Source organism: Anabrus simplex, chromosome 10 (genome assembly GCF_040414725.1).
Source record: "Anabrus simplex isolate iqAnaSimp1 chromosome 10, ASM4041472v1, whole genome shotgun sequence".
In the NCBI taxonomy this organism is placed as follows: Eukaryota; Metazoa; Arthropoda; class Insecta; order Orthoptera; family Tettigoniidae; genus Anabrus; species Anabrus simplex.
In genome coordinates this window covers 50,489,570-50,611,465 of record NC_090274.1, presented here as the reverse complement: position 1 = coordinate 50,611,465, position 121,896 = coordinate 50,489,570, and the positions used below count along the sequence as shown (strand labels likewise).

The window sequence follows — 121,896 nt, the reverse complement described above, 5'->3', positions numbered from 1 at the left end:
AGACCAAATGATAATTTAATTCAGTTTTTCATCACTGGTCAACACAGAATAAGCTGCTATCATCCTACGGAATATAATAATAATAATAATAATAATAATAATAATAATAATAATAATAATAATAATAATAATAATAATAATAATAATAATAATAATAATAATAATGTTACTGATTTTACGTCCCACTAACGAATTTTACTGTTTTCATAATTGTGGGGTGCAGGAATTGTGTCCCGGAGGAGTTCTTTCACGTGCCAGTAAATCGATCGACACGGGGCTGATGTATCTGAGCACCTTCAAATACCACCGAACTGAGCCAAGATCGAACCTGCCAACTCGGCTCTACCGTCTCAGCAGCTCAACCCGGCAATGAGAATGTACTGTATTCCTGGTCTGGAAGTCATGTTGACTGTATTATATTAGCAGTTCTTGTAGGGAAATATGAAACGTTATGTGGGTGTTTCGAGTTACATCACTTGTAGCCCTTTGAATACCGGCAGTGAAAGTGTAAATAAAGGGATATCTTTTATGAACTGTGCGATATGTGAAGACAGATAAGCTACGCCTAAGTTTATCAGTCTTATGTCCTAAAATCTGCAATTCCACGTCGAAGGTGAAATATATTATAAAGCTAAACAGTAAGTACATGCGATCCTGGAAAAGGATGATCAAATCTGTATCAGATATTCCGGGTGAGTCACCTAAAATGTTCACTTCTAATAAGTCGTAAACCGTCTGCCAAAATCTACTTTATCGTACTGTGATGAAACCAGGAGACTTAGTCGAACATGGAGAACTTTGCGTGGATATCAGTATATGCAGAGATAACGGTACCATACTAATTTGTTTAAATTGGAAGAACTCTGTTTGATGATGATGATTATGGTGCTTGTTGTTTAAAGGGGCATAACATCTACGTCATCGGCTCCTAATGGTACGAAATTTAATGACAGTTCAAAAGTTCAAAATAATCCACTGACCAAAATTTAAAAAAAACGTGAAGAGGAAAAATGAATTGATGCATATGAATTTAAAGCCATCAGTGGATCCGGCCCAGGAACTATCATAAACAATAGTATTACTTACCAAGGAACTGCTTCTAAAGCACATCCTGAATTAGGGATGCTTGTGTCTAATGGGGTCCAAAATCCATGTCGACGGCCCCTCATAACGGTACCTATTGCTAGTAAAGTACAACCATGGTATTTCTCATGCTGTGGTACCGATACCAATCAAAAGTAGCATAGACTCATGATGTTCCACATAGTATGGTACTAGCCACAAGTATTGTACTTCGCACAGGTAATGCAGACCTATGGTGTTCCTCACATAATGGCGCCACTCATTCGCAATGCCAATCCATGTTGTTCCTCACCTAGGTGTACTACTCATGGGTGCCGGTATTCCCGTGGTGTTCCTCACATAGTAGGTATTTATCACAGACCAGCAGTGTCGCTGATAGTGGTGCTAATCACAGGCAACACCCAGACCCGTGGTGTTTCTTACAGTGGTACTAAAAATGGGTACTGGAAAACCCATAGACTCACCTGTTGCTACTAATCACAAACCCATTGTGTACCTACTTGACGGGTGTTAGAAAGGGAAGGGCAGAGTATGGGGTAGGGCTGTTCATCAGGAATACCATTGCACACAACATAGTTTCTGTTAGGCACGTAAATGAGCAAATGATGTGGTTAGATTTGGCAGTTGGAGGAATTAGGACGAGAATTGTATCAGTGTATTCACCATGTGAGGGTGCACATGCAGATGAAGTTGAAAAGTTTTATGAAGCATCAAGTGACATCGTGGTCAGGGTCAGCAGCAAGGATAGAATAGTGCTAATGGGCGATTTCAATGCGAGAGTTGGAAATAGAAGTGAAGAATACGAAAGGGTGATTGTTAAATGTGGGGAAGATATGGAAGCTAATAGGAATGGGAAGCATTTGCTGGACTTCTGTGCTAGTATGGGTTTAGCTGTTATGAATACATTCTTCAAGCATAAGGCTATTCACTGCTACACATGGGAGGCTAGGAGTACCAGATCCATAATAGACTATGCCTTAACCAACTTTGAATTCAGAAAATCTGTTAGGAATGTACAAGTTTTCCGGGGATTTTTTTATGATACAGACCACTATATGATCTGTGGTGAACTAAGTATCTCTAGGCCTAGGGTAGAGATAGTGAAATCTGTCTGCAAACAAATAAGAGTGGAAAATTTCCAGAATGAAGAAATTAGACAGAAGTACATGGATATGATTACTGAGAAGTTTCGAACAGTAGACCGTAAGCAGGTTCAGGATATAGAAAGTGAATGGGTGGCATATAGGGATGCTGTAGTAGAAACAGCAAGAAAATGCCTAAGAAGAACTGTGTGTAAAGATGGGAAAAGGCGAACATCTTGGTGGAATGATGAAGTGATAGCAGCTTGTAAACGTAAAAAGAAGGCTTATCAGAAATGGCTCTAAACAAGGGCAGAGGCAGACAGGGATTTGTATGTAGATGAAAGAAACAGAGCGAAACAAATAGTTGTTGAATCCAAAAATAATTCTTGGGAAGATTTTTGTAATAACCTGGAATGGCTAGGTCAAGCAGCAGGGAAACCTTTCCCGACAGTAATAACGAATATTCGGATGGGAGGGAAAATGGAAATGAACAGTGTTTTGAGTCATTCAGGTGGACTCGTAATAGATCCTAGGGAATCACTGGAGGGGTGAAGGGAGTATTTTGAACATCCTCTCAACGTAAAAGGAAATCTTCCTGGTGGTGTTGCAAACAGCCAAGCTCATGGGGAGGAGGAAATTGGTGTTGGTGAAATTATGCTTGAGGAAGTGGAAAGGATGGTAAATAAACTCTATTGTCATAAAGCAGCAAGAATAGATGAATTTAAACATGAAATGGTGAAGTATAGTGGGAAGGGAGGGATGACACGGCCTCATAGAGTAGTAAGATCAGATTGGAGTGTTGGTAAGGTGCCTTCAGATTGGACAGAAGCAGTAATTGCACCTATCTATAAGGAAGGGAACAGGAAGGATTGCAACAACTATCGAAGTATCTCGTTGATTAGTGTACCAGGCAAAGTATTCACTGGCATCTTGGAAAGGAGGGTGCAATCAGTAGTTGAGAGGAAGTTGGATGAAAACCAGTGTGGTTTCAGACCACAGAGGGGCTGTCAGGATCAGATTTTCAGTATGCGCCAGATAATTGAAAAATGCTATGAAAAATAGGCAGTTGTATTTATGTTTTGTATATCTAGAGAAAGCATACGATAGGTTACCGAGGAAAAAGATGTTTGCCATACTGGGGGACTATGGAATTAAAGGTAGATTATTAAAATCAATCAAAGGCATTTATGTTGGTAATTGGGCTTCAGTGAGAATTGGTGGAAGAATGAGATATTGTTTCAGGGTACTTGCAGGGGTTAGACAACGCTGTAATCTTTCACCTTTGCTGTTTGTAGTTTACATGGATCATCTGCTGAAAGGTATAAAATGGCAGGGAGGGATTCAGTTAGGTGGAAACGTAGTAAGCAGTCTGGCCTATGCAGACGACTTGGTCTTAATGGCAGATTGTCCCGAAAGCCTGCAGTTTAATATCTTGGAACTTGAAAATAGGTGCAGTGAGTATGGTATAAAAATTAGCCCTTTGAAGACCAAATTGATGTCAGTAGGTAAGAAATTCAACAGAATTGAATGTCAGATTGGTGATACAAAGCTAGAACAGGTTGATAATTTCAGGTATTTAGGTTGTGTGTTCTCCCAGGATGGTAATATAGTAAATGAGATTGAATCAGGGTGTAGTAAAGCTCATGCAGTGAGCTCACAGTTGCGATCAACAGTATGGAGTAAGAAGGAAGTCAGTTCCCAGACGAAACTATCTTTACATTGCTCTGTTTTCAGAACAACTTTGCTTGACGGGAGCAAAAGCTGGGTGGACTCAAGATATCTTATTAATAAGTTAAAAGTAACAGACATGAAAGTAGCGAGAATGATTACTGGTACAAACAGGTCGGAATAAGGGCAAGGGGTACTCAGAATGAAGAGATAAAGGCTAAGTTAGGAATGAACTCGATGGATGAAGCTGTAAGCATAAACTGGATTCGGTGGTGGGTTCATGTGAGGTGGGTGGAGGAGGATAGGTTACTTAGGAGAATAATGGACTCTGGTATGGAGGGTAAGAGAAGTAGGGGTAGACCAAGATGACGATGGTTAGACTCGGTTTCTAATGACTTAAAGGTAAGAGGTATAGAACTAAATGACGCCACATCACTAGTTGCAAATAGAGGATTTTGGCGATGTTTAGTAAATTCACAGAGGCTTGCAGACTAAACGCTGAAAGGCATAACACTCTTTAATGATAATGTGTGTATGATACTTAATCCAAAGGTGACTATCTACTCTGCACAGAGTAAAATAAATGGCACTTTTTGATGGGCAATCAGGTAGAATTACATTATCAAATTAGGCTCACATAAATTTTAAAGTTTTCAAAATTCAACGATGTTCTATTTTCACACAGCGTTGACTTCTAATCATCAAAAATTACCAGTGTTCCACACCAGTGCAGTGTGGGCTCATCAGTTGGATAACATACCTTCCCAAGACACTGGCTGGCTAGTACACTGGTAGCAACACCACTGCCAGCTATATCTGTGATAAGCACGAAGCAGTGCCAACGTACTAGGGGAGAATTGCATTCCCACTTGCTATATATGCCCTCCTGGACTTGCGTGACCACAAATTAACTGGTAATTTTTGACGATTGAGTTTCCTGAATTTTATTTAGCTATCTTTATCAGAAGCCATATTTTGACAATGTTAAAACTGTTTTTGTGCAGATATGGTTTTTTATTGAGCACTGGGCCAATTAGTTTCAAATTTATTTTCAGTTACTTGAATCTGAGCTTGTGAAGGTGACACTTTAGCATGAAACCACAGGTTAAAATCATCGCATACCCATCAAATAGACTTGTACTTAAAATTACTTTTACGTACGAAAATAACTATCTCACCATGTTAAAAAATGATTCAGACAGGCGACTGCTAGTTCGAACATGTGCATGCTCCGCAGAATGTGATGAACTATGTGTGCACCTCCCTTAAGTCTCGGAGAGTAAAAATGCCGCTGGACTGTCTGGGTTTATATGCGACATAAACTGTGCTGCATCATGTTGGATTTCTAACCTTTTCTTTTGTGAATGTTCAATGGAAATTTTACTGCGTTATGGACGTTGCAAATTTGGGTATGTGAATAGTTTTAAAATTTGTCAAGAATCTCTGAGGGATATGTTACATCTTCAAATGTGCTTCATTTCTTATCCCTCGGCTGCCCCATTTCAATGCATCACTTAGCATGCAGCCAAAGCACATGTTACATATGAATCTCAATCGTGCTCTCGAGTACAGAGATCCTTAATGCTCATCTGACAGTCAGGAATTGGCTGTAATGTGAATGTAAATACACTATGACATTTGGTGGTTAATCGTTTGGGCTAAGGACTGTTGAAACAAACATGTGCATATTGATGAACTTTATTAGGAATGAGGCATCCTCTTTGTATCAAGTGTAATTGTGGAGAAAATAAAGCATGGCAAAGAACTTTGTAAAGTTGAAAGAAGCTGTTAAAAATATCGTTTAATTTTTCAGTGTTTAAATCATTGAAGGTGATATTTTTGTTTTGTAGGTTTTTGAAACAACATGGAAGAGCCAAGTGATATCAAGTGTGAGTCTGAATTGCCGGCTGATCAAGAAGAGGCTACTAATTTTGTAAGTTAACTCTTAATTAGAGATATGTTCGAATGGATATAGCACCATAACCACATTCCAGCTCCTAATCTTTAATTTCAAGCCTTGTTTGTGCAACCATTGACACCTTTCTCTACGGGGTTGGGTATGAATTCAGATGGGTTTTCATAGTAAGATTTTCAGTCTAGCAATTTCTAGCAATATTGGGAATGAAAGCAGATCCTCCAATGACTACACTCAATACTGCTGATACACTGTGGAGATGTGCTTAGTGCCAGTGATAGAATGTAAATATTTAAGTGCTTTTTGGTATCAGCTATAATAATATTGTCACAACAAGACTGAAATCCTCTCTCATGTCTTCTGTCACTGCACATATGACTGAACTCTATTTAATGCTTGACATAACAGCTTTCATCCATCTTGAAGAGCTAGAAATATTCCGGTATATTTGTCCACCAAGAAGATGTCGGCATCTCCACCTCTGGTAGTACTTGTTAGACAGACAACAAAACAAAAACTACATGATTATGGAATGGTGCTAGCTGGTCATAGAAGTCAACAAAGAAAACTTTAAACAATGTATATACACATTTTAAAAAATTGGGGAACATGCTTTGAACATATGCCATGCTCCACAAAACAGTACCTCACACTCAGGTATATTACCAACTAAACAATTATTCTTTACCGTAGAGGTATACAAAATAACATCGATGGATTTGCATTCATTTTCAGAACACAAATAGAAATGTCCAAATATAGTCCAATACAAAGTGATAACAGTCATCCAGGGTGGATTTTTGTCACAGTTCGAGAGCTTCAGTATTGTGTATGTCTTCCATGAGCATTTATTACAGCTTGGCAACTACGTGGTATGCTCCATATAAGTCGACGGAGGTCATGTTGCAGTATCAGGTTCCATTCTTCAATAAGAGACTGTTCGAAGTCTTGGAGAGTCTGTGGTGGAAAAGGACACCCATGAACACTTCTCTTAAGCCTATCCACACATGCTTGATGGGATTTAAGTCGGAACTCGCTGCTCACTGCTGATCATTCCATCTCTTGAATGTCCAGTTCTCACAAGACAGCTCTGGTGATGTGCGCTACATGAGCCCTGGCATTGTTGTGTAAGAGTACAAATTCAGGGCCAACACAGTATGTAGCAACCAACACATGCTGTACCAGTATCTGATCAATGTACCCCACAGCGGTAAGATTACCACGGACAACGGCAAGATCCATACGGCCATCAATACTGATGCCACCCTACACCATCACAGAACCTTGTCCAAATCGTTCGGCTTCCTGGACTACATTTTCATGTATTGCTCACCATGGCATCTCTATACACGTTGATGTCCATCACGCTGTGTCAGGGGAAATCTGGACTCATCTGTTAACAACACAGGTCTCCATTTGGCAAAGTTGCCAGTTGACGTGGGTATGGGCAAACAGAAAGTGAGCTGTGCGATGTTGCTGCATTATATGGGGCACCCAAACAGGACGTCTGGGTCGTAAGGACACTTCTCTTAATTTATTCCTTACTTTCTGGTCTGACTCCATTGTCCCACCTGAGGTCTTGTTGCAGTTCTCTGGCAGTTGCTGAACGACACTGTAACACACAGCTGGTTAGATATCGGTCATTCTGTGAGGTTGTCATGCGTCCATGATCTTGTCCAACCCTCCTTGTGAACTGGCTTGTAGGGATTCCACAAGAGACATTGAGATCCACAGCAACACGACTAAAAGTCCATCCTTCCTGGATCAAAGTGACGGCCGTTGTGACTTGAACCTCATTAAGATGTCTCATGGAATTTGCTTGTTACGTACACTGTGCTCAAATGACCGCAATGGGGGGTCACCTCACCGTTTAATTCATGGTTACGCATACAGATGTTCCCTGAGTAGCAATGGTCTCAAGGTATGCTGTACAACCATTAGAACCCCATCTACCAAATTTACGTTCATATAGCAGACATTAGAAAACCTGTTCCCCTAGTTTTTTTGAGCTGTGTATAATTTCTGCCACAGTTGTAGAAAAAATCCAAAGATATGAAAAGATGCTATCATAAATCCTGTACCAAAAATGTCTCCATCCTTTTCCCTGTCAAACTGTCAAACAGTGTGTGTGTTTACTTTCATCTCTCTCCAAACCCTTCAAATGTATAATCCATCGGCAACTATCCAAGGGTATGGAAAGTGCCATCATAAATCCCATACCAAAAATTTCTCCTTCTGTTTCCCTATCAGACTATCGAAAATTGTGTATACTTTCATCTCCATCCAAACCCTCTGAATGGATAATCTATTGTTAGTAACCGAGTCTCATAACTAATATTCCTTGTTTGATCCTTTACAGTTGGACCATAAAAAAGGGACAAATCTTGACCACTGCTCTGTTGATGGTTAAGGATGGCAATAAATATACAATGAGTGTAACAGTTCTTCAAATTATTTACTCTTTTTTATTTTAGTAGTGCATTTGACATGGTAAACATAGACTTATTGCTCACCAAATTAAAATCCTTTTATCTAAACCAGACTGCTTTATAAGTCTTTAGCTCTTACTTCACAAACCGAACTGTAGTCAACAAATGGTTATAAAGAATAAGACTTCTCAATAAGCAATGAAACGCACAGGAGTATCCCAAAGTTCTCTACATAAATGGCATAGCATCTTGATTGAAATATTGTATCTTATATATGCTGATAACCTTCAAATATATTATCACACAACAATGGGAGATATTCATGTAGCAACTGACAGAATGAATGCTGACTCATTAAATATATCATCATATGCTTATGAAAACTCTATATTAATAAATTCCTCCAAGACAAAAGCTATTATAGTTGGACAATCAAAATTTATAAACATGACAAGAACATTAGACAGCACTTCACTCACTCTGTATGGTACCAAAATTCCACATATAAGTTCAGTAATTAATCTAGGTGTTGTTATAAGTGAAAACCTAAATTAGAATTAACATGACACTCGTATCTGTAGCAGAGCGTATGTCTCACTCCATCTACTGAAATACCACCAAAATGTTTTACTGTTAATATGAAAGTCAGGCTGATAAAAACATTAGTTCTCCCTATATTCTATTACTGTGGTGCTCTATTTATAGATGCAACAAGAGAACAAATTAGAGAGGTAAAAAAGACTATAAATTCCTGCATCAGTTTTAAGTTTTCCTTACGCTGTGACACTCATGTTACACGTTATTACAAGCAACTTTCCCTCCTGAAATTTGAAGAACACTGAAATCTTCATGTAGCTATGTTAGTGTTCAGACTGCTGAGAGAACTCCCGAGTACCTGTCACCAAACTTTACATACTTTTCCCCTTTTCACCAGCATAATACATGCTCTGTTACTACCCTTGGCATTCCCTGTAGCAGGTCAGCTGCCTATAATCGCACATTTAATGTGATGGGAACTAGATTATGGAACTCTGTTCCAAATAACATCCATAGCAACAACTCTTTAGAGTCATTCAAGTCTTCCTACAGAAAATACCTCTTAGATGCATAAACCAGCAGTGTGAATCTTGATGAGTGAATGATGGTTAGCGTGTGTATTGTTTAGTTAATTTTCATTAAATTAATTTAAAATTAATGTTCATTAAATTTCATTTTGTAGTTTGACATATGATATGTACATATTGATATTATTATTATATTGCATTTATTCTGAATTTATATTACAAATTAGCATATTTAAAATATTTTAATATTCTCCAAAATTATTCTGTACAGTGATCTTCTTCATTGTAAGAGAGGACTTTGAGTCATAACTTTGGCACTAATAAAGACAAAAGAGTAACAAAAAATTATGAAACACTCATTGACTTCTGCAACATCCTCAGAATCAACTAAAATATCACCTGTAATGTAGCCATCAGAGGAATCCGTCAGGATATTGATATACAATCCACCTAGCGATGTGGTAAGTTCTGTCTGTCATACAAAGGCAGCTAGTCTGTATAAAATAACAACTACCTGTATGTTACATATTCATCACTGAGTGCACATATTATCCTGTTACTCAGATTATTCACCCACACATGTCCTCAAGTGACTGGCCACTTGTACAACACTGTGGACTTGTACAACTCATTTGACATTATTGACTGCTGCCTTCATCAGATCTGCTTTTAAGAACTCTCTACTTTTAAGGGTTTTGGATACAGACTTTTTCATTAAAACATTCAAAAGGTGATCGTCAAGTGTATTATGGTCAGAATTTTCACAAGCAGCATTGTATCGGTTACATTACACTCCAGCTAGCATTGTGTTGACTTGCCCTCGTGTGCGGCCAACAATTTCTGCTCTAATATATACAGAACTTACCTGTGAAGGAGTGGTGCTTAGGAATATTGCTTTGGGAGTTGGAGACAGGTTTTTTCACCTGTCCTTCCTAGAAATGCAGGGATATGACACCATAACATGATCATTTCCACCACTTACCGTGGATGGAGTTGTCCTTCCACTTTGGGAGGTTAGTATCAGCTTCCTGATTTCTGTTGCCATACACCCAACCATTATGAATGTCCAGATCTTCACCTGACATCTGAACATTTCTCGAACTTTCTTATGTGACTGTTTGGCTCTTACATGATGTAAATCTACTGTCAGCCATAATCCTGAGCTTTATAGGTACACTTCACCCAAGGTACTCTTTAGCAGTATCTTATCAATTGTTGAAGAGATTTAATTTCCATGAAATGATACTTTGAAGGTTACTGATGTGTTTGTTGGACTTGGTGGTCTACTTGCATACATCTCATTAACAGAGGAAGTAAGTCCTTCCTTATTGTTGAAGTATGACACAAAAATTTGCTTGCAGTTTATAGCAATTGTGGTAAGTAAAGACACCTTCACTGGAGTCTTCTTGCACTTGTATCATGTAATCACAGAACTGTAGTTCTCTTTACCCTCTACCGAGCTCGATAGCTGCAGTCGCTTAAGTGCGGCCAGTGTCCAGTATTCGGGAGATAGTAGGTTCGAACCCCACTGTCGGCAGCCCTGAAAATGGTTTTCCGTGGTTTCCCATTTTCACACCAGGCAAATGCTGGGACTGTACCTTAATTAAGGCCACGGCCGCTTCCTTCCCACTCCTAGCCCTTTCCTGTCCCATCGTCGCCATAAGACCTATCTGTGTCGGTGCGACGTAAAGCAACTAGCTCTTTACCCTCCCTTACATCTTCGCTAAGAAGCAAGTTATCTTCCACTCTTTTATTTTGTAGGATTCCTAATTATTTTATCAAAATTTAATTCCAAGTAAAATGTGGTCTTAAAAATTAAATATTTTTGGTAATAAATCATTGGTTGCAAACACTTGCACAATATTGTCTTGGTAGCTGCTCATTCCTCTGTATAGTGCATCTACACTTATTGGGACTTTAAGTAAATTTGTATATTATATGATATTGTCTGTGATTTATATATATTGTAATAAAACTAAGTTTATATTTTTTCTGTAACACACTTAAATGTGATGTATAAAATTTAATGCGGAAATAATATTGATCATTAAATTCACCAAACTTTTTCAGGTGCCAAATCCACTGCTTCCACCTGCTGATGATATGTTAGTTGAAATAAAGGTTGAACCATGTAATGTGTTTGCTGATGAAAATTTTGATCAGGCTGATGTGAGCACAGTAAAGGAGGAATATGAAATCCAGGTGAATATTTTTCCCATTAATAATAATAATAATAATAATAATAATAATAATAATAATAATAATAATATTGCTCAGCTGTGGTATGCACATATTCTCATTTGATGCAATTCAGACTGCCTGTATTTTTTATTCAACTGGAGCAGATCGCTGAGGAACTTGTACTCTATTTGAACAGCCCTTCCAGGTTTATTCAGCAGGCCATGCCTATGTAGGCATGAGAGTCTTATGGTGACAATTGGATAGGAAAAGCCTATGAGGGGGAAGCAAGTGACTATGGCCTGTGCATTGTATATGGATATCGAAGTACACTACTAGAAATAATTATTGCTTCAATTGGACACTGCTGTATGTTTTAACTTGTTTCGATAAATCTGAATTCTGAGTTCATTATTTCATTGTTGTTTGACATTTAAATGATTATATATTATTTTGTGCCACAACATGGTAAAATTTTACCTATGTTGCCTTTATTGTGATGCAAATGGCTCAACAGTGGGTTTCAGTTTACTTTAGTTTCTGTATGTTGTTTGGCAGCCGCTGCATAAAATGGGCAAAGGAACTGAATTAACTCCTGACAAGAAGTGTGTAATCATCCTAGGCTCTTAGCTTCTCAGATGTCTTCTACGCCTGAGACACCAGATTAGTACTTACAAGTGTGCTTCACATGCTGAAGAAGTGCCTGGACATAAAAAAACTGGATCACAATGGCTTCCACGTGATTTGACGGGAATGCAGAAATGGATATGACACAACGCTACTGGTAACCACTGTAAATGTTATTGGCTAATTCCTTTGGCTCAGGGACTGGGGTTTGTGCCATCTTCATGGTTAGAATTCATTTTTTACCTCCCCATCCCCACAGACACGCAGATTGTCTGTACAGCGTTGTCTCAAATGACCTGTACCAGGCCTCTCCGTAGGGCACATGCATTATTATTATTATTATTATTATTATTATTATTATTATTATTATTATTATTATTATTATTATTATTATAGTTTCCTTATTGTGAGCATCAGTAAATTACTGAAGCTATTGTTTGGCTCTCTGCTCATCTGACCATGTTGTTATGCAGCTCCAACTGGTATTGATGCTTGTTGTTTAAAGAGCTGAATATTTAGGTCATCGGCCCCCCAACCGTTATTATTGCCACAGAATAGCATCACATTAGTTTTCTAGAATGTTGTAATATTAAGTGAAATGATTTGAAAATAATATTATTCCTGCTTTTCCATACCACATTCATCGTCGTGGTCAATAGGCACCACTTGGTGAAAAGAAGCTTCTTTGGCTATATAGCAACCCACCTGAAGAGCAAGAGTGGTCTTGATCAGCAACTGTGTGCAGCATGAGCTAGTTCATAAGGAGTCACATGAGTACTATGGCACAAGCATATGTTTGTCCACCTTTAATCAAAGACGTATTGTACTATAGTCTGCTGCAAGTAGTGGAGTGTTATTACCAACAGAGGTGCGATGGGCTTGTGCATAACCATTCGATTAATGAAGGAAATGTTCAAAATGAATACCTCCTTTGTTAATGCATGTCTGAGTATGGTAGAAGTGAGTCATTCTTGCTTGTTGCAATGTATGTGGTGGATCCTGCCTGGACTTTGCTGTATATATTATTAAGTGCTATGTGTGGTTTCATGAGCCCTACGTATGAAGTCCAGTTGTTTTTTGAGTCGAACGTGCACAGTTGCTTGGTTGAATGTCATAAAACTGAAAACAAGTTCAGTGCACTATGAGTGTGAAGGAGAGGCTTTATTACTCCGTATCATTATGCTGGATGAGACAGGGTCCAAATCCTACAAGCCACAACTGAAAATTTGTGCGTTATTATTAGCTGTATCAAATAATTGAACATAAAAATGTTGTGTAAAAGTTATTCACGTAACAGTCACGGAAAGTGATCTTTTACATCACCAGTGAGATATTTACAGAGTTTCAAAACGAGTAACATAAACTTATCACTTTAGTGGCTCTTGTGTACAATATTTTATTTATACTGTGGTGAATTTTCTGATTTTAAATTAAATGATTTTCATTAAAAGTAATGTTGATTCAATGCAGGGTTTTATTTCATTAAGTCTCAAACGTCACTTTTCACCTTTAGGAAGAAAGCATACATTAGAAGTGAATAAAATCATGTGACATTTATATGGCAAACGGCTACAACGGTGAAGTCATAGGCATCATTAAGCTACGGTATTGGCTCCTTCCCTCAGAACATGGTAATACCACCTCAGGTGCCCTTCCCACATTTTCTTTTAAATGGAAATAACTCCCAATCACTACCAGACCATGTCATCAGTTACATGGTTCAAGGAGAAATCGAAGAACCAGATTTACTGCAGATGGAAGATAACGAAAAGAAGGTGTCCATGGCAGAGATTGAGTGGGCCATTAAAATGATGAAACAAGGCAAGACAGCTGGAATTGACGAGGTCACTATAGAAATGATAATAGTGGGAGCAATTGGTTTACAGTGGTTGTATAGACTCTTCAAAGTGATATGGAGAGAAAAGACTGTTCCAAAAGAGTAGACAAAAGAGGACCATTATACCAATTTTGAAGAAAGGAGAGAGGAAACAATATGAAAATTACAGAGGAGTGAAACTGATCCCTCATACAGCTAAGATCCTTGAAAGAATCCTGGATAAACAAATAAGAAACAGAGTAGAGGGAAAATTGGGAGAACACCAGTATGGATTCAGAAGAGGCAGGTCAATATTTGACCCAATATTTTACATTGCTTCAAATGTTGGAAAGGTATGGAGAATATGGAAAGCACATGGTAGTGATGTTTCTAGATATTGAAAAGGCATATAACGGTGTCTCAAGGAACTTGCTATGGAAAACATTGACAGAGGCACAGATTGGGAATGAAACATTGCAGAGGTAATAGCGTTGTATCAAAACTGAAAAAGCTGTGTTAGAACCAAAGCAGGTCAAACTGAATTGTTGAGAGTTGAGACAGGCTTAAGATAGGGGAGTGTATTGTTTCCCTTACACTTCATTATCATCATTCATAGAATTCTAGATAATGCCCAGGACAAGATGATGAACAAGCAAGTAATGTCTATTCTTTGCTTATGACATTGTAGTTTGGGGGGATAGTGAAGAGGACATACAGACACAAGTTGATTTATGGAATGAGGAGATAGAAATTTTGGAACATTGATTAGTGCCACAAAAAGCAAAATTTTGATCATGATGAGAGATAACAGAGATTCCAGGGAAGTGACAAAAATAGGAAATGAACCTCTTGAAGTAGTGAAAATTTTAAAATATTTTGCAACATGATGTCACAAGATTGAAATTTGGATGGAGAAATTGATTTAAGAATACAGCAGTCTGCAAGTTTCTACCAGTGTGTGAGAGACATTGTTTGGAACAAAGATGTGCCAATGAAGTGCAAGAAGATTTTATACTCGTCCTATTTTAAACCTATACTGACCTATGCTTCAGCAGCCTGGACGTTGACTAAGCGGAACCAAAGTAAGATACAAGCAGCTGAAACGAGGTTCTTGAGGAACATACATGGAAAGACAAGAAGAGATAGAATACGAAATGTAGAAATAAGAAGTGCGGGAGTGTGTAAACTTTAAGAAGCGATTGATATAGCAAAACTGAAATGGTTTAGACACTTGATGAGAATGCCAGGATATAGAGTACCAAAGAGAACTTTCATTGGATACAGAGACTCAAAGAGGCCTAGGGGATGGCCTAGATGAGATGGAGAAGCTCTGTTGTGGACTGTATTGCAAATAGAGGAGTAGATAGCATTACAGTACTAGGAGAGGAGTGGTGGAAATATCATGTAAGGTAGAGGGCTTTGGTACACTACCCTACCCAAAGAGAATCTGGAAAAGAGAATGGATGAAGTAGAAGGAGAGGAAGAAGAACAAGTTCATAAAGTCTTTCACATCAAATAATATTTGGAAATATGAAATGAGAACTTTCCACATTAGAAGTCAGTATTATTACAGGCCTTCTGGTACCCTCCCGCACCAAAGAGAATCTGGAAGAGGAAATGGATGAAGAAGAAGAAGTTTATAGAGTCGTTCACATCAAATAATACTTAGAAATATGAAATGTAAACTCTCCCCATTAGACGTCATTACTATTATAGGGTTTCTTTTCATCGCATGGCACATGTCTAGGCATCAGTCAATCACTACTGACTTGCATTTAGTGCAGTCTCTCAGATTTTCCTAGCCTTTTCTTGAATGATTTCAAAGTAATTGGAAATTTATTGAACATCTCCCTTAGTAAGTTATTCCAATCCCTAACTCCCTTTCCTGTAAGTGAATATTTGCCCCAATTTGGCCCCTTGAAATCCAACTTTTTTTTTTTTTTTTTTGCTACGGGCTTTACTTCGCACCGACACAGGTAGGTCTTATGGCGATGATGGGATAGGAAAGACCTAGGAGTTGGAAGGAAGCGGCCATGGCCTTAATTAAGGTACAGCCCCAGCATTTGCCTGGTGTGAAAATGGGAAACCACGGAAAACCATCTTCAGGGCTGCCGACAGTGGGATTCGAACCCACAATCTCCCGGATGCAAGCTCACGGCCGAAATCCAACTTTATCTTCATAATGTGATCTTTCCTACTTTTATAGTCACCACTCAAACTTACTCGTCTACTAATGTCATTCCACACCATCTCCCCACTGACAGCTTGGAACGTACCACTTATGATACAGATAATGATTCCCATAGAGAATTTTAAATATTTGCCCTGTATTTTACCAATTTATGAGCCCAACTTAGCACACTGGGGGAAAATGCTGGCAACCAGGAATGAGTTAGCTGGAAAATTTATAATGTCCAGTAACGTACCACTTAGCCGGGCTGCTCGTCTGCTTTCTTCCAAGTCATCCCAGACCAATGTTTGCAACAATTTTTAAGCTACTCTTTTGTTGGAAATCACAATGAACAAATTGAGCTGCTTTTCTTTGGACTTTTTACAGTTCCTGAATCAAGTGATTCTGGTGAAGGTCCCGTATACTGGAACCATTCTCTAGTTGGGGTCTTACCAGAGATTTATATGCCCTCTCCTTTACATCCTTACTACAACTCCTAAATACCCTCATAACCATGTGCAGAGATGTGTATCCTTTATTTACAATCCCATTTATGTGATTACCCCAATGAAGATATTTCCTTGTACCGAGCTCGATAGCTGCAGTGGCTTAAGTGCGGCCAGTATCCAGTATTCGGGAGATAGATTTTTTCCGTGGTTTCGCATTTTCACACCAGGCAAATGCTGGGACTGTACCTTAATTAAGTCCATGGCCACTTCCTTCCCACTCCTAGCACTTTCCTGTCCCATCGTCACCATAAGACCTATCTGTGACAGTGTGACATAAAGCAACTTGTAGAAAAAAGAGAGAAATTTCCTTATATTAATACATAGATACTTACAATTATTCCCATGTCCGGCTCCATGGCTAAATAGCTAGCGTGCTGGCCTTTGGCCACAGGGGTCCCAGGTCCGATTCCCGGCAGGGTCGGGAATTTTAACCTTAATTGGTTAATTTCACTGGCATGGGGGCTGTGTGTATGTGTCGTCTTCATCATCATTTCATCCTCATCACGACACACAGGTCGCCTACGGGAGTCAAATTAAAAGACCTGCATCTGGCGAGCCAAACTTGTTTTCGGACACTCCCGGCACTAAAAGCCATTCATTTCATTATTCCTATAAGAAAATTCACCCCATCAATACAGTAATTAAAAGTGAGAAGCCTTTTTCTGTTTGTGAGACTCACAACCTGACATTCAATCCCATTTATCACCATACTATTGCCTGCGGTCCATCTCGCAACATTATCCAGGTCATTTTGCAGTTGTTCATAATCTTCCATGAGTCTAGTTAGGCTAATACACATTGCTATGATAGTCATCAGAGGCAGTGTTGGAGGTCATTCATTGTTACTGGGAATTGTGGGTAGTTGCTGACTTTGAAACATTGATGCATACCTGCCGAGTATTTTGGTTTTTCCATAAAATGTGTGGATTTTGAGTGTTTTACGGTTGTACGGATGAACGACGTTATTGTACGGATTTTTTATATCCGCGCTTGTTTTCACTTTCTGCAGTCAAATCAGATTTGTTTGACTTTTGATAGTAGCTGGTAATACGAGATGCATTGTTTGATATTCGATCGGTAAATATGAATTATCGATTATCACCATGCTTTTGTCATCTGTTCGACCTCAACTGCTACTTCGTTCACTGAGATGTTCCCAATCAAGTAGCAGACTGTAATTTTAAAGAAAAGAAATCAGTGAAATGTAGCAGTCTGTGAATTTATATATTACAGCTTTAGTAACTGTGTGGTGCTTCGTAACAGCTGAAAGGCTTTGTTTGTGTGTGGGTGTGAGTAATATTGGGGGTAGTTCTGAAACTCATGGAATTGTGTGACGAATTTTTTAAGCGATTTTGTATTTTTAGTGATGCTCATAGTGAGTTCAACTAAGAAACGATATTAACAATCTTTTAGGAAGGCATAATCTGCTGAATTTCCTTGTCTTATATGATCACGGAAAGGCGAAACTTTAGCATTCTGTTCCATGTGCTCGTGTGATACAAACATTTCTCACAGGGGAAGAACAGAATTAGTAAATCACATTAAATCTGTTAAACACATTTCCAATACAAAATTTAAGGATTATTACATGTTATAAATCTCATTTTTGGTCCATATTGAAAATTTACAGTTCAAAAACAATAAAGGTGTTCTTTAATCCACCTATTCAGTACCTTTATTTTCACTTATAGTGGTTACATAAACAGACTATAAGTTAAATGGGACATGTTTCACCCTCAATTCAGGGCATCTTCAGCCTAAAAACAATCTTCAAGAGTACATCTAATATTAAATGTGGATGCTAAAAGTTTAGCTAGTTACTAAAATTCGGTACATGAAAAATGTGGAAAAATGATACATTATACAAACATGTTAATGGAAACACTGTCAATGATTAAATTATAACCTCCGACAAGGTTATAGTTTGTATAATGTATATTTTTCCACATTTTTTATGTATGGAAATTTAGTAACTACCTAAACTTTTAGCTTCCATATATAATATTAGATGTACCCTTGAAGATTGTTTTTAGGCTGAAGATGCCCTGAATTGAGGGTGAAACATGGCCCAATTAACTGATAGTCTCTTTATGTAACCACTATAAGTGAAAATAAAAGTATTGAATAGGTGGACTAAAGAACACCTGTATTGTTTTCGAACTTGAAATTTAAGGATGACAGTCAGAAAATTAATTCGTTTTTTTACCTCTTCTGGTTCCGACCTCGATATAGTAAGAGTGGCATGCTTGTTCACTTAATTTTTAATTGAACATAATATCCCATTAGCTGCTGTGATCATGCTGGTGCTCTGTTTAAGAGAATGTTTCCAGGTGGAAAATTGTAAAAAGATATGGCTAGGGTCGTACGGAAACCACACAGATTTTGAAAGAAATTGTTACGGATTCAAAAAGTGAAGTTGGTTACATGCAATGTGAACCATTTTCTTTAGCTATGGATGGAAGCAGTAAAATAGTACCGGTAATGCTGAGCTTTACCTTGTTGTCGTCACCTGTTTTATCGCAAAGCAGGAAAAGATAGTTGTCTCAGTGTTGTCTGTCCCGGCCTTGGTGGGTGATTCAATGGGACAGTCGGTAATTAGATAATTTCACAGTCAGTGTGTTACAAAATACTAATTCAGAATTGTGTAGCGTTCTGTTCCAACAATGCTCCAGTCATGATTGCAAAGAGGAGTGGAGTTATTGCTGTTTTAAGGGAAGTACAGTCATCTGTCTTTATACTGGGTTGTTCGTGCCATTTGATTAACTTGGCTGCTAAGAAAGGTGCAAGCAGTTTTCCTGTTAAAATTGGTGAACTATTAGTGGACATCTTCTATTATTTAGAAAAGACCTGTAAGAGGAAGGAATGCCTTAAGAAATTCCAAGAGCTTCACAACAAGGAAGCAAAGAGGATACTGAAACATATTTGCACAAGATGGCTATCATTAAGAAGATGCCTACAGAGACTATTAGAGTAATGTGATCCACTAGTTGGTTTCCTTAGAGATGAGGTGCTTGTTAATGTTCAGTATGCATCAACTACTCACTTAACATCATTTATGATCCCAAAAGCCAAGCCTAGTTGTTCCAACACTGTTTGTGTACTGTGTGAACTGTTCCCAGTGTTAAGTGAAAACAGATGAGCACTCATCAAGATGTAACTTTGTGTAAGTATTTAATTTCATGGGTGATCATAACATGTATTTGACTTGTATTAGTACTGTTTGTAATCTTCCTCTTGCCATCCTTTTTCATTATGTCTCAAGACTTTGTGACACACGCACATGTTGTTAAAATTTCTCTGCTTTAGTATCTTCTGGATTTCTCTTTTTGAACATGGCAGGTATGTTGATATCCAACTATTTCCCCTCCTACTCTCTTCTCTCTACCAAGCTCAATAATTGCAGTCACTTAAGTGCGGCCGGTATCCAGTATTCGGGAGATAGTAAGTTCGAACCCCACTGTCGGCAGCCCTGAAGATGGTTTTCCATGGTTTCCCATTTTCACACTAGGCAAATGCTGGGGCTGTACCTTAATTAAGGCCATGGCCGCTTCCTTCCCACTCCCAGCCCTTCCCTGTCCCTTTGTCGCCATAAGACCTATCTGTGTCGGTGTGACGTAAAGCAACTAGCAAAAAAACAAAAACAAAAGAAAACTCTCCTCTCTGCACAGCATGCTAATGGCCGATGGTTTTACATGTATGGCATTCTAACAAATGCCCAGTGCTCTAGTACTCATGACTCCTCTAGGGGTGAGGTGTGCGTTTCCTCAGTGACCCCTAATTTAGTATAGTTACTTTGTACTGCTTATTTTCAATATCTTCTTTGGTCTAGGGGTAGAGAGCCTTCCTCTTACCTAGAGGTTCTGGGTTCACTTCCTGGGGCAGTTCACATTTTCCTTCACTTGAATCCGAGAGCTGGTGTGAGAACCACTCAGTATATATGAGAACATGAACTATATATTTTTTGTTTTGTTTGGTGAATATTACTGCTGGTGACATTTAGGTCCTATCTGGTTCAAGCACTGTACGTGATGAAAATCAATGTGCTCAGTTCTAGTATCCATTCCACCAAGAGATTTACTGCTACTTTTCTCTCTTCAGGGCTGGTTATTGGTAATGTAGATGTGTGAAGATTTTGTATCTTTTTGTCTCCTAGGTGACTAGATTTTGTGATATGGATGCTTAATTTTGATGACAGTTTTTCCAAAGTTTTCCAGAATTATGCTATGAAACCTTTATCATCATCATTACTACTGTGTTAGGATCGTCAGTCCATTGATTAGGACAATGCATTTGTCCATGCCACAATCTATTTTCATAACCTCCTATTTTCTGGATAACTATTGAACATTACTTTTAATCAAATCTGTTTGTTATATGATGCCCATGAGTAATTTTTTGCCGTCAACAGAGTAATTAAAACTTAGAGGAAACTTCCAACCTGAATTTTTATCCCGTTGATCATCATACCATTAACAGTTGTCCATTCCACAACATAGTAAGTGTCAATTTTCAGTCACTCATAATCATTTAATGTACTACTCTTACAGCTTAAAATGATACCAAATTATTACTCGGATGACTTATATTCATAAGAAAGCATAAGAGCCCAATAATACTGTCTTGTAGGATCATCCTGTAAACAATTACACCTCACCTACTCTAATTATCATAGTTTTATTTTCTAGAAATTTAACCATCATTCAAACACACTTTTATCTTGTCCACTAACTGTGTTTTTTGGCTGGTTTCTCCCATGGCATACTCTATTCGAAGCCTTGAATAGGTTAATAGTGATACAGTCCATGTGACCTTGTGAATCTAGAATACTTCATATATCTTGTTGGTATCGTACAAGCTGAGCGTCACTGGAATAACCTTGCCTAAGCCTTATCTGCCTTCTATCAGCCATTTAGGAATTTTTCAAACACATCTAATACAATCAGAAGTAATGCCCTCCAACAGTTCACATGCAACACATCAAGTTGACTGGGCTCTAATTATCTGCTTAATGTTTATCACTCTTTTGGTTAAACACAGCTACTATAGGAACTCTCCATTCACTTCATAATAGCTCTTTGATGCAAACAGTATAAAAATGAATATTTCTAACTTTCAAAATTTGTTTTGAAATGTCTTTTTATCTGGGTAAATTTCAGTACATTGCTAGTTTTAATCACCTCATCTACGTGGACGTTATCTTTTCATTGTGCAATCTTTATATACTCATGACTAAATACCTCCAACTTATGAATGTGCTCACATATACATGCCTTGTTTTTTAATTATAATTTAAATGTCCTTCCCAGAACCTGTTTCTTCTTTAAAGTGTCTGCACATACCCTTCCATTCTCCCCTAAAATCCATATGTCTGCCAAGTATTTTTCCAGGCTAAATTCAGTTTCCTAGTAAGTTCCATTTATATCCTTCTGTTCTATTGTGTTTATTTTAAACTGAGAGAAAAGCAGCTCAATGATCACTTATAAAATCTATCACTCCATTCTCTCTATAGAGCCTATTTTGTTTTATCAGCGCCATGCCTTCTTGTAGGTTCCAACAATTTCCTGCCCAGATTAAGTAATCTACCATTTGTTGGACATGCTTTCTGTCATTCACATTACCTGTGAATACTCTCCCTCCTACAGTTCATATCCTGTCTCTAGGTTAGACCCTCCACATTCATGAGAAAGTTTCCACATCCATAAGATCACTTCTCAGCTGTTTTTCAACTACTATTACAATAACTGGTAAATGTATTTCTGTTAAATTGCTTAATTCTTTTCCTTTCTTTCACCACTTCTGCAGTTTTATTCTAATAAACGTCCTTAATTCTTTGCTTCCAACTTTCTATTCCACCTTGTTTCCCTGATTGTATCTGACCATAATGCTTGTACATATCATTGCAATTCAAGTGAAGGCCATCCACCCATTAGCATCTACAAATTTCTCATTCAGTTTCCTACATACCTACTCCATAGTCACAATCATCCTTCACTCTGTCTTTCTTTCACAGTATCTCACTGATGATATTCTTCTTCCTTCATCTTCTCTTTCCCTTCCTCATTGTTATCTGGATCTCTTTCTTCTTCTACTACTTAATTTTCCTATTATACATTCGCTTTTGTATTGAAGGTGTAGATTTTTATACGTTATAGTTATGAAGTTTTAACTAGCAAAATTTAGTTACTTCATTCATATTAGAATATTTCCTCCTCACTACAGCTTTTGTCTCAGTGCCGACCAGGTTTTATTAATCCAAGCTAGACAGTTAAAATCTTGTAACAGATTGTGAGAGAGACACTGAAACAGGAGGTGTATTCTCCAACTCGGTTGGCTCACCAGTGATGTTTAAGTTGGAGAGGATGGATTTTACTTATAATTGCACCCCCTCAGTTCTTCACAGATCACTACATTATGTCCTTGCAATAGTAAAAAAGGTTTTATTTCCTTGTATTGAGACTGGGGTACAACACATCTTTCCCTAGAACATGACTGTGATAAGGTTGCCACTTGCATGTTAGCTTTTTATGTTTATGCTTCGGGGTTATGTCCACGGTAGTTTCCTTCGTCAATTCTGTGTAATATATCTTCTGGTATGGGCTTGTAGAAGTTTGGTCTCAGTGGCAATCTCAGTACAGATAGTTCTGAAAGTGTTGGTATTAATTTATTTTGGAGTGTAGATTTCAGTGGGGCTGAGGGAGTTGTCTGCAGAGTTTGGATCATGTAGCTATAAGCTTGCATCTGGGAGATAGTTTGTTTAAACTCCTGGTGCAGCCCCAAAAGACATGTTCTATAATTTACCATTTCTATATCTTAATAAGGCCATGGTCGCATGTTCCTTGTCTCTGTCCTTTCCTGTCCCATCATCAGTATAAGACAGGTCTGTGTTGATGCAATGTGTAACAATTAATAAAGAGAAAACTGTGTCAGCAGGCTTCACAGACCAACTGTATGGCTTACTCTCTCCTCATTTCCTTAGTATTACTTTTTGATGACACCTAGGTTTGCTATGTCAGATGTATGCAAATCTGTTTATAATACATCCTGAATTTTAGCTGAGGGCATAACTTACAACAGGTGAGATGGAGAAGATATATTTCATCCTGAGCTGTACTTTGTTGGTGTTAAGTTTGGTGTTCTGAATTTTTAAGTGTTATTTTCTTTAGGATGAAAAGAATATCAGTATTTGTTTCCTTTTTCCTGGTGTTGTAGTGAATTTTAAAGGTTTTGTATATGTGATATAATTGCTGCAGAAAAAAAATCCCTGAGCAATCAAATAGGGTGTTTTACTTCTCCTGGACTATACCTTTGTTTTTCTAAAACATCTGTCAAATTTTGAAGTTAACTCAATTGCCAGCTGGAGATTAAATATTATGCTCATTTGTTGTTGACTAACTGGGCAGATGTGTGTGAAGTGCATGCCTAATATGTGTTTTTTTTTTCAGGAAAATTTTGAACTTATCTCAGATATCAAACCTGTGAAAGAGGAAACCAAATCAGAATTAACAGAACCAGGGCCCAGGCAGGAAAATGCATTTGAGGTAATGTACATAATTTGATAAGATATTGTATAATAATGGAAATAGTGAGAAAATGGCTGAATAAATTTCAGTGGGCATTCATTGCATACGACTTTTATGTGACTGATACTTTTTCTAACTAATTTTCATATTTCCTTTAAGTGGTTCCAAGGTCTTACACTAAATATCATGTGACAGGTGGTATAGTTCCAAAGACCACCACTATATACCACGTCAACTAGGAGCTGGTATTGTTGCTACTAACAGTTTGGATTGTGCTAATATCTTTGAAGTCACAGTTTCTGTTAGTTATTATTGTGTTGTTACTGTTATTGACAATATGTAGAACATCATGAAAAAGCTATTGAATTGATTTCAATGAAAGACCCCTTATTTTCAGATATCCTACATAATAATACAATTTTCTTCAAGTATTTCTAAGGGTACTGTGAATCACTAACATTGTTTCAATGCCCTCCACTCTGCACCGTACAACAGCTGCTATAGTACCAAATTTCTTCACTATTTAGGCTACGTAGTGGGTGTAGCACCTGGTATCATTGCGGAATATTGCAGGAATTCTGTATTTCAAGCAGTCGCATATGTGAGTGTGATGTTAGGACAGTAGTGTGAGTTATGTATAAGCTGTTTGCAGAAGCTTTAACGTTACGAATTGACAAAGCCATCTTCATTCTTTTACTGAGCTCGATAGCTGCAGTCGCTTAAGTGTGGTCAGTATCCAGTATTCGGGAGATAGTGGGTTCAAACCCCACTGTCGGCAGCCCTGAAATTGGTTTTCCGTGGTTTCCCATTTTCACGCCATAAGACTTATTTGTGTTGGTGCGACGTGAAGCAACTAGCAAAAAAAAAAACACCATGAGTCTACATTACCTGTGGTCAGTACCACTATGGTAGAGACACCATGGTTTTGCTTTACCGGTGATTGTTACTATTATGATGGACTGGTGACCTTGATTTTGGACCCTTTCGGACAAGCATCATCTCAGAAAATAAAGTATTATTATTTATTTACCACAATTTCTGTACAGAAATATGGAAGGTCTAGAGAAAAAGGGTGAGCCCCCATGAACATATAAAATGTTAAATCTTAAGATTAGATATTTACGAAATGTACATAGTTTACCAAATACTTAAATAATACTGTGTAATATATACATGCACACTAAATTGGTAATTCCTGTGCTGACATACTTCTCTTCACTCTGCAAATCTGTCAATCACTCATTCACATACACACGGACACATGCAGCAGTTCAATTAAAATACATTTTTCTTTACATACATCTGAAATTTTGGAAGAGGCATATTCTTGATATCCCCTGACAGCAAGTTCCATAGCTTTGCAGAATACCAATAAAAACCTATCTGAAAGGCAGAGGTACTGGCAAAAGGTGGGCAAAGGATATCTTTTTCACCCTTTTTGCTGATTCATGAACATACGAATGCATGGGAAGGGATTAATTTCTATAGAGGCAGAAAAGGATTTCCAATGAAAGATCAGGTCAGTTTGTTTGGCTATTGTCTCAATGGAAAGTAACCTTATTGGATGGAAGAGGGAGTGACGGTTAATTAGCCTTTTGGTGCTGTGCTGCACACTCTGCAGCCTGCTCATGTTCTCCGCTATTGTGGGATGCTGACCTGGTAGACCATACACAAGTATGGGTTGAACCAAGCAAAGATAAGCTGATCTTATAGCTCGTGAATTAAAGGCCTCTGAAATTCCTCTATAGGAACCCCAGTATTTTTGATACCTTGCTCCTTCACACTGTATATTCCACTTTGGAACTTCTGATTGTTTTGGATTCATGGTCATTTTTCATTACTATTCGTTTCAGTGCCTAATTATTATTATTATTATTAGTGCCTAATGAGATGAAACTTTTTCAAGTTTTAGCTATAATTTCATTCCGTTGCAGCTCTTACCATTAGGAGCCGATGACCTGGCTATTACGCCCCTTTAAACAACAAATATCATCCTCATCAAAGATTGGAACAGGAAAAGGTGCATACAATAGGATAAAGAAAATAGCTAGTCAAAGTGGAAGAAAGGAAGCAATGGAAAGAAATAAAACAAGGGATGATATTGCATAAAGACGTGCAAAATGTCATTGTCCTTTCAAGTTTCTCCTTTTCTGTTCCTACCTCTTCTAGTGTTATCCTACTGTGTGTTCATTTTCTTATTTCTGTCTCTCTGTGTAATTATGACTTGATTTAAAACTTGCTTACTCCTTTCCATGTCTTATAGTTTTACATTGGAAGATAAATTTATGATAATTTTGTTGTGCCATTTTGAAATGTATTTTGTCAGCTGTTTCTTGATTTAATATTTTGGTTCTTTACCGCATTGTTATTTCTTACTCATAGCTGTATGCAGACATTAAGGAGGAAATATCTATAGAGGAAGATACAGTTGATGAACTGGTCCCATGTGTCACAAAAGGAAACAAGTAAGTACACTACTAAACCTACACAGTATGAAATGTGTTGCTTACCTGTTCACTGTCATGCTCAGTGTTGGGTGTTTTATCTCTGCGAACTGTTCCTTTTTGTCAAGTTAATTATATCTTTCCAAGGTTAAATTTAGTCTTTAATATTATTAAAAAAAACAGTGGTCATGTTATAAATCTCATTCAGGATTGACAGTTATCCTCCTTATCATACACTACCTTTCACTGTAGTAAATTCTCTGAATTTACGCAGCATTCTCACTGCCCGAGAGGTTTTATTAGCTTGCTATTTATCACTAAGAGTAACAATTATGTAGTACAAGAAATTTTTCAGTTCATTTCCACATTGTTATTTCATCATCATTAACTTACATTTACTCCCGGGTGCACTAAAAAGATTAAAAGATGACGAAGAAGCATTTGCCCTTCCCTCTTAACACTGTCACATACCATTTCATTGAACTTATTTATGCCTTGATGTACCATTTATTTTCATTACATCACATGACATTATCACTGACACTTAAAAAGCATGCTTTACTGCAACCTAGTAAGGGGAAATATCCAAGGTAAAGTCTTTATGTGTATGGTAGATCATAAAAGAGGCGTACACGTGCAGTGCCACCTTGCACTGCTGGCATTCAAATGAAGATTCCTTCTTCAGACCCTGCGTCACACAAACTTTGCATCTCCATGAATGGATAACCTTCTTCATTGTTGGGGGTATTTTGGTTGGAACATGTCCCCGGTGCCTCCCCTGAAGTCTCAATGGTGTATCCCCAGGGCTTGGGCATCCTCGTTATGGATAGTCAGGCAAGGCCACACTTGCCAACAGCTGTTTACCCAAAATGATCTGGAAGCTGGTAAAGCATACTCGCTTCTTGTCAGGGTTGAGGAGGCGATGAATGATGTTGGAATTCAGAAGTGTCAAGTCCAGCATATAGAAGTATATATTTTTGTATCGTTTCACACACTTCCTCATCAAGGCGAATGATGCGAATCTCTGGTCATGGGAATCAAAACCTCCCATTCCACAGTTGTAGTCAACAATAAGATTGCGTCTGCACTTCTTCTTGCCATCATACTTTACTACTTCAAAGTAATCTGGCCTTCATTTCATCCAAGATACAGGAAACCAGTGTTCCTTTTCATATGGCATTACCCTACTTATATCCTGGGCAGCTGATACAAGACATTTGCTTGCATGAGCATTTGTCTCATTGGTTAGATGTTCCCAAAAGTCTGCTTTTAGAGATTTGTTTACAACTTGCAGTTACCTCGGTCATTGTTCTAGATGCCTTTGAACAATATTTATTTCACCAGTTGTGATGTTTGAATGATACTGTGGAGTATAACTTAGTGCTTCCAGTTCCATTCCCTAATGTGTAAAGGATGATTAGAAGCCGTTTTTGTGGCATCAGGTGTAGGCCTAAAATTCAGTGACGTATTTGATGGCGAAACAGCACTTTGTTCACCCCCACCAGCGCTCATGAACAACTTTCACTACTTTCACGTCCACTAAATTCTTTGTCGCTTATGTCTATATCAATGTCACTCTCTTCTAAAAATTCCCTTATAATCACTTCGTCACTTAACTTGGATGTACCGGGCGAGTTGGCTGAGTGGTTAGGGCCGTGCAGGTGTGACCTTGCATCCAGGAGATATTGGGTTTGAACCCACTGTCGGCAGCCCAGAAGTTGGTTTTCCGCAGTTTCCCATTTTCACACCAGGCAAATGCTGGGCTGTACCTTATTTAAGGCCACGGCCTCTTCCTCCACATTCCTAGGCCTTTCCTATCACATCGTTGCCATAAGACCTGTCCTGTCAGTGCTACGTAAAGCAAATAGCAAAAAAAAAAAATTTTGGAGACAACGATATAGGTTATTCTTTCCACCGAATAACTGCACAGAAGGGTTTATCGAATATATAAATGGAATAGAACAGTTCCTTCATCTGTCAAGAGGTTACCTTACTAATATAAAATCCTTTCACATAAGAAACCGGCTTGGAGCACGTCTGGAAGTAGACACTACGCGCGGATGGAGAGATCTGTCTTTGTACTGGAGTGCAGTCGAGAGCCTGGACGGAGAGATCCGTCAAATTACGTCAAGTGGTTAATGAATCAGAGTTGGTGTATACTGTTTTCCCCTCAACTCTGTACTTCCCCTCCCCTCTCAGCAGAATAATTTCCCTCATCCCCCTGCATAGTGACCATGAACAGGGCTTTTGTCCAACAATGCCACAGATGATTACTGGCTCAGATGTATACTGTAAACTCTCTCATAGTTACTAAGGTTACAGTTGGTTTCAGTTGTTGCTCATGTCCTTTCATAATACCCAGTGAATGGATTTGGTTCCAAGAATTACTTGTGTTTTGTTTGCCTGAGAAAGAGTTTAAGTGTTTATATTTTTTAGAACTTGCTAGACTGTTCCTAAGTACGTGATAGTCTTTGAATTCTTGAAATAACATTTTTTCCAAGTTCTCCTTTACCAATGGAAATGTGCGTCACAATGAGCCGTCATATTTTCAGTTTTTGTCATTTAACCTCACACAGGAAGGGCAGCTAATCTTCACAAGTCATTTAGGTGGAGGCTTGTCATACAGTCAGGTAACAAGTAAGTTAAATCTGTCAATTTTAGAATCGGTGTTATCTAGTAGAAGAATATATTTCCAGGGTACTTCAGGTGATCCAAATTAAAGTCTCTACAGGTCTCTACAGCTTGTATTTGGGTATTGGTGGGAGGAGGGTGAGTTGAGAAGAATGGAACAGGAATTTAGCCACGATTTAGAACTATATGTGGATTGTTAGTTATTATCTTATCTTACTGTATATAAAAGTAGATGTGTGTGTGCATGTGTGTAAATGACACATCTCCTCCTAATCCATTAGAACAAATTCAACCAAACTTGGTACACACATGACTTACTATCTGGAGATGAGCATTGTGGGGATAAGCTATCCATAGCTCCCTTAGGGGGTTGTCAGGGGGGACAAGGTATAAAAATAATCGAAAAAATCTCGAATCCACAGTTTTTGAGTCGTTGAGATGAATAGTAACACTCCGGATTTTTTAAAGTCAAAGTTCAGCTCCCTTTTGGGTGGGGGGCGAGGATGGGAGTGATACATAAAATTAAACGAAAATAGTGTTGAATATGTAGTTTTCGGGGTCACCGAGGTGAATGATACACTCCAGATGTTTTGTTTCCGGAGACAGCCCAGGAAACCTTAAGGGTGGGTGGAGGTGCGAGGGGGGTCAGATACACAAATTAACGAAAATAGTGCCGAATCCATACTTTTCTAGGTCATTGAGATGAATAGTGACACTGCGGAATTTTTTAAATATCCAAGTCCCCTTTGGGGTGGGAGTTGAGGGTCGTGATATATAAAATTAAACGAAAATAGTGTCGAATCCTTACTTTTCGGGGTCGCCGAGGTGAATTGCACACTCCGAATTTTTAGTATCAGGAGGCAAACCACGTGGAGGTAAGACAGCCCAGGAACCCTTAGAGGTGTGGGGCATCAGATACACAAATTAACGAAAATAGTGTTGTATTCATACTTTTTCGGATCGCTGAGATGAATAGTGTCACTCCGGATTTTTACAAGTCCAATTTCAGCCCCCATTGGTGTGGGGGCGAGGGGAAATGATATATAAAATTAATCAAAAATAGTGTCAAATACATAGTTTTCGGGGTCGCTGACATGAATAGTGACACTCCGGATTTTTACTATCAAGAGACTTACCCCATGGGAGTAGGGCACCCCAGGAACGGTTAGTGACAGTGGGGGGCAAGGGGGTGAGATATAAATATCATCGAAAGTAGTGTTATATCCATACTTCTCGGGCTCACTGAAATGAATAGCAACACTCTGGAAATTTTTTATGTCCAAGTTCAGCCCTCTTCGTGGTGGGGGCGATGGGGGAGTGATATATAGAAATAATACAAAATAGTGTTGAATACATAGTTTTGGGGGTTGCTAAGATGAATGGTGACACTCTGGATTTTTAGTATCAGGAGACAAACCAAGTGGGAGTAATACACCCCAGGAACCCTTAGTGGCGGGTGGGGAGCGATGGGGCTAAGATATACAAATCATCAAAAGTAGTGTCGAATCCATAATTTTTCGGGATTGCTGAGATGAATAGTGACACTCCGAAATTTTTTAAGTCCAAGTTCAGCCCCCTTCGTGGTGGGGGGGAGGGTGATTGAGATTTAAAAATAATTGAAAATAGTGTCAAATCCATAGTTTTTGGGGTCGCTGAGATGAATAGTAACACTCCCAATTTTTTAAACTCAAAGTTACCCTTTTTGGTGGGAGGAGGGGGGATTGAGATACAATATTAATAAAATATACTGCCGAAACCATAGTTTTCCGGGTGGCTAAGATAAATAGTAACATTCTGGATTTTTAAAGTCCAACTTCAGCCCACTTTGGCATAGGGGGTGAGAAAGGGTGAAAAAATAAATTGTCAAAATGAGCGGGATAATGGACATGTGTATGTTCCAGTATGACTTTCAAGTATGACTTACTACCTGGAAAACATACTGTGGGAGTAAGACGCCCCTAGAACCACTAGGGAAGCAGGTGAAATATAATCCATATTAATAAATGAAGTCAGTTTGGTGCGATCTATATATACTGTACTCTATCTTCTTCTTGTTGTTTGGGCCTGCTGAGGACCATGGGGCTCATTTTGACTCCTTGTATGGAAATTCTGTTTTCTCTTCACCCAGAAAGCTTTCATCTTCTGGCTGTGTGCTTGTTTCCTTTCCTCGGTCCACTTCGGTCGGGTGGTGCCTGTGCTCTGTCTGCTGGTGAGAGACTTTGGAAAGACACCTTGAAAGGTCAACTGCCGGAATAATACACAATCCTGTATGGTTTGTTCTGAAATCCCCAGCTGTTCTAAGTCGGACTTCATTGTGGTGTTCCATTTATTTTTGGATGCTTTCCCTCTGCCTGTAGTGGGCTCTGAAATTTGGAGTGTGGATTGGCAACCACGGGGCCCTTAGCTGAGTCCTGTCATTGCTTCCACTTACTTGTGCCAGGCTCCTCACTCGCATCTATCCTATCTGGCCTTCCTTGGTCAACTCTTGTTCTTTTCCGACCCCGACGCTATTTGGTTTCCGAGGGCTAGGGAGTCTTTCATTTTCATGCTCTTTGTGGCCCTTGTCTTTCTTTGGCAGATACCTTCATTTTTTGAGGGCTAACAACTTTGAGTAGACAAACCGTCACCCGCTAGGGTGGCCTCATCTACATACCCGTTGGACTCAACATGAAAGGAAACATTAATACTTTACTATATATATGAATTAAGGCATTAAAATGAAAAATGGCATAAATTGTTGAAACCATTCTAGACATCTTAGAAACTTAACACATTGTACCAGACAAGTTGATGACGTCAGGATCCCTAGAAAAATCTAAAATTATCAAATTTCTCTGAGGGGGACATGGTGGGAATTTCAAATGTGCATAAGAACACAGTCGGTGATATTTATCCAGAATGATAACCTATAGTTTTCATGGGCTTAAAAGTTTCCTGAAAGTCCTAATGTTTAACCCCCTCCCCATATCAAGATGGCAGCACAGTCTCCCAGACTAGTTAGAAAATTGATATTTGGCAATATTATAGCTTCTAGCCTGTAACCGATGGAAAACTTACGAGATGTTTAAAAATGTTATTTTTTACCCCCGAAAAATATCGAAGTATGGAGGCATTTTTAATGACGGTGCATACCTTCCTGTTGAGGCATTTCGTGGCAAAACAGTAAGTCATATCACAAAACAGATGGCACAGTCTCCATTCAATTTGGAGTGATCTACAACTTTAGTCCTATGATTTTTTGTCATATATATATCCCTTGTACGTTAAATTTGGCTCTTTCTGGATTTAGCTGAATTTTACACTTTATACATGTATAATTGATGGTTTGATTCACTTTTGGGAAAGATGGGATCATTAAATTCTACACAAATATTGGCCCACGAAGTAGCCATATGTGAGCCAAATGCTATTTTTGAACCTGTCACATAAGTATCTGAAAAGTAATTCACTGTGTGAAAACCTCACACAAATTTCACCCTATTGAACATTTCTAAAAGAATCTTACATTTAAATAGACGGGATACGAGGAAATATCATAGGGCAGCCATTTAGATCGCTAAATGTGGCCAGAGGTGTCTTTTCGTATAATCCGTTTTTTGATATGATGCACCGTTTAGCAGCAGTTATTCTGTAAATGAAAGGAACCTGCATATACTTCCATATGTCGATCTACATTAATTCATTTAAGTCGATTTGTAGTGATCTAGAGTGGTTATGTCTGACATTGTAATAAATACTTTACAAATCAGTAGTGGCTATCAGCGGGAGTTCATCTGCTGTTGTAGTCAGTACACCCCACTGACAGTAGGAATGGGGTCCTCCTCCAACACCTGTGTACCATTTTAATCAATAATTCCCTTCTCGATTTGACTAGCAGAAGGCAAGGGATCGCCCTTTTTTTCAAAACGCTTTTACCTGATTCTCTTTATCATTAGGTGTAGGCGCCCCCTTGCAAGGGTGCCCCCAATTATAGACAAATTTCCCCAACAAAATGTGACTTTAGTTACGCATAGTAAGTTGCGATGGACAAGTGGACCTGTCGTTATCATGACAACTCCACAACTGGCACTTTACATTGGAAACAATGTCTGCGGACCTTCCTATGCTTTTTCTCAGATAACGCCAAGAGACATGCAATTTAAAAATTCTTACTCGCTTCATGTACAGTAATTTACTTCCACATCTGTATACTATGTAGAATACCGTAGCGAAGCATGGGTACATTTCCTAGTGTGATATATTAAGTTATGTGAAGTGTGATTATTTGCATATATATATATATATATATATGTGATTAGTAGGTTTAAAAGAAATAATAGTCAGGTTACAATAAGAAATTGTGTCTAGTTGTTTTTCAGTTTAGGCCGATTTGTTCATTAGGTTTTTATTGAAGTCACTTATGATTATTACATGCTTATGGAAAGACATGAGTTCAAATAAGCAAGCTTTGAATTCAGACATGTTCATTATGCCAAGAGGTTGGTAGAAAACAGTAATCTCATTCAACATGATCTGACAATCCTGGCTGAACACCATGTAATGACTTGCATATTATTTTAATTTGGAGTGCTTTATGGAATAAAGGGTTACCACCATCAGATCAGTTCCAGTGGTCCAGCTTGTAGTGATCAAGTGGTTCTGTAGAGGATGAGATACTAGATGTGAGCCACCATAATAAAGCTTGTATTTTATTATCATCAACAGTTGCATGAATCTCTTGAGTGTGAGCAGTAAGCATTTATAAGGCACAATTGTAAACACCACATTATAGGGGAAATGGTTTGCTTCTAAGGAATGCCTGTTTGATACGAGGGGAGAGATAGGGCTGGGTAATATTGGGTCTCTGTATTGCTTGGCTTCATCCAGCTGAATGTCTTGCCATTCAATTGAGCTTTTAACTGGAACAATTTTTTCAGTGCTTTCAGGTCAGGAAATTCATGTATAAGCGAGCCTAGGGTCTCCTGCAGTAGTTTGATTTAGTGGTAATACTGATAGCGTGGTGCACCCATGTTTTGAAAGCTTTCAGAGTAACATTAAAACCACTTATTCAGCACGTAATAGATTTCTGTCTTTAAAACTGAATTATGCAGTGATGAATTACGATGCTAGATGGGAACCTACCCATGTGTGTAGGCTTAATATGTGATTGGTTCTGTGGTTCTTGCAGGATAAGCAGAGCGTATCCATTATGCACTGTTGTTTTATGGTACTACCTTCAATCTTTTATAGCAAGTTTCCTTGTATTAGGGTGCTGTTAATGGGAGATATAAGCTACTATTTACACTGACTGACAGAGCAAATGCAACACCAAGAAGGAGTGGTTCGAAAGGGATGAAGGTTGGGGAAAAAACAGAGACGGCACGGACAAATAATTGATGTTTATTTCAAACCGATATGCAGGTTACACAATGCGCACGGCATCGACTCAGTAGGATGTAGGACCACCGCGAGCGGCGATGCACGCAGAAACACGTCAAGGTACAGAGTCAATAAGAGTGCGGATGGTGTCCTGAGGGATGGTTCTCCATTCTCTGTCAACCATTTGCCACAGTTGGTCATCCGTACGAGGCTGGGGCAGAGTTTGCAAACGGCGTCCCATGAGATCCCACACGTGTTCGATTGGTGAGAGATCCGGAGAGTACGCTGGCCACGGAAGCATCTGTACACCTCGTAGAGCCTGTTGGGAGATGCGAGCAGTGTGTGGGCGGGCATTATCCTGCTGAAACAGAGCATTGGGCAGCCCGTGAAGGTACGGGAGTGCCACCGGCCGCAGCACATGCTGCACGTAGCGGTGGGCATTTAACGTGCCTTGAATACGCACTAGAGGTGACGTGGAATCATACGCAATAGCGCCCCAAACCATGATGCCGTGTTGTCTAGCGGTAGGGCGCTCCACAGTTACTGCCGGATTTGACCTTTCTCCACGCCGACGCCACACTCGTCTGCGGTGACTATCACTGACAGAACAGAAGCGTGACTCATCGGAGAACACGACGTTCCACCATTCCCTCATCCAAGTCGCTCTAGCCCGGCACCATGCCAGGCGTGCACGTCTATGCTGTGGAGTCAATGGTAGTCTTCTGAGCGGATGCCGGGAGTGCAGGCCTCCTTCAACCAATCGACGGGAAATTGTTCTGGTCGATATTGGAACAGCCAGGGTGTCTTGCACATGCTGAAGAATGGCGGTTGACGTGGCGTGCGGGGCTGCCACCGCTTGGCGGCGGATGCGCCGATCCTCGCGTGCTGACGTCACTCGGGCTGCGCCTGGACCCCTCGCACGTGCCACATGTCCCTGTGCCAACCATCTTCGCCACAGGCGCTGCACCGTGGACACATCCCTATGGGTATCGGCTGCGATTTGACGAAGCGACCAACCTGCCCTTCTGAGCCCGATCACCATACCCCTCGTAAAGTCATTTGTCTGCTGGAAATGCCTCCGTTGACGGCGGCCTGGCATTCTTAGCTATACACGTGTCCTGTGGCACACGACAACACGTTTTACAATGACTGTCGGCTGAGAAATCACGGTACGAAGTGGGCCATTTGCCAGCGCCGTGTCCCATTTATCGTTCACTACGTGCGCAGCACAGCGGCATATTTCACATCATGAGCATACCTCAGTGACGTCAGTCTACCCTGCAATTGGCATAAAGTTCTGACCACTCCTTCTTGGTGTTGCATTAGCTCTGTCAGTCAGTGTAAATCAGTGCTGTAATACAACAATCATTGTGCTTGGGAGTGAGTAATGTTCTCATATTGAGTATAAATGTCTTAAATTTAGAGTACAATTTAAAAGAACCTTTGTATTGTGGAATTTTTTAGGTTTGTGCATTTTCCTTGATTGTGTTTGTTAGTTGAGAAATAGTCATTAAAATGGTTTCAAATAGTTCTTCATGCCATGTTATCTTGTACAAAATTTTGTATTAATGATGATTGCAAATATTCATATAGTGTAAGTGAGTTCTGAACTTGAGGATAAGACCAGGGTGCATTCAGTTTCCTATGTTCATTGATGACATCAGTCCTTGTAATGAGAAATCAGTAGAATCTGCAGATGATGTTGGTAGGTGAATAGGCAAACACCATTACAGATTATGGGATGAGGCTAAAACTGGGGAAGAAGAAGATGCCGGTATTATTAAACCATGTGTCAGATATCCAGTGGGATGAAAAGAGGTTTGAACAGGTTACCTCGGAATAATTATGACATTAAATGGTATACCATATGTATCAATTATATGGTCAACTCAATAGGACTACATTTGAAATGAGTTAGACGATAGAAGAGAAGAAGATGACAATGATCATGGCTGCATGGTGGAGTGGAGAGTGAATGTATGGAGTAATTATTTAAATTATGTAAATACATGGAATGCCTAATTGTTAAAACATGTAATGGATTTTCCGAATGAGAGAAACCTGTTGAATAACAACCAACATGGATTCCTCCCTGCAGTGTAAGTGAGGATCCATGCAATACAATGTTCTAAACTTGAGGATAAAACAAGGGTGCATTCATCTTCCTGTGTTTGTTGATTACATCATTCCTTATTATAAGAAATCAGTAGAATCTGCAGGTGATGTTGGTAGGTGAATGGGCAAACAGCATTACCGGTTATGGGATGAGGCTAAATCCTGCACTACCCCTTTAGCAACAGTAATTGATGAATGGCAATATTCTCTGGACCAATCTAATATATATCCTGGGTGGACTGCGTAACTCTCGACTGCAGTAAGGCCTCATCAACGACTGTTGTGTTAATGAACAAGTATGACATTTAAGCAACCTGCAGTCATGGTATTCGATCATTTCTGGTATCGATCAAAATCAGATGTAAGGCTTTTCAGGCATTTGCTCTATCAACCAGCGTTTCGTCTTAGGTCTGACACTAGACTCATCAGACTGGAGTGTGTCAGACCCTACCCACTGATGATGGGGTGTATGCAGGTGAACTTATCAGAAGCCCATTATAAGAGGCACAGTCTGATAACTGCATAACTGCTTCTGATAAGTTCACCTGCATACACCCCAGCGTCAGTCGGTAGGGTCTTGACATATCCCACTCTGATGAGTCTACTGTCAGACCTAAGACAAAATGCTGTTTGATAGAGCAAACGCCTGAAAAGCCTTACATCTGATTTTGATCGATTTTTGACATGCTCTATTGGTGGAAAAGTATCTAATTCCCTCCATGGGAACTTGGAATTTCCATTTCTGGTATGTCAGACACAGAGCGTTGTTTTCATTGGGGCCAGGTCAGAACAAACTTTAGTCAGCTTGGGTGTGATTCAAGGTAGTGCATAGAGCCTCTTCTGTACATGATATTTACAGTGGATCTGCCATGTCGGGAAACGTCTTCTGTGGCACAGTATGCTGATGACACCATCATTTACAGAGTCATTTTCAATGAGAACGATGTGAATAAGATACAGTCGGATCTGGATAATATGGCTCTGTGGTACCAAATAAATAGGATGTCTATATATGTACAGAAATGGAAATATATCTGCTTAACTAGAGCAAGATCACAGTTACAACACCAAATTTTACTGTTTGGTAAAAACCTGATGCCTTGCACCCCAATAAAATTGCTTGGCATTCACATTTGCAGCAATTTAAAATGGAACAAGTATGTTGAGGAAATGAGGTGCAGAGTGATCAGACTCTTGGGATTCATCTGCAGATCTCTACTATGAGCGAGGAATAAAGCAGTTCGGACAGCCTATTTGTCATTAGTACAGCCAATACTGTTGTACGGGATTCATTCCTGGCATGCTACTACACTGGAGAACATGATCAAACTGGAGGAAGTTCAATGCCGAGCAGAACGGCTAATTATTCAACACGATCATTTAAATACTGCCATGTCACTGCCCCCCATAACAACCCTCTGTAAAAACAGATATTTCTTCTCTGAGAAAATCCCTCGCAGGTAACATTTGTATAAACCCTTACAACCGCATGCAGCTACTCTATCATTCCGCTCAAAGGGGTCGAGATGTGTCCCTTTTCTCTCAATCATATCAAAGTGGCTTCTTTATTCATTCTGCTCGGCTGTGGAATGAACTCTCACCTCAGATAAAAGAACTACTTGCAGAAAAATTTTGTAAAGAGGTAAAACGGATGTATGTATAATAAAACCTCCTGTACGTAACATAATTTTTCTACTGTGTGAATGTTCAGTATGCGTGGGAGTACGGATGAAAGTTTATTGGATCCCGAGTTAGTGAGACTGTATGTGGGTGTGAGTGAGCCGGCCTAGCTGAAGTATATGTGGGGATTCTAGAGAGAGAGAGAGAGAGAGTGTGTGTGTGCGCGCGCGCGCGCGCGCGCGCGTGTGTGTGTGTGTGTCAGTGCATGCGCATGTGTGTGTTGAATAATTTGAATGTTGAACACCTCTTGTGATTATTATGCAGATATGCCTATGTAAATATGGTAACTGTATATAAGCACACTATGTAGATTATAATTGTATATATTGTAATTTTAAGTGGGGATGGAGGCATGTTTGTGTATGTGGGGCTAGGCCCTTTCTCCATTCACGATCGCTGAATTGTACCTACAACTAGTGGAAAGTAAACAATAATAATTTAGAGAAACTGGATGTGATATTTCTAGATCTTAATGGGTGGTAGGATATAGGAATCTGTGCTCAAATGGCCTTTACTTCAACTGCAGTAGTATTTACTCGTATAAGTTATAGTGTTTGGTTAGAAGGTTTGTAGAGATGTATATTCAGGGAATGGGGCTGGAAAAGAGAGTGGTGATGAGAGTACAGTGAGGTGGTTTTTGATTGAGAATGGCATAAATTTGTTAGTGTTCAAATGTAGAAGAATTATACGGAACAGAATTAAATAATTTGATAAATTGATATTCACCAGATATTAAATAGGAGTTGAATCATAGGTGGGAAATGATAATGTGGATGTGGGATGTTTATATCATAGAGACAGGTTAGGCGTGATGAAAAGGGGGCATATTCTCACTATTGATAGAAGAATTTTGAGATTTAACATTAACTGAAGTAGTTACATTAATACAACAAGCAAATAACCAATAGAGATAAGAAAAGTTAAAGCTTCACAGTAAAAATTCAAGAAGAATGATTGGATTGGAGTGATAAAATTTACAAGAATACACAGGATAACACAAACGTCATCTTAAAACTTACCTTAGTCCCAGCTGAAAAAAGAAAAAAAAGTTTGGAATTTTGGGGACAACTTCAGCACATCCATATAGACCATGAAATTGCCGGGCTGAGTGGCTCAGATGGTTAAGGCGCTGGCCTTCTAACCCCAACTTGGCAGGTTCGATCCTGGCTCAGTCCGGTGGTATTTGAAGGTGCTCAAATACAACAGCCCCGTGTCGGTAGATTTACTGGCATGTAAAAGAACTCCTGCGGGACTAAATTCCGGCACCTCGGCGTCTCCGAAGACCTTAAAATGTAGTTAGTGGGACGTAAAGCAAATAACATTATTATTATTATTATTATTATTATTATTATTAGACCATGAAATTGAGGATGAAGATAAATTTCAATACCTAATCCAGTCCATGAAGGTTGATAGCTGAGCTAGAGATTAAGTTTCAGTTCCCCCCACTACTGAAAATCACTCTAAGGCTGTAGAATCTCTTAGTGGTAGGTTTGGAAAGAAGATTTATTGAGAGAATTCTATGTCAGTTAGCTCATAAGTCTTGTTGTAAAAATGTTTTTCAGACAAGGGAGAAGCCAATGCATGCTAGTTATATGACAAGTTAGGAACACAGCTGAGAGTTTTAGAATCAATAGTCATTACTCGAGATAAGTACGGCTCGATGGTCTTTCCGTTAGTAGAATCTAGCTTGCTTCAGGAAGTATTACGCGTCTGGATGAGGAGTTCATCAATGACTAAAACGGATCAGGATAATGGACATGCTGACAAACTGACTGTGTTATTTGGTTTTCTGAATGGTGAAGTAGAAAATGAAAAAAGAATTACATTCGCTCAAGCTCGTTTTGGACTCTCTAATAAGTCAAGGAGTGCTAAGATTAAAGAACTTGAGCAGGAGGAGCAAGGTTTAGCTACTGCTAGTGTACTTTTTGCTGGAAAAGGAAACAGTTTGGAGTGCGTCTTCAGTAATACACCCCATTCTTGGTTCTTCTCATCATCCTTATAACCCCTTTTATTTACATCTAATTTGGGACACATACTGGCCTCATGTTTATCACTGCACATAAGACATTTTAGTTTTGTGATACAATTAGCAGCACTATATCACACCTTCAGACATGAAAAACAAGCTTTATTCTTTGACAGCCTATTATGTTTATACCTTAAGTTCAATTCTTGAGCCAGATGACACCCTTTTCAGTGTTTACATAGAACAGGCAGTGAAGAAAATCAATGAGGAATTTGGAAAGGGAATTAAAATCTGAGCAGAGGAAATCAAAACCCTGAGATTTGCTGATGATATTGTTATTTTTCTGAGACTGCAGAAATTGCTGAATGATATGGACAGAGTCTTTGGGAAGTAGTGCAAGATGAAAATAAATAAGTCCAAAACAAAAGTAATATAGTGTGATGAAAGAAAGTCCGGTGATGCTTGAAATATTAGATTTGGGTATGAAGTATTTAGGGAAGTAGATGAATATTGTTATTTGATTAGTAAAATAACTAACAATGGCAGAAGGTGCACATAAAAGCAGACTAGTACAAGCAAGGAAGTCCTTTCATAAGAAAATAAATTTACTCTTTGTACAATGATTTGGAATTAGAAAAATGTTTTTGAAAAGTTTTGTCTTGAGTGTGGCCTTTTATAAAGTAAAATATGGAGAATCACTAGCTCAGAAAGAAACAGAATGGAAGCTTTAGAAATGTTGTGTTACAGAAGAATGCTGAAGGTGAGATGGATAAATCGAACCATGAATGCTATTTTTTTTTTTTGCTAGTTGCTTTACGTCGTACCGACACGGATTGGTCATATGGCAACGACGGGACAGGAGAGGGCTAGAAGTGGGAAGAAAGCATCCTTGGCCTTAATTAAGGTACAACCCCAGCATTTGCCCAGTGTGAAAATGGGAAACTGCAGAAAACCATCTTCATGGCTGCTGATGGTGGGGTGCAAACCGAACCATGAATGAAGGGATACTGAATTAAATTTCCAAGCAGTGTAATTTTTAACTATCTTGCCATCCTGCTCACCTGCTTGCCACTGCAAATCTCTGCTGATGACTATTTCCTGTGCATTGAATTATCTGTACATTTACCTTGGAAATCCATACCTGTTGACATGTGATACTCAACATCATGTGGTTACAGTTTTGGACCGGTTACTCCCCTATAGTACAAGCAGCATCTCAGCCCCAAGTTTCAGACCTGATCCTCTGAGGTGACCAACGGCTTTGGCTGGTTGAGTTTTCTTAGGTTGTATGATGGTCCCCTCAGTGCAGGAATTTACACTGGAATCCATTGAGTAGCATCTCACACTAGCCTCCAAAAGGCCTCTGTACTCCATGTTAGGAGAGGCCTGTTGACCTGCTGGCCCTAGGTGTAGAACGATTTTGTTTGTCGTGACCCCATCTTAAAGGTAGTCTAAAATGAAAGTGGATCTTTTAAGTCAGCCTTATGAAGGAGACGCAGAAGGAGGTAATGAAGAGGAAGGAGAAGATTACGAGCAGAATGAATGTCAAGGCCCTCCTGTATATTTTCTCTTCTTGTTCTCCAATCTTCTTTAAGAAGAAGAAATAGTAAGATTTTCTCCGTTTACTACATGTACTTCTTCTCTTTCTTACTACCTTTACTGAGCAATATTGTTATCATCATTGTTACACACTCTTGTATGTAGAAATAGGAGGAGAAGAAGAATGAGGAGCAATTCTGTACACTACTGTACATTTTTCCTGTGTTATTCTTCAGTCTTCCTCCAGAAGGAGAAGTAAAAATAGATAAAGAAGAAGAAGAGGAAGAGGGGCAGGTGGAGGGAGAATTTCAAGGCCCTCCTGTATTTTTCTCTTCTTATTCTTCAGTCTTCCTTAAGGAGATTTAGAAGAAGACAGTGAAGGTGAAGAAGAAAAGGAGTGGAGGAGGTTTTCATGACCCTTCTGTATCTTTTCTCTTTTGGTTTTGTTAAATAAATTTATAAAAAGAATGCAAATATTATTGAGAAATTTGATTTAAACGTAAGAGAAAAGTCCAAGCTTCACCAAAAATTTCCGACTCCTGTACTGTTATTAAAATTGATGCCTGCAACAACTTGGTAGTATAGAGGTTCATTTCTGAGATGGGAAGATGTTTTATAAAGGATGGACTCTCCGAACATTTGCTCAGTGTTATCAGGAACACTGTAAGGCAGTACAACATAACAAATATTCAGCTTTTGCTGAACATCTTTACAGCAGTAATCACAAACTTGTTAGACAGAATTTATTTACAAATGCAATCATGGTTTAGAATTGAATATTCTGGAGAATATCAAAATATACTTAGCACAGAAAAAGGACCTGAGTACAACTTTAAATGAAACTGCCACTGATAACATCATAGTTACTCCTGCCGTTTATCTGTGATTGCCAAATTCTTGAAGTAGATTGTCTACGGAGATGTGCATGGAATTCGATATCCCAACAGCAGTTGTAGAGTTGATATCGCTGATAAACTATCTGTACTCCTGGATATGTAGTTGATCCCATTTTCAAGTTTTAATCACTTGGAAGCTAGCTTGAGGATCTGACGGAGCCAGTAATTGCATCTATAAGCCACTTTAGATATTTTGACTAAAATACAATCTTGAATCGGAGTCAGTAATTGGCTTAATAACGGATACCGGAGGGATCATCCCAAAACTTGTATCAATTCTTTATTGATTTTGACATGTTATCAAGACATCTACCATAATTGGATTGTAGTGTTCTATTTGCAACTTTGGCTTTATGCTTATGAGGCTAAGGATGTATATTTCTTGAATGAATCAACATCTTTCCTGCAAATATGGGTAGCCACAATGGACAAAGTATAACATATCAGGTTAGAGAAATTTTCGCCTTATAGAAATATAGCGGTAGTATGTTTTCAGTTATGGAGTTCCAAACAAATGAGGTATCAGAGTTAGCACAGATCCACGTATGGTGATGGCAAATATTCTTCCAATTCTATTCATAGCCAGCCCGAACTTCTTCTATAACTCCACGAACAAGGCAGATATTGTGCCACGAGTACCAACTATTTGGCCGATAATCTTGATTTCTTTTGGGTAGTATTTGTTTTTGTCAATATTCTACGTATCAAGCTGGCCAACATGAAGCTCGAATTAGATAGTCGGATCGATAATGAAGCCATTCTTGTCATTTTCTTTCAAGGCAGTTATGTCCGTTCGTCTTTTGCTGTGTGTCATAGACAAACCGTGGACTTCTTCGTGTACACGGAAGTTTTAGCTGCCGAGTTCTTCTGCAGTCAATGATCTTATCTTGTGTTGTTGTGAGTTTCGCATTAGTGTGCCATAGAAGCAAGAACCCAGAATGTGAGCCAGTGGAAAAATAAGATTTGCAAATATATTTTAATAGGCTACTTAAGATGATACATAACGAATGTTCTTACGTAATCTTTGTTACCATGTGAACCTGCTGAAAAGTTTAAAAAATTTTAATGCCCAATTCATTATTTCTTTCATCTCACAGGGATGTTTGAATGCCAGAAACATTTTTTACAAATTTGATGAATTAGGAGCCTTCATTTGGCAGTTTAGCAATTTCATAGTGTATAGGAAGTAGTGGAATAAGCTGCAGGAGGTACCAAAACTTGCTGTAAGGGGGGATGTAACTAAGTGCTGTGAGAATTACCACATTTAATACAGAATACAGTTCAGTAGGTAAAGTGTTCTGTTGACTCCAACTAATTGGCATTAAAAGGCCCATCATTATTTCTAAACGGGTATTATATGTTCATTTCATATGCAGGGGGGTGCAAATTGTGCAAATTTTTTAGTTCTAAACCAAATGTGTCTATCCCAAATTGATCTCCCCTGTAGAATTGTGTTTATTCCTCCACCCAGAAATTGTAGGTTTTTTGTTTTAATTTCAGCTGTGGTAATGATGCTGTGGCTGTGCACACTGGAGAAGAGGTCCTTGCTAGTAACCTGCGGCACAGGTCTTTTCATAACCACTTATTTATCGAACAACATTCAGCATCGTCTCCAAGAAGGCCATACCAATGTAAGGAATGCGGGAGTTCGTTTATGCAGAAAGGTAGTCTCGGTAGACATAAAGTAATTCACTCAGGAACAAGATCCTTCGAATGTCAGGAGTGCCATAGTTCATTCAACACAAAAAGTGATCTCTCTATTCACAAGGAAATTCACTTCGGCCCGAGGCCTTACCACTGTACAACATGTAATAGTTCGTTTGGCGCGGAAAGTGAACTCCGCAGGCATGAAATAATTCACTCCGGGCAAAGACCGTACTTTTGTGAGATATGCGATTGTTCGTTTGCGTGGAAAAGTAGTCGCAACAGACACATGGCGGTTCACTCACTTGTAAAGCCATTTCAATGTCAGGACTGCAACAGTTCCTTTGCTTCTAAATGTAATCTTCGTACACACATGGTCGTTCATTCCGGCGTCCGGGCGTTCCACTGTAAACAGTGCAAGATTTCATTTACCCAGAAAGGTAGTCTCCGTAGACACAGAGCTATTCACACCAAATAAGACCGTACTAATGTAAAGTGTGCAACAAGTTCATGCAGAAAAGACCACTTCTGGTGTAGAGTATAAACTGTTTGTTTGAGCACGTGGTTATATTTGTAGCCATGGGGTTTTTATCCTAGACGATCCTCATGCCTAGACTACAATGGTTCATGTAATTTTAATAGTTGTTATCGAATCTACACGATCCAGAAAAATGACATTCTAAAAAAATGCAACAGTACATCTACACTGAAAGATGATAAATTTGGGTAGTAAAAATGGTAATGCACTGTAGAGAAGTGCCGTCATTTTAAAGGAATGCATTTTTTTTCTATATCAAGAATTTGCTCACTCTGGAAAAAGGTTGGAAACACTCAGCCTTCAGAGAAATTTCTTAACTCATGTAGCAGTGAAATGTTATTCCTGGCTGCTGGTGGAAAATAATTGATGAAGATTAAAGCAACTGTTGAGTATATGTTTAAATTCATGTGGAAAATATATTCTATGTCTACCTCCTTAGCATAGTGGTTTGCAATATACTCTGCCATCCTCGGAAGCCTGGGTACGATTTCCATACTGCCAGTAATTTTAAAATGGCATGATAATTTTATTTGTTTGGAATGACGCATGCAACTCGCCTGAAAAGAGCTGTACTAACGAGGATATGAGTTTAGTGTTCTTTGCCTATTCTTTGTTATGTACAGTAATACTTAAGGGAAGATTTCCAACATTGTGTACTTGGACTGTCACTTTCAGAGTACTGTAGGTTGCAATTCAAAGACAGATCCAAGACTAGTTACACAATTGGTCGTTAAGGTGTTAACTATGGCAATTCTCAATATGAAAGTCAATACAATTGATTTTTGCTAATTAGTGATTATGTACAATTATTGCCCTATGTTATATACCTTTTTACAATCTTTACTTTCATTGTTTCATTGTACTATTATAATACACTTAATCCCTGACACATCCTCTTCAATCTAAGGCATTCATCCTCTTCATCCCAATTTTTTTTCGACCGAGAAAAAACTTTTTCTCGAAAATCCCCCTTCAAATATATATGAATAAATTTTGTATGTCAAATATCTTGCATTTTCTGAAAAAATAAGGAAAATGGAAAAGTGGTTTCTATTGGAATAATTGGACAATACTAATTAGATACGACAGAAATAACAGGCAGTATGAAACCTAATATTATGTAATGTATTAGACAGTGATATTATGTGCAGTGTCAAAGTATGTTTTAAACATGTAATAGTCTGACATAATATGTTATGAGGAGTTGCGTTTTGCAATATGCAGTGTACAACCTTATCTGTTTCACCTAACGACACACAATTTAGAAATGAGCATAATTTGTAACTACTCGTCCATATTGACTTCTTATGTAAGCTTTAAAACACATTTGTTTGAACCACAGAGAGCAACACAACATTCTAACCAGTCTGGTTAAATTGCTCGTCCACTTATGGAAGTTTATGAGCTGGTGGAGATAACTGATCTGAAGAAGGATGCCCTTTCTTCTTTGATTCAATTTTTCCAGCATTTATCAATGCACATGCTATAGGAACCTTGCACTCAAGGAATTACATGACCTTTTTGCATTTTGGTGCTTGCAATGTCTCCTGTAAAGAATCTGTGCATTGTCAGCACACATCCAAGGGAAAGAATACAACTTTCTCTCTCTTATGACAGAAAGTAGTCACAGAATTTGACAACGCTACATGAATATTATATACTACACCACACACCAGAAAAGCCCATTGATTCCAATTGGAATCATAAACTCCTTGATCAGTATAACATTCCCGTTTTGACATTATGTTTATTAGATGCTTTTAATATAATCGAAGCTGAAAATCTTATGTAAATATTTTCAAACATCATAGAGAATAATATATTAACCGTCGAAGCGTTGAACTGAAAACCTAACAAATCAAGTACCAGTAGATAACCTTGACATAGTGCAACATTCACAGTCATTAATCACAAATGCTTATGCAGAACATCCTGGCAGCTTCCATTGAAAGAAGATATCTCACAAAGAGTTACTTAGGAAAATCACAGAAGGTTTATTAGTTATTGATTCCAATTGGAATCATCAGGATTAATCTGACTCTCAAGGTTACAAAAGTTTATTGGAACAGTATGTTCACAGATTGGTCATTAAGGTGAGTACATGCTACTCATACACTCTGCATATAGTGGAGTCATTTTTAAGGTGCTAATTATGAATTTGTGTGCAAGTAGAATTTAAAACATTCTCACCATAATTTGGTCTCAGGACAGACTTTATTTAGCTAGTTGCTGTACATCACACCGACACAGATAGGTCTTACGGCGACGATGACAGACCATTAAAGCAGTTGCGTATTGGTATTCAAAGTCTCTCAAAAATTCAAGAGTTTCATCATAACAGCTGTTTTGATCTGCATTTACCTGATGTGAAGTTTTTAATATCTATGAAACATTGTTTATGTCACAGTAATTATTTAAATAAGTGGGCATTCTGATGCACAAGCCATGCTTCTTGTGTCAACCCTTGCTGTTTTTACTTTCTAAATAATTCAGGAGAGTTACATCTCTACTGAGGTGAAGCTGTCTTTTAATCTTGTACCAAATATTCCTCTTCATTTGACACTTTTGTATGAAATTTTTGTTGCTATTGATAATGATGAACAAAATAAAAAACAACACTCAGTAAAACTTCAGTGTGTATTTATATTTTCCTTCCTATTCCTCCAATCCTTTACACACCTTTATGATGTTAATTAACAAAAAGCTGGGCTGAGTGGCTCAGACGGTTGAGGCGCTGGCCTTCTGACCCCAACTTGGCAGGTTCGATCCTGGCTCAGTCCAGTGGTATTTGAAGGTGCTCAAATACGTCAGCCTTGTGTCGGTAGATTTACTGGCACGTTAAAGAACTCCTGCGGGACTAAATTCCGGCACCTCCGCGTCTCCGAAGACCGAAAAAATAGTTAGTGGGACGTAAAGCAAATAGCATTATTATTATTATTAATTAACAGAAATAATTATCCCCACTTTAAGATAGCAGCCACTGAGTCTTCGTAAAAGAATCTTGGGAAGAAACTGTGTCTTTTTATGTACGGTACGATTTACTTTTGTGACTTGTTTTTTTTTTATTGATGGTTTCTCTATATACTCCAATTGTTAAGTGATGATGAGCAGTGTTCACTTTTCTATTGAGATTGATTGCAGTACATTAAAATTAATCTAAATAACTCGTGCCATCTTAAACTTATAATTTCATGATGTTTCAATGCTTTTCCCACCGGTTGTGAATTGTGGACAGGAATTAAAATAGAATACTCCCATCCCCTAGTTCCTGGATCTGAGGAGAGAATAATTATTTATTTCAATTCATTATTGTGATATGAGCATAATATTCTTATTACATTTAAATTTGTGTACTACTTTCTTAAACATTACAGTTACACCTAGTTACTATTTCCACCTAATTTCTAAATTGTAGTTTTAAAAAGAAAGAAACAATTTGTCCTAGGCATTAACAATGCTTTATTGTCTAGGACAACATGTGTCTTACATTTACTTTTCATTAGCACAAGTAATTGTGTATCATGAGTTCAAGCAGATTTCTCCTCGGCTTACAATAAACACTATGAATCCTCGACCCACAGGTATGGAATTTTGGCAGCTGAGTAAGACATAGTTCATTTATTCGCAATCTAAGCAGATTCACATGCAGTTTGACACACTAACAGTTCCAATGAAACTACAGCCATGATTCTAATTGTCGAATTTGTTCTTGCTGTCTTTTTATACTTTTAGTTAGTGCTAATCTCTTTTCATTTCCTTCTGACACATACTTCTTAAAATATAAGAAACGTTACTACTTGCCCTGGTGTGATGAACAGGAATTAGCGATAGGTATAATTTATAATGGGAAATGTTTCATAAATGTCGTAACTTCTTCGATGTCACTTAATAACAGGCTGTGTAAGGAATGATAGGGTATGTACTACCGGGATGACAGCCCTAAATGCAGATCAGCGGTGATTTTTAGTAAAAATTCTACGGAGGAATTAGGAAACGAGCGAGCGTAGTTAGGGTGACTCATTAGAACTACTCTGGGAATATTCGGTCAGAATATAGAAACAGATCTTTCTTTTCATCTATTGCAAGACAAAGCAAGGCGTCTATTCCAGAATCAGACGGATAGAACAGAGTTTTGGTTTTTGTAGGAAGATGTTGATGAAGAGAAACGTAAAACTGATTGCAATCCGGCGGAGATGATTGTACCTAGGTAGAGGAGTTGATAACCGCAAATAGCTGGTATGAGTGTTTGCATATTGAGTCTCTTGGTGTCTGAATAATAAATACTGAAAAGGGTGTATTTTAAGCCTCACATAAGAGAAACTTGACGCTACTGAAGTTAGAACTGAAAGTGATCGTTGGCATTGTAAAATATTAGGTTTCTAGGCTCACTTTGGGAGGTTAATGTTGTCGAAAGTATTCACAATGAGAACAGTTTTAATATTTGATTTAGGTAATATTACGAAGTTCACATTACAAGGAACTTGTGGATAGCCTCCCACTGCCTGGGACTTACTTATAGCAAAGCCATCGAAAGGTTATATTATAGATTCGGTCGTTGTGAACTGCTGATTAAAATATACGTTCTCAAACCTAGTTCTGGTTTAACCCAGGCTGGAGGTCAGTAATGCGTGACCTACAGTACGTTATATAACAGGTTCTAAACGTAGGTCTGAGCCTTAGAAACCTTAGGAATCCATTTGCAATATATACCGCCATGTTATATCCTTTGGTTGAGTCGGCATTGCCTGGAGATCTCCTGAGAACATGGGGAAGAATGTTTACTTCCAACAGAGCTGAAACTGAGTTACGTCAATACCGCTATACTCCAAGTTTGGATGCTTGAGGTAGAGGGTGAAGTGTGTATTCAGCAAGCTCGTAGCAATTATATCAATGACACTGTGTCTGAGTATGTTAAAAAATAATGAGGTGGCTATTTCAATGGAAGCAAATCGACAAAAGAAGAAGTGCATTTGGTGTAATATAACCTCCTACAATGCATCAGAATATTTTACGGCCAGAGAAAAGTCACTAGGTGGTAAAAGGTACCTGCTTAGGAGAAAGGGTTTTCTTTGTGTGTTCAAAGTCATGTCATAGGCCGGAGAGATATGAGATTTATGAGAAATGTCTTGCTCGTCTTAAGTGTATTTGATGATAATGTTCCCTATATGCCCAGGCTATACATGGTTCGGAAGAGTGAACCAAGCATATAACAGTGTAAGGAGTCCCAGGTCTTGTTGTCTCAGAAAGGTGGTCTCACTCTTCTGCAAATAGTAAGGGCTGAAATAATGATAACTAATAAATCGAAGGAAGTAAGTGCTTTGTTCGACCGTGGCGCTCCTACATACGCTGCGTGCGTGGCCTCTTACATCTGCTATACCAACCTTCGGGATGGGCGAGGGTAGCGCACGATGTCACCATTTGGCCCGTCCATCCCTTCAAGCCACAGCACTCCTGTTCGGGCTTAGGTGTTAGGATGGCACACTCCCTCTTCCGCCCGTGCTGGCGCGACGTAAGGGCTACAGAAATTATGTGTCTCGCGGATCGAGATCCTGCCATACCTCGATATTTCCACAGGGTTCCAGTGATTGACGCATCTCGAACCTTGGCCCCGTTTATATAAGGCAGGAGCATAAGCGGAAGAGCGAGTTACAGTAGGGCCCACGAGAGTTGAAGTCTGACGTTTAGCGCCACCGGCGAGAAAATGTTGACTAATGCTGCTCGAAAATGGCCTGTTGCTATGGCAACGATAACAGAGTTGCAACATTTTAAGACGCTATCACCACGTGGGTTGGCTTGCTCTCAGTCGATTTTGTCATTCATATTCTGACTGATTTCTTTTCTCGATGAAGTATCGTCTTCCTATTGTGTTTATTATACCGTAGTTTGTTCCTGAATTGTACAGGTACCGTTAACAATCGAAGTTAAATAATAAAAAAGCTGTTAATGTAGGTAGTGTTGTTCTATTCTGTGATTACCATGTGCATTTGTTGAGGTTATTGTCAGAAACTGATGATTTTGTTAGCGACTATGAAATATTTTATATATATATCGATAATGTCGGGTTCTGTCTTAAATGTTAGAATTATTAACACGAGCTTAGGAACCGGTCAACCTAAATAAATTGCATTAGGCCTAGGCCTACATGTTTTATTAAACACTCAGCCTGTCTGAAAGGGTGGTAGGCCGCAAATGGATGTAACTATGACAACGCAGCGTACTTCGTAGTTACAGCTTTCGCCGCTCACCTGTCAGACTTCAACTCTCGTGGGCCCTACTATAGTAAGTGAGGAGCTCAGCCCAGAGTTGAGTTGGAGGTGCCGTACTTGAGTGAGTGTGCGGACTTCGTGGAGCGAAGGAAAACGAAGTCAATCAGTAGCCGAGAGTGAGAGACAGCCTGAGTTGAGAGGAGCATCTGTGAAGTGTTCCTGCTGTTTGCTTGTCGTCTTGGTGCAGGCGGCTGTAAAAGGTCATTGGGTGTTCTGCTGCAGCGTGAAGGGAACACTGGGTGCTGACGTGTGCAGGCTGCGAATGAAGTTCCATTGGAGTGTGGACAGCAAACATCATCCTGAGCAGCGATACTGTCGTGCGTGGGCTGCGAACTGTGGACTCGGACAACGCGGCTATGTGAGACTGTGGCGTAAGTGATCGACGACTGTGTGTATAACTGCAGATTAACTCTGAGAAACTCTCTGTGTAACTGTATGTCCAAAGTATAACTGTGATGTGAAAATGGGAACTAATATTTACTGGACATAACTGAATTATAACATCAAAGCATCTAAGAGTATTTATTTATTCATCTGCCATGTCGACTTGTGTATCCAGCCGTTATCTGTATTATCGGCCATTGTTGGAACTGTTACCTAACTGTGGAGGTACCAGACCAATTTAATTCAAGTTTCTCATCCATTATTGTCATGCGTTTGACTGGACTATGTTATGCGCTGAATTATCATTTGTAACTTCTGCGCACCTTCGCGGTGCACGCGTTGAATTATGGGACTGGCTACTTTCTAGCTCTGTGTGAGCTCAGTAGTCTGCAGTAGTCTGCTCGCCGCTACACTCCAAGATGGCTGTGTTGTGTGAAGCTCCCAAGTGGACGGCTTGGCAAGAAAGGAAAGCGATTACAATGGAGCTTGACTCCGGAGGCTAAGTGATGATGTTAGGGCTAGGCCCTGTTATTCTTTGAAAGTTATTCAGTGTGCTCCAACCTTAATATTTTCTTAATGTAACATGTAAACTTGGTGCTATGAGTTAACCGTTATCGGTATGAAAAGTTTTAAGTGTCTTGTAAGTTGGATATCTTAACTCCAAGTAAGTACTGAAAAGTATAATTTATGAAGGGATCCCGTTCGTTCAGACACTAGTGTGAGTAATTTCATCGTGGACATGACCAACATTATAAACACAACTTTTGGTATAGTGTAACCTTGTAAGCAAAATTTGATACATATTTGAACTGAATCCGTTGGAAAAAGTAAATTAATGTAATGTAGGGAGATCGGGATCGCTAATTATGCATCTATGAGGTGATATTTAGTGTAAGTGATTTCATCTTATGGTTTTGTCGCTGCGCATTATTGCCAACTGTTTTTCGTGATGTTCATAATGATGATTATTATTATTATTATTACTTTTATCCTTTTAGTATTCATTTCGGTGCGTGTTTTCTCCCTTAATTTTTTCCTGGTCGGTGGTATTTGCCGTCTGATTTTTGTCCTATTGCCTTCGTGGCTGATTATTTGTACGTGATTATTATTGCATTGTTACGGGCGTTAATTAATGACACCTCATATTCGCATCGTAGCGCAATCCACGGCCCCCTCTGTTCTAAAGTATGTAAACAGCAGGTGAATTGGTTAAGTAAGGCTAATGTAAACTGGTACTATCACCTCTTGGATAAATAATAATAATTATTATTTTAATAACTTAAAATCTTAAAATTGAAATTTGCTGGTCGAAATTAAGTTTAATCTAGGGGTCTTCTTTCGTTGTCTTATAACCTTTCTCGCATTGTGTTCCTTGCTTTTGTCTTTATTGCGTCATGTCATCCCTTCTTATCTAGTCTGAAGATACGTTATTTTTTTGGGGTGGCCTTGATGATTATTATGGGATCTTGGCTTCGCGTCGGTAACGGGTAGCTCCTGTTGTGTGCTTCAGTGTTCTATTATTATTATTATTATTATTATGTGCGCACCGTTAATTGTAAATTTTCCTTTAATATACTTCATTTTGTTGGGGTTGTTGTGCGCTATTATTCAATTGTGTTTTCATCTACCGTGTTTCTTTGGTGTAATGTTAATTCGCGTTTGGAGCCACTATTTTTTTTTTCTTTTCCGTGTGTCCTTGTGTGCGTCTTGTATTTAGCATTTTTGTAGTGTAGCAAATTTCAATTTTAAAGAGATTTTATATCGCGGGCCCGCATATTGGTTGCAACCAATTTTTAAATAATTTTAATCTTCCTGTATGTAAGGTAATGAGTTAGTAATGAATTTTCAAACCTTAATCCTGGCGGAAGCCTATGTTATTGTGAGCTTCATTTCATCTTAATTTCAACTTTATTTTAAAATATTGTTTCTCTCATTTAGTTTAATTGCATTTTAAATTTTTGGAAAAAGGATATATATATTTATTGTTCTTATTTTATACCATTTTCAAGTTACATTTACTTAGTAAATTTTCTTCATTTTAAATTTATCTCGTGTGTCATTTAGTAGCTAGCAATATTTTCCTGGCAACCTGTCAAAGTCATGTAAGACCCTGGCCTTTTTATTCTCGCTTTTGCCCTCCACGCTTCATTTTCTTTTTTATGCTACTGCCCTTACGGTAAGTATTGTGCTTGTTTTCTTCTTGATGTTTGTGCTTTTCATTTGGATGTTTTGTTTACTAATTGGTAAGGTTGCAATAACTTGTGTTCTTAGTAAATCTGTGTGTGTGTGAAATATGTAGTGTTATTTATTTAGGTCGCTACACGGTACTCTACTTATTTATCAACCCCCACAACACCTTTCAATACTGTGCGTAGTGGTTTTGCACGGGTTTGGCGGCCTCGACCTCCACCAGCGCCTGAGATGCTACTTCCTCCTTATAGGTGTGCTATCTGTCCCAGCATTACGTCACATGACGTCATAACCTAAAAGTGACGCATAAGACTGCAGTGCAAGCTTAACTTCACAGGCTTGCTTTCGACGTCCGGCTTAATTAACCTGTCTTACTCAGATTATCAAGTTGGACACCCGAGCTAACCTCGCAGATTCGAGTTCGACTCCATGACTAACACTAACCTTAGAGGGTCTTTAACCTTCCTGTCAGTTCTGTGAAGTTTTTGAGTTGAAAAATGAGCCTGTTGTCTTATGTTGAAAAGTCAGTGTGCTTGCTTTGCAGGAGCCTCCTGAGCTCGTCCACAGTCTCTTGACTGAAGGCCTTTCTGAGCGTGGATACTTGTTGGGCCACCGAAGAAAATATATTAGATTCCAAATGAAGTTCTTCGGTTGCAGAGAGATACTTGCTGCCCTTTTGCGGCGCAGGTACAGTTCGCTACCCGCCTCCAACGAGGATCATAAATTTCCGTGAATACATTTTTTAACTGACGAGAACATGGAGGCAGATTGAAGATGTTTCTGGGATATTACTTAATTATTTTCCTACAGCGATTGTTACATATCTGTAGTACACATGTCAGAATGCTAAAAACCGTTGAATGTGCTTTAACCGAAAACCAGTATTTCAGTGTTTTGATACACGAAGTAAAAATGCGCGCACTTGAAGGTCGAGCGTACTACCAGTAATGAGGTTGCAGTTGATGGACAAACATCTGAAAACCGGTACCAAATATCGGAGGATAAGCAAAACTCGGCGATCGTACGATTCCTTACAATATCCTCTTAGCTTTTGCCACTTGGAAGATATCATTGCCTCAAGCTGACCCTCACACAGAAGTGACTATTAAAAACTCTGTCCGCTGTTAACTTTTGCTCATGTCGCTTTGAGAAGAGAAAACACTCAAAAATTCTGCTTCTACTACAGCAGCTGATTAAACCAGTTCCTATTCGATGTGTACGCAAAAGCTGAAATTGTAAGGCTTAGGTATACTAGAAACTACAAACAAAAACTGCACCAACGTAAAGATGGCCTGGATGCTCTACAACTGTGCAGTTTACTGCCGGTACAAGCACTTGGTTTGAGGGCACACAGGATGCTATGACCCACGTGGGGCAGTTCAGGCGGCCAGATCTGTAACGCATGCAACACGAACTGGCCTGAAGCAACTGAAAATTATTTATCCCAGGACAAATGCATCAGAATCGACATGACGGTATAGAGCGAATGTTCTACTTGAAAATCAAGATATTCATGAATCTCTTTATCACAGGTCGACAGTTTGGTGTTCCTCTGTGTCATATGCATTCCGTCTACTGGAAAACTCTTTCATATTCTACTGTGGTTGGAAGAAAAACTTGCTCCAAACCGTATTGATTACGTCAGAAATCCAGACGACGACCGTAACCTCCATGATGTCTGACATGTGACATAATAAGGAATATGAATCGCAGAGATGATGAACACATGCCGGACGTGCTTAGACATCACTCTTGTAGCTTCACACTCTTCCAGCACGCATTTATTTTGAGAAGAGTTTGCATTAACGGCAGAATTCTACTTTTAAGGAAATGTTAGTCAATATCAAGTTAAGCAAGTAACAGTTACTAGTGTTTGGAACAGACTGTAACTGTCAAGTCACAGTTATTTCTTTCATGTACCTCTACCAACTTTTAAAGTTTTCTAAGATACCGTGGTGCCATAATGTTTTACTGTAGGAGTTCATTACAGGCCTGTATAACTGCCAACAAACACGCATATTTCAGCATCTTCAAATACCAACAGACCAAATCAGGCTCTCAAAAATCCAAATTAGTCTACCACGTCGTTACTTTACCCTGTGAGTTACTCCGACATACACTTTTCGTGTCAGGATGAAGAGCCGCTGAACTGCAAATAACACACACAGAAGATACAATGAAGTGTTGTGAGAGCAGCAAGAGAGCACTGAAAGGAGATTAAAAAACTCTCACTTCTTCCCCAAACAAAATCTTACAACGTGAAGAGGCGATCGACACATTTTTGAAAACCGTAAAGCCATGGAGGAAACTCCGGTCAGCTGCCTGTCGTCTAATAATGCCCGGTCTTTTTGACCGTGTGCGAAGAAATACGCGCGACCATACAAGGGTTATGGACCCTTCGGAGAGTCGGAGAAAATGTGCTTTAGTCGTGTGCAAAATTACGTACCAGGACAGTTCAGCTGCAACCAGGATTTTAGGTTTCCAAATTAAAAGCAACAAAGTTGAGAAGGAAAGCTTGGATTTAAGTGCAGAAAATGGGCACACTTGGATACAATGTACATGATGTCCCAAACTAGTAACATAAGGCAGGACGTAGCAAACTATAAGGAATAAAGCTGAGTCAACGTAAGATACAAGCAGAGAACTTCAGCAATGCACGTTCTAGTTCTTGCTTTTCTCCTAATGTATATAGACATAGACACGGTGAAATGTTCAACGAATATGTAATTAATAAGTTAGAGATCGAAACGCACAAGAGGAAGTCAAGTGTTCAGGGAGACTTAAAGAAAGCAAAGCATGGATTCTTTGCCTGCTAATCTGTCTACCTTCCCGTGTCGACTCAGTTAAATGTGACTTAAATGCTTTTCAGTCTGTCGAACACACAAGTTAAATATAGATATTACCGTATAACATACCTGTATGCTACATTGAACTAAGCATTGCATATGATCGAGGGGCCGACGACCTAGATGTTGGACCCCTTTAAACAACAAGCACGATCATCACCATTATATGATCGAGTAAAAAGCATTTACTGGTCCAGAAATAACCTACTACACCTGTGGTGACTCTGAGTCAAAGGATTTAGTGCGCTCTAAGGATTGCGTCTGCTAACTTCGCTCTTATCTCTCCATTTCATTCTGCTGTGGATCATCTGTGTGAATTTACTTTCTGTTTTCCCGTCATTGTTTGTGTTTTGTCATCCCGTGGATTTTTGCATCGATTTGAAGAGTCTAGCCCACTTTTGAAATCATATATTCTCCTCCTTGCAGTACTTGTTCAGAGCATTGTTGTTGGCTTCCGTTGGCGAATTTTCTCTAAGGAAAAGAATGCTAAATTGTTTCTAAAATCTTATTTTGGAAAAGCAGTCCAATTCCTTGACATTTGCTGACACACTCAACTTCTTTGCCGTTATGATATTGTGCCTGCATAGTCAGCTTGTGTGCGGGCATGTCTTCCATTATTTTCGCAGCTAATAATTTAAAAATAAATGTATTTCTAAATAAACAGAATTTTTCAAAAGATCATGAAAACCCGGTTAATCATCGGTGATCCTGCAGATCATAAAAGAGAATAATAAGCCATGGCCTTAGTTAAGGTAGAACCCCAGCATTTGTCCTGGCTGGAAATGGTAAAAAACGATAAACCATTTTCAGGGCTGCCGACAGTGGTGTTTGAACCCACTATCTCCCGAGTGCAAGCTCACAGCTGCGCAGCCCTAACCGCACGAATTGTAAAGTTCTTATCTGTACATGTGTCGAACAAAATAAACAATATATATTGATCCTGCTGGTACAAAGCTAGAAGTATTTAACATATTGTTGTAATGCACATTTCGGAAATTGCACCTGTATTATAGATTGTAACTTACACATTTACCTTGTATATAGTCTACTGTGTTGTCTGAATTATGAAGAGGAAAGCGTTGGGACAAACGCAAACACTCAATCTCCGAGACTGAAGGATTAATCAGAAGCGATTAAAACCCCCGAGCCGGCCAGGAATCGTACCCGGAACCCTGTGAAACGAAGGCTTCAACCCTGACTATTTAGTCAAGAATGTCACTGTCATTAACATTTGAAAATGGTCTTCCAGGTAAATGTACGATTCAAAGTTTCCCATTCATGTTCTAAGTCTTTAGGCTTTTTCAGTCGTGAACTTACCAGCGTTTCGCCACAGTGTATCAGTGGGCTCATCAGTTGGAATGCTACACCTTTTCAAGAGGCTAGTGCTCGTGTGCCGTTGAGACACCACTGCAAGCCCCCTGTGCAAGACAATTCAGTGACGGTGCACTAGGGGAAGCACGTGCCTCCACTTTTATAAATGCCTGCCTTTGGCCTACATATTCCTAGCTAGTCATCCACACTCAGCCATACCTCTCACTCTTCCGTCATTGTCAATATGCTTATCCCTACTTGTCCATCTGAGCTAGCTGATCATGTGAACTGAGAGTGTTTCCCTATCCAGGCAGTCAAGTGATCATGGTATTAGGTATCGTCCATCTCTTGTATTGTCGACAACTACCAGTATTCTGTCTTCACGTTTCATTGTTGTTTCGGAGTAAAGTTTTCTTTGTAGTGTAGGTCGATCTTTATGTTATGGATAAACGTGGGAGTTGTACGGCTGGGTTTAAACTTAAAGTGATAAAATATGCTGAAGAATATGGTAACAGAGCTGCCGGTGTGTAACCGAGTTTAATGTTCGCTACTGTCGTAAACAGAAAGCTGCGCTAGAAACCACCAACCGAACACGTATGGAATTTAGAGGTCCGAAAACTGGTAAGTTTCCTTAGCTGCAATACGAGTGGGTTCATTGCGTTACTGAGTTGCGAAATGATGGCTCGAGGCGCTACCATTCAAAGCGTTTGAACTAGCGATTAAAGGAGAAATCAGCTGTTCGGATCTAAAAGTGAGCCGGGGTTAGATTCATAGATTCATGACAACAGGAAGATCGTGTCTGCGGAGACGAACATCTCTCTGTCATAAAATGCCACGCGATTCAGCGACAAAATCATAGATTGTTGTCGCCATGTGATAGAAATGCTGAAGGAAACTTTACCTCTTATCTCAAATTGTATTTTCAGATCATTCCCCGATAAAATTCAGCATGCCACGCAACACCACCATCAACAAGAAACGAGAATCTAGTGTGCTTTTACGTACAAGTGGGTGTGAAAAACCGCGTTGCACTGTCATGCTAGCAATAACAGCAGACAGAAGAAAATTGCCACCATACGTTATTTAAAAAAAAATCAGTGCCGAAAGCGAAGTTTCTCAAAGGCACTCATGTACAGGTTCAGCTTTTGTCCAGGACTGGGTCCATACGGTGTCAGGAGCAGGCCAGGGGTACTGCTTCGACGCCCAGCAACGCTAGTGTGGGACATTTTCCACGGAAACTTGGTGGTAGACAAAAAGAAACATCTTCAGGAAATGAATACTGATCTCGTAATTCTTCGTAGACTCACACATTTTCTGCAGCCTTTAAATGATTCCGTCAACAAGTCCTTCAAGGACAACACACGTAAACTGTACGCCGAATGGATGGCAGGAGAGGACCACGAGCTGATACCAGCAGGCAAAATAAAGAGGCCGTCAGTTGAACTCGTGTGTGATTGTGTTATGGTTTCGACGGACATTATTGTGAAGAGTTTCTTGAAGACGGGCATCGCAAATGCGTTGGATGGAAGTCAGGTTGATGCAGTATTAGATGGTGACCAGAATGATGAACGGGAGGATAGCTCTGAGATTGAAGGCAGTGACAATGAATAGGGTAAGTATGCCAGTTGCCTTGTTTCAACAGCCTAATGTAAAGTTTACGTTTTCTTTTCGGGAATACGACGTTTCGCACACAAATCTACGCATATATCACGCAACGAATATGTTCACCCTTATTTTAGTTCAAAAAAGTGGGTATGAGTTATATGCGAGAAAATACGGTAATCTAGTTGTGAACGTCCCCTTTAAACCCACATACACAGTTACTCATATATTCTATTCAATAGGGCACATTTTGTAGATCAAATGTGTCCTCTATACAAACAACGAATATCAGGTCCAAGATCAATTCAAGACTCAAGAATACTAACAACGAATATCAGGTCCAAGATCAATTCAAGACTCAAGAATACTCGTTTATTATAAGAACATTGGCATAGTCCAACAACACCATTTGCAACAGTTTTAAGTGTTATTTTAATTAAAATTTGAAATGCATAGTCTAACATTTCATTACTGTTTTAGATGAAGTCTTTACTTAAGACATATCAATTTGTAACTTTTTATTGATTGTATGTATTTCCAATTTGATCATGGCTGAAGATGACCTAATGTAGCAAGGTTGAAACTAGTACCAGTAATATAAGCTATAATATTAATCTAATGGTACTCAATAGGTGGACCTTTTTCTATGCTTTGATATTGTTCGATTGTCAGTAAGGATTTTAATGAAATTAATAACTAATGAGGCCCAATCAAATCACTATAAGCACAATGTTATTTAAACCCTCTTCTAACGAACCCCGATTTAAGGAAAGGTCCGGTTCTGAGGAATATATTTCACATAAATTATGATCGCGCATCCCGTTGTAATGACAATTTGCGATAAAATAGCTTTCCTAAACTTGTTTTAAAAGTTACGGTAATTGACTTCAGTTTTCACGTAATCTTAGGCCGTAGTGAACGTGCTAATGGAGCCTTCGCAGCTCAGGAGACAGTGCGCCGGCATCTCACCGCTGGATTCAGTGGTTCAAATCCCGGTCATTCTATGTGAGATTTGTATTGGACAAAGCGGAGGCGGGGAATGTTTTTCTCCGGATACTCTGGTTTTCCCTGTCATATTTCATTCCAGCACCACTCTCGAATATCATTTCATTTCATCTGTCATTCATTAATCATTGCCCCGGAGGAGTACGACAGGCTTCGGCAGCCGGCACAATTCCTATCCTCGCTGCTAGATGGGGGCTTTATTCATTCCATTCCTGGCCCGGTCGAATGACTGGAAACAGGCTGCGGAGAAGGTGATTAAAGCCGTGGAGGATAGTGGAGTCCTTGTGATAAGAATTGTGACGGACAATCACAAAACAAACGTCTTCATGGTTAGACATTTTGGACAACCTCAGATATCCAGTCGATAATATTCCAATCAAACTAGAAACAGGAAATCAAATCCTGATTTGCTGGTACTAGGTTCGTGTTGTGGAAGACAGGATGAAGTGTGACATTTGTGTCAGCAACATATCACTGCCTAGAGCTTCGACACCGCTAAATGGAACTGATTATGCATCAGGAGAGAGGAGGAGTTCGATACCCAAAACCTTGTTTTGTTGCTCTGGCGAAGCATCTAAAGGAGTTCGCTTAAGCTGCTGTGCCCTATTGTCGACGTCCTTCAAACGTGAGAGCTAATACGAAGACTTCCGACGTCTTCCCTTTCAGAATACCGGGCGAGTTGGCCGTGCGGTTAGGAGCGTGCAGCTGTGAGCCTTTGTCTGGGAGATAGTTGGTTCGAATCCCACTGTCGGCAGCCCTGAAGATGGTTTTCCGTGGTTTCCCATTTTCACACCAGGTAAATTCTGGGTGTTTACCTTAATTAAGGCCACGGCCGCTTCCTTCCCATTCCTAGGCATTTCCTATCCCATCGCCGCCGTAAGCCCTATCTGTGTCGGTGCGACGTAAACCAACCAGCAAAAAAAGACTTTTCAGAATGTGTTTTGTTACAGTGTGAGGTCAAAGAACGTCAGCAAACTGTTAGTGATATTATTCTAACCAAGTTCGTAAGACCTCTTTTTTATATTCCGTTGGCAAGAACACAAAAAGTACGGTACCGTACCACTCTAAGCCTTCGTCCAGGAAAATCTTTAAATTGTTCATGAAGAGGCCAACTGCGACTTCATACAGGTAATTTTGCCGATATTTAATATTACTGATGTGATTTAAGAGCTTCAGTGAACATATGACCATACTGCATAGTGTTTTGTGGGCTGTCGTCATTAGAATAAGTTTAGAACATTGTGCGTCTATGTCTGCCATCTAGCGGAGAAATTATGTCGCAGCGTAGTCGCAAAAAGGCTCGCATAGACCAGGCAGTATAGGAGGATCGAGACGGCGGTGCTATACCGTTGCCTACGAGATACACAAGGCCGGGAAATAGGAAGCAATTTGCCGCTGAAAAAGCGGCCCGACCGTGTTCCCGGCTTGGCCGCTAGATGTCAGGTTTCCTTTCTGTTCTTGGCGGACTTTTAACATTGTGATGAGCGGACTAACAGTGATGTTGTGTTGATTTTGTGCAATTTATTGTCAGTATTTTTTCTGTCGGTGTGTGTATGTGAGGTTGAGAAGATGGTGAACTGTTGTGTACCTCTGTGTACTTCCGATACTGCTAAAAAGCAAGAAAATGTGACGTTTCATAGTTTCCCTTCGGAGCGCGGTTTAAGAGAGAAGTGGAGGCAAGCTATTTCCAGGCAAGGTGATAAAGTAGGATCTCTTTGGGTACCTAACAATTCTTCTTGAGTGTGTAGCTTGCATTTTAATACGTCAGATTTTAGTGTAAGCACATCAATCAAGCGAATTCTTCCCAACAAAGTTCCTTCTATTTTTAGTGTGTACCCTGTTCATAAACAGAAAAGTAACAAGCGCAGGAAGGATCCAGCTCCCAGAAACGACGTACCATCAAAATTTAGTAGAATTTCTGATTCAGATAATCTTCAACAAATAACGATTCTACACCAGTCACAAACGAAAAAGGGGTGCAAGTCTCGTTTCTATGTAAGGTAAAGGCTACGAGTAGCTCTTTTAAATCGAAATATTTATTGACGAGAAAGTCAAATACCAGGTTAAGGGAAACAATATTTAAATTGAGAAGTAGGATACGGGCAATGAAATCAGAAAAAAGGTTTAAGATATCTGAACTTCACCAAAAATTTCCGATCAGGATGATGCGTTCAAGAATTTCAGAAGGAAACCCCTGAACCGCAAAGTGCTGAAATTGTGATAACTTCCTGCATCTCAGGTAAGCTAATCTTATGTATCGGTACGTCATTACATTATAGATAATATTCTATGAGATTAAATGAATTGTTCCTTGTGATCATTTGAACATTAATGCTGCTGATATGTATTTGTCTTAATTGATCACGAAGTTTTCGTGAATTACTTATTTCGTCTTAACATAGTGTGAGACAAAGGCCTACGTTCTAGAAAATAAGTAATACAATTGCTCTTAGTCTATTTTTTATCTTATATCTGTTTGGTGTCCTCTGAAATTACTAGTTTTAATTTAATTTTATAGTTTTTTGCAAAAAACGTGTTGCAATGAGCGGGCGAGACAGAATAGTGAAGAGAACTCTAGCGGCGCTTATCGGAAGTATCTCGAGGACAAGTTTAGAGTGCTTTATTTCCCGGTCTTGTGTATCTCCAAATACAGTATTGGTATCTCGTAGGCAACGGCTATACACACGGACTACTGTGAATTGAAGTGAGCTATTAGCCAGGAAATCTGTGAAGTCGGAAACGAGTAGGTGCTGACGACGACGACGGCCTTAAGGCGCACTCCGCTTCCACTCAGTCGGCTTGTACTTCCCCACGTTGCCGAGTCAGAGCTGTGCACGCCTATCGTTCATAGGCTCGAGTTACCCATTTTGCTCTACAAGATACGGTTGATAGCTATCCTCTTTGGTTGAAAGTTTCCACTGCGGCTTACGAATTGACTCTTGGGACCGATGACCTTCGATGTTAGGCCCCTTAAAACAACAAACATCAGCACGGATTGACTCAGTAATTTGTTAGTGTGTGTTTGTATTTGTGTACTTTTGGATCAACACGGTTACTTGAGGAGATGATTTTTATCGATGCCTATTTTACTTCAAGTTTTTAAAAGCATGACATTTTGCTATACAAGCGATATAGTAGCGGCATAATATTGGGTATTATTCAGATTGACAATTATTCATAGGAGAGTCTAGCATGTAAAGCCCCCAAAAAATTAAATGACCATTGCTTATGGCACCTATAGAATCATAATTTATTTTCCTGGTACACGGTGATTACAAAGCATGTTTCGTGACTTTTATGCAAATGCCATATTGAATACATTACGTACCTCCTTGTAAGAAAGAATATACACATGCATTCTACGAAGTACCGTAGTTAAGATAGTGTAATGTGCGTCCCTCCAGGCTTGCGCTATCTTATAACGTCCTGGACCAGCGATCGTAACAGCTGTTACTCGTGCACGCAAAGCTGTCAGCCAGTTTCGGCTCGACATGCCAGGTATTATCTCGTTCGAACTATGCCATTTGTGACGACAGCTACCTGTACCATTCGTAGAAGTGGATTCCTTTCAGTGCTTGCGGAAAGTGGAATGTCTTAATAAATAAATGCATGCGATTGTGAGAGGAAGACCACCATCAAATCTTTTTCAAGTGTACAGGGTGAGTGAGCTAAAATGTTTAATTCTAATCACTCGTAAACCATTAAATCTAATTGAAAAATCTAGTTTCGTTCTTGGCAATGTTACATAGGGGTTCAAAATAGAACATGCTGTAAAATACTTATCCCTACTCAGTATCTGCCGAGTATTAACTTTGTTTTTAAAAGAAAAGAATGTTTTCTGCACATAGTCTAAAACGTTATTGGTGGCGCTTCCGTTCACCATTCGCCCGATGAGGAAAGAAAAAGCACAGAAAGAATGGCGTGAAACGATACCTGAAGTAGGCACATCCTCCATGCTTGCTGGGGTCCCATAGAAATATTCTTACTTAAAAAGAACATTTAAAACCAAAGGTGTGTAAATCTGGGAAATTCGACCATATATAGTGCTGCAATTGGCCGGCTATGACGAAGGAAGACCAGTTTGCTCCTATCTCTGATAGAGCCCACATCATTTCTGGCCATGAGGCCGATGACTTAGATTTTCTTACCAGTTTATTCACGTCACACTGACTCAGATAGGGAGTACGGTGACGATGGGATAGGAAAGGGCTAGGAGCGACCGCGGCTTTAATTAATATACTTCTGTGGCATTTGTCTGGTCTGAAAATGGGAAACCACAGAAAACCATCTTCAGGGCTGCCAACAAGGGGGTTCGAACAATATATCTCCTGAATGCAAGCTCACAACTGTGCCTTTAACTGCACGGCCTGTTTAAATCGTGATCATCATCATTTCTGGCTACAGGACCGCCACAAATCACTAAACCGCACAGTTTGAAGTTGTATTGGTGTGAAATGGATGCGTATGCTCCATAACTTTACTTTTTGTCACTTTGTAAATTTTTTAACATTTTAGCAGGACTCCAGTGGATGCTAGGCAGAGCTTTCCCTTGGACCATTAGTCTTGTTCTAACCTAACCAGACCAATGCTCTTATAGCTGTCATGTTGAGAATGTCCAAGAAATAATTCACTCTTTTGTCCCCTCTCAAATGGGGGAATGGGCTGCTCTGCCATGCTGCCTCTTCATTTGCCAAATTGTCAAGCTTTGTTTATTACCTGCAACGTCAATTGTGCTGTGCCATATTGGATTTCTAACCTATGTTTTTTGAATGGTCAATGGAAGTTTTACTGAGTTCTGGACATTGCAAATTCAGGGGGCATGATTATTTTTAAAGTTCATCAAGAATCTCTGGGGGGGAATGTTACATCCTCAGCTATGCTTCATGTGCGCTATCCCTGGATGCCCTATTAGAATGAATCACATAGCAAGCAGCCAAAACACATGTTACATTTTAATCTCAAGCCTGTTTTAAAATACAGAGATCCTTATTGCTCATCTGACAGCCAGGAATTGGCTGTAATGTGCAAGTAAATGCACTATGACTTTAGTTGGTGCATCTACTGGGCATCCAACCATCCTTTGGGCCAAGGACTGTCCAAACAAACATGTGCATATTGAAGACAATTATTTTGCTGGGAATAAGGCATCCTCTTCGTTTCATGTCTAATTGTGGAGAATATAATGTGAACCGAAAAGCTTTGTAAATTATCAATAATAATGGTTATTTTTAGCAAATTTGTCTTGTTTCATAACATATAAATAAGGATGCCAGTTTTGTTTACAGTTCGCATTTGTGTATTTAACAATCAAAAAGGCTTGAATAAAGCCATTCAAGATACTGTTAATTTCTCAGTGTTTAAATCATTGAAGTTGATGTTTTTGTTGTGTAGGGTTTTGAAACATCATGGAGGAGCCACATTTTATCAAGTGCGAGTCAGAATTGCTGGGAGGCGAAGAAGAGACTACTAATTTGGTAAGTGAGCTCTTAATTAGTGGTATGTCTGAATGGTAAAAACCTTCAGTTGAGAAGATGCTATCATAGTGCGGCTAATATACATGTGGGCAGTGGTAAAGAAGTAGGGGACTGGAAATAATAATGATATTGCATTGAAAATTACTCACATGTGTTTAGGACTCCATTTTGAATATTATTAGGTCCCGAAATATAGCATTATTAGTGATTTTGTGAGTAATATTTGTAATAATTGCACACAAGAAGTAGGAGGATATATTTATGATAGCCATCTTTGTTTCCAGAGATGTTACTTTGACTTTACAACAAAGCAAGGAATTTCAGATAGGTGAGGAGAAGCATGGAAGTTACAATGCAAAGCATGGATGTTACAACATAAAGCATGGATGTTACAACTCCTCTAATTTAGTAGCTGTAATTTATCTTTGCAAATTCAGGCCAACCTCTGTCATAAGGGGACCACACTCCCTTCGAAAGGCTCTTAACTATCGCCGTGGAGCATACTGCCCGCACAGCAAGAAAGAATATAATTTAGTAGCTGTAACATATCTTTGCAAAATCCAGGCCAAGCTCTGTCATGAGAACAGTGGCCCCACCTAGGGGGGCCACACTCCCTTCGAGAGGCTCTAAACTATCGCCGCGGCGCATACTGCCCGCACGGCAAGAAAAAAGTATAATTTAGTGGCTGTAACCTATCTTTGCAAAATCCAGGCCAAGCTCTGTCATGAGAACAGTGGCCCCCTTTGGGGGCCACACTCCTTTCGAGAGGATCTAGACTATCACCGCGGTGCATACTGCCCGCACGGCAAGAAAAAATATAATTTAGTAGCTGTAACATATCTTTGCAAAATCCAGGCCAAGCTCTGTCATGACAATAACATATTTGCATTGTAACTTCCATGCTTTATGTTGCAACATCCATGCTTTCTATTGTAACTTCCATGCTACCATGCTTTCCAATATCAAAGTAACCAGTCTATTCCATAACATCTCTGGAAACAAACAAAGATGGCTATCATGAACACATCTTTATACTTAATATGTGCAATTATTACCAATATTACTGACAAAATCACTAAGAATGCCACATTTCGGGACCTAATAATATTGAAAATGGAGTCCTGAACACAAGTGAGTAATTTTCAATGCAATATTATTATTATTATTTCCAGTCCCCTACTTCTTTACCGGAGCCTACATTTGCTTCCCAATCCTGCAGTAGGGCAGTCCTTTTCCAGCACACTTACAGTGGAGGTGAGCTGCATTGTAGCATCTTAACCATATTTCAAACCTCCTAGTCTCAAATTTCTAGCAGTGTCGCATTTTTCTACAGAGTTGGCTATGAATTCAGATGAGTCTTAATGGCAAGTTTTTGCTGTACAGTCTAGCAATTTCTAGCAGTATTTGAAAGGAAAGTTGATCCTCCAAGGACTACAGCTAATATTGCTAATACACTGTGGAGATGTGCTGAGTGTTACTGATAGATGTAAATAATTGTGTGTTTATTGGTATCAACTATATTAAAATTGTCACAATAAGATCAGAATCATCTCTCATGTCGTTTTTCACTCCATATATGACTGAACTGTAATTAATGCCCGACATAATAACTTTCACTCCATCCTGTAGAGCTCGAAGAATTCCAGCATGATTTTTCACAAAGAAGTTCTTGGGATCTCCAATACTGGTAACACTCATTAGACATCAACTTCAACAAGAAAAAAAAAAAAAATGAGTGTACATTTGTTAATACCATATGATAACAGGCTGGTGCTGTATAGTTAATAGAAGTCAACAAAGAGAAAACATACAACCATTTCAATAACTTGTCAATCATTCTCACAATCAATTAAAACATAATCGCTATTGTTGCCATCACAAGAAACCTTCAAAATATTGAGACACAATCTACCTTGTCACTTAATATGGTCTGTCCCTCATACAAAAGCAGATAGTCTGTAGAAAGTAAGAACTACTTTTAAGTTACTTATTCATTACAAAGTGCATATACGAAGGGCTTATTTCCAAAGTGATGCAATGCCACTTTTTTCTGTTTTCAAGGTGAACATAGAAATGTATTTCCAAAAGAGTTCTTTATCATGTGGAAATGTATTTATTTCCAAAGTGGAGTATATCTTGGTTAAAATGGCATCTAAAAGTTGTATTTATTTCCGAAGTGACACAACTTCCTGCTGTTTTTATTTACAAAGTGCCACACCTCCAGACAACCAATAGCCTGGCACGCATATATCACGTGACCGCTTACCAATTGTGGCAGGATTCAGCTCTTTCACTCGTGGTTTCATTATTTCTCTGCGGTTTTCTGTAATAGTGGCAAATATTGGTGCAAATGACAATGTTTTACTAAGAAATTGAGACACAGGCAAATCATTATGCGCCGAAAAGGAAACGAATACCAGCAGGTTCGCAGAAAAATAAGTACAAAATTAGGTGGTGTGGATGTGATGGTCATCAGCCGGGGATCATGTTTAATCATAATAATGGGTGCTATTCATATTATAAGCATTTTGAAATTCACAAATTGTGAATAAATACAGCATTTTTGTGAAGTGTTTGATTAAATATATCATTAAGCATTATATTTGAATGTTTTAGCACCTACAGTGTAACATAGCCTACACTGTTCCATATAAATTGCATTGCTAGCCCTGCTTTAGTTCCATATTAATGGTATTCTTTGCACTGGGATTTTAGCCACCATGGCCAGCATATTTTGTTTAAATTGGTGTAGCTACATAGAAAAAAATGTAGTCTCTTATTTTATTAGGTATCCATTTATTAAAATATTGCATTTCCTGAAAATTTTAATTTCTCTGAGATGCGTCACTTTGAAAATAAATTTTGTTGTTTTCTAGTGGCTTTATGTTGCACCAACACAGCCAGGTCTTATGGCAATGATGGGATAGGAAAGGGCTAGGAGTGGGAAGAAAGTGGCTGTGGCCTTAATTAAGGTACAGCCCCAGCATTTGCCTGGTGCGAAAATGGGAAACCACAGAAAACCATCTTCAGGGATTCAAACCCACTATCTCCCAGATGCAAGTTCACAGCTGCGCACTCCCAACCCCATGGCCAACTTGCCCGGTACTTTGGAAATAAGCCCTTCATATTATGGCGTACACAAATTACTCAAATTATTCACCCAAACATTTCCTCAAGTGATGAGCAACTTATTCATCACTGTAGAAACACTTGTAGCATTGTAGAAACTGCTTCCTTCACAGATCTGCTTTTAAGGGGAGTACATAATGTGGTATTGGTAAAATATGTTGATTTTTAACTTTTTACAAAAAAATGAATATTTGGTAGTTTCTCTTTAATTTGATATATTTTCCTTTGATTTTGGATGACTAAAAGTATTTATGAATTTAAAAACATAAATATTACAGCACAAGCCATGATTCAATATACAGTGGCTCACAGATTTGTGTGTACACCTGGAAGTAAATAATACTGTCGAAGATAACGATCAAGCTTGACAAGTGGCGGACTACTGACATACCAGATAATTGAGTAGTAAGCTCTGGCGTACTATCTGTCTCAACAGAAATCCCATTCTTCTGTCCATGACCCATCCTGCATATAAACATCGCTGCCCCAAACACCAAAAATTGAACGTACATGACAAATTGCTTTTCCAGGATATCCAGTTATGCAGAAGCAAGGAACATGTTTGGCATTACAGATACTCCTCAGTGTTCATTTAGTCAACAGGTGATAATGGGTCTGAGAAAAGAAACGTCTGTACAAGAATGGCACCTAATAGTGAAATGGATGAAGGACGGTAGATCTTTAGATGAAATTGCACATGCAATAGGAAGACTGCAATCATCAATCCAAGGTATTGTTGACAGATATAAATGTGACAGATGGGTATACAATAAAGTAGGGACAGGACGGAAACCACTGTTACAGGATAGGGGCAAATACATCATTGTTGAACAACTCTGCAAAGACCCCACATGCAAGTATCTCCAAACTGATGTATGAGGTAGTGTCCACGATCAGTCAATCGGCGTCATGTGAAACCGTTAGAAGGACACTAGGATCAGAAATCTTCCATGGATGAGTGTCAAGGAACAAGCCATGGCTTAGTGAGATGAACCAGGTGAAAAGACTAAGGTTCGCTAAAGAATACAGAAATTATTCAGATGACTTCTGGAACTCTGTGCTATTTAGTGATGAGAGTAAATTTAACATCTTCGGATCAAATGGCTGCCATTACGTGTGGCGGCAACCTAATACAGCTTTAGAAGAAGGCAAGGTACGTCCAACTGTAAAACATGTTGGTGGTTCTGTAATGGTATGGAACTGCATGTCTGCCTGTGGAGTGGCTAATCTGCACTGGGCCTCTGGAGTGGGTAATCTACACTGGGCCTCTGGAGTGGGTTATCTGCACTTTATTGACACAAAAATGGACCTGTTAGTGTACATTTCCGTACTGAACAAAACGTCAAACAAAGTGCACCCAAATTGGGACTGGGTGCTCCCTACTTTTTTCAGCAGCATAACGATGCCAAGCACACCATTCACAGTGTGTGCTTGTAGTTGTGTATAACGTAACAAAGAGACTGGAAACACCCCCACAATCACCGGATCTCATACCATTTGAGAATTTGTGGTGGCACTTGGAGTGAAAAGCACATAAAGTGACCAGCAAGGAACAATTCAAGAGGGTCCTACAGGAGGAATGGAGCAAGATTTCACCATCGTTTTTGAAGAAACTCGTGGACTCTATGACAAACAGCCTGGAAGCAGTGCTGTGATACAAAGGACATGTAACTGAGTACTTAAATCACCTGCTGAAATTATATCATTATACACCTTTTTTGGTGTTCATTCAATTTTTTGTGACTGATAAAAAACATTTTCATTTGTTTTTCTATAGCCAACAAGTATATGAATTGAACAGTTATCATATTTTGTAGCCAGATGGTCGTGCAATGTAAGTATTTATTTTACATAATACATAATGTGAAGGAAGTATATATTTTGCATTAATATATCTCTACCCAATTGATGTACATTCAGATATGTGAGCCACTGTATTTTCTATTGATTTTGTATGACTTAAAGTATTTATAAATTTAAAAAAACAAAGTATTACTGCACAAGCCCTTTCTCCAGATTTTGTGAGCACTTGTTCAATTAAGACAAGATATCTTGAGAACTATTTTCTCTAGAAGGCAATAATTTATGTTGATTGATAGTGAACTTCCTGCTGCATCAATTGCGTACAGTGGTGGCTATGATATCAATTAATGTGTGGTATTCATGTGGTAATAAGCATGGTAGCTTCCAAGTCTTGTAAGTGGCATCGTGCTTTTAAGTATGGTTTCTGAGAAGCTGCACTGTGTTTGCGAATGCTCCCATTTTCTCAGAAAGTACTTAAGGTTGAGCTCTGAAATTTTTACCTCTCATTAACAGCATTGTTTTATTTTATATGAATCTACAATGGTAGAAATATCACACATAGTGTGATAAAAAAATATTTTTAAAAGACAAATAAATTTAAAAATGTATTAACTTCATTCAAAAATCCTTATCTTGATTTCTAATAAAGGTGGAAGTAAGAACATAGTTCAGTAAATGCATTAGATATGAATCTATATCCTATCAGAATTTTGTTATATCTCCTTCAACTGTTCCAGACAAAGTGAGATATAAACCTGTTAATTTTAACAATATCAGGATAGGCCTGTGATACTGCCCTTAAGACCCCTCTCCTTTTACGGGGTTTAGATCAGGTCTTTTCCACAAAAATATTCAACAGTTGATCGTTGAGTTAATTATGGTCAGAATTTCCACAAGCAGCATTGTATCAGGTACATTGCAGTACAGCTAACCTTGTGTTGACGTGGTCATGTGTGCTGCGAGCAAGTTCTGCTGTAACATATCCAGAGCTTATCTGTGAATAAGGTGCTGGTCAGGGGTAATAACCCATTAAAGAATATTGCTTTGTGAGTTGGTGACAGGTTTTTTTCACCTGTCTTTCCAAGAAATATAGGGATAACATGATAATTCCCACTATTCACTGTGGATGATGTTGTCCTTCCACTTTGGGTGGTTAGTATCAGTTTCCTGATTGCTGTGGCCATATACCCAATCATTATGATTGTCCAGATTTTCACCTGCCATCTTAACATTTCTCCAACAGTCTTATGTGCCTGTTTGGTGAACCTACCAGTGGCCACAATCCTGAGCTTTATTGATAACCTTCACCCATGGTACTCTTCAACATGGTATTGCATCAGTTGTGGAAGATCCTTAATTTCTGGGAAATGATTCTTTGATGGTTACTGATATGTTTGTCGAACTTGTACTACTTGCCTACATATCATTAACCCTTTTGATGCCAGACTGTATTGTAGTGGTTGCGCTAAGAATGCCAAGACAATTTTAATGAAAATACACACACTAAGGGGAAACATACTCCTACTTACATTTTTGGAGGTAAATCCCTGTTCTTTTTTCCCATTGCACAGGGCTGAATAGAGAACATGTACGACTATAACTGTTGGAGTGTTTCCCAACCAAATCGCTGAAGTGTATCCTTCTCCAGGTTGGAAGTATGGGAGCAAAAATTACCATGCAACAGGATGACTCCGTCCGACAGCATTCCAGGGTGTTTTGACTGTATGGCGATATTGCATGTTATTGGTATTGCCTTCATGTGGCAGGAATTGAAGATACAGGCAAAAAAACATAGCTGGCACATTTGTGTTTACCCGATAAAATTCACTAAATCTCAGCCATAGACGCCCAAGAGAGATCCGGTTTACTCTGTCTGCCATCTAGTGGGCCTAGAGTAAAACGGAACGTCAAAATTGACAAGTAGACAGCCAGGTGGCGTCAAATCGAAATGTCTGCACACGGTAGCTGAGGCCATACGATTATTATTATTATTATTATTATTATTATTATTATTATTATTATTATTATTATTATTATTATTTCCTTCATTGTCCAGCTCCGTGGCTAAATGGTTAGTATGCTGGCCTTTGATCACAGGAATCCTGTGGTGGATTCTGGTGCGATTGGAATTTTAACCATAATTGGCTAATTCCACTGGCAGGGGGTCTGGGTGTATGTGCCGTCTTCATCATCACTTCATCCTTATCATGACGCGCAGGTCGCCTACGGGAGTCATATCAAAAGACCTGCACCAGGCCTCTCTGGAAGTCACTCACCATTATTATTATTTCCTTCATTTAAAGGTATACAAATTTTTTCATTATTATTTAAAAACAAAACTGTTAAAGTTTGACCTAATTTTTAATTTCATAGCTGTACTTTTATTATAAGTATGATCCCTTAAGAGAATATTCAGCCAATTTTGAATAAGAATCTAAAATGTTATCAATTCATGATTATACTTTTTGAGAATCATGAATTTTTTAACAAAGTTATGCACACATATTTTACATATACATTAACCTCTTCTTTACTTCAAACACTTGTCGCCGGGCTGAGTGGCTCAGACGGTTAAGGCGCTGGCCTTCTAACCCCAACTTGGCAGGTTCGATCCTGGCTCAGTGTGGTGGTATTTGAGGTGCTCAAATACGACAGCCCCGTGTCGGTAGATTTACTGGCACGTAAAAGAACTCCTGTGGGACTAAATTCCGGCACCTCGGCGTCTCTGAAGACCTTAAAAAGTAGTTAGTGGGACGTAAAACAAATAACATTATTATTATTATAACACTTGTCAGTCTATAAACTATTCTCTAAAGAATCACTTACTATTAAAACATTGCATATTTTAATAATCGTTCATATACTTATCCATCATTTATACTATTGGAAGTAAATAAACTTATAAACACGTGAAATAACAAGCAAGTAACACAAAGTGGCAAAGTGCAGGGCTACCAGATGTGAAATTGCAATGTGTCAAAATAAAGCTTCTATGAAACTTCACTGATACCGATATTGCATGTTATTGGTATTTTCAGAGAGTAATACCTTCAATCTTTCCAGTATATTGCTTACGCTGCTTTCATGTGGCAGGAATTGAAGATACAGGGAAAAAAAAAAGCTGGCAGATTGTCCCCATCATTTTTAGAAGCAGCTCACATGGCTCGTAGACGGCTGTCTGGCACTATGAGTTCACAGAGGAAGAATGTCTTTTCTTATTGTTGAAATATGACATACATAAATGTGCTTGTGATTTATAGAAATTGTGATAAGTCAGGTCAGATACCGAGTCTTCTTGCACTTGTATCATATAATTGCAGCAATTAAGTTCTCTTTAGTCTCCCTTACATCTTCACTAAGAAGCAAATTATCTTCAGCCCTCATTTTTTCAGGATCCTGAATTATTACACTTTTCTTGTAAATAATACTGCAGGGGTGCCAAGCTAACATATACTTACCTTTGAAGATTAGGGACAGAATTTATGGAATGACCAGATATTTTCATCCTCACATTAACATATTCATTAGACTGCAAATCACTAAATTCTTTTTCTGATATTTATTTTTTACTACCTTTGATCATAACTAATGTATGACTATTAATTTATACATTTATTATTCTAGATCCTTGTTACCGGGCGAGTTGGCCGTGCGCGTAGAGGCGCGCGGCTGTGTGCTTGCACCCGGGAGATAGTAGGTTCGAATCCCACTATCGGCAGCCCAGAAAATGGTTTTCCGTGGTTTCCCATTTTCACACCAGGCAAATGCTGGGGCTGTACCTTAATTAAGGCCACGGCCGCTTCCGTCCAACTCCTAGGCCTTTCCTATCCCATCGTCGCCATAAGACCTTTCTGTGTCGGTGCGACGTAAAGCCCATAGCAAAAAAAAAAAAAAAAAAAGATCCTTGTTATCATTCTGTTATCTCAGATAGATTTAAAATATTTTTTTTTTTTTAAGTTGCAGGAAATACCAGCTTGGCAAAACTTTTGCAATAATTTGTTAATGATAGCTTATTATATCTGACACTTAGTGCAGGAAACCATAGTCAAAAGTGTCAGAAGGTTGCAGCTCAATTTGATTGTACATGTATTTATTTATCACTCCTGATCTGTCATATTTACCGTCTTACTAATAAACGGTGTATAACTTTTATACAAGGTTTATACACCGTTTACGCGAAATTCGTTACTAATAAACCGTGTATAAGCCTCCTATGTATACATCTGTTATAGTTATTCACTGAATTGCTTATACAGTCCAGGACCCTTGTATAAGCGTTGTATAGCAGCGTGTAGCGGAAAAAAAGAAACGAGTGAGCAGTTTATTTTCGTGGTATTTATTGTCGACAGTAATATAATCGTTGTAAAATATTCGACTTATCCATTTAACATTGAACACACGTTGAAAGAATGACGATAACGTTGATGATCTTCACGATATTTTAAACATAGAAGACATACGGTACCGTACACCATTCAGAGGTTATGGAAGCTAGACATCTTCGTCAAGTAAAACACTTTAAAGAGACGGAATGACAATGAATAACTATAAAAGAAATGATGGTTGGGCGTATTTTTGTGTAAAAATGTGTTACAGCTTAATAGACCTTTGATATTGCGAGTTTATTATACACTATCTTTCTTAATTGAGTAGGTACCTACCGTATACAATGGGACATATTCCTCGAGATGAAAAGTGGCATAACTTGAAAACCATACGTAATATGATTTCCATACTTTGTAGTTGAATACGTAGATATGTGATGTATAAATGCCTAATAGAAACTTTTTTGATCTAACCTTTCGTTTAGCTACAAAACAGGTTTTCCTTTCTCCTGAAAAGTAAGGATTTTGGAATGTGTACCCTTTTCAACTCGCCGATTCAATTACAATTGCTCACGTTTTCCGAACTACCCCAGTTAGGAGCTTTTGATATTTTCTTAAGCTTTTCCATTTCTTTTTTAGCGTCCATTACACAAGCAAGCTGAAGAAATGTTGATATCAATATAAGTCAATTTCCAGCTGTCTCACGGAATGACAATGAATAACTATAAAATAAATTGTGGTTGGGCGTATGTTTGTGTATTAAGGTATTACTGCTTAATAGACTTTAAATTGCGAGTTTATTATACATTATCTGCCTCTGCAACGATCTTAGATCTTTCTCAAATTTGAGTATAAAAAGGGACATATTCCTTGACATAAAAAATGGTATAACTTGAAAACCGTACGTAATATGATTTCAATACTTTGTAGTTGAATACATAGAAATGTGATGTATAAATGCCTAATAGAAACTTTTTTGATCTAACCTTTCGTTTAGCTACAAAACAGGTTTTCCTTTCTCCTGAAAAGTAAGGATTTTGGAATGTGTACCCTTTTCAACCCGCCGATTCAATTACAATTGCTTACGTTTTCCGTACTATCCCAGTTAGGAGCTATTGATCTTTTCTTAAGCCATTCCATTTCTTTTTTTGGCGTTCATTACACAAGCAAGCTGAAGAAATGTTGATATCAGTATAAGCGAATTTCCAGCTGTCTCACTTAGTGTTGCCACTGCCTTTTCGATATGCCGTGCTACTGTGCGACTTTCCGGAAAGTTTTGCTCGTAGATAACCAGCAGAGCGATCATAAAGGCGGTGAACGTGCGAAATACGTCAGTGAACTGCAGGAAGAGATTCCTACTCTTTGGAACGAGTGTATACGTGCTGTGTAGTAATACAATACGTATACCTCGTTTATTAGTAAGAAAAATGTAAAACGCTTATACAGGGTTTATTCACTGCATAACTAAACAAGAGTTAAACAACGGTATAAGGACGTTTTATTAGTAAGACCCTTAGTGTATAGTGGGTGAAAAATATAGGATCGTGACAGGATCAGGTTAATAACAGTGGGTACTGATTCAAAAAGTTTTGCAACATATTACCGTATATTGTGGAGATGTTAATTAGACAGCTCAATGCCATTTAGACCCCAATGCGATCCTTACCAACAACATTTCCATTTAACTTTGAATGCTCTTAACCATTGAGCTGTGGTGGCCTACATCATATTGTTTAGCTCTTTCCCAAAAGAACTAGTAAGTGTTGCATTCTAGCCATCAAAACTCTAGAATGCCTACAAATCACGATGTTTGCCAATTCACAAAATTATTAAAATTTTGCAAACACATTGTACTCAAAATTAAATTTCATATATCAAAATATAATTTCAAGTACAATGCAGTCTTAAAATTAAAATGGTTTTAAATCATTGCCTTGGTAGCTGCTTATTTACCTGGTTAGTGCATCTCCAGTTATTGGAACTTTTACTCAAACTTGTATATTGTATGATATAGTCTGATTTACCTATAAGGGGCAGTGAAATGGGAACCGAACACTTGCTACAAAGTGACCAGGGAGTGATTTTATTCAGAAGTAATTGCCAAAAGCATTAATGCATTTATTCCACTGGGAGATGGGATAATCTGAAGGAGTTTTGTAGAAAGAGGTAAGTTGCTGATGGATCTACAACCACATACACTCTTACAGTTCCTGATCTGAATGAAACTGACATCCAGGAATGAAAATGTGAAAATCACAAGGTAGTAGATCTGGGCTGTACAGAGGATGTTGAAGTGTTTCCCAACCATATTGCTGAACTGTATCCTCCTTCAGGTTGGAAGTATGGGAGCAAAAATTACCATGCAACAGGATGACTCCATCCGACAGCATTCCAGGGTGTTTTGACTGTATGGTGCTTAGCAGTTTCTGTAGAGTCTTCGGAGTGCTGAACCATCAGGAAACGAACCACACTTCTCTGCTTTCCATTGATTGCCTCCTTTTCTACAGCTGGACGAAGACACTAGACCAGTTCTTGCGCCAACAAAGACATGACCGAACAACCCGAATGCACCTGTGAGTTGTCACTATGCGGTTCTTCTACCACAGCGATGGCAGTATCGGTACGTAACAAGTATTGCCACCTTTCATGCAGAATGTGCGTTATGGCGCATGTTTGGTTTTCATTTGACTGCCCCTTATATATTCCAGTACAAGTTGACAGTTTTCTCTGTAACACACACAAATGTAAAATGTAAAAGTTGATGTGGAGATAATGTTGATTCTTACCAAACTTTTTCAGGTGCCGAATCCACTGCTTCCAACTGCTGATGATATGTTAGCTGAAATAAAGTTTGAACCTTGTCATGTCTTTGCTGATGAAAATTCCTATGAGGCTGGAGTGAGCACAGTAAAAGAGGAATATGAAATCCAGGTGAATAATAACAATTTATTGCCCAACTGTGGCAAGCAGGTGTTTTGATTTTATGCCATTTAGGCTGCCTATGTTCTTTCTTGAAGTTGAGTGGATGGGCAGATGAACTTGAACTCTATTGAACAACCCTTCCAGGTCATAGGCCATGCCTATTCAGGCGTCCGTCTGCTTACTTTCAAATGGAAAATTCTAAATTCCCATGGAGGGAATTAGAATTAAATATTAGATTTAAAAAAAAATATATACATATCTAATTCACTCCATGGGATTTTAGAATCTTCCATTCGGAATTGCTAGGTGGGCAATAATTCCATTATGGAGATTTATCTCCCATATGCAGTTATCAGACTGTGCCTCTTATATAGGCTTCTGATAAGTTCACCTGCATACACCCCAGCATCAGTGGGTAGGGTCTGACACATCCCACTCTGATGAGTCTAGTGTCAGACCTAAGACGAAACACTGGTTAATAGAGCAAACGCCTGAAAAGCCCTACATCTGATATGCTTACCTTCATTCACTCATGACCGATGCAGCACTCACTCACCGAAGACTGATTTGTTTACCGAGTTCACTCTATATAAGTCTGTAAAAGATTGCTGTAGTTACAGTAGTTTCTACTTGCAGATCATTCTGTGGAGATCGTTTGTTGTTAATCAGTTTCCTTATTGTCTGCCTCCACTTGTAAATGGTTAGCATGCTGCCTTTCAGACCACAGGTACCCAGCTTTGATTTCTGTCCGGGTTGGGATTATAACTGTAATTGGCTAAATCTTCTGGCTGGAGGACTGGGTGTCTGTGCTGTCTTCATCATTAGAATTTGTTTTTACATCCCCATCCTCATATACACACAGATCATCTATAAAGCGTCATATGGAAAGACCCGCACCAGGCCTCTCTGTAGGGTACATTATTATTATTATTATTATTATTATTATTATTATTATTATTATTATTATTATTATTATTATTATTTTTATTATTATTATTATTATTATTATTATTATTATTATTATTATTATTATTATTATTATTATTAGAGTTTCCTTGATGTGAGCCTCAGTAAATCACTGAATCTATTATTTGACTTATTGCTAATCTGACCATATTGCTCAGCTCCAACCAGTATTTTCACCACACACACTGTGTCCCGCAAACTCTCTTTTTTCAGCATCACAATAGTCTTTAGAATGTTGTAATATTATGTGAAATTATTTGAAAATAATATTATTCCTGTTTGTCCATACCACATTCATCGTCATGGTCAATAGTCACCACTTGGTGAAAACGAGCTTTTTCTGGTATGTAGTAACTCACCTGAAGAGCAACAGTGGTGTTGATAAGCGACTGTGTACAGCATGAGCTAGTTCAAAAGGACTCACATAGGTACTGTGGCATAAGCATATGTTGGTACACTTCTAATCAGAGGTGTATTGCACTATAGTCTGTTGCAAGGGGCGGAGTATGGGCCAGTTACCGTATTGCTGTCTTCTACAAACCACAGAGTTGCAGATGTTATGCTAGCAGCTAGGGGATTCTCTCCTCGACAGCAACCAAGCCACTTTACTTGGTTTAGATTTGTATGACACAAGAATAGCATGTTCACCATAAACAAACTACAAAGTTATCTGGAAAGATGTCTTTATGGGTGTTTGTGCTGTCCCCAACATCCCTTTAACTTAAACACTGCACATAACACTATCCTGCATGACAATTACAGGCAGTTACATACACATGGCAGATGCCTCCCAACCTCATCGGAGGGTCTCCTTACAAGGGCTGCACCCAACTATAAATAGCCCCACAAAATCAGTTATAGCTATTTATTTATTTACTTGATATGGCACACAGAATGTACAGAGAAACTATACATATATGTACAGAGGGATACAGCTGACCCTATTCAATCAGTTTTGTCCAAAACACAGAATATAGCCTAACCTAAAAACACTGACCTCGGCTACTCACAGTGATGTCTGGTCTTACTAGGCTCTCTATAATTTGTTTATTCATGTCAATGAAATCAGCATTAATGATAAAGTATTGAATGATTATAAAGAATTGTAAACATTCTGTATCACAGAATCTTCATGTACAGAGACTATAATGTCTGAATGACTAGAAGTACTGTTGATATAACACTTCCAAACGACAGCTGGTGATAGTCTAACGTGCTTGATTTAGAGGAGGAATGTGGTGCTCATTAGTCAGAGGTTCGAGTGTGATAGAGGACAGTTTTTATTTCGTTGTTAAATGTTCGTGTGAGTCGCGTTGTTGTAGACAAATCTAAATCATGATCAGTTCTCATCTTGAAGGTGCTCTGTTATGTTCATTTCTAAATAGCTCCTAAAATAGCTGTTTGCAGTTAAATAAGCTATTACCGACAGAGGTGTTATGGGCTTTCACATAGCCATTTGATTAATGAAGGAAATTTTGAAAATGAATACCTCCTTTGTTGAAGCATATCTAAATACAGTAAAGGTGAGTCTTTCTTGCTTTCTGCAATGTATGCGGTGGAACCTGCCTGCACTTTGCTGTGAAGATTACTATGTGCTGTGTGTTGTTTCATGTGCCCTGCATATGAAGTCCAGTTGTTTTCAACTGAAACGTGTGCAGTTGCCTGTATGAATGAGTGTATCATAATGCTGACAATAAATTCCATAGCTGTGAGTGCGAAGGGGAGGCTTTATTATGCCATATCATTACGCTGAATGTGATATGGGCCAAATCCTATGAGCCACATCTGAATCTTTGTGCATTATTGTTAGCTGTATTGAATAATTTAATATAAAGAAAGTTGTGTAATAGATATTCATGTAATAGGCATGGAAAGTGGTCTTTTACGTCACCAGTGAGATGTTCATGGAATTTTGAAATGAGTATAGTAAACTTCTCACTTTAGCGGCTCATGTGTACAATATTTTATTTATACTGTGGTGAATTACCTGATTTTAAATTAAATAAATTTCATTAAAAATAATACGGATTCAACCCAAGGTTTAACTTCCGTAGTCTGAAAATTCACTTATCACCTTTAGAAAGAAAGTATATATCAGAAATGAATAAACACCTGTGACTTTTATATGGCAAACAGCTACAACATTGAAGTTGTAGGCATCATTAAGCTACAGTATTGGCTCCTTCCCTCAGAACATGGCAATACCACTTCAGGAGTCCTTCCCACATTTTCACTTAAATGGCAATAACTCCCGATCTCTACCAGACCATGTCATTAGTTGCATGGTTCAAGGAGAAATAGAAGAACCAGATTTACTACAGATGGAAGATAAGGAAAATGGGGTGACCATGGCAGAATTTGAGAGGGCCACTTAAAGGATGAAATGAGGCACGGGAGCTGGAATTGACGACGTCACTGCAGAAATGATAATAGCAGCAGGAGCAATTTGTCTACAGTGGTTCTATAGACTCTTCAGGGTGAATATGGAGAAAAAGGACTGTTCCAAAAGAGTGGATCAAAGGTGTCATTATACCAATTTTCAAGAAAGGAGAGAGGAAGCAGTATGAAAATTACAGGGAAGTGATACTGATCCCTCATACAGCTAAGATCCTTGAAAGAATCTTGGATAAACAGATAAGAAACAGAGTAGAGGGAAAATTGGGGGAACACAAGTATGTATTCAGAGAGGCAGGTCCATATTTGACCCAATAATTTACATTGTATCAAATGATGGAAAGGTATTGGGAATGTGGAAAAGACATGGTAGTGATGTTTCTAGATATTGAAAAGGCATATGACAGTGTCCCAAGGAATTTGGAATGGTAAACATTGACAGAGGCACAGATTCAGAATGAAACAATGCAGATGGGAATGGAAGAAGAAGAAGTTTACAAAGTCTTTCACATCAAATAATATTTGGAAATATGAAATGTATACTCTCCACATTATAAGTCAGTACTATTACAGGGCTTCTTTTCATCGCATGGCACACATCCAGGCATCAATCATTCACTAATGATCTGAATTTGGGGCAGCCATTCTGGTTTTCCTAGCCTTTTCTTGAATTATTTCAAAGTAATTAGAAATTTATTGAACATCTCCCTTGGTAAGTTATTCCAATCCCTAACTTCCCTTCCTGTAAATGAGTATTTGCCCCAATTTGTACACTTGAATTCCAACTTTATCTTCATATAGCTCTTTCATGCACATGGTATAAATAAATATTCCATATATGTCACTGTATCCAAACTTCTCGTTCAGTTTCCTACATACCCACTCCATAGTTACAATCACCCTCCATTGTGTCCCTCTTTCACGGTATCTCACTGATTATACTTTCTGCTCCCTTCATACTCTTTTCCTTCCTCATAGCTATAATTGACATTTTGTGGATCTCTTTCTTTCCCCATTACTTTATTTTCCTATTATACATTTACTTCTGTATTAAATATGCAGATTTTCATACATTATAATAATCAAGTTTTAACTAGCAAAAATTACTTACTTTATATTAGAATATTTCCTCCTCGCCCCAGCAGGTGTATTCTCCCACTCCTTTGGCTCACTAAGGATGGTTAAGGAGGAGAGAGTGGATTTTACCTATAATTGCATCCCCACAGTCCTTCACAGAGCACTACATCATATCCTTGCAATAGTAAAGAAGGTCTTTTCCCCTGCATTGAGCCTGGTGCATAACACATCTTTCCCTAGAATGTGACTGTTATATGGTTGCCACTTGCATGTTAGTTTTTTAAATGTTTATACTTAGGGGTTATTTCTACGGTAGCTTCCTTCATCAATTCTGTGCGATATATCTTCTGGTATGAACTGGTAGAAATTTTGGTCTTAGTGACAATCTCAGTACACACATTTCTGAAAGTTTTTCTATTAATTTACATTAGAGTGTAGATTTCAGTGGGACTAAGTGAGTTGGCTGTGGAGTAGCTGTAAGCTTACATCCGGGGTATAGTGGGTTTAAACACCTAGGGCAGCCCTAGAAGTCATTATTTATAATTTTCCATTTATGTACCGTAATAAGGCCATGGTCACACGTTCCTTGTCTCTGCCCTTTCCTGTCCCATCATCACTATAAAACAGGTCTGTGTTGATGCAATGTATAACAAATAATAAAGAAATAGCCATGTCAGCATGCTTGACAGACCAACTGTTTGGCTAAGAAATGATTGTAACGGGATGCTAACTCCCTCCTCATTTCCTTAGTATGACTTCTTGATGGCACCCAAGCTGGTTACGGCAGTTGATTGCAAATATGTTTATAATACATCCTGTCTTTTAGCTGAGGGAGTAAGTTAGAACAGGTGAGATGGAGAAGATATATTTCATTCTGAGCTGTACTTTGTTGGTGTTAAGTTTGGTGTTCTGAACTTTTAAGTGTTAATTTTTTTAGGATGAGTAGAATAATTATTAGTATTTGCATACTTTTTCCTGATGTTGCAGTTAATTTTAAGGGTTTTAAATATGTGATATAATTGCTGTACAGTAAAAAAGTCCCTGAGCATTCAGATAGGATGTTTTACTTCTCCTGGACTTTGATTATAAGGTTCCTCTATGTGAAGAAATTTTTTTCTATAACATCAGTAAAATTTTGCAAGTTGACTCAATTAAATATTATGCTCATTTTTTTGGTGACTAACTGGGCAGATGTGTGTGAATAGCATGCCTAATATGTGTTCTTTTCCTCAGGAAAGTTTTGAACTTGTCTCAGATATGAAACCTGTGAATGAGGAAACTAAATTAGAATTGACAGAACCAGGGCCAAATCAGGGAAAGATATTTGAGGTAATGTACATAATTTGATAAGATATTGTCTAATAATTGAAATAGTGAGAAGATGGCTGAATAAATTTCAGTGGACATTCACTGCATATAATTTCAAGTTCCTAGGTAAAATATAAATTTTTATGTGACTGACATATTTTTTAACTGATTTTCATATTTCCTTTGAGTAATTCCAAGGTCTTACACTAGATATCACATGACAGGTGGTATAGTTCCAAAAACAACCGCTATATATCACATCACCTAGGAGCTGGTATTGTTGCTACTAACACTTCGGATTGTGTTAATATCTTTGAAGTCAGATTTTCTGTTGGTTATTATTATCTTGTTACTCTTATTGACAATATGTATAATATCATGAAAATGCTATTGAACTGATTTCAGTGAAAGACCCTCATTTTCAGATATCAAACATGATAATCCAATTTCCTTCAAGTATTTCCAAGGGTACTGTAAACCACTAATATTTTTTCAGTACCCTCCACTCTGCACCATGAAAGAACTGATATAGTACCAAGTTTCTTCACTATGTACCTAGTGTTTATGGGACCTGGTATCATTGAAGAATATTGCAGGAATTCTTAATTCAATCCGTGGCATATTAGCGTGGTGTTAGGACAGTAATGTGAATTTTGTATAAGCATTTTCCGGAAGTTTTAATGTTACAAATTGACAAAACCTCTTCATTATATACAATATCATGTACAAATCGGTAGCCTATACTACTATGTCTTGTAGTGTTAATAACTATTGAACACCAATACCAAAACGGCAATGGTAATAGGGATAATAATAATTGTACAGGTAATAAAAATTGTACTGGAATACAGCCTCTTAGGGAACATCCTCATCCATGCAGCTGGTCCTCTAGAGACTGTTTGGGGAGACCAGACTGAATGCAGTGAGACATGGTAGAATGATCACTAAAGATGACAAAGAGTAGTAACCATTTTTCCACAGTTTTTAATATAACACGCAATGAATCTAGGTAACATCGTCAATGGAGGTATCAAACAGCACCTAACTCCAGTCATTGTTGCACAAGTTGTCCATATCATGAAAATGTGAGTGATTTTGAATATGATTTGCTGTGTTTGTACAAAATAAAATGTATATTAATAAAATGCATGTTTTATATGCTTTAAATGACAGAAGATTTACAGTATATACTACTGTATTTTATCATCCATTATATACAATACAGATGTATTCAAATATGATAGTTTTATATTTTGATATGCTGTATGAATAAGTAAAATACGTTTTTAAAAATTTTATTCATGGTTTCAAAATTAATTTTTATCATGTAAATTATTTTATTTTACTTTAAAATAAAACTGTCTGTAGTGTTTGAATCAGTCATAAACATAATTTCTGCTTACGGCCTCTGTTCAGTTACATTTGCACCGAGATATATACAATTTGTAACACAACTCAAGGTTTGTGCTTTGCTCCATTGCACTCTGACATGAGTCTTGACAGGCACTACGTTCAACTGGATGCTCCGTGGTGCTTCATGAAATTTCTCTCTATTTATATCAGGCCTTTCCATCTCAAGCACTTAGTGCTGGGGCGCACCAGCGGTGCACTCAGGAGCATAGTTTCCCTCCGTCCCCACCTATTCTATGCAGTACATCGTATTTTACATCCAGAACAGTTTTGTGCAAAAATTGTAAATTTCTGCAGATGGAGATGAAAGTTTCTCCACAACCAACTTTGCGGAATAAACAATGGGTAGCTGACCTCACTTTCTTGGTGGACATAACGTTCTTATTTGAATGATTTAAATATTTTATTGCAAGGGAGAAACACATTGATAAGCACCATGTGTGATAGAATTAATGCTTTCAAAATGCAGAGCTTGTTATTGAAAAGTCAGCTTGGAGCTGGAAATTTTGACAATTTTACTTCATTAAAATCATTACAATTGTCTACTTACAAAAGTCTTGGAGACTATCAGACATCGTTACAGACTTTGCACCAGGAATTCAATGCCCAATTCAAAGAAATGAATGATATGGCACCTCAACTTGAAATATTTATGACCCCATTGCCAGCACGTCTTGAAAAATCATTGTTGTATTTCCAAACAGAGCTGATGAAACTACAGTGCAACGCAATCCTAAAGGACAGGTACCACAACTATGACGGTGATTTGATTTCCTTTTAGAAAGATGTTCATCCACAAGAATTTCCCAGACTTCATGCACTTGCCTTAAAATTTACGTCAGTATTCGGTACCACTTATGCATGTGAACAGATGTTTTTAATTCTGAATTTAAATAAATGTAGAACTTGGACTTCTGTGTCTGATGTTGTCTTAGAGGCTGTGCCTAGAAATTTTACTGTTAAATCGATTGTTCCGTATATTGGTAAATTAATTGCCAGCAGGTAGGGACCCTCTGCGGAGGCAGCCCTACCCAAGGAGTGGCGCCCCTGCCTATGTGAGTCCCAGAGCACACTGACCCGGTGTGTATCATCTGGTAAGGGTCCCAGCTCAGGGTTACGGGTGAAGACCTCAACGGCAGTGAAGGCGGAGATGAAGATCATTGGTACGGCGGAACCGGCGGAAGAGGCATCCTTGCTTTTTGAGATAGTTGGTGTCAGGTCAGAATATATTCTGCTATCGTATGCGACAGTAGACGGTACTACCTGCGACTGTCTGGCCGAGGGTCTGGCGGTCGATACCAAACCAGGCAAACTAAGGGAAAACCAATAGCTGCGAGCAGAGGAGTTTTCCCTTAGAAGATTGGATAAGATGAGACCTTTGTGTGGGAAATAACACATAAATTCATCAGCTGCTGCCTTGCAGTGAGGCAGGGGACTGCCAAAGGCTAAGGGAGACCACCCTGAAAGAAAATCCTCTAGTACGTTAGGCCTAGCAAGTCAGTACAGGAGTACAATGCAGTTGCTTTCAAAATAAAAACGAGCCTCGGAAAGAAACATATTCTGAATGTTGACAGTACTTCAAGTACTCTTGGAACTAATGACGACGTCATGTCCGATGTTCATTCAAGATGCACGAGAAGACCCGATCATAGAAACAAGCTTCGGATTGGAACCTTAAACGTTATGACTCTAACAGGAAAATGCAACGAAATCACGGATTTAATGAACCGTAGACATATTCACATCCTAGGGCTAAGTGAAACCAAATGGAAAGGTTGCAACACAAGAATGTTAGAGGACGGATATAAATTATACTGGAGTGGTAATCCTGCAGTGGCGAGGAATGGAGTTGGTTTTATACTCCATAAAGACATTGATGGTGTAACAGATGTCTCCTTCATCAATGAGAGATTAATCAAAGCTAAAATATACCTAAATGGAGAAACTCAAACTGTAATCCAAGTTTATGCTCCCCAGCAGGGTTGTAGCGATGACCAAAAAGCAAGCTTCCTAGAAAAACTAGAGGATATCATTGATGAAGAGAACATAATGATAATTGGGGATTTTAATGCCCAAGTAGGAACTGATAGGTCAGGTTATAAAGGCATTATTGGTCCATATGGATTTGGTAATAGAAATGAGGAGGGTGAACTTCTGCTTGATCTATGTACATGAAACCAACTTCTGGTGAAGAACTCGTGGTTTCAGAAACGGGATAGCCACAAGATAACGAGATACAGTTGGGACGGTCAGTATAGATCAGTGATAGACCTTATCATCACAGATAGGTCAAGTGGAGAAAAGGTGCATGATGTAAAAGTGATACCTAGTGAGAGCCTTGATAGTGACCATAGACTCCTCATTGCAGACCTAAAAGTCACCAAACCTATCATTAAAGTAGACAAGAAGAAAAAACCACGAATTAAAGACTGGAAATTGAAAGATGTGGAAGTCAAACAGCAGTTTCAAGAGGAAATCAGAGCTAAAATACCAATAACAGACACAAAGAAAGGTAATGAAGAATGGAATGATTTTAAGGAAAGTCTGGTTGGTAGTGCAGATAAAATATGTGGAAGAACAAGCAGAAGAGTGAGAGAGAAAAGAACATCTTGGTGGAATGATAAAGTGAAAGAAGCCATAATGAAAAGGAATAAAGCCAAAAAACTTCTTGATGTGGCTAAGTCTGACAGAAGAATCAACAGTGACCAAATAGACAACAATAAATTGGAAGAGATAGCAAAGGAATTTAGATACAGAAAGCTGGAAGTCAAGAGAATTGTACAGGAAGAAAAAGAGAAAAGTTGGAAAGAATTTACAACTAAACTGGAAGAAGACAGTAAAGGGAATATGAAAATGATATATGGAATAGTTAAAAGTAAAAGATCAGATAAAGAAGCAATTACAGCTCTGGAGACAGCAGATGGGAATATAGTTCGCAATATGAAAGATATCACGGATACAATGGGGCAGTATTTTGACAAGCTCTTAAATGGCCCTAAAGAGATCTCTGTTGAGGATGTAGGACAGAAAACAATAGAGGAAGATATCCCAATTACATGGACAGAAGTAGAGCAAGCTCTCCACAGGATGAGAAGTGGTAAGTCAGCAGGAGCTGATGAAATTACAGCTGACATGATTAAAGCTGCCGGTCCACCAGGAATACATTGGCTGTATAGAGTTCTCAGAACAATATGGAAGGATAATGAAATACCTGAAGATTGGACAAAAGGGGTGATAGTTCCTATCTTTAAGAAAGGTAGTAGAAGGAAAAGTGAAAATTACAGAGGCATTACCCTCCTATCACACGGCCTTAAAATTATGGAGAAGATCATTGAAGCCAGAGTAAGGGATATACTAGAGCCTATCTTAGAAGAGGAACAACATGGTTTTAGGACTGGAAGAAGCACAACACATCTGATATTTGCTTTGAGGATGTTGGCAGAGAAACACTGGGAAAGAGGAAAAGACCTAATTATTGTGTTTATGGACCTTGAAAAGGCGTATGATAATGTTCCTAGATCAACTATTTGGAAAAGTCTTAGAAAACTTGGTGTACCGGAGTACCTTATTAGGAAGATCCAAATGCTATATAGTAATTGTAAAAGCTGTGTCAGAATTGGAGATGGTCACTCTGAATGGTTCAATACAACCAAAGGAGTACAACAGGGAAGTGCCTTGTCACCACTTCTATTCATAGCAGTTATGGATACCATTTTAAAGGAACTAAAAGGAAAAGGTAATAAAGATCTTCAGGCTCTGGTGTTTGCAGATGATGTGGCAATATGGGATGAAACAGAGGAGGGAGTGCAAAATAATCTGAATGCATGGTGTAAGAAGTTTGATGATTATGGAATGAAATTGAACCCATCAAAAACAGTAGCATTAAAAATCAGCAGACATTATACAGAATGCAACATAAAAATACAGGACCACCAAGTTGAAGTAGTACACCAATTCAGTTATTTAAGAAGCATAATCGCTAGTAATAACAGAGCTGAGATAGAAATAACAAACAGAGTAACCAAAGGCTCTAACTTTTACAGCATCGTTAGACACCTACTATGGGATCAGAAAGTCCCACAAAGAACAAGTCATATTTCATTCCTATCCTTACATATTCTCTGGAAACCTGCACACTAACATCAAAGGATTATAGTAGGATTCAAGCCTGTGAAATGAAATTTCTTAGAACTGCCCTCCAAAAGACCTGACTTGATCATGTGAAAAATGATGAGATCCGATCTAACCTAGGTCTAAATGAATCGATGGAGGAAAGACTTAGGTCATCTAGACTTAAATGGTTTGGGCATGTTAAACAAATGAATAGCACAAGGTTACCATGTGCTTATTTGGAAAAGAGAATAACAGGTAGAAGACCAGCTGGAAGACCAAGAAGAAGATGGATGGACCAACTGAGGGAAGACGTGGAGAGAAGAGGATGGAATTGGGAATCTGTCTTGGACAACGAAATGTTTTTGAATAGGCAACTTTGGAAGACACTCGTTTTCAAACACCCTACCCGGCTCGCTGGAAGGGCATGATGATGATGATAATTGCCCCAAAATGATGTCAACAGTCGACTTAAAACACTAAAAGTACATTATGACAAACACAATGTATGCACAGAATAAATTGTTTATAAGTTCACAGAATTATCATAAATAATATTGTTTTCATACGCTGTGCGCTGACTTGACGGCCTGTGGTTCTGCCTCTGCCACTTCCCATCCTTCTGTCACCACCTCACCGGGGCTACAGCACAGCGCCGGGTCTGCTGCCAGGGCTGGCTGGGGTCATGGGAGCACCTCAGTTGGAATCGTTTGATTTATGTGATTGTGGACTCAGTATTATCATACGTTATCACATTGCAATATCATCCATTCACCATACCTGACACTCTTTGTGTGACCGTTGACCATCTCCTACCCATATTTAAATGCATGTTATTCTTTTTACCCTTCATAAGGTGCATTTGTAGTCCCAAGAAATACAGTCGTAATTCCCTGCTTCTTATGGTCTGAAAGTCTATAAACACTTGTCTCTGACTATTGAGAAATGCACTTGTTATAATATCATGGTCTTGGATAAGCTACCTGATGTTAGGTGGCAGTAGGGGTAGTGGCCAGCAAAGTGGGTGAGAGAAAAAAGAGTCTTGTCTTGTCTCAACTATTTTGTTGGTTTTCATACGTGAACAGTGCCATAAACTGTTTTGAAAAGTTCTGAGTGCCACCTGTTAAGAGATATTTTTTTTGTCATGGAACATTTCAGTAAGTGGTAGAAACATTGCTAATAGTGCGGCAGAAGGACAGTTAGGACCACCATGTATGGAATAGTTGATCTGTTTGTGATGAATAGAAGACATTGAAGTATCAGGTCTATGGAAGTAAAAATTTGGACAGTGAAAATGAATATATTTAGGACTAAATATGGGATTCTGTGGTTTAGTCTAACAGTGTAATGTTTAGTCCTCATGCTTAAAGTGTACCATCCATGATAAAGTTTTATATGAGACATTCATAGGAATATTCTTTCCTTAGATATCCCTCCTAACATGAAGGCGTGTTGTATAGTACGGAATGACTTGCGGTCCAAAAATTATGTTATATTTTATCCCAGCACTACTGATTTGACCATAAAAACTGTGTCTGTCTTACCAACTGATGAGCCCAACTTAGTACACTGAAGCAAAACAGGAATTAATTAAATGGAAAATTTATAATTTCCAATAACAGACCATTTATATTAGTATTACTTGTCACCGGGCAAGTTGGCCGTGCGTGTAGAGGCGCGCGGCTGTGAGCTTGCATCCGGGAGATAGTAGGTTGGAATCCCACTATCGGCAGCCCTGAAGATGGTTTTCCGTGGTTTCCCATTTTCACACCAGGCAAATGCTGGGGCTGTACCTTAATTAAGGCCACGGCCGCTTCCTTCCAACTCCTAGGCCTATCCTATCCCATCGTCGCCATAAGACCTATCTGTGTCGGTGCGACGTAAAGCCCCTAGCAAAAAAAAAAAGTATTACTTGTCTGTAAGACGATCAGAATCCTCATTCCAGTGGAACAGTACAAGAAAGTGAAAAGTGAAATAATGAATCTCGGACTGTATACACCGTGTGGGTTGAGGATGCAGAGGAAGAATACACTCATGGTATCCCATCCCTGTCGTAAGAGGCAAATAAAAGGGGTAACAATGGGATGAATGTCTTTGAGCCATGACACTACTTGCAATTCGTTCAATTACATGAGGAACAGCATGGGTCGACATTACTTGCAATTAGAATTGCCATATGAGGAACACTATGTATCTACATTACCTAGGAGCAGTACCACCATATGAGGAACACTATGGGTCTATATTACCTAGGAGTATTACCATTATATGAGGAACACCATGGGTCTGGGTTTTGCCTGTAATTAGTATCACTATGTGATGAACACCGCGGTTTTGATGTTGCCCGTAGTTAGTACCACTATGTTAGAAGCAACACGGATCCAGCCAGCACCCATGATTGGTCCCACTATGTGAGGGAAGCCCATGGGTTTGTATTACCTGTGAGTTGTGCCATTGTGTGTGACATACTGTAGGTCTATACTACCTGTGATTAGTTCCACCATATGAGGGACACCATGAGTCTGTATTACCTATGATCAGTACCACTATGTGAGGAACATCATGGTTCTGCTTTACCAGCGATTAATATTATTATGATGGGCTGGTGACCTGGACTTTGGACCCTTTTGGACAAGCATCATCTCAGAAAAGAAGGTATTAGTATTTATTTACCACAATTTCTGTACAAGAATATGGAAAGTCTAGAGAAAAATGGTGAGCCCCTATGTACATATTAAATTTTCCCTAGACCTATCTTAAGATTAGATCTTATTTACAATATTTACATAGTTTACAAAAGATTTAAATAATTCTGTGTAATATATACATGCATACTTAATTAGTAATTCCTGTGCTCACATACTTCCTTTCACTCTGCCAATCTGTTATTCTCTGATTCACACACATGGACACGTGCAGCAGTTCCATTAAATTGCATTTTTCTGTACATAACTCTAAAATTTTGGAAGAGGCAAGTTCTTGATTTCCCTGACAACAAGTTCCATAACATTGCGGAATACCAATAAAAGCCCTTCCAAAAGGTAGAGGTATGCGAAAAGGTGGACAAATGGTATCTCTATTTGCCTCTTTTTTCTCAGTGGTAAGCATGTGAGAGGCACGAGAGGGGATTAATTTCTAGAAAGGCAGAAAGGGATTTCTGGTGAGTTTGTTTGGCTGTTATCTCAATGGAAGGTAACCTTATTGGATGTGAGATGGAGTGACAGTGACAATTAGCCTTTTGGTGTGGTACTGCATACTCTGCAACTTCCTCATGTTCTCTGCTGTTATGGGATGCCGAACAGGTAGACCATATATGAGTACATGTTGAATGAAGCAGTTATAAGCTGACCTTATAGGTTGCGAATTGAAGCGTCTTAAATTCCTTCATAGGAACCCCAGGATTTCTGATGCCTTGCACCTTGCTTCTTCACTCTGTATATTCCATGTCTGATTCTCTGATTCTTTTGGATTCATGGTCACTTTTCATTATTATTTGTTTTAGTGTTTGTTGTTTGTTTTAGATGATTTGGAAATTTTAATTATAACTTCATTCCGTTACAACATGTACCATTAGGAGTCTATGAAATGGCTATTAGGCCCCTTTAAACAACAAACATCATCATCGACATCATCATTATCATCATCAGCAAAGATTCAAACAGGGAAAGGTGCATATAATAGGATAAACTATGTAGCTAGTGAGTGTGGAAGAAAGGGAGCAATGGAAATAAAAATACAAAGGATGATATTGTGTAAAGATGTGCAGAATATCGTTGTCCTTTGAAGTTTATCAGTTTCTGTTCCTACCTTTTCTTGTGCTGTCTAACCGTGTGTTCATTTTCATATTCTTATATATCCGTGTAATTATGACTTGATTTAAAATTTGCTTATTACTCTCTATGTCTTATACACTTAAGAAAATGGAAATTGCAACACCATAAAGGCATTGGTCGTTTGTGTTGATTTTCAAGATATGGAACGATGTCATGTAGGTATGTAAATGATCAACGTTTCAGACTTATTGGATTGTTGCTACAGGTCTCTCCACGTGATTGGTAGCGGAGGAATCAACTCCAGTATACGGACTTTGGTGTAGCGTAGTTGACTTGCAGTGAAGTGTTCCCCGTCAAACATGCCTCAGCGACAGAGAAGAGCACACCATCAACAACTGTCGCCGTTTGAGAGGGCTCGGGATAATTGGGCTGTGTGAGGCTGGATTATCGCTAAGGACTGTCGCTGCACGTGTTGGCCGACAGCATCTACGGTACACGTGTATGGCAGCAGTGGTTAAATGAAGGTACCCACACTCATAGACCTGGCACAGGCCCAGCGCGACAGACAACTGTGAGAGAAGATTGCCCCATCATTCGGATTGCCAGGATGGAACCCCATGCAACAGCAGCGCAAATTCGAGCAGCTGTGACACCCTGCGTTACACAACAAACAGTTGGTAATCACCTGCATGCAGCTGGCTTACGAGCCTGTGTCCCTGCAGAAGGTGTTCCATTGACCCCACAACAGCGACGTGTAAGGTTGGCCTGGTGTCGAGAAAGATCGACGTGGGTCAATGGATGGCATAGGGTTGTCTTTGGTGATGAATCGTTCTTCTGTCTTGCCCGCAGTGATCGCCGGAATTGTGTGCGCCGACGTACCGGGGAGAGGGCCCGCCCAGATCTTATTGTTGAGAGGCACACAGGGCCAACACCAAGCATTATGGTATGGGGAGCTATTGGTTTTAATGTAAAGGGCACTATGACTGCTCGACAGTACGTTGATAGGGTACTCAATCCAGTGGTTGTCCCTATGATGGTGAACATTCCTAATGGGAAGTTTCAGTAGGACAATGCCCGGGTTCACACTGCACGCATCTCCAGAGAAGCATTCCACGAAATCACAACCTTAGAATGGCCTGCCAGATCCCCGGACCTTAGTCCTATTGAGCATGTGTGGGACATGATGGGTTGACAACTGGCCAACCGTCCTCAGCCACCCACAACTCTGGAACAACTGACCCGTGCAGTGCAGCAAGCATGGGCAACAACTCCTCAGGAAGTGATCCAGGGCCTTATTGACTCCATGCCTTGACGAATTCATCAATGTATTGCAGCTCGTGGTGGGCAGATCCTGTATTGATTGTTGTCCAAACTTGCGGTCAGAGGAACCTGAAAGTGTAATCATCGAACCACAACCGAACACTCGTCCCGCATGTTCAATTGCAGCAATGTAGCACCATTCCTTCTGGGTGTTGCAATTTCCATTTTCTTCGGTGTAGTTTTACATTGGAACATAAATAGATAATAATTTTATTGTGCCATTATGAAATGTATTTTGTCAGCTGTTTCTTGTTGTAATATTTTGGTTCTTTACCTCTTTATTCTATGTTTGTTATTTCTTGCTCATAGCCTAGTGCATGTATTATGGAGGAAATATCCATAGAGCAAGATACCTTTGGTGAACTGCTCCCACGGGTCAAAAAAGGAAACAAGTAAGTATACTACTTAATCTACACAATATGAAATGGGTTGCTTACCTGTTCACTGTCATGGGTGTTTTATCTCTGTGAACTGTTCATTTTTGTTAAGTTAATCATATCGTTCTATGGTTAAATTTAGTCTTAAATATCATTAAAAAACTAGTGGTTGTATGTTATAAATTTTATTCCGCATTCCTGTTTATCCTCCTTAAGGTGAATTATGGAAGTCTTGCTTGTAGGCATATATGTGATTGGTTCTGTGGTTCCTGTTTGATAAACAGAGCGCACCCATTATACACTGTTGTTTCAGAGCACTATCCTTAATCTTGCATAGCAAGTTTTCTAGCATTAGGATGCTATGAGTGGGAAATAGAAGCAACTATTTGAATCAGTGCTCTGAAACAACAATCATTGCACTTGGGAGTGAATAAGTTAATTGGGAATGTGGAAATAAATTTCTCATATTGAGTATAAATGATTTAAATTGAGAGTGCATTAATTTTCATCTCTACAATTTAGGAGAACCTGTGTAGTGTGTCGTTTAGTAAGTCTGTGCATTTTCTTTGATTGTGGTTGTTAGTTGAGTATCAGTTTTTAAAATGGTTTCAAACAGTTCTCTATGCCATGTTATCTTGTACAAAATTTCTTAGGTATTAATGATAAGGATTGGAAATATTCATGTAATGTATGTTACGGTCCGTGCAATACAAGGTTCTAAACTAGAGGATAAAACCAGAGTGCATTCAGTTTCCTGTGTTTGTTGATGACATAATTCCTTATTATAACACATTCACACCCGTATCCGAGTTATTGCCTATAGCGCGTGACTGCTGTGGACCGTATCCGAGTTAGCCCGGATAAGCCCAACCTTGAACTCGAGCCATTCCTACGCAGCTGGGATCTATTTTGGTCACAAATATGTGCGAGAGACATGAAAGTAATACCCTTATGAATGTTTCTACTCACCGAAAACCACATGGCCACGGCGATTTTCCTTCCCAGTGCACTTTCATTGTTTTGTTTCTGAAGGTAGCCTAGCGCTCGCACAACTAGCTGCGTAGTTGGTTTGTGATTGCACAAGCGTGTGTATGATCACGTTCTGAAGTATAACCATGGCATGTAGGGACAATATAAATGATGCAAGTGATGCGAATTTACAAAGCACAGTTTTTCAGCTGCTTGAAAATTATCTTGGCCAGGGGTATACAGTCTATATGGACAATTATTACAAATAGCGTTGGACTCGCGAAACAATTACGGAAACAGAACACTGCCGTATGTGGAACAATATGGTCGGATAGGGGTGTACCAAAAGATCTAAAGGAATGTATCAAGGTAATGAAGTAGATACTGATGTTCTGGAACGCAAAGAGGATGTTGATTCTGATGAAATGCCCAAATTATGCTGAAATCTCTAGATGAGATCGCTGAGAAAATCGGTCTCAGAGTATCTTCTGAGAAGATGGAATATGTGGAATATGGACATCAAGGGGAGAGACACTTAAAAGTGAAGCATGGTACTCAAAAAAAAATAACTGAGAATTTTAAATATCTAGGGGAATGGATGGAACCTAACAGACTGGATAAAGAGGTGAATAGGATAAGAATTAGAAAACTAGAATTGGCTTACAGGTTAACCCAGAACAGATACAACAAAAGAACAATATCTTACAAGGCAAAACTTGGACACTACAGCACAGTGGTAAAGCCAGAGAGTCTCTACGCTTCAGAGAGCCTGACAATGAATAAAAAGGGGGAGCTTCAAGATCTTGAAAGAAAAAAAAGGAAGAGAATCTTAAGGAATATTTTAGGACCACAGAAAAATGCTGATGGGGAGTGGAGGAATAGAAAAAATGATGATCTCTACAAATACACTGAAAAAATCCCTATCACCATGCAAAAGTGAAGGCTATAATTCTATGGGCATCTAGAAAGAATCAATGAGAAATGGCTAACTAAGAAAATATTCAAGTACATCACTGGACTGAAAGCTTCGACGAAGTTGGTAGAAGAGGTAAAAAGAGATGCAATAGAAAGAGGACTTACAATGGATGTGATTCACAACAGAAAATAATTTAGATGCTGAGTGGACAGCATCAAAATATTCCACGAGAAACCACCAAAATGTAGACCCAAACTGGTCATATCTGAGAAAGAAAGGAAGATCAGAATTGAAAGGATGATAAGGTTCTGGGAGAAGAAGGAGAAGAGAAAGCCTTAAGTTCAATGTGGTCCATAGGCAGGCAAATTTGGAAACAAGAAGAAGGAGTCCCAATTTAGAGGTCAGAATTCAATAGATCTTTGAGATACTTAAATAGGAACAAGCCACCTGGAATTGGTGAAATACCTTCAGAATTACTGACTGCCTGAGGAGAAACCTGTATGGTGAGGTTATTCTGTTTAGTATGTAAGATGTGTGATGCAGGAGAAATGCCATCCTATTTTAGACAAGAGTTTTGTTATACCTATTTCGAGGAAAGCAAGTGTGAAAACAACGGCACCATCATGTTAGTACCCACTGGCCAAAACATTTCAACAGGTATTATTTACGGAGCAATGGAAAGACAAGTTGCAACTAGTTGGGAGTAGATCTGTATTGCTTCAGGAGAAATATCGGAACATGTGAAGTAATTTCGACTCTACATCTGATCTTGGACGACTGAATTAAGTGTTATAAGCACATGTACATGGCGTTCAAAAATTTAGAAAGGCATTTGATAATGTTGATGGGACCAAGCTGTTTAGATTTTGAATGTGATCGAGATCAGATATCAAGAAAGAAGAATTATCGACAATCTGTTCAAAAATCAATCTGCAATGATCAGAATCCAGAGGTTTGAAAAAGAAGCAGCAATAAGGAAAGGAGTGAGGCAAGGCCACAGTTTGTTCCCCCTCCTTTTTGTGTTTACATAGCTGTTTAGATTTTGAAGGTGATCAGGATCATATATCAGGAAAGAAGAATTATCAACAATCTGTGCAAAAATCAATCTGCAATGATAAGAATTCCAGAGCTTTGCAAAAGAAGCAGCAATAGAGAAAGCAGTGAGGCAAGGTCGCAGTTTGTTCCCCCTCCTTTTGTGTTTACATAGAGCAGGCAGTAAAGGAAATCAATGAGGAATTCAGAAAGGGAATCAGAATCTGAGGAGAGAAAATCAAAACCCTGAGGTTTACCAATGATAATGTTCTTTTATCTGAGTCTGCAGAAGATCTGCAGAAATTGCTGAATGATATGGACAGAGTCTTAGGAAGTAGTGCAAGATGAAAATAAATAAGTCCAAAACAAAGGTAATATAGTGTAATCAAAGGAAGTCAGGTGATGCAGGAAGTATTAGATTTGGGTATGAAGTATTTAAGTAAGTAGATGAATATTGTTATTTGGTTAGTAAAATAAATAACAATGGCAGAATTAAGGGGCACATAAAAACAGACTAGTACAAGCAAGGAAGTCTTTTCATAAGAAAACAAATTTACTCCCCGTACATTGATACAGGAGAAAAATATTTTTAAAAAATTTTCATCTGGAGTGTGGCCTTTTTTAAGGTAAAATATGGGCAATAACTAGCTCAGAAAGATAGAGAATGGAAGCTATAGGAATGTGGTGGTACAGAAGAATGCTGAAGGTGAGATGGGTAGATCGCATCATGAATGAAGGGATATGAATCTAATTGGTGACGGGAGATTGATTTGGCTAAGTTTGATGAGAAGAAGAGAGAGCATAATAGGACACATCTGAAAACACCTAGAACTTCTTCAGTTATGTTTGAGGGAAGGGTAGGTGGTTAGAATGGTACTGGCAGACCAGATTAAAGCACATGTAGGTTGTGGTAATTGTGTAGAAATGGAAAGGTTAGCCACATGATTGGGTGGCTTGGAGGGCTGCATTAAACTAGTCTATAGACTGATGACTGCAATGATAATTACAAAAATGGATCACAGTAAGTTGAAAATACTGGTATAGAGTTAGAACATTCATAGAATTTTAGGTAATGTAGCCTCGGTAGTTCCTAAGCAGGTTTCACCTCATTTGGAATTTTAGTAAATTAAACTGGCATAAAATTTCAACATGTCCTCATCAAACTCGCAAAAAATGCCATTACACTATTTTCAAATTGAAACATAAATTGCACCGGTAATTCATTCTTGATGTGTCCATGAACTCTCCAAAACCATGCAAGAATGTGATGACAGTAAATTGACTATGTAGATGTTCTTTATTACAGATTCTGGTTATGAGTTCATTATCAAAGGAACTGAATAAAAATTGAAATATCAATTTCTTGCATCATGAGATGTTGATCTGCTCATTTGAATGGATATCTATACACTTATATAGTTCAAAAATGATTTAGTGAAAAATCAAGGCTACATATAGCTAAATTAAGGCAGGAATAGATACCCAGTTGGACATTCCTGAAATCATAAAGGGTGGGAGGGAGAGCAAATATGATGATTTACATAATTATTTATTCAGGTATATGTAAAGATTGTGATGTTCAGGATGGGGACAGTAAAGTACTGACATTTACCTATACCATTAATAACATACAGTATGGTGCCATTTCACTGTTCTCAACAAGATCCAATCGGGACAAAAATGGAGTTTAAGTCATCAGAACATCAATATTAAAGCGTCAGATACTACTATGAGCCGAAGGAATAATATTTTCGTCAAGCGCTCGGTGAAAAAGAAACATAGAAGGCGGTGATAAAGAATGACGTATGAAGATTGTTAAGAGTTATTATTAGAGAAAAATTTAACACTCATTCAATTTGGTCATTCACAAGAGTAAGTAGAACATCATTGCACCAGAATACTAGCCATAAGTCAGAGTGAAACTTGTGTTCACAACTATTTTTCGAAGAATTAGCGCTACAGAATATTTCGCACCACGAAATTAAATCGCATTTTAAAATATAAGAAGTTCCACATTGCTACGTCATGACATACACCCAAGATGACGTATTAGCCGATACCATCAATTCGGAGAGACTAAAGAGCTGTAATATCAACAAGAAGGGAGAGAAGAAAAATATAAAGATACATAAATTGCCATAATTTGATTGGAATATCCACTTTTACATATTCCAAACTTTTAGAATACTTCAAAGATCAACCTTTCTAAGAGCAGTATTCATTTATTACATGCAGATGGTAGAAAAGCATACCCATAAGATGACAACATTAACCAAATTGACGTCTTGTTTTGTTCCAATTGCTCGAGAGACCAGCAGTATGCACTAAGAAAATGGAGGCGAGACTACCCAGATGAAAGCAGCACAGGATGACGTTTCCGGCCCATGAAGACCAATAACCAGACGAGACAGTCCCAGATGTTCCCAAATAGATAAGGGAAATGCCAGGAGCTGTGCCCACATGTCCATTCACCCGGACATGAGACGACTACGGGAAGAGCAGAGCAAAGATAAGTTTCTTTAAGTCAACCATACAAGTAAGAATTTATTCATTTTTTTTCAAAATGCTATTCTAATTAATATCAGTGAAATGATTATATACGATAAGTCGAATACCATAGTTAGGTTAAAGGTGGATAGGTATTCATCAGACCTAAATGTCAAATCCATGTGTAGGATATAGTCAACCAGTGATGATAAAGCATCTGTTCGTAATGCTGTCAATGTAATATGAGAGGAGATTAACTTTTTATCTATTGGTGAATTTCATACGACGACGTGATAAATATTAGGCTTATGTGAGAACTTATGACATCAAATAATAGTGGAAATGAGATCGTATGTAGGATATGTTTACTAAATAGAGGGATATGGTAATATCTTTCGGAATTATTAAAAGATTGAGACTATGACAGAGTAGTTAGGTCCATGGTCCATGATGACAGTGAGAAATACGTCGAGTTGGAATGAGTGGATGCATATACTGTGAAGTGAAATGCTATATTGATAAGAAATGTGAAGTGATGGTTTTAAATGTGAATAATGATATGAGGTTATGATGATTAACGTTGGTGATGATTATTGTTCTCCGTGAGTATGGTCTTACTTTTATTTTTAAGGAAGATAGTATTTCAAGTTACATATTTTTGAGGTACTTCGTGAATATAATTTGTCTTCAATCGACCATTATCCTCGAATAAGCCATAAGTAGAATAGAATACGATCTCAATGCCGTCCGTATGTTGATATTTTTATTAAAGATCACGGAATGATTGATGATGAGGAGGATGATATTAAATTAGCCTACATCCGTATATTTCCTCTAATTGTAAGAATTTTCTCACATATTATGGAAGCTTTGAAGTTTATTCCAATGCATTACCCAAGATCACTGGTGACTTAGCTTCACAAATAAGAGTTGTTGGTAGTAAGTGAAGTCTTCTCACAAGGTAGACCACTCAATTATGGTACGATTTGATGGAGTGATTGTCAGATACACTTGATAGCACAATATTATGACATAGATATGCACTTGAATTAATTATTGATCTCAAATAAGAGAACAATTTGCATAATTTCTAGATAAGAGGTTTGATCATAATATTTTAGGAATATAAATTGACTTAAAGGGAGTTCGTCTTAGGTCTGACACTATGAAACATATCAGATGTAAGGCTTTTCAGGCGTTTGCTCTATTAACCAGCGTTTCGTCTTAGGTCTGACACAAGACTCGTCAGAGTGGGATGTGTCAGACCCTACCTACTGACGCAGGGTGTATTTTAAATTGACACTGGGTGTATACAGGTGAGTGTCAGTGGGTAGGGTCTGACACTAGACTCGTCAGAGTGGGATGTTTCAGACGAAACGCTGGTTAATAGAGCAAACGCCTGAAAAGCCTTACATCTGATATGTTTCGTAGTGTCAGACCTAAGACGAAACACTGGTTACTGGAGCAAACGCTTGAAAAGCCTTACATCTGATATGTTAAAGGGAGTTGTCGTTGACTCTGCAGGAAGAAGTGCCAAGAAATATGAGAACATGTTTGGAAAATGCGATATATGTTAAATGCTTTAAATATTTATGAAGATATTTTCTCATGTCAATCTAGTTGTGTATTTGGACACAAATAGTTAGAGTCAAGCAAAGTTAACTTATTACAATGAATTATCAAAATGAGATGAGAGCAAGTAGAATTTTTGGAATAACTTTTCAAGAATTTACTTAATGAAAGATGTGATTCCGATTTTCAATTTTTAATTTATTCATTGCCAAGTATGGAAACTGCGTCCTACATTTAAAAAAACTCTCAATCTACGACAGTGTATATAATATGTTTCAATGTAATTTTCATTCATTTTATTAGATGCATCTAATGTCTTTGTCTAACTTAAATTATTTTCTTTTTATTCAGATATTTTCAATCTAGTATTTTTCAATTAATATCTTTTAATGTAGTGTTTTTCATTTTTAATCATCCTAACTTGAGATTTTATTTCAACATCTCTAACTTAACATCTCAAAGATGAATTTCAAGATATATATCAACATTCATTCCTTACTATTTCAAAGAGAACGTTTTAACAACTTTTTATGTCTGACTTTTCTTGATTTATAATAAATGAAGCATAGTAAAAGTTGACCATTCTTTTAATGACTTTTAGAATAGTTGCTTAGATATAAGTACTAACAACTTGGTAATCTCGTAAGCCGGAGGTGGATACTAACTAGGAATACAGGTAGGAGATGTCCTTTTGCGTAAGTTAGGTATTTCCACTAGTATAAATCGGTGATCTTTTCTCTAATGTGAAACCCATAGCCCGTAAACTGTGAACAGTGATAAATATGATCATATTTGAGCTAGCCTGGATCTTGTGCGTCCCACCTGGACGTGGGAACGGCGCAGTATATACATAAATTTTTAAACTGAAAAAGCAGCTGTACTTCACAAGATACTGGGGTATAGTAAAGACAATGGGTTGAGATATATTTCCATATCTGAAGTACTTATTAGAGTACCGTTTTCATGAAGGAGCTATATCAAACAAATGGAGAGTGGAGAGTCTGTAGTAACACCAGTGTTTAGAGCATAGGGTGTTCACCGAGCAAGTTGGTACGCAGGTGGTGTCGCGTAGCTGTGAACTTCTATGTGGGAGATTGTGAGTTCGAATCCCACTGCTAGCAGCCCTGAAGATGTTATTCCATTGTTTCCTATTTTCACATCAGGCAAATGCTAGAGCTGTACCTCAATACATGCCATGGTCGGTGCTTTCCCAATCCTAGCCGTTTGCCATCTTTGTATCACTGACAGCCTTTGATGTGTTAAACCCCATGGTAAGAAAGTGGTAAACATAAATCAGATGAGTACAGAACTGAGAGCTTGATATGTGAGCTCTGATTATATCTGATACGTTTGCATTCGTAGGGTCTGGTTTGATAGATAGAAGTTAATGGTATTCCATTTACATTGAACCAGCAGCTGTTTTAGATGATATGTATTAGTATAAAATTATCCAGAGCTTTTAATAGTGTACATCATGGGAGACTGACAAAAATAAGGACTATTGAAATAGGCAAAATAATGACTTACAGGATGGATAAATTACTAGCAAATAGAACTCAGAGAAGTATCATAGTTTAAGCATTACCTGATCCTTGAGTTATTTCGAGAGAAATTATGCAAGGCAAAATTATTGTACCGTCTTTTTTTCCTTACATATGTAAATATGTGAATAGAGAACTAAAATCACTTCATCTTGCAGATGATGATGTCCAGTGTAGAGTACAATGTAAGTTACTGGATTTGAGCAACTTCAGAATGGCCTCATCGATGTTTTGAGTTTGGGAAGCTCTGTGTGATGGCAGGTTGTTTGTTAGTTTTAGCAGTGTGATATGTCCTGTCAGTTTTAATTTCAGTTTTGATAGGGTGAATATACCTCATGGGGATAATTGTTAGTACCTGGGTTTAATATAAGGAAAGATCTTCATTTGAGTAATCACATAAACAACATGGTAAATAAAAAGTTTACAGAGCTCTTCGTACGGTTATGAGGATATTTAGGTATCATGTTAAGGATATAAAGGAGAGGGTGTATGAGTCACTGGTAAGACCCCAATTGAAGTATGTTCCAAAAATAGGTAAAGAACAGATAGGGAATCAGCCAGCGGGGTGACTGCTCTAAATGCACGTCAACTGTGCAACTGTGAATATGATGATGAATGAATATGAAGTAGCTTCTTGTGCTGACTGGCTATAACATATTGTAATAGTAAATGTGGTACTTCGGTGAGCACGAGAAATGCAGGGCGTGTACCAATCTGTTGAAGTGCATACAGAGGGAGACGGTGTGTTTAGAAGAAAATTTAGAAGAAAATCTTTCAATTTTTTTTTCTGAATCTATTAACAAGTTCAAAACCATGTCACCTCTGTACAGCAGATATAGTAGAAGTATCCCCCGTCCTAGGGCTGGTGACATCCTTGGATTCCAGCAGCTCCTCTCCCTTCCATACCAGTGGACCACCATTTGTCCCTCGATGGAAGTTCTAGAAGATCCATTCGACGACTAGAAGATCCATACGGTGCTTATGAAGGGCGTTGAGACAGACCACGTAAATGACGAACGTGAATGAACACCGTTAAGCCTTGGGGCAAGTTAATGCAAAAAACTGCTTCTGCACAGATGAGAGAAAGGTTTATCACTGGTTTTAACAAGGTTCATGACACGTGAGAACGTGTGTTTGAAGGTCTATCACACGGTAGAAATCTATCCTGTGTTAAATCCTCAATCATTTGAAATGAACAAGAAGGTCATTAAACTTGAATGAGTATATAAGTTTAACATTCATAAAATGAAAGTCCACTCGAAACTTATCGAATTTCAAAATAGTCGCTTAAAGTTTGTAGCACTTGTCATAATGTGAAGTTACGCTGCACAACTTAGTTCTTAGTTTGAAGCATTGTTCAATGTAATCACTTGGATTGGGAAAAATAAGGGTGTTTCACTCGTTAATTCAGACTTGTTCACGCATTGGTAATGACATAAAAAAAAAACGAAATTAATCATGCATCAATAGTCCTCGGTTCGACTGTTCATAGAATCAAAACGCACAGCTGAATGTTCGTACAATTGAAATGTACAGTTCTTAGTAGAATTGAAATGCACAGTTCATGCACGCAGTCTAAAGTTCATTACCTACAAATATTTACACAGTTCATGAAATGGTAAATTAGTGACGTAGTCATGCTTGCAATTTGAGTAATTCTGAAATAAAGCACAGTCTCGTTAATTTGAAGTATTCAGTACTTTGTAAGGAGCAAACTGTTCCAAATCCTGTCCACAACATTAAACTTTAAATTACGAGTACTTGAAAAATATTCACAAGTCTTAGACACTCGTGTAGAATAAACAGTCACTTGATGATGTTCAGATGAAGCACAATTTATATCACGCCCCGTTGGAGCAGAAGTTTATCACTCACAGTTGAAAGAAACTCGTACAAGTTCATACTCGTCGCGATTGAGTTAAAGTCCATGGACTCGAAGTATGACGGCAGCTTCACGCTATATCATGGTCCTCACGAACTGACTGCACGAATTCCACTGCCATGTGTGCACATACACACGCTGGTCACACACTGCTCTGCTAAGCGAAACAGTACTGTATTTATATCCGATCCGTGCCTTCACATCTTGTTCCATAACTTCGTTGTCTCATGTCGGATTTACGTGAAACTTTGCAGGAACGTAGATAAAGGATCTGGCTGCACGATGATATGGTTAAATTTGTCTAATTATTATTATGGAGAAAGTTATTATCCTTAGAAGCTCGAGGAAGATTCTACACCAGTCTAGGCTCTGTGTTGTGAGGCATGCTGTGACGTCACCCGCTCTACGTCACACGCACACAGCTGTTGCTCACTGTTCAGTCAGTCTTTCGCTGCTGGTCTGGAGCATAACGCCTAAGTTTTTAAATTTTCATTACGGGGACTTAGTTTTGTACCGCCATTACCGGTACAATATATTCATTAAAAAATTAGATTTTCTTGCATTTGATGGTAACTGTAGCATACTGCTAGTGTGTAGTAGTCAGATTTTTCATCTTTTAATAAAAAAAGTGGCAGAGAACATTGCTTCTTCAAAATTTCCTGCTAATGAGATGTCATTCTTCTAATTTGCCATGGGATAACCTCTTTGGTGAGCCACTGTCGTTCTATAATGGTGAAGCCCAATTTCATTGTTCCATGTTTATTAACACTTAGACTTAACTGAACCCCCCAAAATTATGGCTTTGATGGAAACAGCAAATTTGATACCAATGTTGTATTTGTCATGATAAAGCAAAAAATGTTCAAAGATCCATTTGGAAAGGCATATAATGCAAACACTAATTTCACATGAATGCTAAAGGATTTTTCAGGAACAGATATAGGCAATCTTTACAAGACAGGGTCGTCCAACAAGTTCCTGATAAAATGTTAGACTCATCAAATAAATGGATTAAATTTCCAAGCAGAGTAATTAATTTTTTTTTGCTCCCCAGCTCATTTGCTTCCCACTGCTAATCTATGCAGTTATTTTCTTTTCCACTGGGTTGTGTGTACAATTACCTAGGAAATCCATACCTGTTGACATGTGATATTCAACATCATGTGCTTACGGTGTTGGACTACTTACTCCCCTATGCTACAGTCAGTGTCTCAGCACTGAGTTTTGGACCTGATCCTCTAAGGTGACCGACGGCTTTGGCGGCTGAGTTTCATAAGATGGTATGGTGGTCCCCTCAGTGCAGAAATTCGCACAGGGGTGCATTAAGTAGCCTCTCTCCCCAGCCTGCAAAACGTGTCTGGACTCCATGTAAAATGCAGCCTGATAACCTGCTGGCAGTTGCTCTAAGACAATTTTGTGTCTTGCGACCCCTTCTTAATAGTAGTCTTAAATGAATATGGATCTTTTAAGTCAGCCTTAAGAAGGAGACGTAGAACAAGGTAATGAAGAGGAAGAAGAATGTCAAGGCCCTCCGGTATCTTTTCTCTTCTTGTTTTCCAATATTCTTTAAGAAGAAGTAGTAATATTTTCTGCGTTTACTGCCTGTACTTCATCTGATTACTACCAATACTGAACAATATTGTTATCATCATTGCTGCACACTCTGGTGTGTAGAGATGGGACAAGGAGAAAAGAAGAATGAGGAGCAGTTGTGTATTCTCATGTACATTTTCACTTGGTATTTTTCAATCTTTCTTTGGAAGGAGAAGTAAAAGTAGATAATGAAGAAGAAAAAAGGTTGAAGAATGAGAACATCAAGGCCCTTGTCTATTTTTTCCCTTCTTATTCTTCAGTCATCCTTCAGGAGATGTAGAAGAATGCAGTGAAGGTCAAGAAGAAGAAAAGGAGTGGCGGAGAAGGATTTCATGACCCTTCTAGATCTCTTTTCTTTGGTTTTGGTAAAAGTGTATAAAAATGCGAATATTATTGAGAAAATTTAGTTTGAAGTCAGAGCTTCACAAAAAATCTGCAAGTCCAGTATTGTTAATAAAAATAATTCCTGCAACAACGCGATAGCATGGAGGTTAACTTGCAGAGATGGTAAGATGTTTTATAAAGGATGGACTCTCCGAACATTTGCTCAGTGTTACAAAGAACACTGTAAAGCACTACAACTTCAGAAATATTCGGATTTTGCAGAACATATTTACAGAAATAATACAAATGTTATGGCCTGAAAGAGATATGAAATTTATTTAGAAATGCAATCGTGGTTTAGAATTAAATATTCTAGACGATATCAAAGCTTACTTAGCGCAGAAATAGGGCCTGAATACAATTTTAAATCACCTGCTCCAGATAATGTCATAGTGACTCCCGATGTTTACCTGCAACTGCCAAATTCTAGAATGCTATCATCAATGGAGATGTGCATGAGCTTTGAAATCCCAACAGCAGTCACAAAGTTAATATCACTGATAAACCTAAGTTAATATCACTGATAAACCTACCTGTCCTCCTGTATATGTAGTTCATCCCACCATCAAGTTTTAGTCACTTGGAGGCCAGCTTGAGGATATTGATGGAGCCAATAATTGCATCTACAAGCCACTTTTGATTTTTTGACTAAAATACCATCTTGAGTCAAAGACAGTAATGTCCAGAGTTTTATAGATTTTTCATCAATTTTGATATGTTACAAATCAACTACCATTGTTGGTTTGGAATATTCTGTTTGCACCTATAGGAATATGCTTATGGGGCTTAGCATGTATATTTCCTACCATTATGGGTTGTCACAATGGTCATCACATCAGGTTGCAGAAATTTTCACCTTATAGAAATGTAGCGGTAATTTGTTTTCAGTTATGGAAGTCCGAACAAATGAGATCTCAGAGTGAGTGTAGAACCATATATAGTGGTGGAAAATATACTCTCAAAGCTATGCATAGCTCAAACTTCTTCAAGAACTCCATGAACTAGGCAGGTATTGCGCCAAAAGCCCTAAGTATTAGGCTGATAATATCCATTTCATTTGGCTGGTATTTGTCTTTGTAAATATTCTACTACTCAAGCTGGACTTCAGTAGGCTCATTGACATTGTTCTGGAATAGAATAGTGATGTCGATAATGAAGCCATTTTTGTCACTATATTTACCGGCAGTTATGTCGATTCACCTTGTACTGTGTGTTATGCAAATTGTAGACCCCTTCAAATACATGGAACTTTTTGCTGCTGAGTTTTCCTGCAATCAGTGATCTTATCTTGTGATGATATGAGTTTTTCAGTACTCTGCCATAGAAGCAAGGATCCAGAATATGAGCTAGTGGAAAAATAACATGGAAATACATTATGATAGGCTACTTGAGAGAAACATAATGGAATGTTCTTATGTAATCTTTGTTACCATGGAAACCTGTTAAAAACGTTAAATCTTTAAATGCCCAATTCATTATTTCCTTCATGCCGGAAGGATGCATGAATGCCAGAGATATATTTTTGAAGTGTGATAAATCCAAAGCCTTCGTTTGACTGTTTAGCAATTTCATTACATATAGCAAGTAGAGGAATAAGCTGCAGGAGGTGCCGAAACTTACTGTAAGGGAGGACAGTACCAAATGCTGTGAGATATACTGCATATAATAGAGAATTTCCATTCAGGAGGTATAATTTCAGTTGATTCCACTTAATTGGCATTAAGAGATATGTCATTATTTATAAAGGGGTATTCCATGGTTATTTCGTCCTGGTGGGGGCTGCAAAACATCCAATACTGTATGTTCTATAGCTGATGTATCTTACCTACAATGATCTGCCCAGAAGAATTGTGATTATCCTCCCCCCCCCCCAACATATTGTAATTATTTTCATTTTCATTTCAGACCTGATAATGATGCTGTGCCTGTGCACATTGGGGAAGAAGCGGATGCTAGTAAACTACAGCACGATACTTTTCCTTATCGTTTTCCTTCGGAACAACACTCATCAAGGGAAAGACGGTTCTTTTGTAGTGAGTGCAATAGTTCATTCTATATGAAAAGCCATATCCGTGCGCATATGAGAGTACACACTGGGGAAAGGCCATATGAATGTAGCAAGTGCAGAAGTTCATTTTCGAAGAAGACTAGCCTCGATAGACACATGTTAGTTCACTCTGGAGTAAGAGCGTATAAGTGTGACGAATGCAATAGTTCGTTTACACGCAAGAGTCATCTTCATAGACACAAGTTGTACCACGCTGGAGTTAGACCTTTCATATGTGACAAATGTAACGCTTCGTTTACTGAGAAAAGTGCTCTCCTTGATCATGTAAAAATTCACTCCGGGGTAAAAATAAAACCCTACCAATGTAACCAATGCAGGAAGTCGTTTGCACGTAGTAGTGATCTCCGTAAACACGAGATAATTCATTCTGAGGCAAGACCGTACTCCTGTAATGAATGCAACAGGTCGTTTTCCCGGAAGATTGGTGTCCGTAGCCACATAGCAATCCACTCCGTAAAAAGACCATAACATCGCTAACAATGCATCTTCCGGCGTAGATTATACTGAAAACTGTTTGTTTGTACAGTAATATGTGTGGCCACAGGGTTTTTATTCTAGAAAAATGTCATTCTCTTGCCTAGATTACAATGGTTTGCTTTTAATAGTAAACATCAAACCCACACCATTTGAAAAAGCATGCCATTCTAATCAATGCAATAGTACATTTAAATAGTAAGGTGATCATTTCGGGTAGCATATCGTAATACATTGTGGAATATTGCTGTAATTTTTTAGGATATCAGGTCATTGCTGTCTCCGGAAAAATGTTGCATTGAATAGGATGTAATTGTATTTTGCTCGCTGAAGTGCACTACGACCTCGTATGTCAACTCTGCTCAGCAAGGCAGCACCGTTGGGACTTCTGCATGTGAATGTATTTTGTTGGAAATGTTCAACCATCAGAAATGTTATTTCTGGCTTCTTGCAGAAAAGAAGCATACAATAATTTGTAAGTATATTTTTAATTTCGTCTGGAACATTTATTCTAGTCCGCTTCCGGAGCATGACAGTTTGGTATATCTACTGCCGTCCTTACGGGCCTGTGTTCAATTTCTGTAGAGTTGCGTTATGCAATAAAAAGTGTACAACCTTATTTGGAAATGTCACTTGAGCATACAGAATTTAGAAATGAAGTATAATTTGTCATTTTTCACCCATACTGACTTTATATCGAAGTCTTTAAAACACATTTTTTGCCTGTTTTTTTACTTCAAATATTGAGGCCAGTGGCCAATCTGGTTGAATTGTTTGCCCACTAATGGAAGTTTCGGAGCTGGTGGAGATAACTGCTCTCAAAAATAATGCCCTTTCTCCTTTGATTCAATTCTTCAGGCAGCCATGAATGCAGACGTTATAGAAATATTCCACTCAAGGAATTACATGACATTTTTGCATTATTGTGTTTGTAATATCTTCTGTAAAGAATCTGTGCATCAAGAGCACCCATCCAAGGACAGAAAACAACTTTCATTCTCTTATGAGGGTAGGCAGTCATTGCTTTTGACAACACAATGTGGACTTTATGTAGTATACTACACACCAGAAAAGCCCATCGATTCCAATTGGAATCATTTCATCAATGTAACATTCCCATTTTGACATAGTCAAATAAGATCCTGTTCATATAATCGAAGCTGGAAATCATATGTAAATATCTTTCTAGCTTCATAGAGATAATATATTAACTGTGGCAGAAGCATTGAACAACATAAATCAAGGACCTTGATTTAGCACTACATTCAGAGTCATTACACATAAATGCTTGTGCAGAATATCCTGGCAACTTCCAAGCAAAGAAGATGTATGGCAATGGATTACTTACTAAAATCACAGAAAGTATTAACTTTAGTGATTCCAGTTGGTAGAGGGTTAATCTGACTTATTAAAATAACAAAATTTTTTGCATATGGGTGTCCACATATTGGTCATTAAGATGAGTACATGCTGCACATGCACTCTGCTAATTGTTGAGTCATTTTTATGGCACTAATTATGAATTTGTGTGAAATCAGAATTGAAAACATTCTCAGCAAAATGTGGTTTCAAGACAGACTATTAAAGCAATTCTGTACTGGTAATCAAAGTCACTCTAGAAGTCAACAGTTTCATCTTAACAGCTCTTGTGATCTGCATGTACTTGATGTGATCTTTTAGTTTTTATTATATTTAAATATTGTTCATCACTAATTATTTAAATAATTGGGCATTCTGCTGCATGGGACAAGATTTTTGTGTCAACCCTTGCTGGTTCTACTTTCTAAATAATTCACGACAGTTATAACTCTACTGAGAGCTAACTTTTAATTTTCTTCCAAATATTTCTCTTCATTCTGATGCTTTTTTGTGTAATTTTTGTTTCTTTTATCATGATGAACAAACTTTAAAATATCACTCAGTAAAACTTCAGTGTGTTTTTCTTCCTATTCCTCCACACATTTGCGTACCATTATGAAGTTAATTGATACAAATCATCATCCCCACTTCAAGACAGCAGCCACTGAGTCTTGGTAAAATAATTGTGGGAAATAACTGCATCTTTATATGCACAGTATGATATACTTTCATGACTTATTTTTATTGATGGTTTCTGTATGTTTTCCAATTGTTAATTGATAGTGGACTATATTTTTTTTCTTTTTTTTTTTTTTTGCTACTTGCTTTACGTCGCACCGAAACAGATAGGTCTTATGGCGACAATTGTGGTGGACTATATTCACGTTGCTATTCAGATTGATTACAGTACATTAAAATTATTTTAAATAACTTATGCCATCTTATAGTTATAATTTCATGGTGTTTCACTCCTTTTCTCACTAGTTCTGAATTTTGAACAGGAATCAGAATAGAATATTCTCATCCCCTAGTTCCTGGAACTGGGGAGAGAGTAATCATTTATTGGAATTCATTATTCTGATACATGCATAATATTCTTATTTAATTCATCTACTGCTTCCTTAAACATTACACTTAAGGAAGGAGATTAGTAGGCAATGGCCTTAATTAAGGTACAGCCCTAGCATTTGTTTGGTATGAAATTTGGAAACCACGAAATACAATTTTCAGAGCTCCTCACAGTGGGGTTCGAACCCACTATCTTCTGGATGCAAGCTCACAGCTGTGCAGCCCTAACCACACAGCCAACTCCGCCGCAATCTTGATCCACAATGACTTGGCTATGAACTGGACATACTCACGGTTTCCGATTTGTAAACTTGTTATCTGTACATCTGCCATACAATACAATCAAGATATGCTGATACTGGAGGCACAAAACTAGTAGTTTTTAAGTTATGGATAAACGTGGGAGATATACAGCTGGATTTGACCTGAAAGTGATAAAATATGCTGAGGAATATGGTAACAGAGCGGCCGGTTGAGAATTCGGTCTGACCGAATTTAATGTTCGCTACTGTCGTAAACAGAAAGCTGCGCTAAAAACCACCAACCAAACATGTAAGACATTCAGAGGGCCGAAAACTGGTAAGTTTCCTTAACTGGAAGACCGAGTTGCGAAATGATGGCTTTAGTATCCCGCACAAGCTGATACATTTCAAAGTGTGTGAACTAGCAATTAAAGGAGAAATAGCTGTTCATATCTGAATGTGAGCCAGGGTTGGATCCATAGATACATGTCACGAAAGAGATTGTGTCTGCGAAGACAAACATTTCTGTCAGAAAATGGCAAGCAATTCCAGCAACAAAATCATAGATTCTCTTCGCCATGTGGCAGCATTCGGGAAAAAAGTTATCACTTATCTCAGATTGGCTATGCAGATCAAAGCCCGATAAACTCGGCATGCCATGCAACACCGCCATCAACAAGAAGAGAGAATCTAGTGTGCTTTTACGTATAACTGGGTGTGAAATACAGCATTGCACTGTCATGCTAGCAATAACCGCAGCTGGAAAAAAATTGCTGACATATGTTATTTTTGAAAGTAAATCAGTACCAAAAGCGAAGTTTCCCAAAGGCACTCATGTACGAGTTCAAGAGAAAGGATGGGTGGATACATTTTTTCAGGACTGGGTCCATACGGTGTGGGGAGCACGACCAGGGGCACTACTTCGACGCCCAGCAATGCTAGTGTGGAACAGTTTCCACGGACACTTGGTGGAAGACACAAAGGAACATCTTCAGGAAGTGAAAACGGATCTCGTCCTTTCTGGTGGACTCACTCATTGTCTGCAGCCCTTAGATGTTTCCATCAACAAGCCCTTCAAGGACAACGCACGTAAATTGTATGCCGAATGGATGGCAGAAGCATGAGCTGATTCCAGCGGGCAAAATAAAGAGGCCAGTACTTGAACTTGAGTGTGATTCGGTTATGCAGGCATGGGTTATGGTGTCGACGGACATCTATGCGAAGAGTGTCTTGAGGACGGGCATCGCAAATATGTTGGATGGAAGTCAGGGTGATGCAGTATGGGATGGTGACCAGAATGATGGACGGGAGAATAGCTCTGAGATTGAAGGTAGTCACAATGAATAGGTTAAGTATGCCAGTTGTCTTGTTTCAATAGCCTAATGCAAATTTTGCATTTTTTCGGGCATACGATCTTTCGCGTAGCAATCCACGCACATATAACGCAACAAAAATGTTCACACTTATTTTTGGTCAAAAAAATACGAGTTATGTGCGATCAAGTACGTTATTCAAGTTGTGAACGTCCCCTTCAAACCTATATAAATTCATATATTCTACTCAATGAGGCATATTTTGTAGATCAAATAGGTCCTCTATACAAACAATGAATATCAGGTCCAAGATCAAATCAAGACTCAAGAATACTTGTTTATTATAAGGAGATTGGTGTAGTCCAACAACACTGTTCACAACAGATCTAATGTGTTATTTCATTAACATTTTAAATATATAGTCTAACATTCCATCATTGTTTTAGTTTAAGACTTTACTTAAGACATACCAATTTGTAAACTTTGTATTGGTGGTTATATACATGCATGTATTTGCAATTTGATCATGACTGAAGATGACCTATCGTGGCAAGGTTAAAAACTAGTACCAATAATATAAGGTATAATATTAATATAATGGTATTGAACAGGTGGACCTTTCTCTACCCTTTGATATTGTTCGATTGTCAATACGGATCGTAATGAAGTTCACAACTGAACGAGGCCTAGCCAAATCGCCATAAGCACAATCTTAGTCCGAAGTTAACTCGCTAAATGAAAGCGCCCCTTTAGCGATGTGCGGAACCGGCACGGCCTCTGAAATTTGCTGTCACCGACAAGCAGCAGCCACCATCATGCTAGTCGCTGTTGGTTAGTTATGTCCATTGAACTGTAGGTGACAATGGAATTACAGCTGTATGGGAGCGAAAAATACCACCGCCAAATGATCCGCAGGAGTTTGGCATACAATAATATGTACAAATTGAAAAATCGATCATTTTTACTTTTTCACCAAAAACTCGATCCCGGCCTCCCTAAATTTCATATCATTCACAGCTCATTCGATTCGGCTGTCGCTCGCTCACTCTCTCTCTCTCTTGCACCCCTGTGACTACGCAATTCATTTCTTCCTTCACTCCCGGTCCCGTCCTACCTGTCAACTGGGTTATTACACCATTAAAGATATACAGGGTGAAGCGAAATTCGCATTAAGAATTCGCTGCGACGCCTGAGGGCGCGAATTTCGCTTCACTCTGTATACAGGTGAACTTGGAGGTCGGCATCCAATTCCTCATCGTATTGCAAGACAAAAGGTTTTAAAGCCAAATCGGATCTGGTGCCATTGGAAAACAAGTCGAAAACAAGAAGCTGGCAACACTGTCACATCCTGCAGCGCATCGGAATTTAATAGAGAAACGTGTATCATCCCACTCTACCGTACCCGCCGTCGCATCTCACTGAGTAGACTGCTGGGTTATCAAACCCGCATGCACCATGGAGCTACGGCTCGAAACTACGTCAGGTTTTTTATTTTGTGTGTGTGACGTCGGGTCCCTAGTTCCCGTCGTGTAACTGCATTTGTAAGCATGGCATCCTGTTGTCACATGACAATAGTCGAACACATGACAGTGTGATCCATTCAGCTGATTGCATGATTCCACTAACCACACAGTGCCCAACCGTAACTGGTCCTGTCAAGTGCATGTAGGACGGGTTCCTGATGGAGTACACAATCGGCGAATACGTGGATATGCTTTTAGTGCTGGGTGCATCCGATAAAGAAGCTTCTGCTGCTGCTCGTGAGTATGCAGCACGCTACCCTCAACGGCGCCATCCCGATAAGAATATTTTTCGTCGCCTTGTGCAACGCCTGCGGGAAACCTGTAATCTTCGTCTAAAAGTAGTAGACAGAGGTCATCCTAGGACTAGACGTACTCCAGAAACACAGGACGACATTCCTGAAGCCGTTCACCAGTCACCTCGGCGAAGTACCCTGATATTGCAAGGCAGTACCAGGTATCTCAAACACTGGTTTTTGACGTGTTGCACGACGAAACACTGCATCCATATCATTACACGTTAACTCAACACCAGCGGTCAGAAGATCTCATTCAACGAGTACAGTTCTGTGAATGGCTTATGTAACAAGTTGAAGATAACGAACATTCTTATAAAGAATATGATATGGAGTGACGAATGTAGCTTCACTCGAGGAGGGACTTTCAACCATCACAACAGCCACTATTGGTCTGACCACAACCCATATCTCACCCGTGAACGTGGCTTTCAGGCACGCTTTGGCATAAATCTGTGGGCTAGTGTCGTGCGAGGGGTGCTTTTTAGGCCCTTGCCTATTGCCGGAGAATCTGAATGAGCCCCGCTATCGTACGTTTTTGGGCAATATTTCGCTGGACGCTTTAGAAAACGTACTATTTGGTGTTCGGCGACAGCTATGGTTTCAGCATGATTGTGCATCGCCACACACTGGTTAAATGAAGCTTTTCCAGGGAAATGGATTGATCGTGAAGGTCCAATGTTGTGGCATCCACGTTCCCCGGACCATAATCCACTAGATTTTTGTTTGTGGGTACACCTAAAGTAACACGTTTATAGTACTCCACCCATGAATGTACAAGATCTAATAGCTCGCGTGCATGCTGCGTTGGTAACGGTGGATGCAAGTGTATTGTATAGGGTCCGGCAGAGTATGTTGCAGCGAGTGGCGAAGTATTTGCAAATGCAAGCTGGTCGCTTTGAACATCTGCTGTGAAGTGAACGTTGCTCGTAAGTGTACCCACCGGCTCTGTGAAGATAAGACTGGACGTCACACGTACACTGTACACGTACTGTACGTAACATAATGGGCGATCCAGTGTAGCCTACCTACTGTACTGTATTGTGTTTTCTTGCACCGCATTGGATAGAGATGATGTTACTGTATCCACTATTATGTTCTACGTATTGGCTTTATTTGTGCCATGGACGAAACACAGTTGTCGTTCACGTCTGTAAGAAGTTAATGTTATGTTTGAATGTTTAAATAAAGGTAACTGTAACGGTAAGATAGAGCATAGTGTATTGCATAGTGGAGGTGTACATTGGATACAGTTTGATACATTAACTGAAAAAAATTGGCGCGAACGCGACTCGAACATCGGCGCGTCTGCACAACCGGCATTTATGGCATTACCTCGTCTCACTGAGCTTATCAGACAGCTCCGGCAGAGTGCCGGGTTCTTGCGACGTGTCCTTGGCCACGCTGCACCCCGTTACAGCGTTGCCAGAGCCTCATTCCTTAACTCGCATTTCTACTAAACCTACTGGTGGGACTAGGTGTTACAAGATAAACTTTGTCGTGAATTTCGACGAGGTGCCGCATGCTGACCTCCACGTGCGGCATTTCTTGTTCACCCTGTCTATACGAAGACACTGACAGTTCGACAGATTGAGCACAGCAGACATGAAAATAAAATGCTTACCTTGTGAATATTAAAGTAAAAAATGCGTTGAATCCAAGCCAAAAGTGTATATTCCTTGCAGGAGTATTTTATTTCATAGACAAGGCTTAATTAAATAAAACTATTCTCTGGGAAGAGACCAATTAAATAAAAATATAAAAATGAACGGACTATGTATCTTTCTTTCTTTCTTGATCTGCTTAACCTCCAGAGTTGGTTTTCCCTCGGACTCAGCGAGGGATCCCACTTCTACCGCCTCAACGGCAGTGTCATTGAGCGTGAGACATTCGGTCGGGGGATACAACTGGGGAGAATGGCCAGGCGGCCTCACCTGCTATGCTGAACAGGGGCCTTGGTTGGGATGGGAAGACTGGAAAGGGAAGGAAGTGGCCTTAAGTTAGTTACCATCCCAGCATTTCTCTGGAGGAGAAGTGGGAATCCACGGATAAACACTTACAGGATGGCTGAGGTGGGAATCGAACCCACCTCTACTCAGTTGACATCCCGAGGCTGAGTGAACCCCATACCAGCCCTCGTACCACTTTTCAAATTTCGTGGCAGAGCCGGGTTGGCAGCTAATCACACTAACCAGTACACCACAGAGGCGGACCACGGACTATGTATCACTTTTTAAAACTAAGGAATGCGTTGAATCCACGCCCGAAAGAGTGTCTTCCTTGTAGGTACGTTTATCACATACACAACACTTACATAATTAAACAAAATTTAACTTTGGGGGATAGACTAATTAAATAGAAATGAATGGACATTATATCACTTCTTAAACAAATATTTAGAGATTTCCGTTTAAAAGCATAATTTGTTCTACTCTTTTTCCAGTCAGGCGAATCCTCCTGTACCGAGCTCGATAGCTGCAGTCGCTTAAGTGTGGCCAGTATCCAGTATTCCGGAGATAGTGGGTTCGAACCCCACGGTCGACAGCCCTGAAGATGGTTTTCCGTGGTTTCCCGTTTTCACACCAGGCAAATGCTGGGGCTATACCTTAATTAAGGCCACGGCCGCTTCTTTCCCAGTCCTAGCCCTTTCCTGTCCCATCGTCGCCATAAAACCTATCTGTGTCGGTACGACGTAAAACCAATAGAAATAAAACAGATTCCCTCTATCTTTTATGAGAGAACACAATTTCGCATGGCGTGGAGATTGCAACAATACATACCCACATTTTAGCAAGTTCAAAAATGGTGCTGAGTAGTGACCACCACTGAAGTGGATTTCCTTGCCTCTGAAAATATTTATCAACTTCCGCTATGGCAGCAGCTCTGGAGTGTGAATTACTCTGCAGCCTGGAAACTACCTCATCGAGTTCAACCCAAAGATAATAAGTAGATTCGGCGATTGAAATTGGGTTTCCTGCAGGGGTACTGTTATGGATGTATCCGACACATATCTCTCACAGTACCCGATCGGGTTTTGCTTTGCTTTCTCAGCAGAGTTTTTTTTTCAGAAAATCCATGTGATTTGAATCAGGGGTCCAATAACGTTTCTTTTGCGAAAATTGTATTTTCTTCTATATTGTGAAATCGTCGATTTAGCTCTTCCACTAGCTTCTTGGCTATTTGTTTCACATCACCACGAATTTCAGAGTTATTGGCAAATTTGGCAACACCACCTTTTCAATGACCTACTGAGGAGTGTAACTTTTGATGCAGTAACTAGTCTTTCACTACTAATTTCCTCAGTATAATTTTGAAAACATTGAACCCTCACAGGCTTGCAATGTCGTCTGTGGTCAAATTTGGAAGATCAGGGTAATTTATGGTTATAATCGACATCAGGGAATGCTTGACTTCAACTATTCTTTGTAGCGTTTCAAAGGTTGAATTGCATCCTGTGATAGAATCCTGTTTTATCGTTAGGACTGGCTCTTTCAACTGTTCCTGCATCTTATTAAGCCTCATGTTTTGAAAAATTCAATATTTTTTAAAACTTTGTTCAGAATGGGTTGAATGTACTGCAACCCATTATGAACAATTAAATTTAGGATGTGTGCTAAACAGGCGGGTGTTTTTCCAGGCTGCTGTGAGTCGTATTGTTGCCACAATATTAGGAGCATTGTCACTAACTACACACACAACTTTTTTCTTCAATGCCTCATTCCATAGTAACACGTGGCAGTTCATCGGCGAGGTTTTCTGAAGTGTCTCTTTCGTCGTACTTAAAGCACTCTAGAAGGGACGATTCCAGCTTCAGGTCTTTAATATAGTGTGTTGGCACTGACAAGTAGTTCTCATTTTTAATAGAAGTCCACCGATCCATTGTCAATACAACCGCTTCTGCAGCCTGAATTTTGGTTTTCACCACTTCCTTCGTCATGGCGTATTGTTGTTGGAGAAGTGTGTTGGAAATGGTCTTCCGCGCAGGTATTCTATAAACGCCATTTAGTTAAAACACGAACATTTGAAAATGTTTGCTCTCAACTGTGCTAAAGAGCAAATAATCTTTCACTACAGTCTCCAGGAGTGCGAAATCAATCCCCTGATTTATTTTGTTAGACAAAGGTTTTGCATAATACATAGATAGTGTTCCTTGATTCTGGGGACGGATTACTGTTCTTGAAGTGGCACTGTTATCCCATGACACTGACTGGTGTTCGTTGCTCGCAGCTGATGTTGCTGGGTGTGGATCATCCCGGTTATCTTCTGGAGAAATACCGACAGGTGCGGCACTAGGAGGCGCTAAACGCCTGGCAGATAAAGACAACCATCTTCACACTCCTCGAATATGCAGTTTTATTGCTTAATGTAGGAGCCGATCTTTGCCAGCGAACTTCCTTCTTCAGATTAATAATCAAAACAATTGCTTTCCTCATTCATTGTCGTCTTACGTCAGTCGATCGCATAGCAAGTTCAACTTCTCGCAGCTAGAGAGCAGCACATACTAGCGACAAGGAACCCTAGTACCATGCCGGCTGCTAGAAGGCGTACCATTACCGAGCGAAGAATAAGGCAATGCATATCTCGATGTTCAAGCTCACTCAACAGGCGACAACCACATGAAGACATAACTAAGCCGTAAAATACTTCATGGCTCGCGACGAGTTATTCAAAATCCATTATATAATGATCGAATCACAACCGAACACTCGTCCTGCATGTTCAATTGCAGCAATGTAGCACCACTCCTTCTGGGTGCTGCAATTTCCATTTTCTTAAGTGTATTTTATGAAAGAAAATATCACACGAGAACACGTTTACTTATGTCTAAAACAACTTTATTATCACTACGAAACTTATCCTGTTCTCGTCAATCTCTCTTTTTATCCACCACTGTGCTAACTTCTTTACGTCCCTTTAAAAAGGCAATCACTCCACTTACAAAATCTATAAAGAATATATACATGTTTCACACCATAGACCTTATGGTGATGTTTCTTGACGCTATATTTGAAGTCTGTGTGTCCGTTGCTATGATGCAAGTCTTTAGAAACAAATCCTTTCCACTGGCACCTACCCATATACGTCCAGTGCTAATATATGTTTATTGAAAGTTCTAATAATTAGGATATCTGTCCTATGATAATTATCCCCCCTAAAACCTTCAATACCTATCCTGGACCTTTCTTTCTCTAGGCTTTAAATTATTCCTAGGTGTCCTGATATCTATGTCTTCAGCTCTCTTATCCTCCAAGGTAGGTATCGGTGTATGGTGATCCTCTCTTGAGTCCGCATTCTTCTGGGGTCCTTTAGAGAGTGCCCACTCCCCGCTCTCTCCGCCTTCCTTTATGGGTAGAAGCCCCCTTCAATTCCGACGTATGCACCTTCGTCGGCGGTATAATCTTCAGAACATACAAACCATTTCCAAACTTTTTCTCCACCTCAAAAGGACCGAGCCACTTCGGAGCCATCCCAGCGTGGAACTTTTGAAGCTTCTTGCTGATGGGATGGTTTCGACGAAGAACTAGTGTTCCAGGTCTGAACTCCATTTCCTCTGGTGCATCGTTGTTCTCGGCTTCTCTCCTGGAACGCTCTTCGGCTTGGCGATGTGCCTGTTGAATCTGCCGCTGGTTGCGCACATACCATGCATCAGGACCGTCCGGTTCCTCTCCTCGTCCTTGGATGAATTTCCAGTCGCTAGTTCCCTTGATTGGATGTCCAAGGAAAAGTACTGCAGGTGAGAAACCCGTGACGCGATTAATCAACTGTCTGATGGCCAGGAGGGACTCATGTATGTGTTGCTCCCACTTAGTATGTTGTTTGTCAACCAAGTGAATCCGAAATATTTTCTTTAGCTCCTGATTTCTCAGTTCGGTGTGATTCGCCTGTGGGTTGTAGATCGGTGTAGTACAGTGTTCAATTCACCACTCTGACAAAGTTTGCAGAAGTAAATTGACTACCATTTTCTGTGAGTATACGCCGAGGATATCCATACTGTGCCCTTTTCAAGGCCTCCGAAGCGGTAGTCTTCTTTCTCGATTGATGCGCCGGCTGCTCCTGTAAACAAATGACATTTACATAATACCTACCGCTCATGTAGACTCTTATCTTCTCAGGGATGGTTACGTCCTTCAGCTTTCCTCGGGGTTGACAGGCCACACATGATCGGGGGCGAGGAAGTGAAAGACGAGGGGTCACTAAACTACTAAAATGACGGTACCCAGAGACTGAATTAAATTTGAATAATAAAATAGTTTATTGAACAAAGTCGGAAAAATGTGTAGAATAAAATGAAGTTAAATCAAATTAAAATCAA

The 121,896-nt window shown here is 38.9% G+C and overlaps 2 protein-coding genes and 1 long non-coding RNA gene across 4 annotated transcripts; 2 read left to right on the top strand and 1 right to left on the bottom strand.

Moving 5' to 3' along the window:
• Positions 1-417: 417 nt before the first annotated feature.
• On the top strand, positions 418-47,483 carry LOC136881955 (zinc finger protein 32). Its single transcript, XM_067154425.2, has 6 exons — positions 418-638; positions 5,684-5,766; positions 11,312-11,443; positions 23,984-24,079; positions 26,444-26,526; positions 44,194-47,483. The coding sequence occupies exons 2-6, from the start codon at positions 5,698-5,700 to the stop codon at positions 44,813-44,815; spliced, it is 1,002 nt and encodes a 333-aa protein (XP_067010526.2). The 5' UTR covers positions 418-638; positions 5,684-5,697; the 3' UTR covers positions 44,816-47,483.
• Positions 42,526-63,907, bottom strand: LOC136881956 (uncharacterized). Its single transcript, XR_010861057.2, has 2 exons — positions 63,808-63,907; positions 42,526-44,742 (listed from the first exon to the last, which is right to left on the bottom strand). It is a non-coding gene; the product is annotated as an uncharacterized lncRNA (long non-coding RNA).
• On the top strand, positions 63,197-112,005 carry LOC136881954 (gastrula zinc finger protein XlCGF7.1). Of its 2 annotated transcripts, none has more exons than XM_067154424.2 (6): positions 63,197-63,489; positions 65,871-65,953; positions 78,010-78,141; positions 83,803-83,898; positions 94,800-94,882; positions 109,149-112,005. In XM_067154424.2, the coding sequence occupies exons 2-6, from the start codon at positions 65,885-65,887 to the stop codon at positions 109,777-109,779; spliced, it is 1,011 nt and encodes a 336-aa protein (XP_067010525.2). In that variant the 5' UTR covers positions 63,197-63,489; positions 65,871-65,884; the 3' UTR covers positions 109,780-112,005. The 2 variants fall into 2 exon arrangements, with proteins under 2 accessions (XP_067010525.2, XP_067010524.2); XM_067154423.2 differs by lacking the exon at positions 63,197-63,489 and adding an exon at positions 64,013-64,138.
• The last annotated feature ends 9,891 nt before the right edge of the window (positions 112,006-121,896 follow it).

Excerpts from the sequence above, each read along its gene's own strand:
- LOC136881955 (XM_067154425.2), top strand. The coding sequence starts at position 5,698 with ATGGAAGAGCCAAGTGATATCAAGTGTGAGTCTGAATTGCCGGCTGAT. Across the intron at positions 11,444-23,983 it reads AGGAGGAATATGAAATCCAG|GAAAATTTTGAACTTATCTC; the intron begins GTGAATATTTTT and ends TTTTTTTTTCAG. Across the intron at positions 26,527-44,193 it reads TGTGTCACAAAAGGAAACAA|CTGTGGTAATGATGCTGTGG; the intron begins GTAAGTACACTA and ends TTTTAATTTCAG.
- LOC136881954 (XM_067154424.2), top strand. The coding sequence starts at position 65,885 with ATGGAGGAGCCACATTTTATCAAGTGCGAGTCAGAATTGCTGGGAGGC. Across the intron at positions 65,954-78,009 it reads AAGAAGAGACTACTAATTTG|GTGCCGAATCCACTGCTTCC; the intron begins GTAAGTGAGCTC and ends AAACTTTTTCAG. Across the intron at positions 94,883-109,148 it reads CGGGTCAAAAAAGGAAACAA|ACCTGATAATGATGCTGTGC; the intron begins GTAAGTATACTA and ends TTTTCATTTCAG.